Here is a 144,179-nt window from a genome sequence, read left to right as displayed (position 1 = left end):
AAGCAACTGGCCGTGGTACAGCTCCTTTATGCCCATGTTGTTGGTTCAGATACGTGGACAACACGTTCGCTATGTGGCCTCATGGTGAAGCAGAGCTACACAAGTTTCGCGAATATTTGAACAACGTGCAAGGGAAGATACAGTTCACGCTCGAAGTGGAGAAGAATGGTGCACTTCCATTTCTAGACATCAAAGTATACAGGACAACGGGAGGGCACACTGGGGCACAGAGTATATCGCAAGACTACACATCTGTTCTTTGGCAGTCCGTTCGCAGCACCTAAGTTAGAATCAAAACGTAACACCTGAGCTTAAAAGGCTGCGCACAACGTTTCTAGCCAATGGCTAAAGCCATAAGTCGATCCACACAGCCTTGACGACCACAAGTAAGAAAGATAAGCAAGAAACAGACAAACTGCAGCTAACAGTGCACTTACCTTATGTGAAAAATGTTACTGACCGAATAGGCAAACACCTTCGCCGGGTTGGGGTGCAGCCTGTCTTCTATAGTGGTAGCAGGATACAGGACGTCGCTAGGCTCCACTAAGGACAAAGGTGAATGCATTACACACTGCACGTGTGTACAAGGTGGAATGCGAATCAGGAAAGGCATACATCAGCGAGACTGGCAGGCCAATAGCAACGTGCATTCGGGAACACAAGCGCTATATTTGTCTAGGGCACAACAAATCTGTAGTGACAGGACATCAGCAAAATTCCAGAAAAGAAATAAAATTCAGCAAAGGCTGTGTGTTAGCCAAGCAGCCGGTTATTACAAAACGCAAAATCAAAGAGGCCATGGAAATACTTAAAGACCCTAATAACACGAATATGGAGGATGGACTCAGACTTGCCCTATCTTGGCTGCCAGCAATCAGAGCCCAACAGCCTGCACTGTCAACACAAGGCACAAGTACTACCGGCGAGTAACTGCCACCTCACGGCCGACGTCCAGCATTTGGTAAACAGCAGCCAACTTCTCATTCGTTGTAGACCAACAATCATGGGACATAACACAAGAGCCAATAGACAACAGAGGCTACGTTCTCCCTCCACCACAATAACCTATTAAAATAAAGTTCCCTCTCTTTCTTCCTTAAGTGGCCAATGAAACGAACTATCTTTTTAAAATGATGACATAATGGCATGCGCAGTGAACAGTAATAACAAAATATAAGGGACACTTCATGGCTAGAACGCATCAGTAGACTCAAAAGAAGGCGGTCATAACCGTGGCCGAAACGTAGGTTATTCTCCAGCCGTAGTAGTTTTATATATTAAGACATGGTACCATACCCAGAAAACTTTTATGTCAACTGACTCTGGCCGTGGAAGCCTGCACAACTTTTTATTCGTTTATACAATTCATCCTATCCTTTTTCCACTTCTTTCTGAAGCCTCTACATTTCTGAGCCCTTTTATGAAACTTGATCTCAGATCTTGTAGTTAAGTTTTTATTACACATTGGTCCACAGTTTTATATTGTATGTAATGTTCCTGGATGATTCTCCATGAACAACGTCTTTTGCAGTAAAATTTTACAAGTTTTTGATGTGGTCAGTGGTCTATTCCTTCTCCATACTGAAAGCAATTAGAACACACTGTCACATGCAGGAAACTCATGTACCCTGTTGTGACACTTGAATAACTGCAAAGCTTCTACTAATAATCAGATTGTATTGTATTGTATTGTATTGTATTGTATTGTATAGGTCAAGAGAGCTATTTACAAGTAATTTTTACAAATTGATTTTTACATTATTTTGTAGCAAGGAAATTATCTATATCAAACAAAACAGTTAATACAAATCATAGAATAGTAAGGTTGTACATACGATATCGGACAGGTCAAGAGAACATATTTGCATGTAATTTATAATAAACTGATTTTACATTATTTTGCAATGAGGAAGTTAGCTATCTTCAACAAAACAGCAAATACAAATGTTGTATGGCAAAATACAAACAGCCGATACAAATGTAATAGTAAAGTAGTACAGTGTATTTCATAGACATGCACAGTATATAATAATCCAGTATATTTCATAGACATGCACAGTATATAATTTTCAGACCTAATTGAACATTTATCATATTATTTACATTTTTAACCCCTTTCAAAAAAAAGATCAACTGCATAAAAGCAATGGTCCAGGAGATATTTTTTTAACCTATGTGTGAAGGCTCTTGGGTTCTTTGTTGCTTTGATTTCATTGGGTAAATTATTATACATTTGTATCCCAACATTTAAAACACTTTTTTGGTAGTAGGTAGTTCTGGACTGAATCATATGTAGGTCAGATTGCTGCCTTTTTACATAGTTATCTCCATTGAATTTTAGTGTGCAGTCATTGTTTAACAGGTATGACTTGACAAATGAGACAATATTATAAATGTAAGCAGAGGGCAGTGTCATAATGTCATTTGTTTTGAAATGTTGTCTGCATGATTCGTTATGTCTTAGATTACATATTATGCGTTTTGCCTTTTTTTGCATTTTGAAAATATATCTACCTCCAGATGAGTTCCCCCAAAATATGATTCCATACTGTAATGTAGAATGGAAGTAGGCATTATATACATGTATGAGAACAGATTTTGTGACTGATTTTTTGAGTATCCTTAAAATGTAACACACAGTGAGAGCTTTTTTGAGATATAATTTGTGTGTGTCTCCCACTTAAGATTTTCTTCAAGCCATATGCCAAGAAACTTGACAGAGTCCACACACATAAGGTCTTGGTTATTTAGAATCACATCAGGCATTTCTTGTTTTTGGGATGAGAGTCTGAAGTTGATGTACGTTGTTTTCTGTATGTTTATAATCAGTTTGTTCTCATTGAACCATTTGCTGAGTGACGACATAAGTGGTCCTCTGTATCAGTACCCGTTATTAGTATACTTGTGTCATTAGTATACTTGTGTCATCAGCAAATAGTGTGGTATGTCCTGTAGCAAGCTTCGTGCTTATATCATCAATGTAGAGCAGAAACGGTATGGGTCCCAGGATTGAGCCTTGTGGCACACCATATCGAATAGGCATTGTGTCAGAGGAGTGGACAGTAGATTGATGGGTAGTTGTATTTTTTTTTTTTCAAAATTAATTTCAACTTTTTGAAATCTGCTTGACAGGTAAGATTCTAACCATTTGTTTGCAATTCCTCTTATACCTTTATTTGCTAACTTCTTGCCGGCCGTGGTGGTCTAGCGGTTCAGGCGCTCAGTCCGGAACCGTGCGACTGCTACGGTCGCAGGTTCGAATCCTGCCTCGGGCATGGATGTGTGTGATGTCCTTAGGTTAGTTAGGTTTAAGTAGTTCTAAGTTCTAGGGGACTGATGACCACAGTAGTTAAGTCCCATAGTGCTCAGAGCCATTTTTGCTAACTTCTTAAGGAGTATGGTATGGTCAATTACATCAAAGGCTTTGGATAAATCTAAAAAGATACCAGTAGTGATTTCCTTATTATCCAGTGCTTTTAAGGCTTTGTTGAGATACTCATAAATAGCTGTGGTAGTTGTCTTTTGCTTTCTAAAACCATGTTGGTGTTTTGTTAATAAGGATAGTTTATTAGTAAAGTCTTCCAATCTGGTGTAAAATAATTTTTCAAATATTTTTGAGAATGAGCTGAGTTGTGCTATAGGCCTGTAATTGGCTACATCATTTTTAGAGCCCTTTTTGTGAAGTGGGGTAATTTTAGAAGTCTTTAGTAGGTCAGGGAAAACTCCATTTGTAAAGGATGCATTTATTATGTGGGTTAGGGGTTCTACAATGGATTCTCCACATTTCTTTACAATTAAATCAGGAATGTTGTCACTACCACTGGAGTATTTATTCTTTAGTCCTTTTATAGCTGTAAGTACTTCAGCATTGGAGACTTTGTGAAGAAACATTGATGCCTGTACTGGTATGGTTTCTATTAGTGTTTGATGTTGAGTGCAAGAAATGTGTTTCCTCACCCTACAACAATTTCTTGTCATGAAAAAGAAATAGATGAATACCGTGAGGCTGTTGTCCCCCCAAGTGCTGCAGGATATGGAGGTTGGTACGTGCACACTAAAAGTCATTATTTTACTCTTACTACGCATTCAATATCGTCAGAGTTGCAATGCAAAAATCAGGTCTTGCTTGTTGCAGGGTTCCTGTTTTTTGGGGACAAGTGCTGCAAATGTAGGGGATGGAACTGTAACTAACATAAGCAAATTAGGGATATTTACAAGCCACTTCTTGAATGTTATGTTCATTACCAGTCGGGGGGAAATGTGAGAAAGTCCCTAGAGAACTGGTGTTGCATTCCATACAACAACCACTCCATCAACACTGTTCTATGCTACACCCTTAACGAAAAATGGTTGCAGGAATATTGCTGTAATGTTCATCCATAGTGGGAATCAACAAAACATGCCACATTTTATTTAAAAAGCAGTGGCCATTTGAAAGACTCGTAGTTGTAGTTTGCCATGAAGCAACATGTTGATACTCACTGGAATACTTTGTGTGTCATGCTAAAATCCGTGTTTATTCAGCAAGAACAAATTGCTGAAGTTTTACTTGAATTCGGAAAAATGCTCTTGTTTGGGAACTGGGATTATAGTGTGCGCAAAATGCTGTGGCCACTAGATGTGCAGTCGGCTGGGGAAGCATGAGGAGAACGGCAGTGGTGGGGGGTCGCTCAGTGAGCTGTAAGGGAAATGCCGAGTGCTTGAGGGGAAGTGCCTACACACTCATTTTTGGAAAATATTAAGGGGTCGCTCCACGCCGAAAATATTAAGGGGTCGCTCCACGCCCACCCATGTATGGTGACCATTCAACAAGATATGTCACCTCTTCTCTGATTGTATCTAAGAAGAATTCTGCCGAAAATGAAGCGATTTATTTTCACCTGGTTTGTTAACCATTTGTAACTTTCACAGAAGAGTCACAAGTGGGGAATTTTGAGTAAAACCTACACGCTGTTGCCCTGTTAAAATTTGCTTTTGCCAAAACACAGTGGAGTTTACATATTCTGACCTCACTAATATTTTGTGCAGATGCAGTTGCGAGAGAATTGTGAAACAGTGGTTCATTAAGTGAGGAACTGAGAAAAAATAAGTTCAGCATCTTATGAGAGAAGCATATCCTTGCAACAAAATTAACATGTAATGATTTCACTTATGTTGTTCCAAATCCCATAGCATCTCTCACTGCACCAGCTCCTAAAAATTACGTTTTTTCATTTCGGAAAGTCTGTAGTTAGTGAAATAACACGGTAGACAATGAAGTTTTGCATAATAACCATACGGCAAAATACTCTCCTTTTTATGTGCTATCATTTGCCAAAATCTTATTTAGGTATCTCAAATCATTTATGAAATATGAAAATTGTTGTGGATATTTCGCTGTGGCTTCGTCGTTGGCGCAGCGCAATCGCAAATGAGTGCGCTATGTAGGATCAATTTTCTCAAGATAGGTGACATGTAGAGACCTCCAACCAAGTCTAAAGAAAAATTCACTATGATAGCTAAATTTCATATGCAGCAACATATTATGTAATATCCACCAGATGCAAAATCATAGCGACTCCTATTTTTCATTGCAAACTTTTTCAATTTTCGCACAGTGTCTTCCTTCCGTGTAAACATCACAATAACTATGATCATTAATGAAATGATAGGTACACCATAATGAACCTGGCACATAAAGCTACAAGTAAAGCAAAAATGAAATTTTTTTAATGAATAATTTCTGTACAATCGTTTGAGAAAGACTGCAAGGTGTACACATCGATTCTGTCATTGCCGACAGGTCAAAAGGAGGTAAAGGCTCGTTGGCCGCCCCTTCTGAACAAATGAATGAATTCGTCCACCTCTTTGGATGAAAAGTGGTCACCATGCATCAGTCACCATATCCTGCACAAGCTATACCAGGTAGCTGACAAATTAATTTATTTTCTCAAAGTATTTCAAGGAGATACCAAGGTTATGGAAGCTGACAGTGATTTGAGGCTGCAGTTGCTTGTGCCATAGGTGAACCAGGTTCAGGGACACTAGGTTGAGAATGTGGCAGACAGTAAGGTAAGCAGTCTCTGGTTAAATATTTTAAACATCCATAACTGGATAAGAGATCATGTTTAAAGAAGATAGTGTGCCTCAATATTGTCAAACATTTGCAGGAAGCAGGCGCTACTGAAAGCAAGCTCTCAAAAGCTCATAAGCGAAAAATGGAAATAAAGTCAATGCATTTGTTTGCATTATTTGTAGATTTGTGGTACCACAGGTGCATCATCTAAAGCAACTCTTGATAATTGATCGAGAGGAAGTTTATGCCTCAGAACATTCCAGATACGCTGCACTATGATGTAAAGGCTTTACTAATAAACTATCCTTATTGACAAAACACCAGCATGGTTTTAGAAAGCAAAAGACAACTACCACAGCTATTTATGAGTATCTCAACAAAACCTTAAAAGCACTGGATAATAAGGAAATCACTACTGGTACCTTTTTAGATTTATCCAAAGCCTTTAATGTAATTGACCATACCATACTCCTTAAGAAGTTAGCAAATAAAGGTATAAGAGGAATTGCAAACAAATAGTTAGAATCTTATCTGTCAAACAGATTTCAAAAAGTTGAAATTAATTTTGAAAAAAAAAAACAATACAACCACCCATAAATCTACTGTCCACTCCTCTGACACAATGCCCATTAGATATGGTGTGCCACAAGGCTCAATCCTGGGACCCATACTGTTTCTGCTATACATTGATGATATAAGCACGAAGCCTGCTACAGGACATACCACACTACTTGCCAATGACACAAGTATACTAATAACAGGTACTGATACAGAAGACCTCAACCTAAAAATTAAACCGCTTATGTCGTCACTCAGCAAATGGTTCAACGAGAACAAACTGATTATAAACATACAGAAAACAACATACATCAACTTCAGACTCTCATCCCAAAAACAAGAAATGCCTGCTGTGATTCTAAATAACCAAGACCTTATGTGTGTGGACTCTGTCAAGTTTCTTGGCATATGGCTTGAAGAAAATCTTAAGTGGGAGACTCACACAAATTATATCTCAAAAAAGCTCTCAACTGTGTGTTACATTTTAAGGATACTCCAAAAATCAGTCACAAAATCTGTTCTCATACATGTATATTATGCTTACTTCCATTCTACATTACAGTATGGAATCATATTTTGGGGGAACTCACCTGGAGGTAGATATATTTTCCAAATGCAAAAACAGGCAATACGCATCATATGTAATCTAAGACATAACGAATCATGCAGACAACATTTCAAAACTAATGGCATTATGACACTGACCTCTGCTTACATTTATAATATCGTCTCATTTGTCAAGTCATACCTGTTAAACAATGGTTGGTTGGTTGTTTCGGGGAAGGAGACCAGACAGCGAGGTCATCGGTCTCATCGGATTAGGGAAGGAAGGGGAAGGAAGCCGGCCATGCCCTTTGAAAGGAACCATCCCGGCATTTGCCTGGAGCGATTTAGGGAAATCACGGAAAACCTAAATCAGGATGGCCGGACGCGGGATTGAACCGTCGTCCTCCCAAATGCGAGTCCAGTGTCTAACCACTGCGCCACCTCACTCGGTGTGTTAAACAATGACTGCACACTAAAATTCTATGGAGATATTCATAACCATGCAACAAGGCAGCAATCTGACCTACATATGATTCAGTCCAGAACTACCTGCTACCAAAAAAGTGTTTTAAATGTTGGGATACAAATGTATAATAATTATCCAATGAAATCAAAGCAACAAAGAACCCAAGAGCCTTCTTACATTAGTTAAAAAAAATATCTCTTCGACCATTGTTTTTATGCAGTTGATCATTTTTTTTTGAAAGGGGTTAAAAATGTAAACAATATGAGAAATGTTCAATTATGTCTGAAAATTATATACTGTGCATGTCTATGAAATATACTGGATTATTATATACTGTGCATGTCTATGAAATACACTGGACTACTTTACTATTACATTTGTATTGGCTGTTTGTATTTTACCATACAACATTTGTATTTATTGTTTTGTTAAAGATAGCTAACTTCCTCATTGCAAAATAATGTAAAATCAATTTATTAAACATTACTTGTAAATATTTTCCCTTGACCTGTCCAATATCGTATGTAAAACCTTACAATTCTATGATTTGTATTAACTGCTTTGTTTAAGATAGATAATTTCCTTGCTACAAAATAATGTAAACATCAATGTGTAAAAATTTGTATTAACTGTTTTATTTAAGATAGATAATTTCCTTGCTACAAAATAATGTAAAAATCAATTTGTAAAAATTACTTGTAAATAGCTCTCTTGACCTATCCAACAATATCATATGTACAGCTGTACAATACTATGATTGCCTGGATCAATAAAAATACAATACAATACAATACAAATATTTTATCAGTACTGATGCCGTCAATGTTTCATAATATAATAGCGAAAAGGCATAAATTTATGTGACCAATGCATCAAATTTATTAACAACTACATGATATAACATATTTGTTATCCATGCTGGCATGATGTATTATTTGCAAAATATCATACAGGGAACAAAGCCTCAGCATCAACACCTTTAAAATGTGGAAAGAATGGTGAGAACAGTCGTACCATGATTTAATCTTTTAACTTCAGTGTGTGCCAACAAAAACTTTTAAATACATGCCATTTCCTCATACAGTATTACAAAAATTCATTAATTAGTAGGGCAGCCTCTAATAAAATTAACTGCATCATAAGGTATAGAGCTTTTTACATGCACACAACAATAAGTTCATTTAACAGTTACAAGGAACAGTGAAGATTTAAGTATCCATCTTGTTCCTGATGTTACAGCCATCACTTATTTTAATGTAACACCGAAGGTTAATTTCTATGTCGGTAAATACTGTGGGAAGTAAATAACTGCTTGCATACAGACCACAGAGATTTCCTTCTGCACCCACAACAGTGTCAGGCGCGCAATGTAACGAGCAGCTGAGCCACACACATACCCAGGGATACTCAGGTTCTGGTGGCGCACTGCTCGGCCTGGCTCATCCAGCTGATTGGGCAGTGTGAGTCAAGGCCCAACAGGTAGTCATGGCTTGCAGTCCCATATTTCCCTGGAAACGACACCTAAATCCTACCCCCCCCCCTCCCTCCCTCCTCTCCCATCCTCATCACTGCCGCCAACAACTTACCCATCCCTACTTATGCGGTGCATATCCCCTTGCTCAATCTATGCTTTCAGTGTGAACTCTCGTGGATCTTCATGGTTGCAGACGTTACTGACCCAACTCAGGGCACTGGCAAATCCACTATTGACTAAATATCCACCCTGATGAAAATATTGGAAGAAACAAGGGAATACAGTATAGAAACACGTCATATGTTTCTTGATTTGAAAGCAGCATATAAAATAATAAAAAGAAATACGTAAGTTTATTGAAGCCATGAGTGAACTCAGCATACCATAACAGTTAATACTCCTCATAAGTTTAACTCTGGGAAAAGTAGTATGTGAAGAGTGTATACAAGAAAATTTAATGCCCACTTTTGAGACTAACTGTGGACTAAGGCAAGAGGATGCACTCTCACATATGCTTTTTAATGTACCAGTAGAGAAGGTAATAAGGTCACCTCAAATCAACACAATAGGCACAATATACAACAGAATGGTGCAGATTCTAGCCTATGGAAATGATATGGATATTATTGTAAGAACAGAACTAGCTTCTAAAGCAACATATGGTGCACTGATGGCAGCACCCACAGAAATGGGACTGGAAGTGAACATCAATAAAACAAAATACACACAAATAACATGACCAGAACTAAATACAATATCAGAAATTTATCAGGTGTAAATAAAATCTGTTAGTGAATTTGTCTATGTGGGAGCACTAGTACAGAATTGTATTAAGTACGGAAATAAGGTGGTGCATCCCCCTTGTTAGTTAGTTAGTTTGTTTGTTAGTTGGTTGGTTGCGTGTTCCATTGATCAATCGCTCGGTCGATAGCGGTTGTGATGTGGGACGTGTCAAGTTCACAAGCAATGCACATATGAAACAAGATTTTTTAAATATATATGTATTACAATACAGAGTTAAAGATTAATATTTCTGTTATTTACCCCATTCCCTTAAATGGCACAAAATGCATATACTATATAGATTTATTTATTCCTATGCAAGAATTCGTCTATGGTATAGAAGGAGTTGTCAAGGAGATATTATTTCAATTTATTTTTGAAGCTATTACTGCTGTCTGTCAGAGATTTTATTTCATCTGGTAATTTGTGGAAAATTTTTATAGCAGTATATTTTACCCCTTTCTGTGGCAAAGATAGGTTGAGCAAAGGGTAGTGTAAGTCTTTCTTTTTTCTGGTATTATAATCATGAATGTCACTGTTGTTTTTAAACTGGTCCATGTTGTTGAGAACAAATTTCATTAGTGAGTAAATGTACTGCGAGGCTGTTGTAAGAGTCTTTTAAAAAGATGCCTACAAGATGTACGACTATGAACCCCACACATAATTCTAACCACTTTCTTTTGAGCAGTGAATACTTTTTGTCTAAATTTTGAGTTACCACAAAATATTATTCCGTATGACATCAGAGAGTGAAAGAATGCAAATTATGTTAGCTTACAAATTTCTATATCCTCAAAATTGGCAATTGTTCTGATTGCAAAAGTTGCTGAACCTAGTCGCTTTAGAAGATCGAAAATATAAATTTTCCAATTAAGATTCTCATCTATATGTACACCCAAAAACTTAGTATGCTCTACCCTGTCTACTGACTTCTGTTAATGTGTTATAGTTATTGAAGGAACTGTACTTTTTGCAGCCGAAAATTGGATGTTCTGTGTTTTTTCAAAGTTTAGAACAAGCCCATTTGCAGAAAACCAATTAATGACTTGTCCAAAAACCTTATTTGCATCATTTTCAATTGGAGTTTCTTTTACTGGGTTAATAATGATGCTTGTATCATCAGCAAACAGTGTCAGTTCAGCTTCCTGTTTCAGATAGGAAGGGAGGTCGTTCACATATATCAAGAACAGAAGAGGACCCATGATTCAACCCTGTGGAACATCTAATGTAATTTCACCCCAGTTAGATGAAACGGGAAACTTATTTAAATCACTCGACCCATATAAGGAAACTTTTTGTTTTCTGTTCTGTAGGTATGACTTAAACCACTCATATGCTATTCCATTTATACCATAAAATTGTAATTTCTGTAACATAATGTCATGGTTCATACAATCAAATGCTTTGGACAAGTCACAGAAAATTCCTGTTTCTGACATTTTACTATTTAAAGACTATTATGTGGACAGTGAAATTGTATATTGATGTATCAGTGGAACAGCATTTTTGAAATCCGAACTGTGATTTAATAAGTATCCCATTACTGTTGAGATAGCTAACCACTCGAGTATATTACTTTCTCAAAGGTTTTTGAAAATGCTGTAAGCAAGGATACTGATAGATAATTATTGACATCTGTGGTGTCCCCCTTTTTGTAGAGAGGCCTGACAATGGCACATTGTAACCTATCTGGGAAAATACCTCGAGTTAGTGATGCATTACATATGTGACTCAGGACATCAGCTGTAATTGCTCCACATTATTTTAATATCTTATTAGAGATGTCATCTACTCCAACAGAACATTTATTTTTCAAAGATTTAATAATTTTACTTATTTTACAAGAGGTTGTTAGGTGAAAGTTAATCTGACTAAATTTTTTCAAAACAGACTCTTCCCTGTACTGCCTGGCTTTTTCTTTTAAACTGTTCTCACCAATTTTTTCTCCTACGCTTAAGAAACAGTTGTTAAATACATTAGCTACTTGTGTACTGTTGGTTAGGGTGGTCTCATTCTCTTAAATAGTAATACTACCTACCCCAGTGGTTACGTTTCCTGTCTCTCTCCTAACAAGATTCCATATTGATTTGATTTTATTGCCGGAGTTGTTAATTTCTTCTCTTACATACATATTTCTTAATTTCCTTACAACTTTTCTCAGTATGTTACAATAATTTTTATAGTGTAAAACTACTTTGGATCTTTACTAGTTCTTGCTGTCTCATACAGGTTCCTTTTCCTTTCTGAAGACACTTTAATACCTGCAGTAATCCAAGGTTTCTTTGAAAAGTGTGTTTTGTTAAATTTAGAAATTTTCTTTGGGAAACAATGTTCAAAAAGGGACATAAATTTATCAGGAAATATGTTGCATTTATCATTAGCATTTGGCTCATTATATACATCTCCCCAGTTAACATTTCTTAAGCTTTCTCTGAAGTGCTCTATAGATACCAGGTTGAACGACCTCACACTTCTACTTAATGGTTTCCGAACTGTACACCCTGTTAGGTTTTGTAAGTTAATCAGTTGTGCAGCATGGTCTGACAATCCATTTATCACAGGGAAAGAATGTGTTTGTTTTACATTCTCTTTCTGTACAAATACATTATCTATTAGCGTGCTACTGTCCTGAGTTATACGTGTAGGGAAATTGATCACTGATTCTAAGTTATATGTTGTTAATAACACTTCTACTTCACTTTTCCTATCAGAATTACTTAGAAAGTTTACATTCAAATCACCACAGATTAATAACTTTTTCTTTTTGTCTGACAGACAGTATAATAGGGAGTCAAACTTTTTTATGAACAGCTCCCAGTCTCCTAATGGGGACCTGTACACTGTTGCTAATATCAATAACTACATTATCTAGCTGAAGTCCACATGCACAAGCCTCAAAGTTTTGGTCAACACAAAATTTGCTTACTTCTACAGTTTTGCATTTATACCCTTGTTTTATGAAAATGGCAACTCATCCTTTACCCGTCCTAGACCTACAAGTGTAAGATGCTGAATTATACCCACTTATACTGACACTATCCATGCCCACAGTTACATGGTTTTCAGACAGACAGACAGAGTATATTAATCTCATTCTTATTTTTGAGATCATCTAAACACACTAATAGCTCATCCACTTTATCTTTTATTCCCCTGATATTTTGATGAAGTAAGTTGATACTGCCCTTAGCTTTACCCCTATTTACTGTACATGAAGTTTCTTTTGTTCTATTTATCTTGATTGTCATCTGTCTGGACTTTTGCTTAAACCTAAAAAAAACCCTGTCTGTCTGGACCTATTAACCACAGGGATCACCCCTAGTGACTGTGGACCCCCTTACAGTTTCTGCTAATAGAGAATCTAACTTATTTTTCCCCATCATATTCAGTTGCAGGCCATGTGTAGTGTACCCCCAACTACCAATAGCATTTACTGGAACAACACTTATGTGAGATTTTGCTGGTGTCTGGAGCATCCTGTTCAGCTCAGTGTTAACATGTCTTACACCTGTAATTACCCAGGGCAGATCATGGTGCCGAAAGACCTCCACAAACCCCACATTTGTGTTCTCAGTTTCTGCTCCTATTTTATCCAGGTCACTCCTAATACTGTATCTTGGATTCATAGCCAGGCTGTTTCCTGCCCCCCCCCCCCCCCCCCAACTATAATTACCTGATCTTCGTTCTCGAAGTCCCTGCATAGCTGATCTAAGTTTTCTGTCACCTGGTCCTCGCTGCTACATTTGCCCCAATGAAATCATAACTTACAGTCTACACAGAACATCCTGTCTTTCAAATTTCTGCGGTAACCACCACATTTGTCACACTTGATTTGATAGACAAACTTAACACAAAAGCAGAGAATAAGTTGGCACAAGACCACAGTAGTTTTGTAACCTGTAGCGAGCTAATCCGTAAATAAACAGTAATGTAAACAAACTTTTAAACTTACTTCCAAAAGTTTTAACTATCTAAACTCTGCATGACCAACACAAATTAATCTGACATTGAAGCGATAACTCTAGTAAAAAACGAAAATCTACACTCGCTCGAAATTTACACCTAAAAAAAAAAGAAAACACGTAAACAGAACTAGTGACTACCGACCTTTTATGAAATACTTCCTTTTCGGTCAGAAAAGTGAAACCTTCAATAGATATCCTAGAGAATAAGTATATACACTAGTCTAAAATGTAATATTAACTAAACTTGCTCTTATTTCAATATTAATCACTTAACTTAGCCATAGCTTCATATACGGGCATCTGTCTACCTCCATATATATAAAAAACAAATGCTATTAACTTAACTCCCGAAACCTCTCCAGGAGAACAAAGTGTCAACTGTAGACAACTTTAATATGTCCACTCATGAACCTGGACACTGACAACAATGTGAAAAACTAATGGGATGTTTTGAACCGAAGGTGTTACACAAAATCTATGGGGGCCATTAATGAACGTGAAGCATAACACAAATGATAAAATTTTTAATTTTACAGATAATGAAATCATAAACTTAATTAAGATAAACCATCTGAAATGGGCGAGCCATCTTTTTCCCGCAGAACATGGGAAGCCAACTAAAACAGCACTGGTACTATACCCAGTGGGACAAAGAAGCAGGAGAAGACCAAAACTTTGATGACATACAAGAAGATCTAAAAATTACTGGTGTCAGAGAACAGAGATGCAGGATGTTGGACAGGGATGAGTGGAATGTTGTCCTATAGCAGGCTAAGGTCCATCAAGGGCTGTAGAGCCTTGAAGAAGAAAAAGAAGAACAAGTATTGAAAGAGAGAGAAAAGTAGTACAAATTGATTTTTTTAGTCTGAAAATTATATTAATGTTTTATATTTGGTGTGATAGATCTTTTTCTGAAGATTAAGTTAGAATTTTGATTTTTTTAAAATAAGTGATGTTTAGAATTAACTCACAAACTGCAATTATGAGTCCGCATCATCTGGAGAAGCATGCTTGGATAGCCAAAGTTACTGGGGTGATTTCCTGTGACAAGCAGGAAATCCAGGTTTGAGTCTCACTCTGGCAGGGCTGGCTCTAGGGGGATGGCTAACTGTGCCACATCCAGAGCAGTGGGTTTCTGGGCATGACAAGATCTTAAATTTTAATATGGTTCCAAAAGGATGAATAAAACAAGACAGTGAAGGATTTGTAAATATAAATAATTCATAAAATTCAGTGTCTTACAGGAAATTGTCAGTGTCATTGTGAAATAGATGAGATCTGGAGTTGATCACATTGGTTACGTCTTTCAAAATAGCAAAGATTGCAGCTGGCAATGTTGGCTGTTTCTACCATGTATCTACACAACACTTGAAATGTACCCGCAGCAGCTTGTAAGGCCCTACAGAGGTGAAAAACTTCATAATAAAGAAACAAAGATAAATGACAGCAAATGATGATCTAACAATTCCTTAAATACTCATAGGGGTATCGCTGAGAAAAATGCTCATTAATATATAGAGAAAGAATAAGTAAACTATGCACTGCCCATCATATGCCATAGTCTTTTGAACCTACATGTTGTGATTAAGCGGCTTTTCCGTGTGGAAAGATGTATGGCATCCTCCCACCACCACACACTACTCTCTCGCCTTTGGATCTACCATTAATACCATTTATATAGTTCTTCTTTTTAAGTTTCCCCTCAATGATTTATTTTTCCTCAGTGCTAAAGCCATAATCAATAGATATTGATATGTAAGTTAATACGGTAAAAACCTCTCAAACCTTATTTTGGAGCTGAAGTAACTAAAATGCACAAAGTGTTTGTTCAGTTACTTTTCACAACAATAAATGGAAGTGCTTTCTAAACTGCTTGTTGTGTGCCATAAATCTCGGTCATGGCATGTCAAAAAGCATGCTTTCTTGATAATTGACCATACGCAATTTTTCTTTACGTACTATGGACACATCAAATAGGCACTGCCAGTTTATACACTTTTTTCAACAGTTAAAGCATTTATGTGCAAGTCATTCGCAGTCGTGTGATCATGCACTTTGTACAGTGGAAGTGATATTGATTCTGCCGACAAGGCTGTACTCAGCTATGCTAGTTGCAACAGTTCTCAAACTTCATGCTCCACTCCGCTCAGAGAATGAAAAAAAAAAGTGAACAGATTTTAGTACACACACTGCGAGTGACAAAACATAATTTGGTTGTGTAAATCATTTTGGAGCGGACTCAAAACAGAAGAATGGAAAAACTGATAGAAGCAGACATAGGGGATAGTCAGTTTGCATTCCAGAGGAATGTAGCAACATGCAAGGCAATATTGATCCTACAATTTAATTTAGAAGATAGGTTAAGGAAGGGCAAATCTACATTTATAGCATTTGTGGACTTTGAGAAGGCTTTTAACAATGTTGACTGGAAATTCTGGAGGTAGCAGGAGTGACATACAGGACGTGGTTCAAATGGCTCTGAGAACTATGCAACTTAACATCTGAGGTCACCAGTCCCCCTAGAACTCAGAACTCTTAAACCTAACTAACCTAAGGACATCACACACATCCATGCCTGAGGCAGGATTCGAACCTGCGACTGTAGCAGTCACGCGGTTCCGGACTGAGGCGCCTAGTACCGCTGGCCAACAGGAAGTGGAAGGCTATTTAAAACTAGTACAGAAATGCCACAGTTTTCTTGGGATGGGATTTCTTTTTCTCTCAATGAAATAAAAGTAGTTTTGAAGCTTTCTGATCAAATTCTTCACCTGATGATGAAAACAGACATTTCATGGTTGCAAGAGTGCCCATGTCTGGGGGGGGGGGGGGGGGGGGATGATGATGGCCCCCAGCTCTCAAGGAAAGGTAAAATATAGTGTAGACAGGAGTTTTTCTTTTTAGAAAATGATTTAAAAGTCAGTATTACATAGGCTTTTAACAGTATCATAACTGAAAGTTTCTTATGGCAACTTACAAGTCACCACTCCTCTTCCAAAATATTAAAAATAGTCCATAACGACAGATCTGCTCCCAAAAAAAAAAAAAAAAAAAAAAAAAAAAACGGGGTTGCACTAGAGAATTGTGTTTGGGGAGGGAGGCAGGGGGTGTCACTTTAATACTGCGTCTGAGTGCTGACAATCTTGAAAAATCTCATCATATAACTGTGGGATTTATTGCCCTCTACGTTTATGAAAATATTAATAAATACCATGTACTAAGCTTTGTTTAGGTTTATTTGCAGTGTAAGTAACCTACAAATTGAAAATGAAAATAGAAAAAGACTGTTTCTGCATAGGACTCATCCCTACTATTCTTGCATCCTGAACTCTTTACGCCGCGCGAGAGCTGCACTAACATAAATGGCTCACAGCCTGCCTGACCTGAACCAAAAATGCTATTTTTCCTAAACCCTTGGGTCATCTGGAGCTCCCACTTCTTTCACTTTCATTTCTGGCCGAGCTGTGTGTATACAATAAATTTTGACAAAATCAATGATGATGAGTAGGCATAATCACCATGACAGTACTCTACAGTAGCTAATATATGAATACACTTTTTATTTTGATTTTACTTTTATAATACATCATTTTAACTTCCTGGTAGAGGGTTCACTGACTCACTTTCAGATTGTTTCACTACTGTTCCACTCCTGAGCAGCAGCAGGAAAACAAACACCTAAATCTTTTTGTGAGAGCTCTTTTTTGTTATTTTATTATGGTGATCATTTCTCTCTGTGCAGAATGGTGTCAACAAAACAATTTTGCATTCAGAAAAAGTCAGTGCCTGAAATTTTGTGAAAAGATCTTGCTGCAATGAAAAATGCCTTTGTCTTAATGATTGCCACCCCAATTTACATATCATATCTGTGACACTCCCTCCCTTGTTTTGCAATAACACAAACGAGCTGCACTTCTTTGAACTTTTTTGATGTCCTCCATTAGTTGTACCTGGTCTGTAGCCCATACTGCACAACAGTATGCCATAAGAGGGTGGATAAGCATAGTGCAGGCAGTCTCTAGCAGACCTGTTGCATCCTCTTAAGTATTCTGCCAATAAAACACTCTTTGATTCACCTTTCTCACAATATTTTCAATTGTTTGTAATTGTAGTACCTAGGTATTTAGCTGAATTGATGGCCTTTAGATGTGTGTGATTTATTGTGTAACAGATTCCTTTTAGTATTTGTACTCACGGGTATGACTTCACACTTTTTATTATTTACAGTAAATTCCCATGTTTTACACCATAAAGATATATTATCTAAATCATTTTGTGATTGGTTTTGGTCTTATGGTGACTCTGCTAGGTGGTAAATGACAACATCTGCAAACAAACTAAGAGGGCTGCTCTGATTGTATCCTAAACCATTTAGAAACAGCAGAGAGGGCCTATAAAACTTCTGTTGGGAACACCAGATACCTATCACTTCTGATTTACTTGATGACTTACCATTGATTACTACAAACTGTGACTTTCCTGACATGAAATCACAAGTCCAGTTGCACAACTGAGACGATACTCCATAGACACACAATTGGATTAGAAGCTGCTCATGAGAAAATGTGTCAAAAGCCTTACGGAAATCTAGAAATATGGAATCAAGTTGAGATCCCCTGTAGACAGCAATCATTTCTTCATGTGAATAAAAAGCTAGTTGTGCTTCATAAGAATGATATTTTCTGAATTTGTGCTAAATGTCAATTAATCATTTTCTTCGTGCTAATTCATACTGTTCGAACACAGCCTCTGCAAATCCTACTGAAAATTGATCTAAGTGATATGGGTCTGTAATTCAGTAGATAACTGCTGTTTCCTTTTTGAAGTGTTGATCGTACTGTGCAACTGACCAGTCTTTAGGTACAGATCTTTTGTTCAGCAAGTGGTTGTATATAATTGCTATGTATGGGGTTATTATATCAGCATACTCTGAAAAAAACCTAATTGATATACAATCTGTACCTATGTTTTTGTTCTGAATTTGAAGGTGATCTAATATATAACATAATTTAGACTGTTTTGCTCATAAACTATGTACAACTACCTTACGAAGTGTGTGCTGCAATCCATACATATTATAGGAAGGTATGAGGTATGTATGTATGTATGTATGTATGTATGTATTATTTCAAACCTTTGAGAGACTTTCTCTTGCTCAGATTCCCCACAAAATTCTGAAAGGAAAAAAGTTTATCACTTTCTACATTTTCGCTGTTCACGCAGTAAAACTGCTGAAGCATGCATGATGTTTTAAGTTATTACTTCTTTACTACTTACTCTATTTGCAACACATTTCACAGACAGCATTCATATACCAGTGAATGTGCCTGCAAAATTATATCATTGTACAACACACAGTTCAGGAGATATGATGTCAAACATTGAGCTGTGTGAAAACGAAACTGCAGTGTGAAATTCAGTAGAGATATTGGCCTAATATGTGTGAAATATGTTAAATATAGATGAAAAACGTGTGACATGTGCAAACCAGGGCAATGCAATGGGTAAAAAGACCCTCCTAAACTCCTGGAACAATTTCACCCAAACTTGGTGCGCATGTTACTTCTGTGGTGCCTCCCTCATTTATAAATTTTGCAAGTCCCACAGTCTGCCCTAGCAGATGACTTTCCCCATGCACCCGCACCACAGTGGACACCTGCTGGCTGGAATGTCTTTTCCCCATTACTGCAATCTGCCTACCGGCTTCCATCTGGAATTCCTGTCCACATGCAAGCCAAGCATTCTTTGGCATGCACGAGTGACAACGGTCAATACAGCATCCATGCAGGTGCTCTGCCTTTCAATGTGAACCAGTGCTACCATTTGGGAACGAGTGATTCCGTGTATGAAACAGTGCTTTCATTTCAGATCAGCATGCTCAGTGAGGACCCACAGCTGCCACACAATTACTATTCAAGAACAAATCAGGTGAGTCAGGCTTGGGAATTGCTTTGTGCGGATAGCTTGTGAGCACTGTAGCTTCCTGAGAAGGACTTGACACAATTTAGCAGTCATCACGTCATTTCCCCTTTAGTTTCCTTGAGATGCTCTGGAGAGTCACCTACCGATTTCCAGAGGCTGTGAATTCTTTATGCAGAAGCACACATATATGCCCTATACATTGAACTACTTTGTCCCAGCACCAAGCACTCCTGTGGATGGACCCATTTGATTATCGTGCACCTTTTCATCTCCATTTGTGCGCAATGTCGCATCATCACATTTCTTACTTTTATTCATCACTGCATGTGGCTTCTGAAAGCGATAAACTTTTCCTGTCTATGTTAAGCTTTTGAACTCTGTGTGGTTCTTAGAGATGGCTCCCACATATGAACTTTAAGAATGTGTTCGTTACTATACTGGTACTGAAGAATATTTGATTTATGAAGTGTGTTACATAAATACCTGCGTATAAAGTGTATTATTGTAACCTTAAGTAAGTATACCTAGAAATGACTTTCAGCTGTATACTTGACTTGCCCAATGTCGTATGCATAAGCTGTTTAGTAGGTAACAGGACCAATAAATACAATACAATTCCGATAAACTGAGAACCTTCACTGTGTAAGTCACACCTGAATTGTGTACATATCACATAGTCCCCTTTTGTTATTGTTAAATGTAATGTAGTAATCTCAGCCTTCATAAATAGTTTGTACTGCTGAAAAATTGCTCCCTTGCTTTTTCGTTGCTTCACTGGAACACACGCTCCATGCCATTTCCTGCCTTCTTCTTCCTTTCCCCTTAATTTCTGTTTCCCAATGGCTGTGATGTACAGTGTACAGTGAAATATTTTCAGCACTGTCAGTGTGGCCACATTACTAACTGGAAAGAAATACTGTGGGCGTGAGAAGCACCAACTTCCTGTTGTGGTGGGATGATAACATGGTAATGGAGAGAGAAGGGGTGCAGAGGAGATGGACAAGCAGAGACAGGGAGGAGGAAATGGACAGAGAAAGTGAAGAGGAGGAGATTGTGGTAGAGGTGATGGACAGAGAGAGGGGAAGGGGGGGAGAGGAGGGGAAGGACCTTTTTTTTCACACATTTAGCGGTTTGGACAACTGCATAAAGGTTTAGTACACAGTCACATCACCTCCAATGTCAAGGGTACAGCTGTGGTGCTCACCGCATATGGTAACCTGTTTGAATCCTGGTGATGGTAGATATTTTCATCATCACAATTTGGCTGGTATGGGGGTATGTTACTGTTCACGTGAAACGGGCCATGCCCCTTCAAAGGAACCATCCCAACATTTGCATGAAGCGATTTACAGACATCACTAAAAACCTAAATCAGGATGGCTGGACATGGGTTTGAACCATTGCCCTCCCGAATGCGAGTCCAGTGTGCTAACTGCTGTTGAAAGGTATCTGTTGGATTCCTTTCATGTTAATTTCTTAAATATGTTGTCATTTACGGCATAAATTCCTCTTCTAAATTTACTGTGGTGTTTCTGATTATCTGGGAGGAGACTGAGCAGTGAAACGTGTTAATTTTACACATAAACAAGAATGATCTGTCACACTACTACACTTTAAAACACAATTTATATGTAATTCATGTCACACAGTCTCATACGGAACCTACATCCACTTTCTTTTATGTACTGTATATGATAGGATACTGTCATCCCCCTTCCCTTCTGTGTGAAAGAATGAATGAGCAAATGTATTTCTAGTTGTATGCTTGATGGTAGCAGACAAGCTTGTCTGCTAGAGAACAGTAGGACCAACGTCGGAACAGGTACCTAAGCTTTCTAGAAGCAAAGAGGTTTCTATTCTTAGTATGGTCCTGTCCGTCCCTTGTCATGTTGGTATAGGGAGCTGCCTCTCTGGTCACTTCCGTTTGTATTTGTGAGGCACCCTCAGGAAGGGACCACGTCAGTCTGTCCGCGGCGAGCGTCTGAAGTGGTAAGATCTCCGGCTAAGCGCGTGTCTGCTAAGTCCGTAGGACAATGGATTTCTTAAGTTCACCCTAACTGAAAATTTAATCACCTTTATTTCAGGTTTAGCTCTAAAATATCTAATGTTATCTTAAATTGCAACGCAGTGTATTTCGAGTGTGAAGTTCAGAATATCTTCCAGTAGTTGCTTTGTCACTACTTTGTGAGTAAAGTGGAACCACGTGTTGATCAGTAACTCTAACTAAGATCATCAATCTTAAATCCAAATGTCTCGTCTTGACAATATTTTTTAATATAATTGTGAGACTAGTACCACGTGCTTATACAATTGTTTGACCCATCAGGTTAATAGTAAGATGATGGTAACCAGTTCGAGGTTTTTCTTTTGTAAATTGTGTTTCAATGTAGTTTATTTTAATTATCAAAATTATTGTGGAGTTACACTCTTTGTGTAAACCAAGTTGACCATGTGAAGCATGTGGTGTAAGCATCAAAGTAGCCCTCAGCTATTCTTTTCGGGAAGATTTCACAGAGAGTTAGTATGAATTTAGTATACCAGTGTGTGGTAATTTCATGACGGACAGGATTGCGCTACTAACGTAACTTCTTTGGGTGAAAATTGAATCAGTTGGTTGTGGTTAATTTCCTCTTGCATATGTTTCAACATTCTTCGTGTGTTATTTTATGAATGCAGTGTTGCATGTAGTCTCCCAATCTTGGCTCCCTATTTGATGTGTTCCGTAAGATTACAAACTCACATTTTCACAATCCCGAATAAGGCACCAGTTTAGTTATGAATCAAGTTTAATATGCTCAAATTTCAATGATCAATGTTAAAATAAATTTCCAAATATAAACTGATTTATTTCTTTTTATTCAAATTCTCATATATACATATATAATAGAAGGAAACATTCCACGAAGGAAAAATATACCTAAAAACAAAGATGATGTGACTTACCAAATGAAAGTGCTGGCAGGTCGACAGACAGACAAACGAACACAAACATACACACAAAATTCAAGCTTTCGCAACAAACTGTTGCCTCATCAGGAAAGAGGGAAGGAGAGGGAAAGACGAAAGGATGTGGGTTTTAAGGGAGAGGGAAAGGAGTCATTCCAGTCCCGGGAGTGGAAAGACTTACCTTAGGGGGAAAAAGGGACGGGTATACACTCGCGCACACACACACATATCCATCCACACATATACAGACACAAAAATTATTGTGGAGTTACACTCTTTGTGTAAACCAAGTTGACCATGTGAAGCATGTGGTGTAAGCATCAAAGTAGCCCTCAGCTATTCTTTTCGGGAAGATTTCACAGAGTGTTAGTATGAATTTAGTATACCAGTGTGTGGTAATTTCATGACGGACAGGATTGCGCTACGAACGTAACTTCTTTGGGTGAAAATTGAATCGGTTGGTTGTGGTTAATTTCCTCTTGCATATGTTTCAACATTCTTCGTGTGTTATTTTATGAATGCAGTGTTGTATGTATGTCTGCTTGTGTCTGTATATGTGTGGATGGATATGTGTGTGTGTGCGCGAGTGTATACCCGTCCCTTTTTCCCCCTAAGGTAAGTCTTTCCACTCCAAGGACTGTAATGACTCCTTTCCCTCTCCCTTAAAACCCACATCCTTTTGTCTTTCCCTCTCCTTCCCTCTTTCCTGATGAGGCAACAGTTTGTTGCGAAAGCTTGAATTTTGTGTATGTTTGTGTTCGTTTGTCTGTCTGTCGACCTGCCAGCACTTTCATTTGGTAAGTCACACCATCTTTGTTTATATATATATATATATATATATATATATATAGAGAGAGAGAGAGAGAGAGAGAGAGAAAGGTGATGAGACTTACCAAACAAAAGCACTGGCAGGTTGATAGACACACAAACATACATACAAAATTCTAGCTTTCGCAACCCACAGCTGCTTCGTCAGGAAAGAGGGAAGGAGAGGGAAAGACGAAAGGATGTGGGTTTTAAGGGAGAGGGTAAGGAGTCATTCCAATCCCGGGAACAGAAAGACTTACCTTAGGGGGAAAAAAGGACAGGTATACACTCGTGCACACACACACCCATATCCATCCGCACATACACAGACACAAGCAGACATGTCTGCAAAGCAAAATGTGTGCTTGTGTCTGTGTATGTGCGGATGGGTGTGTGTGTGTGTGTGTGTGTGTGTGTGTGTGTGTGAGTGCGCGCGAGTGTATGCCTGTCCTTTTCTCCCCCCACGGTAAGTCTTTCCACTCCCGGGATTGGAATGACTCCTTACCCTCTCCCTTAAAACCCACATCCTTTCGTCTTTTCCTCTCCTTCCCTCTTTCCTGACGAAGCAGCCGTTGGTTGCGAAAGCTAGAATTTTGTGTGTATGTTTGTGTGTCTATAGACCTGCCAGCGCTTTTGTTTGGTAAGTCTCATCATCTTTGTTTTTAGATATATTTTTCCCACGTGGAATGTTTCCCTCTATTTTATATATATATATATATATATATATATATATATATATAATCACCGGTTGTCGTATGACGATTAAAAGATTATAATTAATGTTAGTCTGGTTGCGAATTTGGTAAGCTAGACTGGATACCTGGTGAAACAGTTGCTCAGTAATGCAAGGTTAACTTCCCCAGACAGCTCACAGCTTTTAACCCACTTTTATTGTCTATCAGCACCGCTTTCATATCAAATTAATGCAACAACATTACACATGGCGACCCTGTTCTGTGATTCCATTAGACTCTGGCATCTCTGAAATGTTAGATTGCGAGTGTTGTATAATCTTAATTTTTTTCCCTGCAGAGCTCAAACAACTTCTGTGTTGTTTTTGAGCAGACTTTCAAAAGATTCACAGCGTTGTTGAGCGGCTTTGCGTTGTTTGTCTTGTTTTGTTTTCTATATTTATGTGTTTTATATGTATGTGTTTTTTTTCTCGCTTGTAAATTGCACTGACTTCGATCAAAGATATAAATTTGTTTTGCGTGTGAAAAAGTGCGTACTAGGTTGGATACCTTTCGTGGGATTGTCATAATTTTTGGGGGATACATTTATTCTGATTACTGTGTTGCGTACCGGGTATAAATTGAACTAATGCAGACACATAACCAAGCTAAAACTAGGCGGTCCTACAACTTAAGCAACATGGACCAAGGGGATAATTTGATTTCGAATATCAACGCGTCGGACGGTTCCGAAAATGCATCGGGGAATACTTCAGAGGAAATGCAAAACAGGACAAACGGGCTCACATCAGAGCCAGAAATTAATTTGCCTCCAACTAACCAAATTGATTTGGCAGAACTCATGAAAGCCTTATTGCAACAAAATAAAGAAAACGCAGAGAAATCTGAAAAATCGATCCGAGAGCTAGGCGAACAAATGACACAGAAATCTGAAAAATCGATCTGAGAGCTAGGTGAACAAATGACGCAGAAATCTTAAAAATCGATCCGCGAGCTAGGCGAACAAATAGACGAAAAACTAATCCAGCAGACAAATAAAGTCGACAACTCGATGCAGAGAGTGTCCGATGATATCTCACAAAGAATAAACAATCTGGCAAGTGAAATAAAAAGTGATATTATGAAAGAATTAGGTCGTACATTTGAACAAATCTATGATCGTCTGCAAGCCTTAGAACAGGGCAAGCGGAGGCGCGATGCGGAATCGAAAGAGAGCGCGGATCAGCTACTTAGGAATTTCCAAGTGCTGAGAGAAGAATGCCAAAGGGAATGCCATCAGGTACTCTCCAGGGTTCAGGAGGCGGAAACGCATTGTCCTGCGTCCATTAGCAATACAGTAGCGGACAACAGTCGAGCGAATCACGCACTCGAACAGCAAGTAGAACAATTGAAGCAGATTGGGACGGAAGACAACAGACAAATACATGATAAGATTGCGGCATTAGCGGATATCGTAGGCACGATGAAGGTGACGGAGAGCGATAACAATACCACACTGGCAGCGGTCGCAAAGACCGAAGAAGTGCGTTCGCTTCTTAGATTTCAGAAGGGACAGTTCGAAGTGAACAGGCGGAACACAGCTGTAACAAGCGAGTTACAAGAACGCATGGCGCATTTGGAAAGCCGCATTGGGTGTGATTCCGAACTTGCCAATAGCACTAAAAATAGCTGTATGCACAGTGCAGAGAGGGACTCCGGCCACGAGGGAGATTTTGACGACAGGGAAGAATGTATTTTGAGGGGCAGACATGAGAAAAATAGAAACATTCAAGGGCCTCGCCGGGAGGAAATGCGGGGATTTTATTTCAAACATTTCCTTACGGTGAGAAAGTTTGAGATATTTCGAAATTCGCAAAAAGGAATACATCCACGAGCACGGCTCGAGCAATTTGATTTCTGTCTTCCCCCCCGACTAGACAAGTTCACATAAGATAGAATATATGTGTGGCTATTTGGAAGGCGAACCGGCGATTCGCATGAGGTCGGCAGCGCGTAAAGTTATTAAGGGGCACAGCAGCGCGATCGCAGTCATGGCCGTAGTACTAATCAACGGTGTGACTGGTCATCGCGACGCGAACGGAACAATAATCGGGACCGGCCGTATAGAAACTGGGGTAACAGTCGCGAACACAGGTGGAACAACGGAAATGATCGACGACGTGGACAAGATCGTGAACACTACAGGTACGGCAACTAGAATCGATACTACGATGAATACGGTGGGAATAGGACTGTAGGCGGAGCACCTCATGATGTTGAAATTCGGCCGGCTAACTCTAGACATAATCCAGCAAATGGAAATGAACAAAACCGGCAATGACAAACGATCAGCGCAGAAGGCGCCCAATCGGAACAAATGAGCGACATGGCAAATGAGTAGAAAGGACAGTGAGAAGTAGAGAGGACGGTGAGGAGAAAGAATTCATTACTTTAAATTTGTGGCTTATGCATTTTGAATAATATGTTGGTAAAAATAATGATAAAGATGTTTCTATGTGATTGATTAAAGTGATGTTTTTAGATTTTTTCCTTTCCTTGTGCAATTAGGATTTAGGTTGGTTCAAATGTGAAGATAAAAGGTTTCTTTGTGAACGAGTGAAATGCTGTTTATGGTCTTTTGGTGTAAATTAAAAAAAAGTCGCTCCTGACAGAAGCAAGATCTGTGTTAAATTAATGCAAAACTCAGGGGAATATCCAATCTGTGGGTATTATGGGTCTGGCAAACCCAGGTCCCCAGCTGTTAGTAGCCTTGTTTCCGATTTTCTGCCTTCAGTGCTACTATCTACCCATTACTATTCTATATCTGTCAGTATAAATGAGGATCTCTTACTATAGTATGCGTGCTGTATGAATATTTTAAGATAGGAGAACTCTGAGAAAGGAAAGAGTAAGTTTGGAATCTTGAAAACAGGATGCGATAATACGATTGTGTAACCAATGGCTTCCCAATATGCGCTAATATGTTAATATTGATGAGGTATCTTTTTTTTTTTTGTTCTTTATGGCTGAGTAGGTAAAGTGCTGTCTGTGGATTTCGTCAGTATATTGATTCCCTTCAAGGTGAAAGAAGGATTGTGGTTTGTGTAATTTACGTGGCCCTAAAATATTATTGTGGTAGTCAAACGACGAGCAGTTTTCCAGCAAATGGAGAATGGAACAGAAATATGGATCCTTTTTGTAATCTTGATTGATGTTGAGCCAGAGCCTAAAAAATTATTCTGCGTTAATACTTGTCCTAGAAAAGTGATGTTTATGTGTTTTGCTGATGCTGTGAGCTTTACAGCTTACTGTTTTCACTGGTGCGGGATGCACTGCAGCCTATATGAGTTGAACTGAAGAAATTTCCCTCTTGAAGGTAGAGGAAGATTAAATAATTTTGATTATGGGACCAAGGGAAAGCTTGGTTTAATGTAATAAGGAGGAAGCAAAACATTTGTCATTTAAACTGCAGGATGATTCGGATCTTTTGTGTCAGTTGTAAGTTTAGTAGGATGTTAAGATGAAACTGTTTTACAGAATAGAGGTGACCACGATTTTGCCATTCATGAGAAATGAATCCAGAATGACCACCACAGGTGAAATAACTGATTTGGAAGTGAAAGGTAACTTAAAGAAGGAACGAAATGGGTAAGAAAATGTAACATAACCTGTATAATGAAAATATTTTTACCCTTCTCAGAGTCATCTGTGTGATTAATTCTTGTGATAACGTAATCTTAGATGAAATTGTCTTACTGTTTTATGTATGAACATATGAGTATCATAAATGTATAATTGCGAGTCTCTTATCAGGTGTGTCAACTGGTATAAATGTTTTGGCGTGTAAATAACCATTGTTCTTTTTACTGTGTATGTTTAAAGAAAGTTTCTCCATATTTATCATGTGACAAGACATATGCCGCGAGCGTCAGGAAGAGGAAATGTTGTAGTGGTATAAACACTACGTTGAAGTAGCATTGAAGTAGGTTGTTGGATTAACTAGTAGTGGATTGAAGTAAAATTTTGAGTAATGCATGTTTATGGGTAGTTAGTTTGTAGAATAGACAACAGGTGTGCGTGTGTGTGTAAATAACATGTGAACACTATGCTGTCCTGACCTATACTTGCACAAGTCATAATCCTATTCATTTTAGTGAATTAATAAGTAGCATTTGATTTATTAAAATGTAAGTGAACCACATTAGTGATGTGGATTTAGGTATTATATTGTCAGTTCATTTAATTTTTATTTTTATACTGTCAAGTCATTTCACTTTTACTTTTTATATTGTCAAGACATTTAACTTTTATTTTTATATCGTCGATTCATCTAACTTTTTTATTAAAAAAAATTTAAGTCTCACTTTTGTTCTTAAAAATTGTGAAAGACAATACTATGTGGTATTATGTATGACATTGTGTAATCACATAACTATGATGAACAATTTCTGTGAATGCAGTTGAGAACGTGAAAGCAAACCGGCTCAACTCTTATGAGACAGCGGGAGCAGCGAGGAGGAGGACTAGTTGTAAACAGACGGATTTCCCAGAAGGACACACTGTCAACCGGGCCACTTCGGGAGCGCGGTCACAACAAAAGAAGGGTACGAGACAAACACTTTCCCTTGCACCCGGAGCTAATGGCCGGCCGCACCAGTGCGACCCTTCGTGGAGGCGATGACCTGAGATGGCCGAGCGGTCCACCATGTGGAAATCCATCTGCTGGCAACACACCACACGCACGCGACCGTGACGAGACGGCCACGGTGAAACGACAGAAGACAGGGGATAAAGGGGTGTGGAGCCTTTTGACAGGTACTGTCCAGAGAAACTTGCAGACGTCAACAACGACTATCAACATTTCTTGGCAGAAGCCCATTGTCAAGTGACAATAAATCATGGTTTGGTGTTCTCTGGTTGCTAAGGGTGGCACAAAGAAGAGCCACTAAGTGTCATCCTTGCCCAGGAATGTCAAACCGGCGAGCCAATTGAGGATAACTCAAGAATTTAACAACACGAGGGGCGTGGAGCCTTTTGACACGTACTGTCCAGAGAAATTGGCAGACTTCAACGACGCCTATCAACATTTCCTGACGGATGCCCACTGTCAAGCGACAGTAAATCACGGTTCGATGTTCTCTGGTCGCTAAGGGTGGTACAAAGCAGAGCCATTAAGTGTCATCCTTGCCCAGGAATATCAACCTGGTGTGTCACACGAGGATACCGCATGAATTTGACAACACAAACATGGAACCAAATCTAGATGTACGTGACAGGAGCCACCAAGAGAAACTTCATGAGAGGGCAGAGCCGGCGGGATTGCACGCAACAGATGGACAAAAATCCCTACTGACAGCTGCGGCGACAAACCCCCCGCCCCTCTTATATTGTGCCTCGGAACAGTGGAACTACTGAGCGTGCCAGTGAACGGTGATTATACGGTTCTTAGTCCAATGCATATACGTGTGTTCTTTCAGAGAAACTTTGATCGTGTATTTTGCAGGGGTTCGATTTCTTGGTTTTTTTTTTTTTTTTTTTTTTTTGTTAGACTGACTTGTATTTTGCAGGTGTTTTATTTATTGGTGTTTCTTTTAGACGTTGACTATTGTACTTTCAGAGCTGTTTTATTGATCAATGTTTGTTCTTGTGTGATGTATTAGATTTGTGATATTTTGTTTTGTAAATTCATTCCTGTGGCATTGCTTCCTTTATCAGTCAGATAGCTATTCATTCTCATTGGACTGTGATCGATTAGCCTTTGCATGGGGCATATTTATAGTGAGGAACCCCTTAAGGGTAACAATCACATAATTAATTGTAGTTTCAGTATAATGACACAGTGATCATTGTTTGCTAACTAACTGAAATATAGTAGAGTGATTAAATTAGTGCCACAAAGTTATTTTAATTCTACAAATTATTAGTTTTATAAGATATAGAATTTCTTTGCGATAACCACTTTGTAAAACATGTTTTTTTTTCTCTTATCTTTTATTTGCTTTCGAGGATTGTGCATTGTAATGTTCTGCTTTATAATACTGATGTTATTTTCATGTTTTTTTTTAAATTGCTGTGGCACCTTTGCTATTTTTCATAAATTTTACTTATTAATAAACAGTCATAAATTTGCCTGTGATCAGTTGGCTCTTGCAATGAGCAAATACTGGTGAACTCCATAAGGGTAACAACCAGAAATTGTTTTCATATTAATGACAAGGGACTATTGTTTTTACTTGCTGACCGAATTAGGTCTACAATATCTTTTAAATAGGTGTCACAGGTTGTTTTTTTTCTCTTTGAAATTGGTAGATTCTAAAGATGTGTTGAAATTATTGTGTTTTAGCAAGTAGCTGGTGACCTTTTGCCTTTTCTTTACATTTTTGGTTTAAGTTGGGTGTGAGAAGCCTGCTTGGGAATGTCCTAGCATGGCCAGAAAATTCCCTGCACAGTCTTTTCCCGGAGCGTTGGGGTTATGAAAGGTCTCTGTTGGATTCCTTTCATGTTAATTTCTTAAATATGTTGTCATTTACGGCATAAATTCCTCTTCTAAATTTACTGTGGTGTTTCTGATTATCTGGGAGGAGACTGAGCAGTGAAACGTGTTAATTTCACACATAAACAAGAACGATCTGTCACACTACTACACTTTAAAACACAGTTTATATGTAATTCATGTCACACAGTCTCATACGGAACCTACATCCGCTTTCTTTTATGTACTGTATATGATAGGATACTGTCATCCCCCTTCCCTTCTGTGTGAAAGAATGAATGAGCAAATGTATTTCTAGTTCCTTGCTTGATGGTAGCAGACAAGCCTATCTCCTAGAGAACAGTAGGACCAACGTCGGAACAGGTACCTACGCTTTCTAGAAGCAAAGAGGTTTCTATTCTTAGTATGGTCCTGTCCGTCCCTTGTCATGTTGGTATAGGGAGCTGCCTCTCTGATCACTTCCGTTTGTATTTGTGAGGCACCTTCAGGAAGGGACCACGTCAGTCTGTCCGCGGCGAGCGTCTGAAGTGGTAAGATCTCCGGCTAAGCGCGTGTCTGCTAAGTCCGCAGGACAATGGATTTCTTAAGTTCACCCTAACTGAAAATTTAATCACCTTTATTTCAGGTTTAGCTCTAAAATATCTAATGTTATCTTAAATTGCAACGCAGTGTATTTCGAGTGTGAAGTAGTTCAGAATATCTTCCAGTAGTTGCTTTGTCACTACTTTTTGAGTAAAGTGGAACCACGTGTTGATCAGTAACTCTATCTACGATCATCAATCTTAAATCCGAATGTGCGTGAGATTATAACGTCTCGTCTTGACAATATTTTTCAATTTAGCAACTTTTCTTTATGTTTAACCCACGTGGGGTGTACTTTGTGAGACCAGTACCACGTGCTTATACAATTGTTTGACCCATCAGGTTAATAGTAAGATGATAGTAACCAGTTCGAGGTTTTTCTTTTGTAAATTGTGTTTTGATGTAATTTATTTTAATTATCAAAATTATTGTGGAGTTACACTCTTTGTGTAAACCAAGTTGACCATGTGAAGCATGTGGTGTGAGTTAGTATGAATTTAGTATACCAGTGTGTGGTAATTTCATGATGGACAGGATTGCGCCACAAACGTAACTTCTTTGGGTGAAAATTGAATCGGTTGGTTGTGGTTAATTTCCTCTTGCATATGTTTCAACATTCTTCGTGTGTTATTTTATGAATGCAGTGTTGTATGTAGTCTCCCCCATCTTGGCTCCCTATTTGATGTGTTCCGTAAGATTACAAACTCACATTTTCACAATCCTAAATAAGGCACCAGTATAGTTATGAATCAAGTTTAATATGCTCAAATTTCAATGATCAATGTTAAAATAAATTTCCAAATATAAACTGATTATTTCTTTTTAGTTAAATTCTCATATATATCACCAGTTGTCGTATGAGGATTAAAAGATTATAATTAATGTTAGACTGGTTGCGAATTTGGTAAGCTAGACTGGATACCTGGTGAAACAGTTGCTCAGTAATGCAAGGTTAACTTCCCCAGACAGCTCACAGCTTTTAACCCACTTTTATTGTCTATCAGCACCGCTTTCATATCAAATTAATGCAACAACATTACACTGTGTCACGTCACCTGTCTCTACCTTCATGTGTGCATAAGCATAAATAATCAGTGTGTTAAAGGTTTCATGTCAAAGGTTGTTTCACATCAATCACTGATATAGTCCACCTTCACTTTGAATGTCATCTAAAAATTTGTTCACTACTTGCAATCATGGCAAAAAACCCAAAGTCACCATTTCCTGTAGGACACAATATTTATCGAAGACATAGGGACAAAGCTTACAGTAATTAGGTGGCTACACAAACATCCTTCAATATGGGACATTCAAAATGTTCTTCCTACAGTATTTGGAGAAGGTGCAAAGAAGAAGAGGCAGTCTTCTTGGCTTGACTGAACTACTCGGAAAATTTGAATTTGTCTGAAAGATTTGGGGTTCTTGTACAATTCATTAGCTGCATAATTTCCAGAATTTTGCAAATTAACATCAATGGATTTACAGTGGGTTGAATTACTAAACTACAAATGCAGTGTATGTGATGGGAGGAATAATAAAATCAACCATAGGCTGAATTTAAACCATACCCCTGAAGGTTCTAGTGTTGACTGCATTGTGAGAATAACTACAAAGAGTGCTGCCAATAACAGACGAACATTTTGGATTCACACCAATTCAACTGTATCAGCTGTTAGAGGTTGTTGATTTTTATCTCATAAAGAACGAGATTTGAATGTTCCCAGAACAAATTAGTTGTCACTTAGTATTCTGTCTTGCTTTGGGTGCCATTCACAGCTGCTGAGCTCTGGAGGGGTTTCCCACATTTTGTTTCTCCACTTTCTATGATAAATATGGTTCAGAAAAACACCACACATGTTGTCAGGCATTGCTCACATTTTTGAGAAGACCCCAGTCAGCACAGCAACACTAACAGTGCCTGAAATATGACGCTGGCAGCATGTTGCCGGTGCAACTCACTTAACTTTGCCTATACCAACTCTTAACCTAAGAAAGAAGTGTTGTCAAATTACTTTACTGCATAATTCAAGTTGAGCAGACAAAAATATTACATCTTAAACACACATCAATCACTGTGCTATGACTCTCCTTTGATAATGCTAGAGTTTTTGGTTGGTTTAAAGGCGGGAGAAGGGACCAAACTATTAGGTCATCGGTCCCTTGTTCCTAATAAAACAATGCCACAAGGGTGAGAACAAAACTGACAAAATATATAACACAAAACGGAAAGAAAGGAAAAGCCACAAGATCGAAGGGAAGGCAACGAACACTAAAAGGAACAAAAGAGGACAAGAAAACAACAGAGACAAGCTAGAAGCAGAAGAGAGTAAACCATGAAAGCAGATTACAGTGGCTGGCCAACCATGAGAATAAAAAAGAGAAAGCCAGCCACTCTGCAATTTATTGAAACATTCACCCCGAAAAGCACTAGGGTGAAGGACACAAAGGGACAAAGTACATACACTACACAGAAGTATAAAACCCACTCTTACAGATAAAACGTAAAACTAAAGCTGCTGTGGAGGCACTGTTGCTGGGAAAGTTAAAAGTCTCCCGCAGAGTGGCTACATGTGGGCAGTCCAGCAAGAGGTGGACGACTTTCATTTGGGAGCCACAGCGACACTGAGGTGGGTCCTCGCGACAGAGTAGGTAACCATGTGTTAGCCACATATGGCCAATGCAGAGCCAGCAGATGACAACTGATTCCCTGTGAGAGGCCTGTGTGGAAGACCTCCACACCTTCATAGTCTCCTGAATGACATGCAGTTTGTTGTGCATACTGTTATGCCATTCTGTCTCCCAAAGCTGGAAAACCCTGCAGTGCAAGACAGAACACAAGTCAGCTTAGGCATCTTCGACCTCCAGAAGCGGTTTCTGCGTCGTCTGTTTGGCCAGCCTGTTGGCAAGTTCGTTGCCGGGGATTCCATGTCCTGGGGTCCACACAAACACCATGGAACGGTGGGACTGTTCCAGGGCATAGACAGACTCCTGAATGGATGCTACCAGAGGGTGGTGAGGGTAGCACTGGTTGATAACTTGTAGGCTGCTCAATGAGTCAGTACACAGGAAAAATGACTCGTCAGGGCATGAGCGGATGTAATCAGGAGTACGAGATATTGCCGCCAGCTCTGCAGCCAACTGGCAAGGAGTGCTGCTCAATATGTCTTCCATGAACACATGTAAAGCCTACGTGACCATCAGCCATTGAGCCGTCTGTGTAAACCGCTTCAGAGCCCTGGAACAAGTCAAGAATCGAGAGGAAGGGCCATGCAAAAGGTCCAGACGAATCTGCGGCCAAGGCATACACCATGGAGGTGTACGAGAACAGACCGCAAGTAGAGGTGTTCACAAACGGAAGGACTCCAGTTCGGAGAGAAAGGACCGCACACGAACCGCAATCGTTAGCCCCCATCTGGGCCGCCGATGCAGGAGATGGACTGCCGCGGCCAGGAAAAGGAGATGGTAATTCGGGTGCTCAGGGGAACTATGAATGTGTGCTGCGTAATTGGCAAGCAGTTGCGCACATCTGATCTGCAGCAGAGGGACACCAGCCTCCACCAGTACGCTGTCACTGGACTCGTTCTAAAAGCTCCTGTCACTATTTGAACCCCACAGTGGTGCACAGGGTCAAGTAAATGCAATGCTGAACACGCTGCCGAATCATAAACCACACTGCCATAGTCAATTCGGGATTGGACAAGGGCTCCGTAGAGCTGCTGCAGTGTACAGCAATCTGCACACAAACTAGCGTTGATCAGGCAACAGAGGGCATTGAGGTGCTGCCAGCAGTTCCACTTAAGCTGACGAAGATGAGGAAGCCAAGTCAATCAGGCATCAAAAACCAGTCCTAAGAATCGATATGTCTCCACTACAGTGAGCGGATCATCATTAAGGTAAAGTGCGGCTTCCGGATGAAGGGTATGACTGAAGGAAGTGCACGACACGACTTTGCAGCTGAAAACTGGAAGCCATGGGCTAGAGCTTACAAATGCGTTTTGGATGGCTCCCTGGAGGCGCTGCTCAGCTACAACAGTACTGGAGCAGCAGTACGAAATGCAGAAGTTGTCTGCATACAGAGAAGGTGAGACGGAGAGCCCGACAGTTGCTGCTAGACCATTTATGGCCACTAAAAATAGAGAGACACTCAATAAAGAGCCCTGCGGGACTCCTTTCTCCCGGATATGGATGGAACTATGGGAGTCACCAACTTGGACACGGAAAGTACGGAGTGACAGAAAGTTTTGGATAAAAATCGGGAGTGGTCCCCAGAGACACCATTCATACAAAGTGGCAAGTCGTGTCATATTCTTCATGTAAGTCAAAAAAGACCGCAATCAGGTGTTGGTGGCAAAGGCTGTTCGGATGGCAGACTTACTGGACACAAGATTATCAGTGGTAGAGCGACCCTGGTGGAAGCTGCCCTGACATGGGCCAGCAAGCCACGTGACTCCAGGACCCAACCCAATCACCGACATACCATACGTTCCAGCAGCTTACAAAAAACATTGGTGAGGCTGGTGAGCCAATAGCTATCCACATCAAGTGAGTTTTTACCAGGTTTGAGCACCGAAACGATGGTGCTCTCCTGCCATTGCGATGAAAGACGCCATCGCACCAGAGTCGGTTGAAGATGACAAGATGTCACTTGTAGTCAGATGAGAGATATTTAATCATCTGGCTGTGGATGCGATCACACCCAGGAGTTGTGTCGGGGTAATCTGCAACGGTGCTCATAAGCTCTCACTCTGTAAATGGGCGTTATAGGATTCACTGCAACGTGTACTGAATGAGAGGACATTCCCTTCCAGCCACCGTCTGAGTGTGCAAAAGGCTGGGGCACAATTCTCTGACACAGAGGCTTGGCCAAAGTGCTCAGCTAAGTGCTCGGCAATCGCGTTTGTGTCAGTACATAACTCACCATTTATGGTAACACCGGGGACAGCTGTTGGGCCTGGTACCCAAAAAGCTGTTTGATCTTTGCCCAGACTTGGGGAGGTGACATGTGGCAACCAATGGTGGACACATATCTCTCCCAACACTCCTCCTTCCGTTGTTTGATAAGGTTGTGAACACGGGGATGGAGCCGCTTAAAGGATATGAGGTGCTCCAGGGAAGGGTGCCACTTACGCCACTGTAGAGCTCGCCAACGCTCCTTAATTACTTCAGCAACTTCCGGAGACCACCAAGGTCGGGCACCCTAAAGAGCGAGGGATCGTGTTTTCTGCCGAAGAAACAATTGTGCTAGTCACCTGCTCAACCATCACATCGATGTTACCGTGTGGGGGAGATTCAGTCGTGATAGCAGAGGTGAAAGTTCCCCAGTCTGCCTTGTTCAAAGCCCATCTGGGCAGGCATCCATGTGCCTGATGCTGGGGCAGTGACAGGCAGATGGGGAAGTGGTTACTACCACACAGGTCATCATGTGGTCTCCAGTGGATAGATGGGAGAAGTCTTGGGCTGCAAATTGATAAATCAGACGCCAAGTAACTACCATGAGCCACACTGAAATGTGTGGCAGCCCCAGAATTTAAGAGATAGAGGTCGAATTGCGACAGTAAAGTTTCGACATCTCTGCCTCGGTCAGTAAGCATGGTACCACCCCACAAGGGGTTATGGGTATTAAAATCTCCCAGAAGTAGGAAAGGTTTAGGGAGTTGATCAACCAGTGCACCTAATACATTCAGGGGTACTGCACCATCTGGAGGAAGATATGCATTGCAGACAATTAGTTCCTGCGTTGTCCTTTTTCTGACAGCCACAGCTACAAGAGGAGTTTGAAGGGGCACATGTTCACTACCGACTGAGTTTAGGACATAAACGCAAACTCCACTTGACACTCAATTATAGTCGCAACGGGTCCTGTAATATCCCTTATAGCCATGGAGGGCAGGGTTCCGCATTGCTGGGAACAAGGTTTCCTGGAGGGCAATGCAGATAGCAGGTGTAAAGGTTAACAGTTGCCGTAGATCAGCCAGACTGTGGAAAAATCACTGCCAATTCCACTGAAGGATGACATCGTGAGACTGGGAAGGCATGGAACGTTCAATGAGGTAGTTTTCGCCTTAGAGTCACCTGCTGCCACCGATTTATTGCCTGAGCAGTCTATCCATTGTGTCTGAGGATCTGGTGAGATTTAGGTCCTCGATGGACGCCAAAATCTCCACCCCATTCTCAGCTGCAGAGCTTGGAAGCAGCAATGGTGTGGGTGCCACCGCAATTTCCTTGGTTTTAGGGGTTTCCTTTATGGATTTCTCTCGCTGCTCTTTGGGTTTCCCTGGCTGGGAGGACTTCACTGGCTCAGACTTATGCTTCTCCGGCTTAGAAGTGGGGACAGATGTCCCCAATGGTTGGGGGGGGGGGGGTATTGCTCCTGAAGAAAGTGGTGCAGGAGCAACAGGGAGGTAAATGCCCCCTACCATCAAGGGGGCAGGTGTAGTCTTCCGGCTCTGAGAGGTGACCTGGGTTGGCGGAGCTGATGGTGCCAGAACTACTGTTGTGGCGGCGTAAGATGATGTCATACATGCAGGATGCAGGTGTTCAAATTTTCTCTTAGCCTCAGTGTAGGTCAGTCAGTCCAGGGTCTTGTAGTCCATGATTTTCCTTTCTTTCTGGAGAATCCTGGAGTCAGGCAAGCAAGATGAATGGTGCTCTCCGCAATTGACACAGATGAGTGGTGGGGCACATGGAGTAGTGGGATGTGATGGGCGTCCGCAATCTCGGCATGTGACACTGAAAGTACAGCGGGAACACATATGGCCGAACTTCCAGCACTTAAAGCACTGCATCGGGGGAGCGATATAGGGCTTCACATCACACCGGTAGACCACTACCTTGATCTTCTTGGGCAATGTATCACCCTCAAAGGCCAAGATGAAGGCACCGGTAGCAACCTGATTATCCTCTGGACCCCGGTGGACATACCTGACGAAATGTACACCTCGTCACTCTAAATTGGCGTGCAGCTCATTGTCGGACTGCAAAAGAAGGTCTCTGTGAAATGTGATACCCTGGACCATATTTAAGGTCTTATGGAGCGAGGATGGTTACAGAAACATCCCCCACCTTGTCACAAGCGAGTAACTCCTGTGACTGGGCAGAGGATGCTGTTTTGATCAAGACTGACTCAGATCTCATTTTGGACAAGCACTCCACCTCCCTAAACTTGTCCTCTAAATACTCGACAAAAAACTGAGGTTTCATCATCAGGACCTATCAGCTGTCGAACATACCAGGGACCGGGGTGAATAAGATCCGCTGCCATCCTTAGCCTGACGTTCCTCCCATGGTGTGGCCAGGGGGGGGGGGGGGGGGGTGAATGATTTGGGCCATACTTCTGTGCATTGAATTGAGCTCGTGATCTCTTAGAGACTGCTGATGTTTCACCACCAGCACGAGATGACGGACTACGCTTCATCGCGTGTCATCCGTCCTGATGCCACCCACTCTGACCAGGGGCTCTCCCCACGGGCACTACCCAGCGACAGCAAAGGCCACCTGGCAGGATGGCCATTTCTGGGAGTCCTGATGCCCCAGGGGGATGGGCATCTATCCATTGGCATACATGGAGAGTTAATGGCGCAGGCATCAGCAGAGCGATCCCTGTGTGGTCAGGGGGCTACAACCAACAGGGTACATGGCAGCTCCACAACAACGGATGGGCTACCGTGCTGGATATCAGATGGAAAGAAGTCCACGGTCATCGTCAATGCAGAAATCGACACTGCATAGTGCATGGTGGAAAACGCGCCCAGGAAGGTGTCCCACCCAAGAGATGGAGAATGCACAGGACTGCAATGTGACGACGAGAAGGGGGGCTAAAGATCTTAATGCAAGATGGACATGATGCACCTTTTAAGTTGCCCTTCTCCAATTGGCTCGCTCTTCGTGGAAATTTTGAAGAATGGTTGTCAAACCATATTATTCTTGAAGAAGTCACTATCGAATACATTTAAAGAATATTTCCTTTTTTTCTGAAGCCAAGCAGGTAAAAAAAGGTCAAATTATATTTTTTAAGCTATGAATAAAGGAGGTCAATAGTTAGAAGTTTCTATGACACATAAAATACCATAGGTTTCATTGAAAATATTCCATTTATTACTTCTTGTTTATATGTACATTATTGCTCTTTTTCTGTTTCAGCACTGATTTAAAGTACACACATATACCCGTAAGCTCATTCTCAGTAATATTAAACTTTAAACTGATGGTGGTTGCTTAACCGGAGTATTTTCTCAAACTTCAATAAATTTCTTCGCTAACTGAATCAAACAGCAGGAAGTTCCATGGGACTGGGAGAAGGCCCAGGTCATAGCAATCTATAAAAACGTTAGAAAATCAGATGCACATAATTACTGGGTAATTTCACTTACATCGATTTGTTGTAGAATCATGGAACATATTTTGTATTCAGATATAATGACCTTTCTAGACTCTGAGAAGCTCATCTGCAGAAACTAGCATGGTTTTAGGAAACAGCAGTCATACAAGACACAGCTGACCCTGTATGTGCAGTGCAGCGCAAAGTCAGGACATGCGGGGACCAAGCAGCAATCGGTATTGTAATTGTAAACTGTCGAAGCTGCGTTGGTAAAGTACCGGAACTTCAAGCGCTGATAGAAAGCACTGAAGCTGAAATCGTTACAGGTACAGAAAGCTGGCTGAAGCCAGAGATAAATTCTGCCAAAATTTTTACAAAGGTACAGACGGTGTTTAGAAAGGATAGATTGCATGCAACCGGTGGTGGAGTGTTCGTCGCTGTTAGTAGTAGTTTATCCTGTAGTGAAGTAGAAGTGGATAGTTCCTGTGAATTATTATAGGTGGAGGTTACACTCAACAACCGAGCTAGGTTAATAATTGGCTCCTTTTACCGACCTCCCAACTCAGCAGCATTAGTGGCAGAACAACTGAGAGAAACTTTGGAATACATTTCACATAAATTTTCTCAGCATGTTATAGTCTTAGGTGGAGATTTCAATTTACCAGATATAGACTGGGACACTCAGATGTTTAGGACGGGTGGTAGGGACAGAGCATCGAGTGACATCATACTGAGTGCACTAATCGAGAATTACCTCAAGCAATTAAACAGAGAACCGACTCATGGAGATAACATCTTGGACCTAATGATAATAAACAGACCCGAACTTTTCGACTCTGTAAGTGCAGAACAGGGAATCAGTGATCATAAGGCCGTTGCAGCGTCTCTGAATATGGAAGTTAATAGAATATAAAAAAAGGGAGGAAGGTTTATCTGTTTAGCAAGAGTAATAAAAGGCAGATTTCAGACTACCTAACAGATCAAAACGAAAATTTCTGTTCCGACACTGACAATGTTGAGTGTTTATGGAAAAAGTTCAAGGCAATCGTAAAATGCGTTTTAGACAGATACGTGCCGAGTCAAACTGTGAGGGACGGGAAAAACCCACCGTGGTTCAACAACAAAGTTAGGAAACTACTGCGAAAGCAAAGAGAGCTTCACTCCAAGTTTAAACGCAGCCAAAACCTCTCAGACAAACAGAAGCTAAACGATGTCAAAGTTAGCGTAAGGAGGGCTATGCATGAAGCGTTCAGTGAATTCGAAAGTAAAATTCTATGTACCAACTTGACAGAAAATCCTAGGAAGTTCTGGTCTTGCGTTAAATCAGTAAGTGGCTCGAAACACCATATCCAGACACTCCGGAATGATGAAGGCATTGAAACAGAGGACGACACGCATAAAGCTGAAATACTAAACACCTTTTTCCAAAGCTGTTTCACAGAGGAAGACCGCACTGCAGTTCCTTCTCTAAATCCTCGCACAAACGAAAAGATGGCTGACATCGAAATAAGTGTCCAAGGAATAGAAAAGCAACTGGAATCACTCAACAGAGGAAGTCCACTGGACCTGACGGGATACCAATTCGATTCTACACAGAGTACGCGAAAGAACTTGCCCCCCCCTTCTAACAGCCGTGTACCGCAAGTCTCTAGAGGAACGGAAGGTTCCAAATGATTGGAAAAGATCATAGGTAGTCCCAGTCTTCAAGAAGGGTCGTCGAGCAGATGCGCAAAACTATAGACCTATATCTCTGACATTGATCTGTTGTAGAATTTTGGAACATGTTTTTTGCTCGAGTATCATGTCGTTTTTGGAAACCCAGAATCTACTCTGTAGGAATCAACATGGATTCCGGAAACAGCGATCGTGTGAGACCCAACTCGCTTTATTTATTCATGAGACCCAGAAAATATTAGATACAGGCTCCCAGGTAGATGCTATTTTCCTTGACTTCCGGAAGGCGTTCGATACAGTTCTGCACTGTCGCCTGATAAACAAAGTAAGAGCCTACGGAATATCAGACCAGCTGTGTGGCTGGATTGAAGAGTTTTTAGCAAACAGAACACAGCATGTTGCTATCAATGGAGAGACGTCTACAGACGTTAAAGTAACCTCTGGCGTGCCACAGGGGAGTGTTATGGGACCATTGCTTTTCACAATATATATAAATGACCTAGTAGATAGTGTCGGAAGTTCCATGCGGCTTTTCGCGGATGATGCTGTAGTATACAGAGAAGTTGCAGCATTAGAAAATTGTAGCGAAATGCAGGAAGATCTGCAGCGGATAGGCACTTGGTGCAGGGAGTGGCAACTGACCCTTAACATAGACAAATGTAATGTATTGCGAATACATAGAAAGAAGGATCCTTTATTGTATGATTATATGATAGTGGAACAAATACTGGTAGCAGTTACTTCTGTAAAATATCTGGGAGTATGCGTGTGGAACGATTTGAAGTGGAATGATCATATAAAATTAACTGTTGGTAAGGCGGGTACCAGGTTGAGATTCATTGGGAGAGTCCTTAGAAAATGTAGTCCATCAACAAAGGAGGTGGCTTACAAAACACTCGTTCGACCTATACTTGAGTATTGCTCATCAGTGTGGGATCCGTACCAGATCGGGTTGACGGGGGAGATAGAGAAGATCCAAAGAAGAGCGGCGCATTTCGTCACAGGGTTATTTGGTAACCGTGATAGCGTTACGGAGATGTTTAACAAACTCAAGTGGCAGACTCTGCAAGAGAAAAGCTCTGCATCGCGGTGTAGCTTGCTTGCCAGGTTTCGAGAGGGTGCGTTTCTGGATGAGGTATCGAATATATTGCTTCCCCCTACTTATACCTCCCGAGGAGATCACGAATGTAAAATCAGAGAGATTAGAGCGCGCACGGAGGTTTTCAGACAGTCGTTCTACCCACGAACCATACGCGACTGGAACAGGAAAGGGAGGTAATGACAGTGGCACGTAAAGTGCCCTCCGCCACACACTGTTGGGTGGCTTGCGGAGTATAAATGTAGATGTAGATATGTGCATGAAATACAACAGGCTCTAGATACCGGCTCCCAGGTTGATTCCACATTCCTCGACTTTCGAAAGGCGTTCAACTCCGTTCCGCACTATTGCTTGCTCCAAAAAGTGCACGTTTACAGTCTATCTGATGATATATGCAGTTGGATAGAAAGTTTTCTAACAGACAGAGAGCAGTATGTCATCCTGAATGGGGAAACGTCAACAGAAACAGGCATAACATCAGGTGTGCCCCAGGGCAGCGTAATAGGTCCGCTGCTTTTTACGATTTACATAAACGATCTAGTTGATGGTATTGACAGCGGCATTAGACTGTTTGCCGATGATGCTGTAGTCCACAGGAAAGTAGTATCACACGAAAGTTGTAAACAAATCAATGAGGATTTGCAAAAAATAAATGCTTGGCGTAATGGCTGGCAGTTATCTCTCAGTATTAGTAAGTGTAACCTACAGCATATAACAAAAGCGACAATCCCCATTAACGAAGGAGTACAAAATAAATGCCCTGTCTTTGGAAGTGGTAACATCTGTCAAGTATCTGGGTCTGACTAGTTGAAATGATCTCAAATGGAACAATCATATTACACAAGTAACGGGTAAGGCAAACTCTAGATTGCTGTTTATTGGTAGAATCGTGAAGCGATGCAGTCCTTCAACAAAGGAAATTGCTTACAATACTTTAGTTTGTCCAGTCTTAGAGTATTGTTCATGTGTATGGGACCCTCACCAGTTGTGTCTGATTCAAGAGATTGAGAAGGTCCAAAGAAGATTGGCAAGATCCATTACTGGTACATTTAGCCATCGCAAGAGCGTTACAAATCTCATAGAAAGTTTGAAGTGGGACACACTTGCAGACAGATGACGCGCTAAATGGAAGAGGCTGCTCACTAAATTCCAAAATCCAATCTTCACTGAGGATATGAAGCATATATTATTACCCCCAACTTTCATATTGCGCAATGTTCACCATTCAAAGATAAGGGAAATTAGAGCTCGTACTGAGGCATTCATTCAGTCATTTTTCCTTCGCATGATCCACGAGTGGAACAGAGAGAGAGAGAGAGAGAGAGAGAGAGAGAGAGAGAGAGAGAGGGGGGGGGGGGGGAATGACTTTGGTGCGCGAATAGCGCCCTCTGCCACACACCACTTGGTGGCTAGTGGGATATATATGATGTAGAAATAGTGATTTTTTTTATCTAAACACTAATTTTCTCAACTTTTTCCTGGTTTCTGCATTATTCAACTGTAAACAGGTCTAGACTTTTTTACCCTTCAGTACTATCTAACTGCTTGTGGGCTACCTGCAATACAATGAGCTCCTGCACTTTCCACACTAAAACACAAGATTCAAGACCTTGTGGGTTTTATAATTTACTTCAGCATTAAAATAATGTACACTAAATACTGAACACTGAATGTCCACAAAATATGTCACGTGTATTCATCTCAGTGAACTCTGACCGTCTCCACAAAAAGTTCAGTTGGTCCCACTAATTTCAAAGTGCTGCTATGTACTAGTTGTAACACACGAAGCAAGGAAGAGCAGCTGACATACCAGCTAAAAGAAGATATTTTGAAAACTGTCTGATCTTAAAACTAAGTTTGGCACAATATGATTGAATCTAATCATACTTAGATTAATTTATGAGATTTAACTTACTTTTATTGTGTGCTATTGTTTGGTACAAGAGAATATTTACGATAAGCTAAGTCACTGTTGCTTGCACTTTTACTGGCAATGAGCTGCAGCCAAACAGTTCATTTCTCTCCATTGATACCACCCCCCCCCCCCCCCCCCTCCCCTTCCGACCAACCTTTATTACACCGCAAATGTTACAAAACACAAGTGTGTTTCAGCTTAGTGAATATTTCTGAATGCAACACATAAGAACTCACGATTTCTGCTCCACTCAGTTGAGAGACTGCTGCTAAATGACAAGAGATTTAAATTCTCAAACTTTGATGGGATAAATATACTAAAAAGCAAAACTATAATATACATACTACAAATATGTAGATCCAATATTACACAAAGGGAGAAACGTTTATCTTGTGCTGTTACAGCAATAATATATAAATTAAATACAAAAGGGTATTGCTTAGTGTTCATTTATTACTGTCTGAAGGTGCCTCACACCTTGCCAAACTACTGAAGAAGCAATTTGTGAATCTGTCACATCAGAGGAAACTTTTCTTAAAGCAACAGAACAGCTTATGCTTGTTTGCATCAAGTTGTCTATTTATGTAGTTATATAAGACAGTATATGCACCAGGACGAACTTGCATATTGATTTACTTTTACATGCATGCGCTACTTCTGCTCCCCCACCCCCCACCCCCCCTCTCCGGGAGAGAGGGGGAGGGAAAGAGATTCATTTTACTTACACTCTACATGCTACTAGTGATGGGTCACAATAAACTGAGTTATTCGTCAATGGTGAAATGAAGCACATTTCTTTTTCACACAGTGGTACTGCCTCTTTTGAGTAATAACCAATGCATAAAATTCTCTCCAGCATGTATTAAAAAGGATGAAGTTGTTATGAGTGGAGCTGGTTTGCATGCTTCAAATGAAAATTTTTTAAACTTTGTCATCTGTGCTGGCACACTGAGAATGGAATGGTATTTCTTTTAAGATTGTAAGCACTATAGTATTTTTGTTTGGTAAGGTTTTCATTTAATACACAACCTATATCCCACACAACTACACCATGATATAGTCCAGTTTTATGTATTTATTGATGAGCAAAAAACACTTTTGAATCTCATCAGTAGCCAGTGAAGATTCAAAATAATATCATAAAATTTATCTCTAATGATACCTATTCTCACCAACTACTATGCATGTCTTTCCATCCAGAACATTACAATTTTCAAGCCGCACCTGAACTCGCAGTGACAGTACACGAACACGTGTAACTCTAGTTCTGCAGCTGTTTTGTTCATCCGAGTAATAAAAAAAAATACACAGGAATCATGTGAAAAATTGGTCTACATAATATCAAGCAACATAATATCAAGCATTCATTTGCTGCCTATGAGGTAGACTTAATTTAAGCGACATAACAAATTCCTCTGTAATTGCAGCCACACTGTGAGAATCACTTCACATTTACAACAAACAAATGAGACAACAAACAACAAAATTTTTAACAAACTATATTACAAATGTTCATCATTTCACACGGAATTCAATAATTTATGCACGTCACACTGCTTATGTCCCCAGCTTCACCTAAAAAAGAGAGAAAAAAATTGTAAGTACTTGTTACAAAAACACAACAAATCATGGTTTCATAAGCACATTTTCTATGGCAGATAGATCCAATACAGTAGTAGCTACAGTGAAACTGTTTGAAGAAATCTGATCCTCACACAGAAATCAATGATAACTGGCTGCACAGATAAATTACACTGTAAATAATAGCATGACATACATATACAAGTAGGGACAGTTAAGCAAAACAACAGGAAGGGAAATTTACTTAATATTTTGACAAAGCATGCTTTACAAATTTTTGGGCAGATAAAACTGTGTGGCTTCACCAATTCTCAACCAAACACAGACCTCTGGCCACGCTTCTGATAAAGCTGTTGCCATAAACCACATTTCACATAACAGTCAATACAAATATTTAACAAATAAGGAAATAACCAGTCTCAGTGTTCTGTCATGTTCCCAGAAATAGATTTGCGTAGCATCACACACACCGTGTGTTGCAATTGCATTATATATTGTTATTTACATGTTCGTAACACTAAAGTGTCATATTTGAAGGTTTTCATTTTTGAATTTGTGCACAACAAAAATATGATGTTTGACTGGTGCACCAAACCAGAGATCTCCCACACTGGATCATTTTTGGTAAAAATGGTTGTGCAAAAGTGTTGGGAAATGTGATGTCCACTTAAAAGGGCTTGTTGACAGATTTATTGTAAGGGGGAAAAAGAATTTTCAGTGATTAAACTGGTGAGCCCAAAAAAACGTGATGAGAAAAACGTGATGAGGCAAATCCGTCAAGCAAATGTGAAAAAAATTAAAAAGACAGATACTTGCACCTTCGAACTATGCTGCCAACTATTATGGCGACAGATTACTGCAAGTCTATGTTCACAGTTCAAGGTACTTTCTTTCAACCTGACAATGACGACAGTCTCTGTCAAAGGTGACATGTCAAAATATTGTATGTAAACCTCAAATGGCATGTCTCTGCAGTGTGCATATTCTGAAGGAATACAAATAAATCCTTTCCAAATTTGGTAGAAAATCAACTTTCCATGCCAGCAAGAAAAATGGGCTTCGTCAAAAACTGATGACCAACAATTTTCTGCTTTTGCACTGAAGGCAGTTTTGGTCGCATGTTGCAATGCAGATTCTGAACAGCTATTTCCACACTACAGTGTTGTGGTATCAGTCTCGGGGAGACCACAGCAGCCACTTGTGTAACTTTGCAGTCAGACAGCGCCAGCATGATGGTATAGCATTCTGCAATGCAATGGTCTACCAAACCGGTGGGCTGTGTTGCTACATGCTGTATTGTAAATCAAGTTTACACTGTTGGCTACATGACTGGAAACTAGATCCTACTAACACACCCAGACACCCAGCCATGGCAAGTATATGAGGTCTGTTAAAAAAATTCTGGAACATTCATAATTTCATGTTAATGGTGTGTTGGACTGAAATGTGGTTTGCATTCCTGCAAACACCTGTGCTTAATGTGTAACTGTTGAAAGTTTCATTGTTGTATGTCTGTTACTTATTGTTCAGTGCTGTAGGATAGAACATTGTGTTGCACAGTTTGCAAATTTCGAGATGGCGGTGTTAGAGCAGTAACATGTCTGCATTAAATGTTGCTTGAAACTCAAGAGAACCTTTACAGAGAGAGACAAAATGATGCAGGAAACCTATAGTGATGAGTGCTTAAGCCATACTTAGTGTTATGAATGGTTCATCACATTTTGCAAATGGCTTGAGGTTCAGTCTTCACAATGGGTCATGAAAGGTTTTCAAGACCAAGGAAAGCTCGTCAGGTCAGATCAAATGTCAAAGTCATGTTGATAGTTTTCTTTGACTTTGAAGGATTATGAATTTGTCTCACAGGGACAAACTGTTACTCAATGGTACTACCGGGAAATGTTGCGACACCTGTGAGAAAATATGAGAAGGAAACGGCTTGAAATGTGGTGAGACAATTCATGGCTCTTGCATACAATAATGCACCCACACATTCATTCCTGTTGGTCTGTGACTATTGCTATCACTGTGCTGCCTCATCCTCTGTACTCTCCAGACTTGGCCACTGCAGACATTTTATTATTACCAAAGTTGAAAACCCCATTGAAAGGATGAAGATTTGCAACAATAGACAAGATAAAAGAAAATTTGCAGACAGTGCTTCGCACAATCCAAAAAAGAGGCATACCAAGACTGCTTCCAGAAGTGGAAATGGCATTGGGAGCAGAGTATCAATTGTGGAGGAGAGCATTTTGAAGGAGAACATTCATAATAAGTAAAAATTAGATGTAGAATAATTTTGTGGACAAAGCTCTGGAATTTTTTGAACAGACCTCACGTACGTGCTGCTGCCACCACCCACCGGCCAATTCTAACAGTAAAGTTCATGCAGGGTATGGTGCCAGATGTGCAGTGACTAATTTTCATCCAAGGCACTGAGTCAATTCATTCGTTTGTTCAGAAGGGAAGGCTGACACCATTTACCTGCTTTCAACTGGTTGGTGACGTGCTGCGATGAAAGAATGAAGGCACCTGCCCTGAATCTTTCTCGAACAGTTTCACAGACACTACTGGGTAAAAAAATTTGCATTACTTATAGCATTATATATCAGCTTCATGATGATGTGCTCTTCACTTCATAAATGGTCATGGTTAGTGGAGTTTTTGCATTTAAGTAAGACACTGCGAGAATTTTGAAAATGTTTGCAATGGAAAATACACATCTTTATGATTTTGCATTTGGTGCATATTACATAATATGTTGCTGCATATGAAATTCAACTAACATACTGAAGTTTTCTTTTGACTTGGGTGGAGGTCTCTATCTGCCATGAATCTCAAGAAAATCTATCTGATGTAGCACGCTCATTTGCAATCACGTGCGCCAGCAATAAAGACAGAATGAAATATCCACGACATTTCACATTTTTCATTAAAGATTTGAGATATCAAAGTGAGATTTTGGCAAATGATAGCACTTTAAAAGCGGAGTATTTTGCCATATGGTCATTATGCAACACTTCATTATCTACTGTGCTATTCCACTAACTACAGACTTTTTTGATGAAAAGATGTAATTTTTAAGGACCATCAATAACTGGTGAAAAGAGAGATGCTGTGGGTTTTGGAACAACATAAGTTAAGATATTTCATGTGTATTTTTGTACTGAGGATGTGCTTTTTCATAAGCTATTGATCTTACTTTTCCTCAGTTCCTCACTTAATAAACAGCTATTTCAGAATTATCTTGCAACTGTGTCTCCACAACATTTAATGAGCTGACATTGCATCACCTCCACTGTGTTTTGGCAAAAGAAGCAAATTTTAAGACAAAAGTCAGGTGAAAATAAATTGCTGCTTTTGCTGCATTTTCAGTGGCATTCTTTTTAATATTTACAAAATAAATAAATAAAATAAAAATATAAATAAATAAAAAAAATTAGCATAGGCTTCAGTTTAGAAGGACACTTCCCCTCCAGTGCTTGGTATTTCCCCTACAGCACCACCTGCCTGCCTGCAACCCTACCAGTATTGCTCTCTCCATGTGTGCCCTGCCAATTGCACATCTGCCACCCACATTATTTTGCATGCACTCTAACTTCATTCGAATGGCACTGTGAAACAGTGAATAATAAATAATGTTTTGTTGAGTCAGTGTTCTTGATTGGATTTGGTACTGGAAGTATCAACCCCACAGCCTCCTGCATACACAATTCTAGGGGCAGAAGTGGCCATCCAACAACAGTGGTGTCAGTGTAACAGTTGACATGGGCAAACGAACCATTGTGTAAATGCTGTCTACACGATTACTAAAGGTCGATATTAGCAGCTCATTTACAATGGCTGTGATATCGCTAATTATCTAGAACGTTCTGGAAGCCAGTTACATGCCAATGGTCGGGAAATCCTAGATGGGCTGCATGTGCTTCTGAGGCATCGGAGTGAGTCAGTCGGTGGTTAGTGGTTGAGGACGACAGTCAGGCTGCAGCCCAGAAATGTGGACAGAAGTTAATTTTGAAATACGAGGGGCAGTGTGGTAAAGGGAAGTATCTAAATAGTGTTCATGACTGAATATTCATGGAAAGAAATTTTGTGAAGCAAATGTGTATAATTGCAAGTTCTGAGCTGTCTGAAGATCATGGAGTGATGTGCGTGTGGCAGCCATTAGAAGTACATGGCAGTTGTGTTGAAATTTGGAAGAATTCTTGAACAATTTTGGGTGAAATAACTAAACTGCTGAAAAATGTGTACTGTGAAATAGTTGGGTAAAGGGGAGGTGGGGCAGGGGGGAGAGGGGGGGGGGTGAAGGAGGTGACTAACATGACTAAGCAGATTGAGTGTTGGATTGAGACTGATGAGTGAACACAAACTTGTTGCAAGTGGGAAACAAAATGGTATTTGAGTGAGTTATTTCAAAACACTTATTCATTAAGTATAGTTTCCCTATACACAAAAAAATGCAGTGCAAAGGTTGGTTGAGGCCAGTGGTTGGCAAACCATGGCTGATGAGCCACACGCAGCTCTTTGGCGACTTCAATGTGGCTCTTTGACGAATCATCTCCGACTACAGTTCCTGCCAAACTTTACGACCATGATGAGGTTCAAACTGATGTTATAGATGTGCTTATGCAGAGTGTTGGTTACTTTTGCACTGCAGTGATTTTAAGTGTCTCTTTGACAGAAGATTATCAAAGAGTGTAGTGGTAGGAGCCAGACGGGTCAGAGAAAAAGAGTGTGATTGACGAAAATATCTACACAATGTATTAAACTTCTTGTATCTTCCAACTAGCTGTGAATCTAACAGGTATATCTGCTATCAATTTAGTAAGCTATATAACTTTTTGAGTTTTTAGTTTTGTTTTTGAATACGACTCATATTTTAGGTGCTACATGTAGGTAAAATGTCACATGATTCGAATTAGAATTACCCACTGGACCCTGTTTTTATTTTTTTTTTTTAATTTATTTTTAACTACTGCAGTATCAAAGATATGCATCCTCAGGAGTAGTACATAAAATTTACTTCTTATCTCTTGACACTGACTGCTCTGGGATCATTTTGTGAGTCTTTTGGATATATTAAAATTATTTAATGTTTTTAATTGAGGAAAGGCTTCTAAGATGTTCCAGAAAGCTAGCTCCCTTTTACGGTATTCAAATTTATCCAAGCACAATGATCACTTTTTTCATAAAAATCTCTTATACTTAGTAAACACAAAAGATGACAGTCTCCCATGTAACAACTTTTTGTCAAAGATTCATGCAGCCACTGTCTTCCCTACTACAGAGCATGATATAAAACTCTCCAGCTGCGCATTAACAATGCATGTGTTTGCAAGCTGGATAATATATCTTGACAAGCAAAACAAAATTATAATGACACTCTACCTGTCGTGTGCAACTAGTGTAAGATTGCGGTGAGTCAGTTACTACGTGGTAGGGAGTTCAGTGGTCAGCACTCCACATTTTATATTCACGTGCCAAGTACCAGTAAGCCAGGGACCAAATAGTGTCACTGAATGCTTGAACACATACCATATTCCAATTGATAAAATTTTTTCAGCTGCAACAGACTGGGCAAAAAGTATGACAGGATTGAGAAAGGGATTTGCTTCTCTTTTCACGGAAAAAATTAGCCAAAATGTACTTGTTGATTGTTGCATCAGTCATCAAGAAGCACTCTGTGCCCGCACATTCCCTGAAGAAACTGAAAGTGTGATGGACCTAGGCATTAAGATGGTCTACACAATAATGGCTAAAACTCTTTATCATCGGCAATTTAAGGAATGTTTGATTAAAATGGAGAGTGAATATGCTGATCTTCTACTTTATAACGAGGTACATTGGCTTACAAGAGGATACATTCTACAGCTTTTCACTTCCTTCTTATCAGAAATTAAAGCATTTCTCCTACAAAAGGGAAATGAATATCCTGAATTAATATAAGGGCATTGGATCCAAAAACTCTGTTTTTTGGTAGACGTTACAGCCCATCTACATGAGCTGAATTGTAAACTACAAGGGAATGGAAAAACAGCCTTTTCAATGTTAGAAGACATAACTTTATTTGAAAATATATTGTTTCTTTTGGCACAAGATTTGGAGAGAGGAATGTTAATTCATTTCCCAAGTCTGCTGAAATATTGGCAGGAAAATAACTTGCTAACTGACATTTCCTTTTACACAAGAATAATTTTAAACATGAGAAAAGCTTTCCTGCAGAGGTTTCAGGAGTTCAGGAACAGCAAAGTGTCATTAGCCACTCAGTGCTAAAACAACAAAACAAAATTCCCCCCATTGATATTGAAACTGTCACTTTTGAAATGCAATTGCTACAGCTAAAAAACGAGGAATTATGGAGCTCCAAATCTGAGCTGCTTAATGCTGTTTTGGAACAATTAGAGAGAAAAAAAATAGCGACCTTAGTTCACAGCACAAACGGTCTGGTTCAAAAGACCCAGAGAAGGCAGACATGGTAATTTCTAACACCTATTCCAGACTCACTGCATCAGTTAGAAGCAACTAGCATTTGTTGTTCTCTCATTTTTCAGTTCCACATATACATGTCAACAACCTTTTTCAAGCACGAACCTCATAAAAAGTAAACTGAGAAATAGCCTTATTGACAAGACTCTGGAATCCTTCCTGAAGTAAACTATAAACTTCCTGTAAACTATAGTGAACACTATAACCAGAAATAGATAGGGGAGAGTTTATAAGTGGCATAATCTCTCAGTAGAAAGCTCTACAGTTATGACAATGATTTCTTTTGAGAAACTTTCAGTGTTTGGCTGCGCAGTTATTGCTCTTTAATTTATTAAATTTAACTTTTTTTTTTTTTTTCAAATAATTTAAGTAAGCATGATGAGTGATGCATATTTCACAAACAAAGCGGACCATGTCAAAATTTCCACAGAAATGAAAGGCCACTGTTTGCGTGAAATATGCATTGCCATATATTTTCTATTGCATTTTATTTGACAATAAATAGCATCATTAATTGTGATCTCTATATTTATTTGCTGTTAGTACTATTAGCGGACTCCTAAAAGCATGGTTTTAGAAAATAAGTGTGGCTCTAAGAAAATTTTTTAATCACTTACTACTGGAATTTTGCTCTTTTTGACAAATGAACAAACAAACAAAGCGGACCATGTCAAAATTTCCACAGAAATGAAAGGCCACTGTTTGCGTGAAATATGCATTGTCATATATTTTCTATTGCATTTTATTTGACAATAAATAGCATCATCATTAATTGTGATCTCTATATTTATTTGCTGTTAGTACTATTAGCGGACTCCTAAAAGCATGGTTTTAGAAAAAAAGTGTGGCTCTAAGAAAATTTTTTAATCACTTACTACTGGAATTTTGCTCTTTTTGACAAATGACATTGCTGACCACTGGTTTAGGCCCACAGTTCGATTTAATAACTGCCTGTGTAACTGATGTAATGAACCCCGTTCACTCGTCTGATTGCTGTAAACTATAGTGAACACTATAATAAGAAATAGATAAGGGAGGGTTTATAGTGGCATAATCTCTCAGTAGAAAGCTCTACAGTTATGACAATGATTTCTTTTGAGAAACTTTCAGTGTTTGGCTGCACAGTTATTGTTCTTTAATTTACTAAATTTAACTTTTTTTTCAAATAATTTAAGTAAGCATGATGAGTGATGTCAATAAATATTATGTGATACCAATAAATATGACATGTGATATCAATAAGTACAAGCTAACAGTCTACATCCATGTCCATACTATGTAAACCACTGCAAAGTGCATGGTAGAGGGTGCATCCCATTGTACAAGTTATTAGGGTTTCTTCTTGTTCCATTCATATGAACAGTGAGGCAAGAATGTAATTATTCTAATCTAGTCCTCAGGTCCCACACACTTGAGGAATATTCAAGAATGGGTTGCACGAGTAATTTGGAAGCAATCTCCTCTTCCCCAGTATTCTACCAATAAACCGAAGTCTACCACCTGCTTTACCCACAACTGAGCCTATTTCGTCATTCAATTTCATATCCCTACAAAGTGTAGTATGACTTGGGCCTTTTCTAACTGAGACTCATTGATATTATAGTCATACGATACTACGTTTCTTTCATTTTGTGAAGGGAACAACTTTACATTTATGGACATTTGAAGCAAGTTGCCAATCTTTGCACCACTTTGAAATCTTATCAAGATCTGATTGAATATTTAGCAACTTCTTTCAGACTACTACATTATAGGTAACTGCATCATCTGAAAAAAGACTGAGGTTAGTATTAATAATGTCAAGGTCATTATTGTTTTTGTTTTGTTGCAGCATGCATAAACAACTAGGGTCATACGCGCCCATGTCAGGAACATAGAACACAAAGACAACAAAGGAGTTAAAGGAGATTACATGTTAAGCCCAATCGATAGAAGGAAAGACAGCTAACAGCAGGGACTTGGAGAAAGGTCCATAAAATATGTTATAGTGACAACAGAGGTCCTGAAATAAAAATTAAATGTCCTTCGCCATATTGATATGGCATATAAAAAGTAAAATATGGTCAACAGCCTGCGCATCATTCACTAAAATGGCTGGTAACTCAGACGACAAACATAAAACAGGAGGTAAGTGGTTAAAAAAAGGGCACTCTGTCAGGAAATAACAAACCATCAAAGATGGAGGACAATGAGCACAAAGTCGTGGGGGATCACCACTTAACAAATGGCAATGGCTAAAAAGACAGTGCCCAGTATGCAACCTAGCTAAAATGATCTCATGACAAGAGGGCTCATTTGAGGGAATGGAAGAACTAGTGGGCCGAGGTACGAGGACTGCAGCCTTGGCAGCAGCAACATCAGCATCAGCATCTTTGTTTCCCGTCAGACCGACATGACCAGGGAGCCACATAAAGATCACAATGGCTCCATCAAGAGTGAGCAAGTGAAATCTTTCCTGGATCCATTGCACTAAAGGATGGACAGTGTCAGTACACACAGGCTCTGAAGAGCACTGAGAGTGTCAGAGCAGATGACACAATTGAAAAGCCTGTGTCGCCGGACGTACTGCGTGGCCTGATACAGCGCGAAGAGCTCCACTGTAAATACTGAGCAGTGTTTCGGAAGCCAAACAGAAAATTGTCAGTACCAATGACAAAGGCACACCCGATACCACGGTCAGTCTGAAGCCATCAGTGTACACAAAAACGTCGTGTAACTGAAGGTGATAGGACAAGGATGGAGTAGTGTCCTTAGGAAGCAAATGAAGGCCAGGGCGAACACAGGCCACCGCACGAAGCCAAGGTGACGAAGAGTTCACACCCACTTGGAAAGTGGCAGGTAGCGTGAAGTTAAGCTACCCGAGCAATAGCCAAAAGTGAACTCCAGGAGGTAACAGAGAAGAGGGGCATGCCCCGTACTGGTGATCAAAGGAGTCACTGAAGAAGGAGGCATAGGATGTGTGGCCAGGCATGACAAATGGCATGCATATCTCTTGAGGAGAAAATCACGGCGGTATGGCAGCAGTAGTTTGACACATTCTACATACACTCAACCAGGCTACTGTAAAAGGCAACAGTGGCCAAACAGATACTCGATGGTGGACAGTATTGTGACAGCGTAAGACGGATGGACATGCAGGTGCATAAACAAAGCACCCATTGTCTGGTTTCTAACAGACAAGGGACTGGTACAAATGGAGGAAGGTGGTCCGATCCACTCCCCAGGAAGTACCGCTGAGGACACGTAGGATACTGAGGGACTGAGTACAGTGGGCAGCCAAGTAAGACACTTGGGAGGACCAAGAAAGTTTCCTGTCGACCATGAGCCTCAGGAAATTCATAGTTTCAACGAACAGAAGAGAAACAGGACCAAGATACACCGTAGGAGGTGGTGTCCTCATTGCAGTTGACAAAAATATTGTGTCTACTGAGGTCGAAGTAGAGTGTGATTGTGAAGTTATCTGGACACGTTTAACAGGGCTAGGATTAATAAGGTTAATTGTTGGGTGTTATTACCGACCACCAGGTTCCACCGTGACAATTCTAGAATCATTCAAAGGTAGTCTACACTCTGTATCGCAGAAGTACCCGGATCATGCTATATTAGTCGGAGGCAACTTCAACCTACCTAGTATAGGCTGGGATGTCTATGGATTCATTACAGGTGGTATAGACAAGCCATCATGTGAATTACATTTGAACACATTATCCGAAAACTGTCTTGAGCAGCTAAATTGACAGCCAATGCGTAATGGAAATATTTTAGATCTGGTAGCCACGAACAGACCAAACCTCATTGACAGTGTCAGTGTTGGGACAGGGATTAGTGATCATGATGTTGTCGTTACGACTATGGTTACTAAAGTTAAAAAGTCGGTCAAGAAGGCTAGGAGAGTATTCTTACTCGAAAGAGCACATAAGCAGTTGTTAGCATCCCACTTAGTAAATGAATCGACTTCATTTACTTCTGGTACGAAGGATGTGGAAGAATTATGGGCAAATTTTAAACACATTGTAAATCACGCATTGGAGAAGTATGTGCCGAAAAAGTGGGGTACGGACAGAAAAGACCCACCGTGGGTTAACAGCACAATTTGGAGAATGCTCAGGAAGCAAAGGCAGTTGCACTTGTGGACAAGAAAGATCGGGAGAATGAGGACAGGCATAAGTTAGTAGAGATTCGTGCTGCTGTAAAAAGATCTTGCTGAAAACCCAAGAAAATTCTGGCCTTACGTAAAATCGGTAAGCGGGTTGAAGGCTTCCATCCAGTCACTCACTGATCAGTCTGGCGTGGCAACGGAAGACAGCAAAACGAAAGCTGAAATTTTAAATTTAGCATTTGAGAAATCTTTCACGCAGGAGGATTGTACAAACATACCGCCGTTTGAGTCTCTTACAGATTCCCGTATGGAGGACATAGTGATAGACATCTCTGGGGTTGTGAAGCAGCTGAATGGGTTGAAAATAAATAAATCGCCAAGTCCTCATGGGATTCCAATTCGGTATTACAAAGAGTACTCTACTGCAATGGCTCCTTACTTAGCTAGCATTTATCGCTAATCTCTTGCCCAACGTAAAGTCCCGAGCGACTGGAAAAAAGTGCAGGTGACACATGTATATAAGAAGGGTAGAAGGACGGATCCCCAAAATTACAGACCAATATCCTTAACATCCAGAATGAGATTTTCACTCTGCAGCGGAGTGTGCGCTGATATGAAACTTCCTGGCAGATTAAAACTGTGTGCCCGACCGAGACTCGAACTCGGGACCTTTGCCTTTCGCGGGCAAGCGCTCTACCATCTGAGCTACCGAAGCACGACTCACGCCCGGTCTCACAGCTTTACTTCTGCCAGTATCTCGTCTCCTACCTTCCAAACTTAACAGAAGCTCTCCTGCGCAGGAGAGCTTCTGGTAAGTTTGGAAGGTAGGAGACGAGATACTGGCAGAAGTAAAGCTGTGAGACCGGGCGTGAGTCGTGCTTCGGTAGCTCAGATGGTAGAGCGCTTGCCCGCGAAAGGCAAAGGTCCCGAGTTCGAGTCTCGGTCGGGCACACAGTTTTAATCTGCCAGGAAGTTTCATCCTTAACATCGGTTTGTTGCAGGATTCTCGAACATATTCTCAGTTCGAATATAATGAATTTCCTTGAGACAGAGAAGTTGCTGTCCATGCATCAGCACAGCTTTAGAAAGAATTGCTCCTGCGAAACGCAACTCACCCTTTTTCCACATGATATCTTGCGAACCATGGATGAAGGGTATCAGACTGATGCCATTTTCCTTGACTTCCGGAAAGCATTTGACTCAGTGCCCCACTGCAGACTTCTAAGGTACGAGCATATGGGATTGGTTCCCAAATATGTAAGTGGCTCGAAGACTTCTTAAGTAATAGAACCCAGTATGTTGTCCTCGATGGGGAGTGTTCATCGGAGATGAGGGTATCATCTTGAGTGCCCCAGGGAAGTGTAGTAGGTCCGCTGCTGTTTTCTATCTACATAAATGATCTTTTGGATAGGGTGGATAGCCCTGTGCGGCTGTTTGCTGATGATGCTGTGGCGTACGGAAAGGTGTCGTCGTTGAGTGACTGTAGGAAGATACAAGATGACTTGGACAGGATTTGTGTAAAGAATGGCAACTAACTCTAAATATAGATAAATGTAAATTAATGCAGATGAATAGAAAAAAGAATCCCGTAATGTTTGAATACTCCATTAGTAGTGTAGCGCTTGACACAGTCACGTCGATTAAATATTTGGGTGTAACATTGCAGAGCGATATGAAGTGGGACAAGCATGTAATGGCAGTTATGGGGAAGGCTGATAGTCATCTTCGGTTCATTGGTAGAATTTTGGGAAGATGTGGTTCATCTGTAAAGGAGGCTGCTTATTAAACACTAATACGACCTATTATTGAGTACTGCTCGAGAGTTTGGGATCCTTATCAGGTCGGATTGAGGGATGACATAGAAGCAATTCAGAAGCGGGCTGTTAGATTTGTTACTGGTAGGTTTGATCATCACGCAAGAGTTACGGAAATGCTTCAGTAACTTGGGTCGGAGTCTCTAGAGAAAAGGAGGCGTTCTTTTCATGAATCGCTACTGAGGAAATTTAGAGAACCAGCATTTTAGGCTGACTGCAGTACAATTTTACTGCAGCCAACTTACATTTTGCGGAAAGACCACAAAGATAAGATAAGAGAGATTAGGGCTCGTACAGAGGCATGTAGGCAGTCATTTTTCCCTCGTTCTGTTTGGGAGTGGAACAGGGAAAGAAGGTGCTAGTTGTGGTACGAGGTACCCTCCGCCACGCACCGTATGGTGGATTGTGGAGTATGTATGTAGATGTAGATATGTAGATGTAGATGGTCAAAGGATCAAAGGAGACCGGAAAGAAATGCAAGAGGTCAAAGCGGTTGTGAGGATGCAATTTTGTTTCCTGGAGGCAGAAAACAAATGGACGCTGCGATTCCAAAGAGCAGCTGTAATTCCTCCTTGTCAGATTGAAGGCCACGGACATTCCATTCAAGGAGAGCCATGACGAGGAAAGTGGAGGAGGGAAAAAAATCAAGGTGGTGTCACTCGGCAGCTGCCAAGTAACAGCCTTCAAAGACTCACTTCCACAGGGTGCAGAGGTTCGAGGATCCTGCTCCATGAGATCTACAGAGGCATCAGGATTCTCTCTCTGCCAATCTGTGGAGTCCAGGGCAGAAAAACGGCTGGCTGCGCACACCGGCGACATGGAGGTCAGCTGGGTGAGGGTATCATGTGGTGACACCATTGAACAGGATCTCTGAGTTAGTGAATAAGAAGACTGTTTGCCTTTGATTGACTTCTTGGAGCCTTTCTGGTTGGCAGGGCAGTAGTCAGGTGTCTGTTGGCTGGAGGGACATAAAAGTCTCCATGGGTGTATTCCTTCTGGCCTGCCGGTTGTGTAGCAGGTGACTTTACATTGTGAGGCAGAAGTTTTATGGCTTGTTGCACAGCTGGAGGAGGAGGAGGAGGAGGAGACGGGGATGTTACCATGACACTGGACGATTTTTAAACTGTGCTGCTGTATTTAAGGTCACATGTCTGTGTGGCCATGTCCTTTGTGGAGTGAGATGTAGCAAGACAGTACTGTAAGTGCCAAATGGTAGAACACAGTGTTTCTGACTAGCCAACAACTTGCAAGCGACAGGGTACAGGACATTCGAGTGTGGTTGTAACGCTGAAACTGGTAACAGCACATAGGGTTTGGAATGTACATTTGGACTGTGATAACTTCATTACCTGTTTTGATCTTGGACAGAAGCACCACTCTATCAAAAGTGAGACGAGGGGGGGGGGGGGGAGAGAGAGAGAGAGAGAGAGAGAGAGAGAGAGAGAGAGAGAGAGAGAGAGAGAGAGAGAGAGAGAGCCCCGATGGACTGTAATGACATCCTAATCAGAGCGGTATGCTTGGATTTCTGCCTCGGTCAGACCATCGAGCAGCCTAGCATAAATACAACCACATGATGAATTCAACATTGGATGGGCCTCAGCAAAGCTGCAAGCAGTTGGGCTTGAATCAGAAGTAGTCTCAAAAGCAAACAGCCATTGCATAAATGAGAGCAGCATTTCACAGGGCTGGCAATTACAACACCTTTCTGAATAATAAACAGTGAGCACTCCTTCCAACTGGGGGTCCCCACTCGGAGGGGGCTGCACCCGCGTTACATGATTTTTCACACCTCAGGTCACATCTCCTGAACACATGACTGAGGATCAATTGGCAGTCTGGGAAGCCACCAGCTCAGGGGATCACCCCTCCCTGCACCTGGCCTGTACCAGGGGACCAGGGGATACATGCAAACCCTACCTGTTGACCCAGGGCTGGGAATTACGCATTACCCAGTCACCTTCAGAAGCACACGGGGGGTGGGGGGGTGGGGGGGAGGAAGAAGAAGAAGAAGAAGAAGAAGAAGAAGAATAGGAACCTCAAATGCTGAAGTGGAGGAAGGATAGGAGAAGGGGAACAAAGATAGGAAAAAGGAACGAAAAGCAGTGGAGAGAGTGTTCTGATGTTGGCTACTGAATATGTAGAACACATTCCTAAAAAACATCCCTGATATGTTCCCCAAGGGAGGGGAAAACAATCAGCAAGATGATATATACATGCAGCATGGAAGGGAAAAGACACTGCAAAGACACTGGGGCCCCATGGTAGGCAAGAACGAACCCACCAAAGTGTGGGGAGCTCCCGGGGACAAGCAAGGTCATTATTATACAACATAAACTGCAATGGTTCCAACACACTTCCTAAAGCACGCTCGAAGTCACTTCTACATCTGATGATGACACACTATCCAAGATAACATGCTGTGTCCTCCCTAACAAAAGGTCCTCAATCCAGTCACAAATTTCACTTGACACACCATATGATTGAACTTTTGATAACAGGCGTAGGTTGATACTGAGTCAAATGCCTTTTGGAAATCAAGAAATACTGTATCTACCCGACTGCCTTGATCCAAAGCTTTCAGTATGTCATGTGCAAAAACTGAGATTTGGGGTTTACATTATTGATGTTTTCAGAATTAATGCTGGTTGGCATGGAGCAGGTCATTCTGTTCAAGATCCCTCACTATGTTTGAGTTCAGAATATGTTCAGATTTGACAATGTAAATAATATTGAACAGTAGTTTTGTGTATCACGTCTAATACCTTTCTTGTAGACGGGTGTAACCTGTGCTTTCTTCCCACTACTGGGCACATTTTTTTGTTCGAGGGATCTATGACAGATTATAGTTAGAAGAGAGGCCAACTCAGTACACAGTTTGATAGGGATTCAATTGGGCTCTGGAGCTTCGTTCAATTTTAATAATTTCAGCTGTTTCTCTACACCACTAATACTGATTTCACTCATCTTTTCAGTGGGACAAGCATTAAATTGAGGCAATTCTGCTGGGTTTTTTCTTTTTAAAGGAATATTTGAAAATAGAGTCAAGCACTGGCTTTTACTTTACACCCTCAATTTCTGTTCCTGTCTCATTCACTAGGGTCTTGACAATAACTTTGCAAACATCAAACTGAAAAACAAAGAAATAATATAAAAATGAACATACTTGAAAGCTAAGTTATTAGAAAACATCATTATTGGCAAAATAGTAGTATTGATATTGGCTACAGGTATATGAAAATCAGAGTGTTACCAGTACTTCTCAGAGGGTGTAGATGGATAGTTGCAATATTTATGTTATTAGTAAGAAACTGTCTGAGCCAGCCTGAATTTTGAGTTTTCTACATTCAAAACAAATCATTTAAATCTGGACTGAGCCACATCTACATTCTTTGTCATGTACCATATAAGAGACACTTTTTTCCTTCGAATAATTGCCTCCAAAATTCAGGTGGATCATATACTCTAAATTAATATAAAAATGTCCAGTGTTTGATTTAAAATTCACTCCAGTCTTAAGAATGGCCTTATATTTTATGACACAGAAAACCTATCCTTATCTGACAATACTGGAGTCAACTGGCAGCAGCAATGCACCGATACAACAAACATGAGTTGCAGGGATTCACAAACTTGCTAACATTTTCTCCCTCGCGCCCTGCCATCACAAACCCAGAACACACTCTAGCCTATAACGCATCATTACAGTCTATAGTGCCAATGAACTGGACCTGAATGTGATTTGTGTTGGTAACAGTACAATATTTTTGTTACTACCTAGTTTTGTAATTTAAAAAATAAAAGGTATTCATATGATGCAGACTATAAATTGAAAGTAATAGCATGTGCAGAAGAACATGGAAACAGAGTAACTGAGTAGCATTTTGGCCCTCAACCAACAGAAAAGGCATTCATGATTGAAGGACTAGTAAAGAAGAACTGAAAAAAATGATGAAGACTAAATGTGCAAATACGGGACTGAATACAAAATGGCCAAAACTAGAAGATGACGTACTGAATGGGATTCAAGGACACCGTCAAAATTGCACTGGAATACAAAAATGATTCGAATACGTGCTTGTAAGCTAGTGCTACAGTGGAACTTAACAGATTTTAAGGGTGGAGTTTGTTGGTGCTATTAATTTATGAAGTGTCAAAACCAAACCCACAACATCTCTGAAAATGCTACAAGAGTATGAAGAGGAAATATTATCTTTCAATCGCTTTATTATTTAACACCAAATGAAAACCTGTGTGGTACCAAGCCAAACAGCGAGTAAGGACAAAACTCCTCTGACATTTTATGTGCCAAGTAACAGAACTGTCGCCATGAAAGGTGCTAAAAGAACTATAAAAACAAGTGGACACGAAAAAATGCACTACACTGTTGTCATTTCATGCTGTACTGGCAGTACTAAACTTAATCCAACAATTATCAAGTGCAAAACATGCCAAAACCTTCTTAAATGCTGCCAACTGTTGTCATTCACATAAATGCCAAGGGTTGGACAGATGAGGCTGGCATGAAATTACGGATTAAGAGAGTGTGGGAGAAAAGGAAAAGTGCTTTATTGAAGAAGAAATCATCTTTCGCTAGATCAGTTTAGTAGTCATTTGAAAATTCTGTGAAAGAGAAATTGAGACAGGTAAACACAGAGCTTGCTGTTATTCCAGGACAACTTACTTCACAATTTCAACCCCTTGATGTCATGATTAATAAACCATTTAAGGTGTATATGAGAGAGGAATGGAACAAACTGATGAAAATCCAGCATGAATTCATATCTAAGGGAAATTTAAAATGATCTACAATCAAACAAGTGTGTCAGTGGATAAAACAACAGTGGTCTAGAGTGAGAGGAAATATTATTGTTAAATCTTTCAAGAAGTGCAACATACGCAATGCTCTCAATGGCAGTGAAGACCATCTTATATATGAAGATGACAATGAAGAGGGTGACGAAAAATGAGAAGGAGAAAATTCAGGTGATGATGTCCAAGGATTTTGAAGGTCAGTTCAGTTTTATAAACTGAAAATTTTTTTAGGCTGGCTTTACAATCTAATAATAAAAATGATAAAGTTACATTTTTAAAAAATTGCTTAAAAATTAAGGTGTGTCTTACAGCCTGTAAAATGAGATATTTGTTCTATGAAAATAAGAAAGCATGTAGCCATACACAAAAACCAATTCTATTTGTGTATCCTGAAAATTAGCTCATTCCACATAAATTCAATAGAAATCATAGTAGTGATGCATAGAATATGACATGCACTTCTAACAAATCACTAAAATTATATCTAAAAACAAAGATGATGTGACTTACCAAACGAAAGCACTGGCAGGTTGATAGACACACAAACAAACACACAAAATTCAAGCTTTCACAACCAAGAGTTGCTTCATCAGGAAAGAGGGAAGGAGAGGGAAAGACGAAAGGATGTGGGTTTTAAGGGACAGGGTAAGGAGTCATTCCAATCCCGGGAGCGGAAAGACTTACCTTAGGGGGAAAAAAGGACAGGTATGCGCACACACACACACACACACACACACACACACACACACACACACACACACACACACACACACACACACACACACACACACATCCATCCGCACACACACAAGCAGACATTTTGGCCTTTACAAATGCCTGCTTGTGTCTGTGTATGTGCGGATGGATATATATATATATATATATATATATATATATATATATATATATATATGTGTGTGCGCGCGCGCGCGTGCGAGTGTATACCTGTCTTTTTTTCCCCCCTAAGGTAAGTCTTTCCGCTCCCGGGATTGGAATGACTCCTTACCCTGTCCCTTAAAACCCACATCCTTTCGTCTTTCCCTCTCCTTCCCTCTTTCCTGATGAAGCAACCGTTCGTTGCGAAAGCTTGAATTGTGTGTATTTGTTTGTGTGTCTTTCAACCTGCCAGTGCTTTTGTTTGGTAAGTCACATCATCTTTGTTTTTAAGATATATTTTTCCCACGTGGAATGTTTCCCTCTATTAAAATCACTAACATTATTTATTCAAATGTGTCTTCCGGTTATCTGTCTTTAGCTACTGGTTTGAAGGATTAAACAACAATGAACAGCATACTCTAATTTTATCTGTGCATAAAAAATGATAGCAAGTTCACCCAGTGAAATAGTGGCAGTTGTTTAAGTGACCTGAGGGCATATATGAAAAACCTAGCACAGCATATTCATTGTATTATTGTATTTCACTCTTATCAATTCTGTCATTCCATCCTCTCTTTCAGCAAATTCACTGCAAGTCAGTGAATTTAAATCAACTGTTTCACTGCTATCACTACAATCATAATGTGCTGATTTTTGGTAGTTTGCTTTTTATGGTATGCCTGTAAGCACAAGTTTTCAGTTCCGAGCCTGGGTTTACATTCAATGATGTTCATTTGTGTTCCTCGTGTAAGCTAGTGAAGATGTGATGAAATATCAGCCATTTATTAAGGGTATGAACAACATTAAATAGTGTATACTCTGACTAGGTTTCCACATTATAGTATTAATTCTGTTTACCAATGATTATATTATTACAGACTTTCCTTGCCTTCATGCACAAATGAAATGAACTTAATTTCTGCCTCTAGCCTCTTTAAGAAGAGCAGTTTTATCATGACTTGCTCAGTTTTTTTCTGAAAATGTGTGTGTGTGTGTGTGTGTGTGTGTGTGTGTGTGTGTGTGTGTGTGATATTCTGGTTGAGAATTTCACTAAACAAAGCATTACAGAAGATGCAGCAATCTCAGTAAAGATATGTAACAACAGTCGAAGGGTACTCTCAGGTGACACAGGAAGCATCCACTTATCATTAACATAGCAGCTGCTACTGGTCTGCTTTAAGGTGTTCACTTTCACCTTCTGGATACACAAATACAGCACATAAGGAATTGCAGGGACTAATTTTGCAAATTACCTCTAAAGCAGACACAGAAATAGGATACTGGGGGCTACTTATGTGAAATATGCCAAATAACAAGCTTACTTATTAACATTTAATCCTTTTGGTGTCAAATATGACCAATTAGTCACAAAGTTTATGAAAAGGGCCACTAACTACTTAATTTTGTTATGCTATCCACATGTCCTGTGAATGCTGTTTTGATCTTAGTTTCTAACATTTAGGATGTGTAATCACTACAGCTACACTTATTTGTTGCATATTTTTCCTGTAGTTATTTCCAGAGATCATATTTAAAAAAATACATGGTAGCTGATTAAAATCTGTCATTTCTATTAAGCACAGTATATAGTTTATTAATTTAAAATATGCACATTAAATATATGTCAATTTATAAACTCACATCAAAATTTTAATGTTTCTATCTAGGAAAGATCTCTGGAGTAATTGCAGTTGAAGAAAGTGTCCCTAAACTTAATAGCTCAAATTATATTTCAAATTTTACAGTATCTCCAATTTAATGTTAAACTTAATGACAGTTTTAACCCTTCAGCTTTACGGCAAGGTAATGAGTGTACCATCATGCTAAAAAAATTAAATATACATTTTTAACTTACCAGTTACTTTACACCCAAAACTTTTTTTACTGCATCGACAACATCTTTCAGCTGTGGTAGAGCATGTTCTTCTAACGTCTTACAGTATGGCATAGGTGTATCAACTCCAGTTACACGGATTACGGGAGAATCCAGATGATAAAAGGCTTCACCTGAAGCAAAAATCATTAAACTGTTGTATTACACTATTGTGAATCTGAAATACAATGAGTAATTTGAGTGTCTTATTACATCACACTCTATACATCATGATTCACATGATCAGGTTCACGCCAAGACTGATGCAACCACAAACTCTGTAAGCCATATAATGAAGTCAGTATGGCAATTCTGCAAAGTACATAGGAGTAAGCCCTGATAGGGTACAGACCACTTCCTCAGCACTGAGGGTCCCATACAACTACTTTAACAACAGTTTTTGTGTAAATATGTACTGCATATTCATGTTTTCTGACTTGTTGGACATCATCCAGGGTCTCCTCACAATGAATCTATGGAATGAGCAGTACATGAAATGTAATCTCGTGGAACACAATGCTTGCAGCAATACTGCACAGAACAATGGTTACAGCAATTAGTGTAAAACTAATGGCAGGCCTGTCTGCTGCCTCAAATACACTACTGTACCATCAAAAATACAGCAATGCAGGGTTGTTACTCTCGAAGAGGTATCATAATCAGCACAGAGATCTCATTGTGGCTGTACACTTTGTTGCCACTTATATGAACAACCAACAAACTTACTGATTTCACTTAAGTAACACTCTTAATGGTTCAGCAAATAATATTGTAATTTAAAGGGTGAATATTTTATTCTGGAATTACACGTCCTTTTTTATTCAATCAACATATTCATACAAAGTCTAATTTCTGGAATGTCTACAAACTTACAATTTATTTTTCTTCAAGCGAGAGAAAGCTTGAAAACAATCAGCAAAAGAAAGGGACTGTTTATACTCCAGGCAGTGCTACTCACTATATAAAGATGACCTGGAACAATAAAAGTATGTTGCAGAGAATATCAAAGCTTTCATACTCAATGGTATATAAAGATTTTTTTTCATTATGTTCAGAGCTTAGTCATCTGTGAATTTACTGTTTGGCAGTTACTTCCTATAACTGATGTATTGTTTTGTTATAATTAAATATTCATTCCTGTGCCAATTTTTGGTTTCCCTGTAAAGTAGATTTTTGCAATATGAGAAAAGCATAGGAAAGAGTCAACTTTTATTCAGTTTTTAAGAATGTAATGAAAATGTCACTATTCATTTAATTGACTAACTGCTTCTTTGCAGCTAAAGTTTTATCTCCTGTGGCTTCTTCTTTTTGTTGGTTCTTCCACAGTCTGTTCCAAATAGTAAGCCTGACTTGAGAGGTGACCAATGCTGTTTAAGGTTAGGCAGATCAACTGTGGATCTAAAATTTGCAGTTAGGAAATTATAGTGATGCCATTATGAATATGAAAGTGATTCAGATCAAAAGCTTCCTCAGACACAAAGGAAGCATGCAACAGCATATGCACATGCAAAATCTGGGAGCAAGAAGAGAGAGTATGAAAACAATTTGCAAAGTTAGAATTATGTACAAACTACCTTAGCTGGGTGAAAGTAAGAATGGTTGTAACTACATGGTTTGAACTGAAAAATGATCTGAGACAAGACTGTGCCATCTCAGTGCTCCTTATTGTAGCCATGGGTAGTGTAGCTCAGAGTGCAACATAAAAGTTGGTAGAAAATAAAAAAATAAGACACTGTAATTTGCAATAACATTCATGATGAAACAGTGAGACAGATCCAAGAACAGCTAGTTGCATAATAAGAAATAGTTGCCCATTATAGAATGAGATACTTGGGAAAACAGATTTAAGTGGAAATAGTGTAAAGCAAGAACAGACTTGAGTAACAATTTTTGTTCAGAGAAGGAGATGCTGCGAAAAGCAGAGTGCTTGAAGTACATAGATAGGAAGAACTTTTCAGGACACAAGAAGCCTAATTTAAAACAAAAAATTATACCAAAATGAGAGAGAAATGTGTACAAGACCATGTTCCCATTTTAATTTATGGTGCAGAAACACTGGCAGTGCCCAGAAAGGGATAAAATTAGAATACCAGTCTGCCTAATGAAATTCTCCAGGAGTAGAAATGGAGTGGCACAACTATGAGTTCAAGTCTCGGTCCGGCACACAGTTTTAATCTGCCAGAAAGTTTGAAAATTATTGTTCTGCAGATGACATCACCAAAGAAGCATGTGGCTGTAGCAGCAAGGAAGCTACTGTTATTGTGTGTGTGTGTGTGTGTGTGTGTGTGTGTGAGAGAGAGAGAGAGAGAGAGAGAGAGAGAGAGAGAGAGAGAGCACGTTTGGGGGGAGGAGTTCTGTTTCTGTTTCATTTCTTCATGTGCGTGCGGTCACTAGTTGCCTGTCTTAAAACAGGAAGAAAAAACAAACTGGAATTACCTTCAATTCCCCAGTGACATACAGCTTCAATGAGTGTGGGCAGGAAAGTGTTACCAAGAAGGCCATATTTATGTCTCTAATGCTAGTTTTTGTTCATGGCATTTTAAATCAGACCATTAAATCTGGGATTTGTGAGCCAAGCTGCTGAATATACCTGCCAGAAAAGTTCTGAAACCAGATGCTGTACATGGAAACTGAAGGTCCATCAGTCCACATTAACTGATGTAACCAACCTAGAAAATGAAGAATTGTGTCAGGAATTGCGTGAAAGAAATGGAGCATTTAAAAAGAACTCTGAACTGTGAGCAGTGATGTAAAAGAAAGAACGACACTTGTGAGAGAAATTGAAGGACTTTCACCCCCCCCCCCCCCCCCCCCCACACACACACACACACACACACACACAAAAGGAGAGTCAATTAGCTGCAAATAATGTAATATACAGTAAAGTAAAGGATGTTTTGAAGATCTTTTCTCTGAAACTCAAATCAGCTGTTTGCTATTTGGAAAGAAGCAAGCGAAGTGGGAAAGAGGGGGAACACACACACAGCAGTGACAATTCACACTCTCTAGGAAGAGCTACACCTTTTTAACCCTTTGATTGCTCTGGACATGTTAATGTGTGTTGCTGCTTCTGTCCCCCAGTGCTCTGGACATGTCTACATGTGCCCTTGACATTAACATGTGAGGCACTTAGCAGTCAGGTAGAGTGTCTACGCAGTTTCCCAGTGCAGGTACCAGTATAGGGCGACGACAAAGCCATGCTTTCCACAGAATGCAGCAAGCATACTTTTAGCAATCAATGGATTAAGGAACAAACTTGATTTTACACTCCCTGGAATCTAACTTCAACTGATGTGTGGCATTTGGTGAAGTGGAAGATTGTGTTATTGGCCTCCATAATAATGTGCACGTTGTCATGGTTTGTGGACTTACCTCTACATCTACAACTACATCCATACTTCGCAAGCCACCTGACGGTGTGTGGCGGAGGGTACCCTGAGTACCTCTATCGGTTCTCCTTCTATTCCAGTCTCGTATTGTTCGTGGAAAGAAGGATTGTCGGTATGCTTCTGTGTGGGCTCTAATCTCTCTGATTTTATCCTCATGGTCTCTTCGCGAGATATACGTAGGAGGGAGCAATATACTGCTTGACTCTTCGGTGAAGGTATGTTCTCGAAACTTTAATAAAAGCCCGTACCTAGCTACTGAGCGTCTCTCCTGCAGAGTCTTCCACTGGAGTCTCCGTAACGCTTTCGCGATTACTAAATGATCCTGTAACAAAGCGCGCTGCTCTCCGTTGGATCTTCTCTATCTCTTCTATCAACCCTATCTGGTATGGATCCCACACTGCTGAGCAGTATTCAAGCAGTGGGGGAGCAAGCGTACTGTAACCTACTTCCTTTGTTTTCGGATTGCATTTCCTTAGGATTCTTCTAATGAATCTCAGTCTGGCATCTGCTTTACCGACGATCAACTTTATATGATCATTCCATTTTAAATCACTCCTTATGCGTACTCCCAGATAATTTATGGAATTAACTGCTTCCAGTTGCTGACCTGCTATTTTGTAGCTAAATGATAAAGGATCTATCTTTCTGTGTATTCGCAGCACATTACACTTGTCTACATTAAGATTCAATTGCCATTCCCTGCACCATGCGTCAATTTGCTGCAGATCCTCCTGCATTTCAGTACAATTTTCCATTGTTACAACCTCTCGATACACCACAGCATCATCAGCAAAAAGCCTCAGTGAACTTCCGATGTCATCCACAAGGTCATTTATGTATACTGTGAATAGCAATGGTCCTATGACACTCCCCTGCGGCACATCTAAAATCACTCTTACTTCGGAAGACTTCTCTCCATTGAGAATGACATGCTGCGTTCTGTTATCTAGGAACTCTTCAATCCAATCACACAATTGGTCTGATAGTCCATATGCTCTTACTTTGTTCATTAAACGACTGTGGGGAACTGTATCGAACGCCTTGTGGAAGTCAAGAAACACGGCATCTACCTGTAAACCCATGTCTATGGCCCTCTGAGTCTCGTGGACGAATAGTGCGAGCTGGGTTTCACACGACCGTCTTTTTCGAAACCCATGCTGATTCCTACAGAGTAGATTTCTAGCCTCCAGAAAAGCCATTATACTTGAACATAATATGTGTTCCAAAATTCTACAACTGATCGACGTTAGAGATATAGATCTATAGTTTTGCACATCTGTTCGACGTCCCTTCTTGAAGACGGTGATGACCTGTGCCCTTTTCCAATCCTTTGGAATGCTACGCTCTTCTAGAGACCCACGGTACACTGCTGCAAGAAGGGGGGCAAGTTCCTTCGCGTACTCTGTGTAAAATCGAACTGGTATCCCATCAGATCCAGCGGCCTTTCCTTATTTGAGCGATTTTAATTGTTTCTCTATCCCTCTGTCGTCTATTTCGATATCTACGATTTTGTCATCTGAACGACAATCTAGAGAAGGAACTACAGTGCAGTCTTCCTCTGTGAAACAGCTTTGGAAAAAGACATTTAATATTTCGGCCTTTAGTCTGTCATCCTCTGTTTCAGTACCATTTTTGTCACAGAGTGTCTGGACATTTTGTTTTGATCCACCTACCGCTTTGACATAAGACCAAAATTTCTTAGGATTTTCTGCCAAGTCAGTACATAGAACTTTACTTTCGAATTCATTGAACGCCTTTCGCATAGCCCTCCTCACACTACATTTCGCTTCGCGTAATTTTTGTTTGTCTGCAAGGCTTTGGCTATGTTTATGTTTGCTGTGAAGTTCCCTTTGCTTCCGCAGCAGTTTTCTAACTCGGTTGTTGTACCACAGTGGCTCTTTTCCATCTCTTACGATCTTGCTTGGCACATACTCATCTAACGCATATTGTACGATGGTTTTGAACTTTGTCCACTGATCCTCAACACTATCTGTACTTGAGACAAAACTTTTGTGTTGAGCCGTCAGGTACTCTGTAATCTGCTTTTTGTCACTTTTGCTAAACAGAAAAATCTTCCTACCTTTTTTAATATTTCTATTTATGGCTGAAATCATCGGTGCCGTAACCGCTTTATGATCGCTGATTCCCTGTTCTGCGTTAACTGTTTCAAATAGTTCGGGTCTGTTTGTCACCAGAAGGTCTAATATGTTATCGCCACGAGTTGGTTCTCTGTTTAACTGCTCAAGGTAGTTTTCAGATAAAGCACTTAAAAAAATTTCACTGGATTCTTTGTCCCTGCCACCCATTATGAACGTTTGAGTCTCCCAGTCTATATCCGGTAAATTAAAATCTCCACCCAGAACTATAACATGGTGGGGAAATCTACTCGAAATATTTTCCAAATTATCTTTCAGGTGCTCAGCCACAACAGCTGCTGAGCCCGGAGGCCTATAGAGACATCCAATTACCATGTCTGAGCCTGCTTTAACCGTGACCTTCACCCAAATCATTTCACATTTCGGATCTCCGTCAATTTCCTTTGATACTATTGCACTTCTTATCGCTATAAACACGCCTCCCCCTTCACTGTCCAGCCTGCGGTATACATTCCAATCTGAGTTTAGGATTTCATTACTGTTTACGTCTGGTTTCAGCCAACTTTCTGTCCCTAGTACTATATGGGCGTTGTGACCGTTTATTAATGAGAGCAGTTCTGGGACCTTTCTATAGACGCTCCTGCAGTTTACTATTAGCACATTAATATTGTTATTCCCTGTTGCATTTTGCCTACTCCTACCTTGCCGCGTCTCAGGAGGCGTCTTGTCAGGCCTAGGGAGGGAATTCTCTAACCTAAAAAACCCCCATGTGCACTCCACACGTACTCCGCTACCCTTGTAGCCGCTTTTGGCATGTAGTGCACGCCTGACCTATTCAGGGGGACCCTACATTTCTCCACCCGATAGCGGAGGTCGAGAAATTTGCACCCCAGATCTCCGCAGAATCGTCTGAGCCTCTGGTTTAAGCCTTCCACTCGGCTCCAAACCAGAGGACCGTGATCGATTCGGGGAACGATACTACAAATAGTTAGCTCTGATTCCACCCCGCGAGCGAGGCTTTCCGCCTTCACCAATTCCGCCAACCGCCTGTACGAACTGAGGATGACCTCTGAACCCAGACAGCAGGAGTCATTGGTGCTGACATGAGCAACAATTTGCAGTCGGGTGCACCCAGTGCTCTCTATCGCCGCCGGTAGGGCCTCCTCCACATCTCGGATGAGACCCCCCGGCAAGCAGACAGAGTGAACACTGGCCTTCTTCCCCAACCTTTCCGCTATTTCCCTAAGGGGCTCCATCACCCGCCTAATGTTGGAGCTCCCAATAACTAATAAACCCCTCCCCCCGTGTGCCTGCTCGGACCTTGCTGAAGGAGCGGCCTCATGTCCACTCGCAGGCAGAGCGGGCGATGCCACACGACCAGCCTCCACATTTACCCTCCACCTCGTGCGCCGCGAACGCCGCTGAACCCGCCACTCCCCTTGGGGAGAGGGTGGCCCAACCGTGCCCGGTATCCGCGTAGATGTCTCGACAGCAGGGACAGTGGGTGAAGCATGTAACACCTGGGGTGTACCTTGCAACGCACCAGATTCTCCACTGCCACTACACTCCGAGGCAGCAACCTGAAGACGGCTGACCACGGCCATCAACATGTTTAGCTGTTCGCGAACAGTGGCCAGCTCCTCCTGCGTCCGTACACAGCAGTCACACATCCTATCCATCCTAAGGAATCAATTTACTGAAGAGAGTTAATCAACTTTTAACTAGACTGCTAATTCACTAAAGGTGGCTGATTATTGACTTAAATGTGATTGCTAGCCACTTCTTGTAGAAAACAATGAAATTAGCACTACCTGTCTCTGGACTGTATTGAAAACAAACACTAGCACTACTGGCACTATGGTTGACTAAAGGGACTCTCTCTGACTGTATTCAAAACAAACACGAAATCTATGGAACACTATTAATAGCACTTGACAATTAAATCTTCCTAAAACAAAAACACATGGAAGAAGAAGTGACAAGTAAAAAAATACAGTTAATACTTAAATTAAGGTAGCTCGCTGCACAGCAGACGTAAAGCAGACAGTGGTTAGGATGACACAAGGTTGGAAACAGCTGGTATTTTATGACTTTGATATTTAGAGGACTGTGGTGTTGCTAAACTCAATAGTTTCCCCCCTTCATAATATGGGTTACAGTGTTGGTGCAGTTATTTCTGATCTTGGGCCAAAAAAATCCATGTGTGTGGAACAAACTGCACACTAATCATGACATGTATTCACAGCTGTGGATATATACAACCTTCAGCTGTATAATAAAATTACGATATTGAAAATTTGTGCTGAACCGGGACTCAAACCAAAATTTCCCACTTGTCGCGAGCTATCGCCTTAACCAGTTCGGCTATCTCAGCATGCTTCATGGCCAGACCCAAATTTCCACATGTCGTCATCCATGTGCCTATGATCTGCACTCTTACATTCATCATGTATGTTTTCTTACAGGGGAGACATTGCAATTGGAAGTCACTTGCTACTGACACAAAGATACGATATTGTAGCAAATGCATGTCAGAAGAAATGGGCACCAAGAAAATTTGTGCTGGATTGGGACTAACACAGATTTCCAGTTTACTGTGGTCAATATTTGGCAAGAAACTTTCAATTAAAATGTCTCCTCTGTACAGCAATATACATAATGAATGCACGAGTGCAGGTTGTAGACATACTGACGACATATGGAAGTTTGGGTCTGGCCACGATTGCTCGGATAGCTGAAATGGTTAAGGTGACTGCTCAGGACAAGTGATAAATCTGGGTTTGAGTCCCAGTCTGCCACAAATTTTCAATGTCATCACTCCATTATACAGCTGAAGTTTGTCCATATTCGAAAAAATGAATATAATTCACATATGTCATAACGGCTGTAGTCGCCGCAGTGCCTGTTGCTTCAGACATGAATGCACTGTAACATTGCATATTGATTGTGGGTATTTTCAGATGTGCCTCATTTTAACAAAGTACTCCACAACAACTTCCTTGACAAAAGCATAAAGCTTTCTGATGGGAAAGTAATTACTGAAGCACCAATCAATGAACTGCAATCATTAGATAACACAGAAATTAAAATGTGCCCAAAACTGTCACTATTTCATGTCAATGTTAAAGGTAAGGACCGCCAAAGAGTATCTCTAGCCTTGCAACTTTTTTCAAATACAACTACTCAGGCAATTCAATATCTGTAGAAAAAAAAAAAAAAAAAAAAAAAAAAAAAAAAAAAAAAAAAAAAAAAAAAAAGCACGCAACATTCTTTCAGTTTGTTAGTGACTCATTTGACATCCTGAATTCTCATACAATGGTCGACAAAAAGGTATTAATGAGCGCTTATGTAAATAATGAGCAACTCCAAGAAAGGGTCCTTTAAAAAAAATTGCGGGTTCATAACAGAAAGCAACTATTGTAATTCCAGAAAGTACTGTTAACAGCAATTAATTCTTTATTTGGCCTTCATTCTGGCCTCCTGTCTCTTGGCATTAAGTATATTTTCAAAGGACAGCTGAATCAAGATTGCCTCCAAATGTGTTTTCACAGATCAGAAGCATTGGTTTTTTTATCAACATCATCCTTCAAAAGAAGTGAAAAAACACATATATGTTTTGCTTCTGAGAAAGAACGCCCATGACATTCCATTGTTGAGCACTTTCTCTGTGGGACTGGAAGATGACCAACAACTGTTCCTCTTACTGAGTTTGCTTCGTGGAATATTGTCTGGTATGTCTGAAGCAATGGCCATTCTAGATGAGGAAGCAGAGATACATGATATAAATTTCAGTTGTCAGCTTGCTGCACTGTCTGCAGTGACATATCTTGCATGCTCTGCAGAAGGATTCAGATATCTAGCAAGTTACATAGCACATCATGCTGCACAATACACTGTGAACATCATCATCGAAAGAATTACTTTGTTGCCCTCCAACGTTCCTCTCAGAATATGCACAGATAGAATTTCTATCATGAGGTGGTTTACTAGTGCTGCCTGACAAGTGGCTGTGACCAATCTCAGAATTTGAGGTCACGTTCTACGAGGCCAATGGAATTGACATGTAGTAAAAAAAAGTCTAAGAGATTAGCCAACATGATTTCGCAGAAATATACTCATGTGGTGCAGGAGGTAATTAAAACAATCTTATGGATCCTAATTTTTATTAAGAGTACACTACCTCAATATGAAACTGAAGACAGAGGAAGCAGTAGTATCAAAGAGATGGAAACCTTGTCAGTAGAACTGTTTAGCAGTCAGAGCAATCTAACGAGGTAACCACCATAAACAATGCACATATAGTAAATTTTGTGTGTGAAGTAGCCTTGTTTGTGACAGCACAGCACAGCTTTATGCCCTTCCCTTGCAATTCCGCTTCCCTGCTGATGTAATTCCAACAGCAATCTGTTTCACTTCAGGCCCAACCTTTACAGAATAGCCTTGGTCAAACTTATGTGTGCCCTCATATCAGTCTACAACATGGAGTTGTTCAAAATGTGGCACAGTGAAACAGGAAAACAAAAAGGAACACAAATAAGTGCATGCGCTGGCTGCAGAAAATGGCCATCCACTATAGGCCAGAATTTTTCTATTCCCACTCATGTTGGCTCAGTTCTTTCCACCCGAGTGGCTTGAATAATCATCTTCAGGACAAGATAGTTGGTTCTATGATCCTTAATTTGTTATTTTGTGCCTCCAGTGCCAGTCTTTCCCCAGTCAGGCCCAAAATATCATCTAGCACACACATGGAAGTTGCAAGTTACGTACTTAGCCTTTACTGTATTTTCTTAGTACCGTATTTCTTAAATTCTATGTGCATTTTCTTTTTTAGAGGTGTAACCTTGTATTTTTGCAACTGTAAAGTGTAGACTCAAGCAATCAGTAGCACAGTTGCCATTTTTCTGAACGGCCAGCTACACAGCTTATAAGGCATCAGCATCCACTGGTTACATGTCAGCAAGGTAGCAAGTTGTATATCTAGGTTACTGACTGTGCTTTTATAGTCAATTTTTAAGTTAGTATTACTAGAATTGGTAGAATGTGTGCATACTGTGTGCAGACGTAGGAGGAGATGACCACAGTTCATGAACAACTGAATGGGCTGTTGGCTATGGTCAGGTGTCTTCAGGCTGCTGCCTTAGATGTATCACTGGCAAAGCAAGCATCTTGGCACGTCGCTTGGAGCACCTCCCAGGTGTCACTTGTTTTGCCGATGAGCTTAGCTGCCGAGTCATCTCCTAGCGTACCCGATACAGATGATCCGCCCTCATAACCAGATGTGTGGCGGGTTGTAAAGAGATCATGTCTCTCGACGCGAAGGGCCAATGTGGATACTGGCAGTCTGGAGTCATATGTTTGCCATATGAGTGGACAGGTAGCCATTTCTTCAGAAGGGTGTGAGCAGGTGCACCAGGGCAGGGGTTTGCTACTTGGGAACTCCTATGTTCACATGTTATGAAGACCTTTAGAGAAATAGCATTCACGGCCAGATAGAAAGTCAATATGAAGTCAGTGTGTCTGCTGGGGGACCTCATACGAAATGTGGAGAAGTCCTTGCCTACTGTTATAGAGCCTGCACTATCCAGTCATCTGCAAGTTGTGGCTCACATTGACACCGAATGATTCCTGTCACTTGGGTTCCGAAGCCATCCTCAATTCGTATAGATGGCTGGCAGAAGTGGCATAGACTGCTGGCCACATGTGCAGGGGGCAAGCAGAGCAGTAATTTGCAACACTGTTCCCAGAGTTGATCGGGTTCCTTTTTGTTTCGAGCCAAGTGAAGGATCTCAACCAAAGGCTTTATCAACTCTGTGGCCCTCTTGGCTGCAGGTTTCTGTACCTGTATTATTGATTGGGGAATTATAGGGCTTCCCTTGACAGGTCAGATGTGCACTACACATGGGCATTTTTTAGCTAGGTGGTCGTATGACATACTCTGATGAACACTCCCTGTATGACACATAGTCTACGTTCAGAATAATGACACTCTGACTGTCAAAGTTTTATCAGTAAATTGTCAAAGTATTCATAACAAAGTTCCTGAATGTACTGCCCTCTACGATATTTCTCGCACTCAAACTATTCTCAGAACCGAGAGCTGGTTGAAGCCCGAAGTAGAAAGCTCCGAGATATTTAGTGATTCATGGAATGTATATTGAAGAGAGGGCATGTTGCTGCTGGCAAAAATATCGCCCCTACTGAGGTTAAATTTCGAGAGAGACAGAAGTTATCTAGTTGCCTATAACAGGCCTAGGCGAAATAAAGTTCATTGCGAATTTTTTTACCATCCCCATGATTGATTACACTGTGACAGTTTTAAGAGTCATTCAAAGAAAGTCTGTTGTCAGCAGCACAGAAATACCCAGCTCATGCAATATTAGTTGGAGGTGACTAACTTACCGAGTACAGATTGGGACAGCTCTGGATTCCTTGCAAGGGTACAGACAGACAGCCTTGCATGGTACTTTTGAACACAATTTCTGAAAACTTTACTGAGCATCTAGTTCAGCAGCCTCGTAGCTACAAACAGACCTAACCTTATAGACAGCACCAGTACAGAGACAGAGGTTATCACAGCAATTATGGTTATGAAAGTTAATACATCAATCAAGAAGGCTATGAGAGTATTTCTGCTAGAAAGAGCAGATTAGCAGTTTTTAGCATTCCACTTATAAAATAAATTGACATCAATTAGTTACAGTACAAAGGACACAGAGGGATTATGGGCAAAGTTTAAATGGATCGTAAATCATGCTCTGGAGAAGTATGTGCTGAGTAAGTGGACTACAGATGAAAAATACCCACTGTGGTTTAACAATGAGATTCAGAAAATTCTGAGGAAGCAAAGGCTGTTGCACACTCAGTTCAAAACAGATCGCGCAAATGAAGACAGGAAAAATTTAGCAGAAATTCGTGTGAGTGTAAAAAGATAGCTGCACAAAGCATACAACTACCACAGTCACACCTTAGCATTTTTCTAAGGTACGACTGTGGTAGTTGTACCTAACCAAGAACTCGAGAAAATTTTGGTTCTACACAAAATCGCTAAGCAGGTCTAAGACTTCTATCCAGTCACTCACTGACCAGTCTGGTGTGGCTGTAGAAGATAGCAAAAGCAAAGTTGAAGTTTTAAATTTCACATTTAAGAAATCGTTCATGTGGAGATTTGTACAAACATACTGTCATTTGACCACTGCACCGACATTGTATGGAAGACATAGTAATGAATATCCCTGGTGTACAGAAACAAGAGTAGCGGAGAGGGGGGGGGGGGGGGGGGTTGGCAGGCAGGTCTGTGGAGAATCCCAATTCAGTTTTACAATGAGTACTCTACAATGGCACTGGCCCCTTGCTTAGCTTACATTTATCACAATTTTCTTGCCCAGCGCAAAGTTCCAAGTGACTCGGAAAAAGTGCATGTGACTCCTGTATATAAGAAGGGTAAAAAGAATGGACCCGCAAAATTACAGACCAATATCCTTAACATTAGTTTGCTGCAGAACTGCTGAACATATTCTCAGCCTGAATATAATAAATTTCCTTGAGACGGAAAAGCTTCTGTCCACATACCAGCACAGTTTTAGGAAGCATCCTACATGCGAAACTCAGGTTGCCCTTTTCTGACATGACATCCTGAAAAACATGGATGGAGAGCAACAGGTACGAGTCCATATTCCTAGATTTCCTAAAAGCATTTGACTCTGTGCCCCATTGCAGACTTAAAAATGGTATGAGCTTACAGGATGGGTTCCGAGATATATGAGTGGCTCGAAGGCTTCTGAAGTAATAGAACCCAGTATGTTGTCCTTGAAGGGGGGTATTCATCAGAAGCAAGGATATCATCGGAAGTGCCCCAGAGAAGTTAATGCAGATGAGTAAAAAAAACAAACCCATAATCTGCGAATACAGCATTAGTAAATTTGTAACGTGCTGCTTGACACAGTCACATCAATTAAATGTCTAGGCATGTCTTTGCAAAGCTATATGAAATGGAATGAGCATGTAATGATAGTAGTAGGGATGTCAAATGGTGAAATTCGTTTTATTGGGAGAATTTTAGGAAAGTGCGGTTCATCATTAAGGACACTAGTGGGACCCATCCTTGAGTACTACTAGAGTGTTTGGAATTCACACGAGACTGGATTGAAGGAAGACATTGAAGCAATTTTGATGCAGGCTGCTAGATTTATTACCAGTGCATTCAAACAACATGCTAGTATTAAAGAGATGCTTCGAGAACTCAAATGGGAAAACCTGGAGAGCAGGTGTTTTTTTTTTTTTTTTTTTCCAGATGAGGGGGAGTACCACTGAGAAAATTTAGCGTGCTGGCATCTTGAGCTGACAGCAGAATGATTCCACTGCTGTCAATGTACATTTCACATAAGGACTGCAAAGATAAGGGGAATTAGGACTCATACAGAGGCAGACAGACAGTCATTTTTCCCTTGTTCTATTTGCAACTGGAACAAGAAAGGACTTGACTAGTGGTACAGAGTACCCTCCGCCACAAACCATATGGTGGCTTGTAGAGTATGTGGATATAGATGACCTTCCTTCTGTGACAGTGTGTGCAAAATGTGCCATTTTTTGACCAGTGAATTCTTCATATACCTCTTTGGTCACTGTGTCAGCTTCATGGTGCCCTGGTATTCAGCAGAATGAGCCTGCCTTCACAAGTAATTCTAGATGGAGAAGGGTGTCCCAAATGCTGTAGATAAATTTTTCTGGCTTGTGCACATTTGCATATGCCATTCAGGAAACCTGAGAGGACAACGTACTTAGTTCCACAATTCATCCTAATTGGTTTCAGTGCCCTAAAGATCACACGTCACCATCAAGAACTGTAAATTCAGTTAAGCAGCACAACTCAAAGGCTCTACTGAGAAAAACGAGTGAATATCCAGAAGACACATTCCATTTTTAGACTTGTCAGTGTATTAAACTCACAGTTATCATTTACAACAGAGGAAAAAACTATTCAAGACTCATCTCAGTCTTGTTAATGGAAGACATTTTATTTGCTATACCTAGACTGATGAGTTATTACTTTGTTCAGACTACAGCTGCTTCCTCTTCTCAAAGGCATGAACCAACACTTGATAGGCAGTCGAAAAACAGTTCGACACAGTGGTACCAATTGCACTTTATACAAACGTCAAATCACATCAGCCTAATCAGTACTCTGCTCTGGTAGGCACACCGGAGCATGTGGACAGATGCTTTATGAAGGGACAAATCACACAATGTGATGCGATACTCAGAGTTGCATATTCTGACTTCAAAAATTGTATTTATTCAGCGAAGGCATATTACTTAACTATGTGTGAAACCACAGCATTCAATCAGCATTCACAGCAGGTACCTTGTCACTAGAGCCACAAGGTTCCTTCCCCCAAAACTGCATTCAAGTGGACTTCGTATGTCAGAGGCCATTAGCCACTCCTTCCAACCCTCTAGCTCCCTACTTATTTTAATCCTGTCACATAATATCCCACACTGTCAAACAAAATTTTGTAATTTTCCTTCTGAGAATGTGGTTTTAGATATTATTTGCTATTTATTATATTTAATAACTGACTTTCAAAACATAATTTATGGGACACCACTGTGTATCGATGAGACCTCTATACTATAAACATATAAGGTTTATAAACATACAAGATTTCTATAGACTGCTCATACAATATGTCTTCTATGGCAATTATGCTCAAACTAAATTTTGTCACAGTGAAAAATAGTGAGAAATTCAACTTGCATCCCAGCAGAAATGAGATGTTGCAGCCTCTAAAGCGGGTATTACACGATGATCCACCACGAACGGTACTGGTCTAGTGTGCCAGCCAGCTAACAGTAGAATGGGTGAAACTATGAAAATTAGCAGACAAATTATCCATACGCCAGAATAGACAGCAGTTCTAAACTGCCGTCTACCCACGCATGTGCACTAGGTAGTGAAAATTCGCACATGTGCAGAAGGGGGTACCTCAGTGATTTCTGCTCGTTATTTGGCGTTTGATTACTTCGTATTATAGAGAAGAAATGGAGCAAAGAGGCGTTAAGCGTCTAATTCAGGCATACAGTAAGGAAAGGTGTCTTTATGACCCACTGTACCATATTACGGTATGTTGGCAATCGTTTCTTTCCGAGTAATATGCATAAAACATTACAGGGCGATTTTCGATTTGTATCGTAATGCCTCAGCTTACGAAAGTTCATGTTTGATCTGATTGCATCTCTTGCTTTATTTCAGCATGCCAGAAAGGAGAAACTGGCAGTGATGGTGAGAAAGTCCATGTAGTTTCGCCCCGTGCAACAGACGAGGACTGCAAAACTCTGAGTAGCATTCCATTTTCCAAACTTGGAAAAATAACACACGTGCACCTTTAAGTACTGGTCCTTTAAAGTGTTGCAAATTGCACAGTACATAGATCCACAACAACTTTTGAAATGGTGGGCTGTGCTACTCTGTGGCTAAAAGCCGGACTCTTCAAAAGATTTCTTAGTCCCCAGGAAACGGAATGTTACAACCAGCCCGAAACATAACACGACATGTACTGGTATATTATCAGTGATCTAGGTTGGTAAGATAACAAAACATGTATTTATATGATTTAATTCTTACTTTTGAGAAGGTGAGATAGCCTCCCTTATGACTGTCACACTTGCTAATTCCATCCTGTATCAGAGACAGCAGCTTCTCGAAAATGGCCATGTCCATCCTCACAAAGATCCGAAATTGTGGCAGGTCTTCGGGCCTCAGTTCTTTCAAAAGCAATATAATCCCCTGCCTTCATTCCTTCTTTTCAGCCAGGGTCGAACTCAACGACATCTGGCTTTTCGTTTTTGTCGTCGTTCTGCCGTAATCCGAAGATTTACTGTCACTGTTAGGGCAACAGCTCCAAAAACAAGTGGGTCCTCCATGTGTAAAATGTAAATTTAGATATACATATACCTTTGCAACCAAGTGTCATAATATGAAACTAACTGTTGAGTCTGCAATTCAGAACAGTTGTAGCCTAGATAATAGAATAACAATTACTTAATAAATAATGATAAAAACAATTTCTTATTAAATAGGAACCTTGATCTCACATAAATAATTTGAATGAATGACGTTCCATTAAGTCATATGGTCGCCCTTGTATTTCGCGTGGTAGAATGAACGACTTTACAAGAGATCAGACAGTTCTATTTGCGTTTTGCACTTTATTACCGTCTACTGCGTATGTGGACCAGGTATATCCTGCGTGGATGGTGTAATAGGTCTACATGAACCACCTTGTAGTTACAGATATGCATGCTTAGGGCACTGGTGCACAGGCATATGGTTTATGCGCATGGTGTAATAGGGGCTTAATGGGTCTTTCCTTTAGAAACTTGTACACACCACTTTGCTCTAACACTGGCTTTGCTACCTTTTTGTATTTATATAAATTGTGTAAGTGAGGCAGGTTTGAGAATCAGAAAGTGAAAGGAGTAAAACTTACTTTCCATAATCCTGGCAGAGATTTCAGAACCAATTCCACATTGGGGCCATCCTTGTTCAACACTAATAAGATGGTTAGTTTTAACTACCGATTTGACAATGGTTTCTTCATCGAGAGGGCGCAATGACCGCAGATTTATTACTTCTGCTTCTATTCCTTCACCAGCAAGTTGCGATGCTGCATGCAGGCACAACTCGACTGCCTTCGAGTGTGCAACTATAGTCACATGCTTTCCTGAAATAGAAAATACAGTTAGATTCACCAAAAATTAGGTTTCCCAAGTAAGACAGATGAAAAATAACATAAAATATAAACCTCTAAAAAACAGACTGTGGCAATACAATAAACCTGGTACAACAAACTGAGTTATTAAATTTGTTAAACTGTAATGGCCCATTGACCACAGTTTCAATAGAAACTATTTGGCTATTCTTTCGATATGACTAACAGGAAACATATAGCAGGACCACTGAACCAGCATTTGAATTATTACTTTCCTCGTTGAGAGTTTGATGTGTTGCTGTACTCAGTGACTCTGAGGAGATGAAACAAAGAATAAAATATGAGAAGCCGATAAATGGAAGAATTCATTACAGATGGACCATTGTTTCAAATTATACACGAATGGGGGAATAAATCTGGTGATGTCTCATGGAAGGATCACCTCAACATAAATTATGGGAATCATAAAAAAAAAACCCTGAATAAGGATGGACCAATCTGAATTTGAAACCCGTTTCTCCTGGATATGAGCCAGTGTAAACAGTTCAGATATTATCATCAGTAAAAGGTGAACAAGAAAGTGGAAGAAAGAGAAAGATAGTGGCAAAATATGTAAAATGGAAATGAGCAGATCAACTGATATAGCAGGCACAGGAAATGGTAAAGGGAAAAAGGGAAACTGACAATAGTGTAAAATCATGGACTAACAAAGAGTTCACAGCTGCAAAATGTGCAGAAACCTAACAACAATTGTTAAGGTAAAAAGATGACAGCATATTTTGCCAGATGCCTTGAAAATTTAGTTTGTTACTAACACATAATGTCTTCTGTCTATACCCATTTTCTTTTACTGGAAGTTTCATCCTAATGACAGCAGTCCATAATGTTGGTAAGTATTCCAGACACTTTCAGGACTTTTCTATTACCATGAACACAGCTCCTCTTAATGAGTAAAACCATTGTTGTTTGACTTATATTCATAAACAAGCAAAATGTATAAAATACTGAAAAGTGTATATCATTGGTTTCAGCACTTAAAATTTAAAGTGCTTAAATTTAGACGAGAGTTTTTTTGCTATAATGAGTTGACAAATAATTGAGTTCATAAGTAAAAGCTGCTCTTTATAATGCAAGTTTGTTTGTTTGTTTACTTCCTTACTTTACTTGTATACTTCATTAATGAAAAATTAAATTTGCAAATTGCACGTCTTGTAACCCCACTACATGTATTGATGTAAGACATGGAATTATTGACAAGTGTCATTACTTCTATGTTTGGTGATGATGCTGCTGACAAGAACTCAGCACCTCTGGCTTACTAGCCGATGAGCAGCTAGCCAGCTGATTTCAGCCCGAGTGGTCACAAGCTCGCCTTCATTCTCTGTGAGTCAGCTGACACTGTTCCAATTGAACCAATGCAATGTTAACACACACTACTGGGCCGTGAAGTGGGCTATTCTACACTTGTAGAACTGTACTACACCTGTCTGCTGTATTACTAGAGTGAAGTTACACTTCAGCACCTATGGTCTGGTATACTTATTCAGTCTAGGGAACTAATTAACCATTATGGTGGTTCCCACCACTATCAGTATTGCCACATCTGTGTGCATGAGTAATAAATAACTGTTGCCACAGAAGCACAAGTTACAAAACTGGCAACAAGGCGGTTATTTTCATATTTGTGCTGCATGTCGAAAACTTCCGTAAAGTTTTGGTATTTTTCAACTTTTGCCTCTTTGGTGGAATCTCTTTGCCAGAGAGGCTTGTGGTGCGAATGTGATCTGCAAGGTGGTGTGTGATTGGCAGTGATGGGAGTCTTGAGTTAGCAGGTAGCGAGCAGGCCTCTGTGCTGGGAGCAGCCCACGTATGTGCTGGAAAACGATGTGGCCGCACCTGGAGTGATAGTGTGGCCTAGTTGTTGTTGAGAGCCGTTGTTTGGAAAACTGTAATTTGGAAAGGAACTCCCTTTTACATGCAAGAGCGCTTCAGTTGCACAATACTGGTGTTGCCTGAAGGAGATCGGCAGTTAAAACAATGGTTAGAGGTCTGCAAGGTCATCACTATACTGTCACTGTGCCCTGGTCGCATTTACACATGAGTACTGGATAACTCCACATGAAGCTGAGTAACTTTATTATTGAGTACTTGCCCATCTGTGTGTTTTAGTTGCTCATCTTGCAAATTTGTAATTGAGTCTCTTCTTGTGGGGCGCCATTAGATCCAATATTTTGTGACTGGTCATTTGTTTGTGTTAACTGTTCATGTTACAAGGTTCTCATTAAGTGTGCCCTGGTGGGGGCCATTATTTTGTATACATGTGTGGTAACTGATTTATTTTTCAGGTCTTATTATGCCAATTTAATAATGTGTGTAATGTATTGCCAGGAAGTGTGCCCAATACTGACATGTGAAACAAAATAATATTGCAGCTCTGTAAACTCACTGTGGTAGCAGTGTATGAATTATAATGCCAAATCTGTTCCTGAGTTAAGTAATTACCTTTTGTAATTGAATAGTTCATGTGTATCAATTTGGTGCTCATCTGAAGGAGTTTTGAACCTAAACTTGTTTTGAAAGTGTTCGGTACTCCTGTACATCAAATGAGCAAATTTTATATTGTGGCATGAGAAAAACTAGTGTGAGCAAAACTTGTGATAAGGTGGTCCCACTGTAATTTGTTGTTGTGTATTTCAAGTGCTTTTGCCAAATTCGATTGATGTGAATTTTGTTTTTAGGTAAGAATTGCTGTCAGTTTGTTGTTATAAATTTGTTTAAGGGTTACTACATGCATTTTTATGATACCATTGGGGATTTTAAATTTTTTATCGCAAGTAGTTATCAAGCTTGAGTTGAAAATTTTAATTGATGTTACAATTGCTGTGGGCTCAAATTTGACACTACTGTATTGCCAGTATTTTATTCCTGATATTGAATTAGTGTCAATATCATCAATTAAGAGTAAGCCTTGAAATGGTTACTCTTTAAATGAGGAAAAAATTAAAAGGGTTAGGACGATACGTTTTTTTAATAACTGTGTGTCATGAAATTTGTTTTAAAGGATGTCTGAATTAATCTTAGCCAAGCCCCTTACCACTCCTTCATAGCTCCTACCATACCAGTATTAAGGCACAACTGCCAAGATGCAAAGTTTTTTTGAAGAGCTCATTCAGCATAAGGAACTGGTAAAGCTTTTGATGAGCTCAATGCTTCAACAGTCACAAGCATTGCCAGCTATTTCAACCTCTTGACTGTCTCCTGATGTACAGAAAGACTGGTAAACAAACAAACAGTCTGCACTGAATTTAGAGGTAAGTGATAGTAAGTGTCTGTCATGAGGAGACATTTTGGTCGTCACCCACATCTGTCACATCAGTTAGTACAAACATCGGCACCACTATCGGACCTGTCAGCGTGACCCATCAGATATTTCTCTCTTGCATTTGGAACATTTTTCTACCTAGATGCACATATTAGCAGCCCATTTAGAGTTTTCATAACATTGCAAATCTGATTCCTGGGGCTATGCTTCGTTGATTGCTCACCTTAAAGGTTTAAGAGGAATGTGCAAATTTACATTTATATGTGGACAACCGTATTTTGAAAGGTTAATTCGAGATGATGTAATCTGTCTGGCCCATGATAAAGATGTGTGCACACAGGCTCCTCTCTAGCAGGAGTGTTATGCACTGCACCTGCCCTGCTTCTGGAATCTCACTGTAGATGTTTTCTTCTGGTTTCAAAATCTCTCCCATAACTCTGGTAAGGACGGACTCTGTTCATCGAACTTCAATGTCAGATCCTAATGTGATATATATGTCGCATCCGGTGGCAGCCCACCCGCTCCATTCTACGTCGTCTTGTTCTGAGGCACCTATACCTGTGGTTTCAGTTGTTCTCTAGCTATTTAGACCATTTTATATAGCATGCATGCCATGGTCTAAGTGTCCTCTTTACAAAGCAAAATGCCACCATATTGCAGAGATGCATCAAAGTGCATGGCATTACGACAATTATCATGTAGTAGCATCTAGAAAGATACTGTTACATGCAGAATTATAAGAAGTGCCAGTGAAGTTTCTCTTAAATACTGGTGTGTCATTCTCTATGATCACTCAGTCCACATATTTCAGTATTGTGCTCCAACACTATGGCAATCAAAATTATGGGCATAAAGACATTATGAGAGTCCACAGATAGACCAAGTGCAAGTTTCAGTCAAATACAACCAAGTTACTTTGACAGTGCTTTCCTTACTCACCAATCTGTAGGAAACAAATTTGTACTGGCTGCTTATTCCACATTTTGGTTTTCTATTCAACATTCTGTGCTTTTTATTCAACCTTCAGTGCCATATGAACCAAGAAAAACTATCTGCTTTGTAGTTATTTGAGCTAAATTTAGCTTAGTCTTTAAATTTTCATGCCCACATACTATGACGAGTACAGTGGGGCCGCAGTTCTTTAAGGCATATCAAATTCAGCTAGCACTCCAAGATGAAGTTAACATTGAACTGGACTGTTTGGAACAGTAACAAGTGCTTTTCCACCATCTCTCTTAGCCAATGGGCCTCCCCTCTGGTGGTAGTACGAAAGCCACGGGGGCTCCCTCCAACTGCGTGGCGATTCTAAACTTATGTACAATGCAAAAGCAGTTGTATATACCTCTAACCATACTGCCAAGGAGCTCTTTTCTAAATTGTGGGGTTAACATTTTTCAAAAATTGATCTTATGGAAGCTTATTGCTACTAACACAAGTAAACGATAACTGACAAGTGGTGGTTTGGGGTGGCAACACACCTGCAGCAATAAGTGTTGCAGCTATTCGGTCAATCACATTGGGAACTACCCCCAGATGAAGCTGCTGGCCACGAATGGATAATGGGATAGCAACACACAGGTAGTCCATCACTATACAGCCCGCCAAGCACATAAGTCTCTCCCCCCCCCCCCCCCTCTCCCCCCAAATCTTATTCTCCATGGCCAAGATCAACACACCCAAGCAACCATGTCGATCCTGTTTTTGCTGGCCCCTGGAAAGATGCAGTTTATCTTGTACTGCAGTCCTTTTCTCATTTTCCTTATGTTCTCAGGTTGCAGCAGACAACATTTGTGATAGTGAGGGCACTCAAAATTTTTTGGCATCTTCTCTGCACCTTCTTTATGGAAAATTGACTTCAGTTCACAGCATCCGAGTTCTAGTAATTCTGCACTTGCTATGGCATGAAGCATTTAATGACCTTACCTTTTTATCCAGCTTGTAAAAGCTTTGAAGAATTTCTTGTTCATAGGAAACTACCACCTGCAACTGTACGGAAATCACAACCAGCTTCATTTACAGCACCCCAGCCAGACATCTCCACTGTCTGGAGTGCTACTGCAATTGCAGAACTGCCAGGGCTGCAGGTACCAGCACCAGTACAACCTGCTTCTGAAATTCCCACACCACTGGAGCCTTTAACTTTGATTCCAACACTACTGTACAGGGATCAGTGTCAACTCTGTACTGACTGCAAGGACTTCCTTAAGTAACAGTCCACTGCCACCTTGTCACCCTGCCTGGACAGTTTCAGCCCCATGTACCGATTCAAGAGGGGAGGGATCTTGTACCCCATATTTGTTTCATGTTGCATGTATAATAAATATTGTCATAGAACAGGTAACAAAAGTGTGCATTGACAATTTTAATTTTTTAAACACAAAAATTGCTCACCTTGTCGCTCTATTTTTGCTTTGCCAATTGGAATAAGGAAGTCATTTGAAAGAGCTTCATCACTCATAGGAAACTGAACACCATATAATATTTCATTTTCTAAACAAACTACAGGATCTGGATCCCTGATTGCAGCCTTAAGGAGTCCTTTTGCATCTTCTGACGAGTAGGGCGAGACCACCTGTTGCAACAGATACAAATCATGTTATGCTATCACTGGAACAACATCTACAGAGAAAATAATCTCCACAATTATACTGCACAGAATTAAAAACTTCTGAAGCACAGGCAAAGTAACACAAGCAAAGTTAATGAAATTAGTTTCTGGAACCAGGAGTTTTTCTGCTAAGACAGAGGAAATTATAGGAGACAAAATAAAAAATTCACTGGTAAGGAAACTGCAATACTGACCACAGCAGGGCAGCTTTAGACAGAAATCATCAGTGAAAGGCAGCAGGAGATCAGCTTTGAAAAAAATTAAAAATGATTTAGTGCAGTTGACAAGTCAGGGAAGTGAAAAAGCCTGGGGATTAAACAGTACAGTTGAGATGCATATAGGCAGTGAAAAGAAAAAGGGTGGGGGGAGATCGAGGAATAGCATACAAAATTCCTTGACCCTGATGAATCAAAAACACTCACTCACTCACTCACTCACTCTCTCTCTCTCTCTCTCTCTCTCTCTCTCTCGCACACACACACACACACACACACACACACACACACACACACACACTTTTTTTTTTTTAGGTTGGGGTTGTGAAAGCTCATCAGCCTTCTGACTGGTCTTACACAGCCCATCCATTACATTCTGTCCTGACACAATCACTTCATATTGCTGCAACACCTACACCCAACAATCTCTTGTTTATTGCATATATTCCAATCTCTACAGCTTTTGCTTTCTGCAGTTCCCTATAGTATCATAGAAGTTATTCCTTGACGTTTTAATACATGTTCTATCACTCAGTCCCTCTTCTAGTCAGTCTTTTCCACATATTCCTTGTCTTGTCAATTCTGCAGAGGATTTCCAAATTTCTTGTCTGTCCACTTAATTTTCAGCATTCTCCTGTGACACTACATCTGAAATGCTTTAATTCCATTCTTTTCTGATTTTCCCACATTCCATTACTCACTTCACATATAATTTAAAAGGAGACCACATACCAATGTCCCGCTTAACTGTGGGCATTTTTAAAGTACTGTTACAATAAATATTCTTAGTTATTGACTGTGTCATAGGTTGACTGACTTTTGTAAGGTACTCTCCAAGCACTGGCTATCACACTGTCGATTGTGTCTATAGCAATTGCACCCAACATAATCTGCAGTAACTTGGTAGGAGCATAAAGAAAGTATTTCAGGATGGACAAAAAGAAATAAAAATAAAATAAAATAAATCCCTGAATACCTAAACAAACACTTGACTTACAGTTGGCGTGTCTTGACTAGTTACAACACAAAATATTAAAAGCAAAAGTTAATTTCAAAAGTCTAAAGTTTGGCGTGCATTATCTTGCATTTCTTTTTTGAATATTGAATACAGTATATGTTCCATTTCTGTGGCAGTCCTCTTCAAGCTCTCTCATCATTCACTCTTTGTGATCTTTCTCTACACATGGAGGACATAATTTTTGCATTACTACTATGACAATATCACTTTTAGAGGAAAAAGATTTTTTAAGAAGAGAGTGGAAACGTGGGGTGAGGGTGAAAATCATTATATCAAAGACAGTCAGTGCCAAAAGCAATTGCACAAAATAAAGGAAAATATACAAATAACCAGTGCTTTTTTTCTAAAAAAAAAAAAAAAGTTTGAGGGTACTCTGACATTGGATATAATGCAGCGAAAATTACTTATAACTGAAGCATGGGATACCATCTGTCTGCTTTTAGCCATAACGTCATCAACATGTAAAAAAAGGTATCGGACTCTTCAGTTGAAATGCTGCTCAAATGAAGCAGATTATACCGAGAAACACTCAAGCATACACTCACCATCCAGTGTTATATGCTAGGCTCAATTAGAAAAATACTCCTTGAGCTAAACACATATTTGGAAAGAGACTCCACAGGATATCTTGGTTAGGAATTGGTGCTGAATAAAGTAATATGTTTCGCACGAGTGGATTTTCCTTAATCTATCCCGATTCTTTGAAAGAAGCTTCTTTCTCTCCAAGAATGTATTAATGTCTGAGCTTGGAATATGCTCTAGGATCCTGCAGACAGACAGAAATTAACAATATTGATCTTTAATTCTGTGCATCCAATTTTCTACATATTTTCAGCTACATGTAACAGTTGATCCTCAAAAAATATGAGGTAGGAAATGAACTAATTCCACGGTGTATTCACTATAAAATCAGTCCCTGATTTACGTAGTCTTCACTCTTCCTCAATACAATGTGTGCTATTATTAATACATCTCATTTGTGAGTCTGTGCAGCAGTCTAATAATGGTAAGATAGTATCCCCTCTTGTGTGAATACAGTTTTAAATGTGGTATTTAAAATATATGTTTTCCATCTGCTGTATTCAGTTTCAACATCGGGCAGATCCATGAGAGATTATATGAAAGGTTTAGATCCACTCACTCATTGACTTTATACACATTACAAGAACTTATTAAGATTTTCTGACAGCCAGGATCTGAATGTGAAATTTAGTGTTGACTTTACGCATAGCACTTTTTATGTATGTACAGCTGCTATGAACTTTATTCTGTCTGATTCCCCAAAATGTCATTTTGTAGACAGAGTGCAGCAGTCTTTCTTGCAAAATTTTTTGAGTCACATTATTAAACAGTATGGGTCTTTGCTGTATTTTATTACTTTACTTGAAGCATATTTCTCCAGTCCACAGTTTATAATGTCTTTTAGTTATAACTAACTGTTGTGTTTGTCAGATCTTAACTAAATGTTCTCATTTGGCCCCATAAATGAGTCAATGATTATCAGTTTGTCCAAGCACAAATATTCTCACTTATTTCTTGATGACATTTTCTGTTTAGTGATCCTTGTTCCTGTATCAGCATCATGGTCACTAATCCCCCTCTCACTGGTGACACCCACAAATAATTAGGAGGCTCCTCCTCCTCCTCCTCCTCCTCCTGGAGAGTCTGATCTATCTTTCTGGTATATGTACACATGTAGATAATTTCCTTACTCACCACTTCACAAATTAATATTTAAGCATCTGCACTGGGTAACACCGCTACACTAAACTGTCAGTGTGGGCTCTTCACTTGCCGACAGTAGCTCAATAATAACTGAGAAACAGAACACCATCAGAGGAAACTAATACTCGTCGTACGAGTCAACCTATGGTACCAAAAGTCTGAATCCTCATAGAGAAGAGCATGGGTATAACTCAGCACGTGGCCGGTACGGGCGGCTTTCAACTGAGCACTAGGCAACACTTTATCAGCTGGATAGAAGCACGGCAAAAGTGTCTTCGTCGTGTAGGGCTTTCCAGTGCCATCTGAGTTCGGATAGGACACGAATTCGCCAACATCATACTGGGATGTGCCACAGGCCAGAGTTTTAAGGTTTACCCAGCATAAAAGAAACTAGTCAAGGAGCAGACCACAAACAGAGCTTGAGGGATTGGAAAGCCCACTGACAATCCAAAGACTACACAAACTTATCACTCTTCTGGTGGAGTCAGTTGAGAGGATGACAGATGCACATGGTGAAAGTTGGGGGGGGGGGGGGGGGGGATGGACAAATTTAGTTACTGCCAACAGCTTAAGAGAGACATATGCCTCGAAATTTGCAGCCCGGCCCTATGTATTCTCAAACAGCAAGCTATATGACCAGAGAAAGAAGCCCACATGAAAAAGAACAGATTGAGACACCAAATGTAATTCATTAACTATCTGGAAGCTGAATGCAGAAAGGGCACCTAGCCCAAAAATTTGACCATGAAAATATAAGTTGCTATTCCAGATTCGTATTGTGTGCCAAGAAGGAGTTCAGTGGAGGACTTACAGTTTTTGGCAACTGGGTATAAAGCCACACTGCCGAACAACAATACGGCACCACTGTCAATGGGATTGACGACACACCTTACCGGCAGAGCAGCAAAAACTAGAACAGGTAACTCTTCTACCTTTCCGTAGAGTCACTGAAACCACCAAACGGCATCAGGAGTGGAGAAAGAAACAGCACAATGGGCATCTGATCCATTGCCAGCAGGGCAAGGGTGCAAAGTAACTCAGCATTCTGTCCATCTGCGCCGGCATCTGCTCCTGCTCCTGCTGTTCCTTTTGTAGACCCAACTCTTCCTGCCAACACTGTAGAAATGTCAGGTCCACAGTGGCACAAAATTACCTCTAGGGAACGGGACACAAAAAACAGGGGTGTTGCACGTGTAAGAATGTCCTTCATTGCCACTTTAGTACCTGCAATGGCATGACAATACGGCTAAACTACACTGTCTGTGCAGGCACTTCATGTGCAGACAGTGGCTCAATAATGACTGGGGAACAGAACCCCACAAGAGTAAACAAATACTCGCCATCCGACCCAATCTAGGAGAAGCAGAAAGTCTGTGCCCTCATAGATATGTGTACGGGGATAGCTCTGCCCGTGGCTGGTGCAGGTGTCTGCTGACTTAGCACTAGGCAACAATACTTGGCAGAATGTGCAAGGTGAGATCTGTGGTAGTAGAACTTAGCATAAGCACCAGCCTGCTCGCCCTGCAGCCACATCTCTGTCGGCGGGTATGCCCGTACTATGCACCATGTGAGCTCTCTATGGCAGGTTTCCACATTATTTCACAGTGCTATCCAGGCCAGCTCATCTGCCTCCAACAGCTGGTGAGGATACTTAAAATACTAAAATATTTGTTTTTTACAAGTGATACAACTTTTTTTTAGATTTAGTGCATTAATTTCAAAGAGTTGTGTATCAACTTCACAAAAGCAGTAAAATAGCATATTTACCAGACTATAAGACAACTCTGAATATCAGACAACCACCACTCCCCCCCTCCTCACCTATTTCTTAACAGGCTCTTTGAGAGATTATTATCATTTAACATATTTTGACTAATCATATTATCAATTGTTTTATTGATATAAAGTATCTGCCTAAAGAGTTAATGTTATAGAAGACTTATGACATTTATTGTCTACAATTTCATAATACAAGGGGAAATAAAACAAAAAGAAATGGTTTACATTAATTTTTATCTTCACTAACTTTCTCTGCTTACTATCAAAGCAGCCATCTTTGGTGGTAGTACCACCACAACCACCACCACAGGATATCAAAGTAAACAGATGTCTGACCGATGTTGCGCATATTGTCTAGAAATATTTTCTTGGTTATATGATGCTGACATGCAAGAATTTTTTTGTCAAACACTGCGGGAATTCACTGAGCTAACACTGTTTCACATTTGTAAGCTCCACCCTCTTATCATGCGACAGCCAGTACTTGCTTTGAAATCTGTGATGTGTGCACTGGAAAATTCCTCTACCTCCAGTGTCTTAATTTGGATAATTTCTTGAGTAATTGGGATGTCTTCACTGTATTTGTCCTGCACGTACTGAACAACCTGCTGCAACAATTCTGCTTCATTCCCCTGATAGTTCGGCATTTAGAATTCACATTTTTTAATTTACTCTTTGTCTACTGCCACTTAAGAACATGTGCTTGTGTGTGACAAAATTTTGTTCCTGCTGCTCCTTTGTTTGTAGCCTCTGCTTCATGAATCACAAATTAACTTAAAATTAGCACTCTAATGTCTGCCAGAACCAATGGTGAACTGCACTCTCCTAGATCCATTTTTGTCAACATAGTCATGGCTTTACTCTGCATCCATTATCAATTGCTACAGGATACAGTTCTTACTGTCAATATAAGCAAACTGAATAACAACAAACTTTGTCCTCTTGGCTCCCTACAGTTGAATCAGCAGAAATTTTAGCACTTCAGATTAACTGTAGCCAACCCCAAAAATCAACAGTTATGCAGAGCAGTACAGCATTGTTGAAGCTTTTGGGTATCATTAATTTGTCTACTGTAGAAATATATACTATTGTAAAATATTTGTCCAATTCTGAAGTCAATTCAATTCCAGCCAATAGTGGATTCATGTGAACTGCAGTTTAAGTGTGGCAAATGTTCATAAAAAGCCGAAGTGCATAAGATGTGCCTCTGGTTGGCAGTGCAGTGAAATTTGCTGCCTACTTTCCACTTCCTCCCAAAATTTGTACTAGTTGGCTCAAGCAAACTGCTGTCACTGTTCTTCCTCTAACTTCTCACAATTCTTCAAATTATATTTGGATGTGGCCTTAATTGCCAAAGCATCATCAGTAAATAAGAGATGGCCCTATATTAATCTATTATACAATGTAAAACTGTTTACCACAACAGCAATAATTTAATTTGCGAATGTAAGATAACTAAGTATTCTTTGAATGGCAAATTTGAGGAGAAAACCTCATAGTTTGGTAAATATGATACACTTTTTCTACTTTTCATCCCACTGGTGCAATATTTTATATGACCATAGTTGTTCACTTTCCCCTTTTCAACAATACAGCCCATTCCTTTTCTGTTTATTCAAGTGAAAGGATCAGATGAAACTATATTAACAGTAGTATGAATCACAAAACAGCTCTAATATATGGCCAACAATGAAAATTTAGAATTGCATATTCTCTTTGTATTTGGGGAGGACATTACCATTAGAGAACAATAAGCCAGTGAGTAAAATCTGTATGAAGACACAGGCATATTAGGGAGTGGAAATATAAGGTATCCATAAATGAAGTGCACTTTATTTCACTACAGCTAACTATTTTGCAAGAAGGAATTTGTTTGCTATAAAGTATTTTCCAGTCCCAAGTCACAAGAGATGACTACATGAAAGACAACTATCAGAAGCAAAATATAAAATTCATATTACAGAAGAGAGAGCCTTAGACTGAGGTTTTACTGATGGAGTAAAAGAAAAAAACCAACAACTTATGCTGTTATACGGTGGAAGGAATAATTATTTTAACTATTTTTTAAAATTGCATCTAGGTAGAACACAAATTTACAGTGCCACTATTTCAACTGTATGTAAGACATGAAATGGATGGCTGAATGAATGATATAAATGTTAAAGCCAAGGGGAAATGGGGGGAGATAAAATCTCATTTTACATCTAGAAGTTATACAGGTAAGATATAACTTCCTAATGTAATATGGAAACCTTATTTTCATTATTTCACTCAATGATAAGTATTGTGAGAGAAATCATGTTTGTTAAGAGTACATTAAAATGACTAGGGCAGGGGCGGTATGATAGGAAGAAAGATAAGTGGAGGACAGGCTCAAAATATGTAATGCAAAAATGAACAACTACAGAAAAAAGGGTTGTTGGTTGACTGGGGTTGAAGAGACCAAATAGTAAGGTCAGCAGTCCCTTGTTTCAAAGATGGTCCATTCGGATGGATGTACATCTCAGAAGAGTCATAATGATAAAAGGTAAAAGGCTAAAAAACATAAAAGTGCAGTCATGTTGTCAATAGTAAAAACAAAAGGACGGAAGTCAGCAAGGCTATGCTAGAGGCAGGAAATATCCCACCTCTGATGTAGTACACGCAAGACCACCTGCTATTCAAAAGCATTCAACCACCAGAATGTAAAAGTGCGTATTGTATAAGGAGACTAACCAAATCTAAAAAGCGATAGAAACAGAGTAATAGGGAGAGAGAAGAGGATCTTGGCCAGGAGGGGAGTCAGGAATCTCCAAACACATCTTACAATGGGAGACACCCCAACCCTCACTTCCCTGACCCTACTCCAGAGGGAGATTAAAAACCTTAGAACTGAAAAAATAACCACTTTCACAGAGGAAACAGAGAACCAGTTCAACCACCTAGGAAACGTCGGCCAATATTAAAGGTACAGTGCGGGGAAGTCTGTACTTAGTACGCAGAGCCAAAAGAAGGGGGCATTCCACCAAAACGTGGGCTACCGACTGGAAGCCTCCACAACCACAAAGTGGGAGTGGCTCATCACGCAAAAGAAAACCATGGGTCAGCCTGGTATGGCCGATGCGGAGATGACACAGTGTGGCAGAGCCCTCCCGGGAGAGGCGGAAAGAAGAACGCCACGGGACAGGTGTCACCTTAATCGCACGAAGTTTATTAGACAGGGAGGTAGCCTACCACGAGATGGCCCATGATTGTGCGAAGTGGGATTTGATATGAAGCCATAAATCCACCACAGGAGGGGTTACAGAGAAGGGGGGGATAAGTGACTGCTCCCCCAGCTAAACGATCAGCAAGCTCATTACCTGGGATATCCACATGGCCACGGACCCAAAGGAAGTCAACGGAACAAGCAGCATGGTGAAGATCAGCGAGGCAGTCATGGATGGCCAAGACCATGAGATGGTGGGAAAAACACCCATCAATAGTCTTAAGGCCACTCATTGAGTCCATACATAACAAAACACGGTTGAGTTGGGACTGTTTAATAAACGTAAGGGCCTGGGAAATTGCCATTAATTCCGCTATAAATATCCCAGAAGCAGTTGGCAGGAGATGATTTTCCATACCAACAGAGAATGTGAAGGCATATCCCACATGATCAGCAGATTTAGAGCCATTGGTGTAAAAAACAACAGCATCCCGAAATGCCCATAAAATTGGCAGGAAAAAAAAAAAAAAAAAAAAAAAAAAAAAAAAAAAAAAAAAAAAAAAAAAAAACAATGGAACACCATTGGGGGAACAAAATCTTTTGGACCTCGGCAGAGATACATCCGAATCTGGAGCTGAGGAACTAACCAAGGGGAGGTTATTGGGGAGGGAATGTGGGAGACAGGACAAACAAGGGAGCTGAAAATCACGGCAAAGAGACACAAGGTGGAGCCCAACTGGTAAACCTGCCCTCGGGCGACGTCCTTGGACTGGGAACATGATAGAATAGGAAGGATGAGTGGGAGAGAAATGGACAGCGATTGCATAAGAAACCAGAAGCTGGGACTGCCCAACAGAAGGGGGTGGGGGGATCCCAGCTTCCATCAGGAGACTATCAACAGGGTTAGTAGGGAAGGCACAGGTGGCCAAACGGATACCACAATGGTGGACCAGATCCAGGAGGTGCGGTGTGGAAGGGACAGCTGAACCATAAACTTGACAACCATAGTCCAAGCGAGACAGCACTAAAGCCCGATAAAGGTGAAGAAAAGTGGAATGATCCACACCCCAAGAGGTATGGGCAAGAAAGGGAAGGACACTGAATTTATGGAAACATCCTATCTTCAGAAGTCTGATATGAGGCAGCCAAGTGAGCTTTTTGTCAAAAAGAAGACCCAGGAAATGAAACTGTGAGGCCACAGGTAATCTTTGTGCATCATGGTAGAGCTCCGGATTGGGGTGGACCGTAGTACGGCAACAAAAGTGGACCATCCATGATTTTAAAGGAGAGGACTGAAACCCGTGTGAGAGTGTCCATGCAGAGGCACGTCATATAGAACCCTCGAGCTACCGCTCTGCAGAGGCCATTGAAGAGAAACTAACCCAAATGCAGAAATCATCCACATACAGAGCAGGGGTGACCAAAGGACTGACAGAGGCCACAAGTCCATCTCACAAGTCCATCTATAGCAATGAGGAAAAGAAGTACACTCGGTATGAAACCCTGTGGGATGGCAATCACTTGGGTCTGTGGAGTATTAGAAACAGTACCAATACAAACCCTGAACAACCGATGGAACAGAAACTGGCAGATAAAAATCGGGAAGTAAATGATCGATCGGAGACCGTCCCTCTCGGAAGCCACATTGATAAGGGGACAACAGATCCCGAGATTCGAGGACCCAATTGAGCCAACGGGCTACCATCCCATCAAGTAACTTGCAACCAACATTTGTCAGACTAATTGGCCAACAGCTTTCGACAAACAGGGGGTTCTTACCAGGCTTAAGGATGGGAACCATGATGCTATCCCTCCATTGTGAAGGGAAGTCATCCTGGAGTCAAATACAGTGTTGGAAAGACCAACTAGGTAACCTGTCCATCGGGGAGTGTAAAGGTAGCAAGACAATCAACAGGAAATAGTCACTATCGCAAAGGTTGTCATGTGGCGACCAATGTAATGAAGGGAGGAGGGAGGGAGGAGAAAGAGAAAGATCAATGGCAGAAAAGGTACCATGACTGGCACTGAAATAGGTAGGGAAGCCATCATTAAGAAGGCATAAATCGTGGTCTGCAAGAAACTGGTCTATGAGAAGACCCTGACTAGATGGAAATGCACTGCCCCACAAGGGATGATGAGAATTAAAATCCCCGAGAAAGAGGAAGGGAGGAGGAAGTTGCTGAAGAAGGGCAGTTAAGGCAGCAGATGTAAGAGTCCTGTCAGGAGGGAGATAAAGATTGCAAACTGTGACCCCATAGTCCAGGTGGACCCTAACAGCAATCACTTCCAATGCAGTTTGAAGAGGAATCCACACGCTAGTAACGTCTGTGCGGACCAACGTACAAACACTACCAGAGGCCCGCAGGGGGCCGACCCGATTTTGGCAGAAAGCACGGAACCCACAGAGGGTCGGTGAGTGATCATCAGTAAAATGAGATTCCTGCACAGTAAAACTAAATGAGGGATTTCAACTCCGGAAGGTGACGGTAATATCCATTACAATTCCATTGGATAATCACAGAACGATGATTCAAATGTGGGGTGCACAGGCTAAAGCCAGTCATGCCGCCGTGTCACCATCCATCACTGACAAGGAGGGGGCAACGTCCGTGAACAGCAGGTCAGAGTCAGGTTGCGAAGGTGGGGACGGGACCTCTGGCGACACCAGAGGCTCCTTGTCCTGGGACTTATGTTTCTTCTTCTTTTCTGTTTGAGATCGAGGAGGGCTGTGTTGCAAAAGGGAGCCCGCTGAAGCAAGATCTGGATCAGAAGGAAAGCGGGCAACCTGGGGGCCCACAGACCGTGGTTCTTGTGGTCGTGGTGTGGCAACAGACCTTTGGCCTGGAAGGTGCCGAGAAGGGGGGGGGGGGGGTCCCGGGAGGGGTGCCCTTGACCGGCAGACACCGAAGAAGTGGGACACTTCTCCGCCTGGGGAGTTGGGAATGGCACCCGGAGGGGGTGGGAACTGCAGGGGAGGGGGGGAGGAGAGGCGTTCGGGACTGGGGTAAGTAAGGGGAGGAAGGGGTGAAGATGTAACTGAAGCATAGCTAGACGTCACTGACACAGGATGAAGACTTGCATACTTCTTACGAGCCTCAGCGTAGGTTATACGATCAAGGGACTTATACTTCTCTATCTTCTTTTCCTTCTTGTAAGCCAGGCATTCCAGTGACCGTGAAGAATGATTACCATAACAATTAACACACACAGGAGGGGGAACACAGGAACTCCCCTCAAGGAGTGGATGTCCACAGCCACCACAGAGAGGGGTCTGCGAACAGTGGGAAGATGTGTCCAAAACGCAAACATTTAAAACATCTCATAGGTGGTGGGATGTACGGCTTCATGTCACATTGATAAACCATAATCTTGACCTTCTCATGGAGGGTATCCCCCTTCAAAAGCCAGGATAAAGGCACCAGTATCAATGCAATTGTCCTTCAGGCCCTTCTGAACACGTCGAACAAAGTTAACACCCTGCCATCCTAGATTGTCCCTAAGTTCCTAATCAGAAAAAGAGGTATAAACATGTTGTGAAAAGCTGAGAGTGTAATAAAAGACAATAGGTGCTCCAAACTAGAATAATAGAAATTAGTATAACAAAAAATGGAACATGGGAAAACATTTAAATGGTAAAAAAAATTGAGAAAAGAGGCATATGATCAATAATAGGTTCCCCACTAGAAAGTTTCAAGGTGTTGGGGTTTGAATGACATACCCAAACTACTTGTGCAGTATCACGTTACCTGCCACTGTTTTGCAACTAATTGTCTTCGGAAAGTGATCGGTTCTTTCAGTTTCTTCCTGTGGGATGATTATAGCTTTAGTCATTCAGTGTTCTGTGTGGTCTTCAAGTTGTTCACGAGTGCCAAATTATTATACCAATAGAAGTCACTCCCTTTAGCTAGGAACTGGAGGAATTTTTGACAGTTGAAAGGCAAATTTACAAACATTAATGATAAGTCAGTCAACTTATTTAATGTATTCTGTTTAATGGTTTTATAACTGTTTGTGCCAGAAGGGCTAAAGCTAATCTCAAATAACCACGTTAAAAGTTCTAACGATACCTCACCCATCTATCCTCCCCCACCCAGCTACATCAACACTGTGATAAAACGTGCACACTCTTGTCATGTCTCAAATCGTTTCTTCCTTCCTCTTTCAGTTGGGTCTCTTCCTCTTTAAACTTAATCTGAGAGTCCTTGACCAGTCCCACTTGTTAGTTGTCAGGGTCGTCACTGACTCCTATCTCTGATTAAAATTACATACAGAAGAGCTTCCTCTTAATTAAATCTGAATGTAAACAACAAGCGACACTTTAAAGTACTTTTGTAGACTTATTCCCACTACTTAAGACACTGTGGAATTAAGGTAGACAAGCCCAATCACAACTGCAACTATTCAATGTAAATAATAATATCTGTATCGAATGCTGCAATAGTATCTGTATCAAATGCTGCAATAGTATCTGTATCGAATGCTTCACTCCTCCAAAAACCTATGGTACACTACCGCTAGAAGAGGAGCAAGTTCTTTTACATACTCTGTGTAGAACTGTGCTGGTATCCTTTGGTGTCCAGTGACCTTTCCTCTGTTAAGTGATTTCAATTCCTTGTGAATCCAGTCATCATTTAGAATGAACCAGTTTCGGTAAAAGACGTTTAGTTTTTCGGCCTTCTCTCCATCATCTTCGGCTTTGATACTATTGGGGTCACAGTATCTGGATAGAGGGCTTCGATCTATCTACTGATTTAATGTAACACTAAAGTTTCTTTGGATTTTCTGTCAAGTTCGTAGACAGAATTTTACTTTAAATCCATTGACCCTTCACCCATGGCTACCCTTACACTAATATTCACTTCAGTTTTTGTTTGTGAGGCTTGGGCTACATTGAAATTTACAGTGAAGCTCTATTTGCTTTTGAAGCAGCTTGCTATCACAGTTGTCTAGCCACATCAGATCTGTTCCACCCCCCACAACTTTGCCCAGCAAATACCTGTATGAGGCATATTGTACAATACTATGTTAATTGATGCTCAACATTTCTGGTCCTTAGGACGAATTTTTCATGTTAACTGCTCAGGTAAACTGAAATCTATTTCTTATCACTCTCACTAAGGCTTACCCTATTAATCTGAAACACCCTCATGATTGCCAATTTCCTGTTCGACACAGAGTCAAACATTTTTGGCTTCTTGTTGGCCAGGAGATCTAATACATTATTTTCATGAGTCTGTTCTTTGATTAGCTATGCGATATAATTTTCTGATAAGGCATTTAGGACAATTTCATGTGATTCCCCATCTCTACTACCTGGCTTAATCACTTGAGTCTTCAAGTCTATAGGTGGTAAGTTGAAATCTCTATTTAATACAATAACACAGCAAGGAAATACATGTGTAATCTTTTCTAAGTTTCACCTCTAATGTTCTGGCTCTACTACTCCCGAGGCAGAGGATCTGTAAAAGCAACAAATGATCATGTTTAATCCATCTTTTGGTTTGTTGGTTTGTGGGAGTTGAAGGGACAAGACTACAAAGGCCACCTGTCCCTTTTTCCACAATCATGAAAACCCACAAGGAATAAAAACAAGCAACGGAGGTAACAAGGGACGACACAGAACAAGAAAGACACAAAGACCAGAAAACAAGGAATTAAAAGCACACAGAGTTGTACAGTGGTTGGCCGACCATGTAAACAAAGGAGGAAAAGCCAACCATCAAGAGAGACACTAAAAACCCCAATCTAAAACTGCAGGCCAAAGACCAGACGCAACACACAAAAGGGACAAACCCTCAGATTGAGCGATAAAAGCCCCCTGCTCGAATAAAACTCTAAACTAAGCCTGCCATTGCAGCGTCATCCGTTAAAAGAGCAGGGAGCGTATCAGGCAGCGCAAATGTCTGTCTGAGCGCAGTTAAAAGCAGACAGTCCAACAAGATGTGGACCACTGTCAATACTGACCAGCAGCGACAGAGGTGGGTTCTCACGGCGCAATAAATGACCGTGTGTCAGCCAGGTGTTGCCAATGCGTGGCTGGCAGAGAACAACAGAGTCCTGGCAGGAGGCTCGCATGGAGGAGTGCCACACACACCTGTGTGTCTCCTTGATGACCCAAAGTTTGTTGGGTGAAGGCCGGGTGTACCATTCATCACTCCAGGTATCAAGGACTTTCTGCCACAACACAGCCTGGAGATCACATTCCGAAAAGCCAATCTCCAGGGCTGGTTCACTGATAGCCCATTTGGCCACCCTGTCAAAACATTTGTTACCCGGGATGCCGACATGAACCGAGGTCCACACAAAAACCACGGAGCGGCCGCAACGGGCAAAAGTGTGGATGGACTCCTGGATAGTCATTACCAGACAAGAGCGAGGAAAACACTGGTCGATAGTTCTTAAGTCGCTCAGGGAGTCACTACAGGTAACGAAGGACTCACCTGAGCAGGAGCAGATATACTCTATGGCATGAGAGATGGCTACAAACTCTGCAGTGAAAACACTGCAGCCATCCAGCAATGAGCATTGCTCAGATTGTTCCCCAAGAGTAAAGGCATAACCAACTTGACCAGCATCCATCGAACCGTCGGTATAGACTATGGCAGAGCTGGGAAATGCGGTGAGGATGGAAAGAAAGCATCAGCAGAGGCCCTCAGGAGGGACTGAGTCTTTCGGGCCTTGAGCTAAATCCAGCTGAAGGCATGGGTAGGGCACACACCACAGGGGTATATGCATATGGGCTTGGAAAAGAGGTGGGAGAGGGAAAAACTCAAGCCCAGAGAGAAGAGACCAGATGCAAACCGCTATCGGACACCCTGACTGGGACCGCCGTTCGGGAAGATGGACGACCGAGTTGGGGAACAGGAGACGGTAATTGGGATGCCCGGGTAAGCTAAAAACATGCATTTCATAAGTGGCCAGCAGTCATTGGCACCAGATCCGCAACAGAGGGACACCAGCCTCCACAAGTAGGTTGTCGACAGGGCTCGTGCGGTAAGCTCCAGTTGCGAGCCAGATCCCGGAGTGAAGGATGGGGTCAAGCAACCGCAAGGCTGAAGGCAATGCCGAACCATAAACCAGGCTCCCATAATCGAGACGGGACTCAATTAATGCGTGATACAGTCTGAGAAGGGTAGACCAATGGCACCCCAGCAGGTGTGACTCAAGCAACGAAGAGCGTTAAGATGGCGCCAGCACATTTGTTTAAGCTGCCGAATACGAGGAAAAAAAGTCAACCGGGCATCAAAAAGCAAGCCCAAAAACCAATGCATCACCACCACGGCCAGGGGTTTGCCATCAAGATAAAGCCGTGGCTCAGGGTGAACAGTGTGATGCTGGCAGAAATGCATGATGCAGGCTTGGTGGCCGAGAACTGGAAGCTGTGCACGACAGCCCAAGACTGCGCCCTGCGGATAGCACCCTGTAGCTGCCGTTCAGCAACCACAATGCCAGTGGAGCTATAGAACAGGCAAAAGTCATCAGGATACAAAGAAGCCGTTACAGACGTTCCCACAGCTGTAGCTAGCCCACTGATAGCAACTAAAAAGAGGAAGACATTCAAGACAGAGCCTTGTGGGACCCCATTCTCCTGAACTGGGGGAGGGACCAACTTGCACGCGGAAGGAACGGGCCGCTAAGACCCGACCCACGAAGCGTGGTGAGGATGTGATGTCGCCATGTTGTATCATAAGCCTTCCGCAAGTCAAAAAAAGACAGCAACCAAATGCTTATGGTGGGCAAATGCCATGCGGATGGCAGACTCCAGGCAGACCAGATTAATGGATTAGGGAACCCACCCTGGGATGGAACCAGAAGGCCCCAAGACTCAAGTAGCCAACTCGCCCTCCAGTTCACCACACGTTCGAGCAACTTGCACGCAATGTTGGTGAGGCTAATGGGGCAATAGCTGTCCACCTCCAGTGGGTTCTTGCCAGGTTTCAACACTGGGATGACAATACTTTCCCGCCACTGTGATGGGAACTCACCCTCAACCCAGATACGGTTGAAAAGGTCTAGGAGGCATTGCTGGCAGTTCACTGGGAGGCGTTTGAGCATCTGATAGTGGATGTGATCCGGCCCAGGAGCCATATTAGGGCAAGCGGCAAGGGCACTTTGGAATTCCCACTCACTGAATGGAGCATTGTACGATTTGGGGTGGCGCGTATGGAATGAAAGGCTCCGATGTTCCAACCACTCTTTTAAGGAGCAGAAGGCCAGTGGGTAATTCGTAGAAGTGGAACTCAGAGCATAATGCTCTGCTAAGAGTTCTGCAATCACATCCGAGTCAGTACAGATGCATCCATTCAGGGAAAGCCCAGGTATGCTGACAGGGGTCCGATATCCATAGGTGCCTAATATTGGCCCAAACCTGCAATGGAGAGGTACGAGTGCCAATGGTGGAGACATACCTTTCCCAGCACTCCTGCTTCCAGTGGCGAATAAGGCATCGAGTTCAGGCATGGAGCCACTTAAAGACAATAAGGTGGTCCAGTGACGGGTGCCACTTATGACGTTGGAGGGCCCACCTGCGATCATAAATTGCCTCAGTGATCTCTGGTAATCACCAAAGCACAGTCCTCCACCGAGGGGACCCAGAAGAACACGGAATTGCAGATTCCACTGCAGAAATGATGCAGATGGCGATTGTGTGAACCACCACATCAATGGTGTCATGAGAAAGAGGCTCAATAGTGGCAATGGAGGTGAACGAGTCTCAATCAGCCTTATTCAAAGCCCATCTGGGGAGACGCCTAGAAGAGTGATGCTGTGACAGTGACAAAAAGATCAGAAAGTGGTCATTACCGCACAAGTCGTCATGCACATCCCAGAGAATGGATGGTAGAAGGCCACGGCTGCAGACCAACGAAAGGTCGATGGGTGAGTATGTGCCATGTGCCACACTGAAATGTGTGGAGGCACCATTATTTAAGAGAGAAAGGTCGAGCTCTGGCAACACTTGCTCAACGACAGTGCCTCGGCCTGTTGCCACCAATCCACCCCACAAAGGGTTATAGGCATTAAAGTCACCCAGTAAAAGAAATGGTGGCAGCATTTGGGCTATCAGCGCAGTCAATACATGCTGTGGGACATCACCATCCAGTGGAAGATAGATACTGCACACAGTAACAGCCTGAGGGGTCCACACCCAAACAGTGACAGCCTCTAAAGATGTTTGAAGAGGGACACACTCGCTGTAAAGAGAGTTAAGGACGTAGACGCAGACTCCACCAGATACCCTCTCATAAGCTGCTCAATTCTTATAATAACCCCGATAGCCACGGAGGGCGGGGGTTCGGGGGTTTGCATCCCTGGAAATCAAGTTTCCTGGAGAGCAATGCAGAAGAAAAGGTGAAGGTTGAGAAGTTGTTTGAGCTCAGCAAGGTGGCGGAAAAAAACCGCTGCAATTCCACTGGAGAATGACATTGTCCGCAGCCGAAAAAGGTGTGAAGGGACCTAGGAGGCAGATTACACTGCTGGGTCATCTACCACCACCAAAGAAGACCATTGCGTCTGAGGTAGAGGCGTGATCGAGTTCGTCGGGGGACGCCGGAATCTCCACCTCATCCTCAGTTGCAGAGCTGGTAGGAAGCGGTGACGGTGGGGATGCCACCACAATTTTCCTGGTCTTAGGGGCCATCATTTTTGACTTGTCTCACTGCTCCTTTGGTTTCTCTGGCTGAGAGGGCTTCACGGATTCAGTCTCCAGGACTGAGGAGGATAGTGAAGCCCTACGACCAGCTGTTTCTGGACACTTCAGTCACTGGCAGGAGTCATCCTTCCCACTAGGAGAAACCTGGGGAGGAAGGGACCCAAGGGACCCCTTCCGATTGAGAGGAGCCTAAGAAGTGGTACGTTTCTCCAGCTCAGAAGTGGGGATGGACGTCCCCGATGGTTTGGTGGGGGGTGTTGCTCCCAAAGGAGGTGGTGCAGGAGCAACAAGGAGGGAAACGCCCGCCCCCCCCCCCCCCCTCAAGGGGGCAGGTGTAGTCTTACGGCTCTGAGGGCTGACTGGAATTGGTGAAACGGATGGGGCTGGAACTGCAGTTATAGCCGCAGAGTAAGAGGTTATCATGCGCATTGGATGGGGCCTTTCAAACTTTCTTTTTGCCTTGGTGTACGACAGTCAGTCCAGGGTCTTTTACTCCATTATTTTCCTCTTCTTCTGCAGAATCCTACAATCCGGCGAGCAAGGGGAATGGTGCTCCCCGCAGTTGACACACATGGGAGGTGGGGCACATGGGCTATTGGGATGGGATGGACGACCACAATCTTGACATATGAGGCTGGAAGTACAGCGGGAAGACATATGGCCGAACTTCCAGCACTTAAAGCACTGCATCGGGGGAGGGATATACGGCCTGACATCACAGCAGTAGACCATCACCTTGACCTTCTCAGGTAATTTATCACCCTCAAAGGCCAAGATGAAGGCACCGGTGGCAACCTGATAATCCCTCTAACACTGGTGGACGTGCTGGACGAAATGGACATGTCGTCACTCTAATTGGTGCACAGCTCGTCATCGGACTGTAAAAGAAGATCCCTGTGGAAGATAATACCCTGGACCATATTTAAGGTCTTATGGGGCATGATAGTAACAAAAACATTCCCCAGCTTGTCACAAGCGAGTGATGCCCGTGACTGGGCAGAGGATGCTGTTTTGATCAAGACTGACCCAGATCGCATTTTGGACAAGCCCGCCACCTCCCCAAACTTGTCCTCTAAATGCGCTACAAAGAACTGAGGCTTCATGGACACAAAGGATTCCCTATCAGCTCACGCACAAACTAGGTAGCAGGGAGAATAAGACTGCTCCCATCCTTACCCTTGCACTCCTCCCATGATGTGGCCAGGGAGGGGAACGACTTGGGGTCATAATTCTGTGTGTTGAATTGAGTCCTGGAATGCTTAGAGACTGCTGGTGGCTGGCCACCAGCAAGAGATTATGTACCACGCTTCATTGCAAGTCATCCGCCCTGATGCCACCCACTCCGACCCAGGGCCCTCCCCATGGCTGCCACCCAGCTGCAGCAAGGGCCACCTGGCAGGATGGCCATTGCCGGGAGTTCCGATGCCCCAGAGAGATAGGTATTTACCCCTTGGCATACGTGGGCAGTTAACGGCGCAGGCATCAGCTGAACAATCCCTGTGTTGTCAGGGGGCTACAACCAACAGGGTACACGGCGGCCCCACCACAACGGACTGGCTACTGTGCTGGATATCAGGTGCAAATAAGTCCATGGTCGCTGTCGGTGCAGAAAGTGAATCTGCAAAGTGCATGGGGGAAACCGCACCCAGGAATGTATCCTCACCCAAGAGAGAGAGAATGAGTGGGACTGCAATGGGACGACAAGAAAGGGGGCTAGAGATCTCAACGCACTATGGACACGATGCACGATGTAAGGCACTCTTCCCCAACTGGCTCACTCCCCAGGAAAATTTGGAAATACGGAGGTCAAAGCCTACAGGGGACCATTACATGAAAGCCAAAATGTGTGCGACTGCTTTTAGTCGCCTCGTACAACAGGCAGGAATACCTCTGACCTGTTCTAACCCCTGGACCCGCAGGGAGGAATCCATCTTTTAACACTTTATCTTCATCCAAATATTTCACTTTCGGAATCTGCACTAACCTCACTAGATTTCTTTCTTCTTTTTCAGCTATAAACACACATCCACTGCCAGCATTCAATCTATCTTTGCACTGTAAATTCAAATAGGAATTTAGAAATTAACTGCTATTAACATCCAATTTCTGCAAGATTTCTGTCCCTTATACTAAGTGGGCATTGTTACCATTTATAAGTGACACCAGTTCTGATACCTATCCATAGACACTCCTGCAATTGAGTAACATTACTCTTTACTGGTACACTATTCTTCCTTGTCCTAAATCAGAATTTATCTTATCAGATATGTGGAGGAATTGTTGTAACTCCAGGAAAAGCCAAGTCTAATTACAATCATTTTCATTTTCAAGCAGTACGCCAAGAATAGTACGTAGGAAAGAGTTAAAATTGTAGTGCTGGATGCCAGGCGTGGCAGAGGGGTCAGTCAGGTTGGAAGTTCAAACTTTCGGGCAGCTGCGCTTGATAAGAAAGCAAACAGCCACCAAGTTATAAAGATACAAAAGAAGCTCTGTGCAGGGACCCGCGATAAGCAGCCAATTAAGAGTATCAACAGAAAACACTACTGGTTAGAGAGAGAAGTCTGGGAGCGGAGAAAGAAAGAGGGCCCTTGGTGGGGACAGCACTACGTCATGAGGAGCCAATGAAGGGCTCAGGACACAGTGTGTGACCATATAGGGAGAGGCACCTCTGTCCCTCCACCCAGCTTCTGAAGAAAAATAATGAAATTAATACTTACCAATACCAAATAAGGACAAGTTGCCTTCGACACTACGTCATGTCAAGCACTGGTGGGGTCGAAGAGGAACGTTAACAAAACTCAGGAGTATGCCGCTCCGCGGTCTTTTCACACTCTAGAGGTTAGGCTCCCGGTAGCGACAGTAGTCAGTGTGGATAGCAACAGCCGACTTGAGCTGAGAAGTGGGCTGTAGGCAGGCAGCCGGAGATAGTTGCCGATGAGTGTCTAGGCAGTAGCCGTGGTACTCTGACGTAGGGTGGTAGTGGGGGGCAGCAGTTACTGCAGAGCATCTGTCAGGCAGTCGGAACGGTGAAGTTAGTCACCGACTCTGTAATAGACTTGGCCATTCCGCAGGTACAATCACTAAGCAGTTACGGTGATCTGTATTTCTTTCTTAATAAACTAGAACTTGTGTAATGTTCGCAAGAGTTTAATTCCACCCACTTCCTAGCCTTGTACTTTCACACCAGGGATTGCAACATCTCTGCCAGATCAAAGTCTCCCTCTCACTAAGGTCAACCGGCTAAACCCCTTTCACGAACCATGTCACTCAATCCCTTGCAAAACCAACGCTTGGGACACAACAGGATTTCTCTATCCTAAAACATCCAAATGTTCACACACTCCACTACCCTAGTAGCACATGCAGGTGTGTGTGTGTGTTTCATACCTAACCTATTAAAGGTTTGCCACAATTATCTACCCAACAGCGGAGGCTGAGAAATAGACATCCAAGATGATCACAGAATTGTCTGAACCTCTGGTTCCAGCCTTCCACTCTCTGCTTCAAACCAGGGGACCATGATCAGTTTAGGTAATGATGCTACAAAATGTTAGCTCTGCTTCCACCTCATGCCTGAAGCTGTCTGTCTTCACCTAAGCAGCCAACTGCCTGTAGGAACTGAGGATTGCTTCTGAACCCATGCAACAGGCATCATATGTGCTGACATGAGAGAGAATCTGCAACCATGTGCACCCAGTGCACTCAGTTACTGCCAGTAGAGCCTGCGCCACGTATCTGACGTGATCCCTGGCAAGTAGACAGGTGGGCACTGACTTCCCTTCCTTGCTCGCTGTTTCCCTAAGGAGCTCCATCAGTCGCCAATTAGTATTTTTCGGGTTAACATACCTCCACCTGTCTACGACATTTATTAGCTGAACTAGGGTCTCCATGAGAAATAGGACAATAAGATGAGAAGATGTAGTCAACAAATTCTGCTGCACTTTCTGCCCACCCCACCCCCCAAAACAAACAAACACACACACACACACACACACACACACACACACACACACACACACACAAAATATGGCAGTTTGGATTCTTTCGGCTTCAACGAACCACATATTCTTTCAACAGTATGGCTGAAAAAGTGACAGGTGCCAGAAAAGCAGAAACCAGGCCCTACAATCAATACTCACCTTCCACATGGATGTAAATAAATAGTGAACATTGAACAAGATAAAAATGTAGTTTATGAGAAAAAATTTATTTAACTAAACATGAAAATCATGTAGCTGCTGAATAATGTTCAAAAGAAAATATTTAAGAAATGGGCAACCACATTAGTCAGGCAATTTCACTAATAAGATGCTTTTGGACTTGAAGTAAAACTGTGCATTAATCAGTAGGAGGTATTTTCCTTGCCATTAATTCTTCTAATAACTGACTATTATATACTGTATTTTTTTGGGAACAGCACTTCAAAATGTCAATATTGTAAGAAATTCCATTAACCTACCAAAAGCATAAAAATAATTTTTTAAATTGATAACATTGCACCAACTGCAACACATTACGCTGTGACATGTAGATTTGTGTTCATATAATTTAAATGAGTCACTTTGAATATCTATCCAGAAAGTGTGTCAGTATTTTACCTAAAATATCACATACCAGAATAAAAATTCCACAGTCTGAAAAATTTTGGAGGAGGGGGAAGAAGAGGGATGTTCAGCATACAAAGTGGCTGCAACATTTGCCGTGATAAGGAAAGTGGTTTCCATTTTTGAACAGAAAACACATTATGAACTACTCAATATTTGACTTTCTCAGTAGCAAATTTAGTTTTTAAAACCATTTTGAAATTTGTGAGTAATGACTGTATGTACAGTTATCCAGTTATGTAACTGAGTGTCTGTTATCAGTAAGACACACTACCCATGAGAGTCCAGCTTCAAAACCTACAGTTTATGCTATGTTTACAGTGTGAAGTTCACAGTGCACTGCATTACAGTCCTCAACAGGTGTCTCCACCAAGGTAATCCTCAACCATAATGCTCCACCTACCACTATCAATGTTTCACTGGAAGAACATCAGCAATTTGAAATGGCAACATATGTGGAAAAATCATAAGATATTACCCCCATTTACACATGTATAAAAAATAAGATCACTGCTTTTTGATACAGGTGTAAATGATGGTAATATCTTATGATTTTTCCGTATATGTTGCCATTTCAAAGCTGATGTTAAAATGATGTCAGAACTATGATTAAAAATATCAGTGAAAAAATTTTAATAGTTCAAAGTAATTACTTGTTTTATTTGAGGGTCCCAATAGCAATACCCCCCCCCCCCCCCTTCCAACTAGAAATGAATTGTGCAATGCAGTCACTGGAGTGTTGGGGGTTATACCCTTTATTTCTATACAATTTAGTGGCTGTGTGTTTAATTTAATTATAAAATACAGTGCCATAAGGAAAGAAATAATTCTGACTAATTAACTTCCTTCTAAATGAGGACAGTTCTTTCTGTAGTGTGTTGTAAAAGTGAAGGTAGACATCATTTTAATGTAATATGAAGTCAAAATACATGAGACACTCCTCCTTTCCAAGGAAAACGGGAGAAAAATTAAATTAAAATGAAGCTATGTTAGAATGAAACTAACTTCTTTATAGCAGTCGTATTTTGTTTGCAAGATTCTCAAGCCATGCCTGAAAACCTAGGGGATCAGTACTGAAATACCTAAGCACTACTACAAAAATAATTTTCACATAACATGACTGGCAAATTTTGTATTAGATAAACCTTTCAGGTACAGTCACAACATTAAACTTTTCTGTACCTGTTTCCAAATTACTACTGCATTCAACAATTGGGACTTATTATATTAAGTTTCCACATATGCCAGTCCATGCTGTGGCAAAAAACTTTTAGCACATCGACTGACATTACTGGACCAAAAAATGACTACACATGTTATTGTTTTGTTGGATTATTAATCTACTTCTTCCCCAAGCCACCAAATAATTGACATGAAACAAGCACAAAACCTCATTACACTGAGAAACTACAAATTCACAGAACTCTACTACATACCTTACAAGTTTAGCAGTATAGTTTATTTGTAATTCAATTAAAATGGTGTTTTAGGTAATTTCTTTAAACTCAAATATAAAATTAAGATTACCACTTTCAGGTAAGTATTTCAGCATTGTATACATAGTAAAGAGAATCTCTCATTAGTCAACCAGAACTGTAAAACAGACTATTTTCAGTTCAGCAGTACAACTTCATATTACTGCTGGCTTTTCCTGTTAGTCACTGACTAATTTCAGTTCATGTTGACTGTGTCTTCTAAAGCACTGCATGTGAGAACTCTCAGTTCATTATGAAACTTAACAGGTTCCAATTTTGCTGTCAGTTATTACGTGTCAAATATAACCACCAAAGTCTTACAAACAAACTCTCCTGTTCAGCTACGTTTAGCAGTAAATAAGTCTGAGTATCTAAAAATATGGCATTTTATCTACAAGAATCCTAAAGTGTTTTGACCCATTTAAGAATCCAAAACACTGTATTAAAATGTGTATTAACTATTCTGTATTTACACAATGAACGCACATTAAAATATCCTTACTTCATCGACTATGTACCGACCATTCCACACATTAAACATTACAAAATACTCAGGAGGCTTGGTCTATACAATATCAATAAATCCAGTGACTTTAGTTACGAAAACAGTCAGGAAACATGAACACTATGGGTCTACAACACAAAAACATGCTGAGGGAGTTCTGTTAGCAATGACAGGAAAGTTTAACAGCTTAACTAAATTTACCCTTTTAAAGACACATACACAAAATAATGAACTGTTAACATGGTGTGGAAAGTCTTGGCAGAGTATAAATAATTTAAGAGTACAGGTAACAATTCACCAGATAGTGGACGCATCAAGTTGTCTACAAGCACACAATTCACCAGTTTGCAGACGAATCCTTTTTCGAGCTAGCATTTGTGTGTGCGCACCCACCTGCTGGTGACCCCCCCCCCCTCCCCCTCACCACTGTATGGCTACATTATAGTCTAGTGAATGAAGAAAAATTAGGGGTAAAATTAATGTAGCCATAAATTTTTGTACATCGGTAGGTGTGTGTGTCACGAACAGCATGCTAAAAATTCTACCTGGTAGGGTTTGAGTGTAGGGGGCATGTATAAGTTACTTTTTTAGCTTTTTATTGAATATGTCGAAAACTGCACAATCTAACAAGAAACAACAATAAACTACATCAAATTTCTTACAAAAAACATCCTATTCATGTTTTCTCTAGGACTAATAGTTTCCACAATGCAGGGGAGAGAAAACTCCCAGATTACTAAAAACAGAGTTTCAATGGAATAAAAATCAATGCATATTGTAAATAATGTGGGTTATGTACAAATATTAAATGTTTGTATCACATCTAAGTGCAGTAGAAGCATATCAAGGAATAGAGTGAGCAGGCAATTCCCCACATAACCACAATCTGGAGACACACCCTCCCTTGTGCTTCTACCCTCCACCCTACGCTTCTACCCTGTTACACCCCCAGAACACAATTTTTTCTTTAATGCAGTTCTACTGTGCTTAGATGTGGTACATAAATTTAATGTTTATTCTTAAGCCACTTGATTTAACAATAAACATAAATTTTATACCATCATAACAATATTTTTAAGAATGCAAATGTGCAATGTGGAAAGTATTAGCCCTACAGCAGTGGTTCCCAACCTGGGGTAATTAACCTCTGAAGAGTACAACGAAATTTTCTGAGGGGTAAACATAAAAAGGTTCTACTGTATTTTGGTCATGAAAGCAAATTATTTTTAAAAAGTTATCATCATTATTGTAGTTGATAGTATAATTGGTATAATGTCAACTTTATCCTGATGCCACTTGTCCCTGAGTTCCTCAGCCAGTTGGATGTATTTTTCAATTTTTCTCCTGTTATCTTCTGTATATTGTAATACTGATTACAACAACTTACCAGTAACTGTATTTTCTCAAATACTACCATTAGCATGTGTCACTATGTGGTGGTGATTACAGATTATGAAACAAAGATACAGACATCTTCCTCACATAATCCACCCACTGTATGCATATTTTGAACTTTGTACCACGCACCAACAACGGTAAAATTGAGACTTGTTGATCACATATGCTTACATATCTCTTGCAAATGCCTTCTCCAAATTTTAGGTAGTTCCCGCAATGGGCAAGAAATTGCTTCATTATTCACTCTGCAACAGATAAACTAACTAATTGATAGCACAACACAACTGTAACTGTGTAATGGTTACTGTAGTATGGTAGGGCCTACATAATATTATTATTATTTCTTTCCTTCCTCAGACGTTATGTCTGGTTAAAAATGGAAAGTGACACAGACCTTGATCAAGTGTGACTTCCTTTTAACTGTACGGTATATGTTACATTGCATTTAGGAACTTTCAGGTAATTGAACATGTATCAATAATTACAGATTTCTGTAGTTTTATATATACGTTTGGATGTAGCTATATTGTGTTGATGTACTGGTGAATATTGTGTGGTATGACTCCTGTAGTTGACAGTATAATTGGTATAATGTCAACTTTATCCTGATGCCACATGTCCTCGACTTCCTCAGCCAGTTGGATGTATTTTTCAATTTTTTCTCCTGTTATCTTCTGTATATTTGTTGTATTCGGTATGGATATTTCTATTAGTTGTGTTAATTTCTTCTTTTTACTGGTTAGTATGATGTAAGGTTTGTTATGTGGTGTTGTTTTATCTGTTATAATGGTTCTGTTCCAGTATAATTTGTATTCATCATTTTCCAGTACATTTTGTGGTGCATACTTGTATGTGGGAACATGTTGTTTTATTAGTTTATGTTGTATGGCAAGTTGTTGATGTATTATTTTTGCTACATTGTCATGTCTTCTGGTGTATTCTGTATTTGCTAGTATTGTAAATCTGCTTGTGATGTGATCTACTGTTTCTATTTGTTGTTTGCATAGTCTGCATTTATCTGTTGTGGTATTGGGATCTTTAATAATATGCTTGCTGTAATATCTGGTGTTTATTGTTTGATCCTGTATTGTAATCATGAATCCTTCCGTCTCACTGAATATATTGCCTTTTCTTAGCCATGTGTTGGATGCGTCTTGATCGATGTGTGGCTGTGTTAGATGATACGGGTGCTTGCCATGTAGTGTTTTCTTTTTCCAATTTACTTTCTTTGTATCTGTTGATGTTATGTGATCTATAGGGTTGTAGAAGTGGTTATGAAATTGCAATGGTGTATCCAACGTATTTATATGAGTGATTGCTTTATGTATTTTTGCTAGTTTCTGCTCATTCTATAAAGAATTTTCTTAAATTGTCTACCTGTCCATAATGTAGGTTTTTTATGTCGATAAATCCCCTTCCTCCTTCCTTTCTGCTTAATGTGAATCTTTCTGTTGCTGAATGTATGTGATGTATTCCATATTTGTGGCATTGTGATCGTGTAAGTGTATCGAGTGCTTCTAGGTCTGTGTTACTCCATTATTATTACTACTACTACTACTACTACTACTACTACTACTACTGGTTGTCATCAGACATTATCAGGGTGTATACGTAGACGAGGAAAAAAAATTCCCCGATTTCCCGGTTAGAAATACGCTTTCTCCCGGATGAAAATACACTTTTTCCGTGTTAAGTAACAGTATACTTCCTCAGAACCATAAAACTTATCAATCCTTTTGATGGTTGTGGTTTTATACACCGGCACAGAATTTCCTGGCACTTTAGAAAACGAAGCTCAGGGGAAAAAAACACGTTTTGGAAAGATGTCTGATGCGCAGCAACATGTATACTGCATATTTTTTACTACAGAAGTATAAATTTAAACTCCACCAAACACCACATGTTACTTTCTGAAGGATTGAAATTGAATTTGCGATGCGGTTTTGTAAGCAAGTCATAGCTCATGTCAAGCGATCGCGCCAGCCGATGACTGCGGATATTCACAGTATAGGACATGTGACAATCAGCCAATACCAACATCACTGTTAAGCAGTGTGAACACACAAATAGGTAAAGGTAATGGTTTAAATTAATATACACAGTGTTGCTGCAAGAAAAGAAAAGCTTTCACGTATAATATTTGTCTTTAAGGTTAATAGGCTGCAAGAGAAGCTAAGCTTTCACACATAATGTTTATCTTTTTGCGCATGTTACACTTTAAGACACATCACACAAATATGCCTCTAAAATTTTTAACAACGGCGTAAATGTCTGTCTTCTGGGCTCAAAAATATTGTAAATGGTCGTCCTCAAAGATCTGATTTTTGAATAAGAGTCAAACCGCTCTGTGATTTAAGAAATTCATCAGACATTTGTGAACAGAGTTCTTTTTGCTTAAAAGGAAATTTACTTTGAAAGTAACACTTTTCAAACAACCATTCGGAATATTTGCGAGTGCTTATGCAGCTACGATGACGCAGGAAGCTGGTACATTCGTAAGTGTAAAACATTAAAAGATCTTACATTCTGTCATAAAAGAAACAAGACATTAGAGGATATTCCAAGAGCATGAGAATTTTGTGAACCATACTAAAATGCATAATTCGGCTTAAAGTGCACATTCGTATGTCCAAATTCAGATGTAAATTTTCTTGCAGTAGCAGTACTGTATTATCTCATGTTTGGTTCTTTATTATGGCATAATGCCATACGTGCTAGAATATGAAAACATGAACTTCAAATGAAGTGAACAGTTGAAACTAGCCAATAGTGTGGAATTAACACTTCGTTTCAAATAAATTGACTGCCTCAGCAGAAAAGATTAATAAAAGCAAAACTTTTTTAGCAAACCGACAAAAATAACTTCATTGTTCTGCAAGGTGATTAACGCTTGACTTACAGAAAGGTGGAAACAAAATAAAATCTGAAACTAATAACATATTTTAGCCTTCCATAATTATGTGAATGTATTTTAATTCACTTGATAGCTTCCAAGCACAGAAATCTGTTTTGTTTTCATTTGACGTGAGAGCAATAAACGAAGAGGAAACAGCAAAAACACTTACCGGTAACACGGGTCACGTGGAGACTACCACCTCAGATTGCTCTGTGCATCAGGTCCAGATCTACGATATTTCCAAACCTGTGCAATATTAGATAGCGGCACTCCCCCTCCCTCGAGCGTTTAAGGTAGGACGACAAAAATTTAAAAAATCGACTTTTCAAAAATATCTTCATTTTGCAGCGCACATCTTACTGAAGAGTCTGCTACATAAAACATATATGTTCGAGGGAATGTAAGGCATGTTATTTGGTCTTAACTGTGACAAAGTGCAGTGGCACACCTCTTCACACAGCATTTTTCCATCGCACGTCGCTGTATTTCGCTCCGTGGAATTCAAACATGTAATATTTTGTAATGGGTGCCATCAAACTATATTCAGGCCAGTGGAAATTAAAATGTCCTGTGGTGCCTCTCCTGCTCGCAGTCTGCCAGTTTGACACCCTGCCCCTCTTAAAAAAAAATGGAAAAAAATCTCGCAATTAATACTGGATGGGATTATTTGTAACTGACAGAACAAGAACTCTTCAGAAAATTTGCAGTCTTTACTGCCTATTAGCAAATAACTTGCTGTTTTGTGTGACATAAAATTAAACATAGGATACATAAAACGAGTAAAGACAAGAGACAAGCAGGACAGTACACATTTCTTCAATCCTTAAGCCCTAGCTTTCTTTCCCCTCTCTAATCTTGCCACAGCTTTATATGGCATACTTTCCTTTCTGGGAAAGAATCTATTACCTCACCAAAGTTCATCAAGATTTTGCTACACGGAAAAACGAAATGTCATTGTCTAATACTAGAAAAACTGTTATTAAAATAGTACCCAAGACTAGTGTGGTTTCTTGATCAGATTACGTGTATTTTGTCACTGTCTGCTAGATAAAACAAAATAGGCCTGCCTAATATTGCAGCAATTGTTACACACACCAAATACACGAGACTGTTTGGGCACAAATGGTCATTCTCATAACACAATAGAATATAATTCACGAAGTACCAATATCAAATGCCTATTAGGCCAACTACAAGCAAAAAGTTTTATGTTAGGAAATAGTTTCACATTTCATTCATACTCTCTAGTTTCTGAAGCAAGAGATCGAAAAACAGTAGTACCAAATTTTTATATAAATTTGGAATTGTCATATTCTTCCGTAATTTGTGTGAGGCCACGTTTATTCTCCTTCTTCGTTCTAACAAACAATCTTGTCGTCACTAATTCTGTAACTATTCCTGACAGTGTCAATACTTATCCTCTGGTTAACTTCACTAACCCTGCCACAATCACCGGTTTAGTTATCGCATTTATTCCCCGGTTAGGCATTATTACTTGTTCGTACAACGTGTTTTCCACACTACTCCCAGAATAGGACTTTAGCGGCTGTTAGCTAGGGACTGTATAACTGGCCCTTAATAGTGCAGCGGTCTGGCCAAAATTTTCTGTCAAAATTTCATTTTCTTGGATACACGGAGAAGACAATACATAATCTTTGTTGCCTGTTATTCCTTTATTTCCACTCTGGTAGTCTGAATCTATGGATTTCGCTAGTAATTATAACACTGATCATTTGCAAACCCAGTCAACCACATAAACAGCGATTGGCATTCACCCGTTCAGCTTTATTCTGATCAGCTCATATAGCCCTGTCCCCTTTTGCCTGCAGGAAAGTTTATTTCTGGATGCGATGGGGATTCCCCTGGCAGAGGTATCACATAACACTATGTGCACATTCAAAAATCAACTTATGATAAATTCAGAAATCAACTTAGAATTTGTTCAAAAATGCTCAAAAATCAACAGGGATGCATTCAAAATCATAGCTCTGAGCCTGTTGCACATTCGTGAATCTGGCTGATTAGTAGCACCAATAAAATTTTTCCGGATAGCATCTGGCTACTTGCTGTTGTATACAGCTAACTGCCACACTTCTGTAGCCAGAAGCGAGAGAAGGTACTACTCATACGCGACTCAACTGTGCACGAGCTTTCTCGCAACCACTCAAACAAATCTAATATAAACAGTTGTGACGTCAAGCTCATTGGAGGCAATTTATTGTTATGAAACATTGCATAGTCTTCCTAAAGCGTTTGACACATTTTGCTGTTGGCAGACGCTTTTATGACCACTGTGTTTTGTTGTCGTATATGGTGCATTTCCTATGTAACTTAAGTTTTATTTTCATTTTTTCCTTTCATTCGTGTTTTATTGTTGTAGCATTATTCTGCAGTAGGAAGATACAGTAATATTCTTTGTTAGAGTATTGGTTCTTACCAGTCAAAGTTACAAAAATATACCTGAAAACTAAAACAATGAAAAATTCCTGGAATTCTAAAAAATTCCCTGGTTTTTCCCGGTTTTCTCCCGGATGTAAAAATTCCCGGGTTTTTCCCTGATCTCCCGGTTGTCTCGTGTCGTATACACCCTGATTATGCATTCACAGTGACAGTCTTCCTGTTTCTGTCATTTAAGAGGTAAGGAGTCCAGCCATCAACAAAATTGCAAGTAATATGTATAGTGCATATATCTTAACTTGGTGGATTTTAAATGTGGGTGCAGATTATGGGTGAAGCAGGTGTCATTAGGGCGAGGAGTATTGCAGGGGAAGCATGTTTTGTAGCAAGGTTGTTAGAAACACACAGTACTAATTGTCTCATTGACTTATTTGTTTGTGGGCTAATAATCTACAACAAATATACAAAATTTATCTTGAAGTTTAGGAGTGAAAGTACTTAAAGAATATTGTTTTTGATTCTAATTTTTAGTTAGGCACTGATGTTGTTGATGGTGCAGGGGGAGAGGGGGGAGGTGGTACTGGCTAATTACCAGCTAATTTTTGGTTACACTCAGGGGTAATGGTCTCAGAAAGGTTGAGAACCACTGCCCTAGAGAAAAAATGAATAGGATCTTTTTTGTACGAAATATAACTTAATTTAGTTTTATATTGGGAAACATTTTTGTGATAAGGTGCAGTTTTCTAAATATTCAAGAAAAAGTGACCTTTACATGCCCCATGCACTAACACCCCACCAGTCAGAATATTTAGTATGTTGTTGTGAAACATCCCGCAACTGTACAAAAATTTGCAACTACACAAATTTTTCCCCTAGTCAACATTTTTTGGTCCACACACACACACACACACACACACACACACACACACACACACACACACACACAGAGAGAGAGAGAGAGAGAGAGAGAGAGAGAGAGAGAGTGTGTGAGTGTGTGTGAGTGTGAGTGTGTGTGTGTGTGTTTGGGGGGGGGGGGGGGGGATTAGAATATTGGTTACCTTTCCTCTTAAATTATTTACAAATTGCTTGTACCTAATATATGAATAATAAACTATATACAACACAAAATGCCCAATGTTACCCTTTGGCATAACATAACTTAATATACACACGGGAGTAGTGCAGTGTGAGATGTCCGAGCTTGTGTTCAGAGATACTAGTAAATAGTTGAAGCAAAGTGAGCTCACGCAGGCATCTTCTCATATAAATGTGAAAAACATTTCACACCCACTAGACAATAAACTACTGAACTCAACCACACGGTGTTGTATCACTTCTTTCCTATCTTGTTTATTCATTACATTACTTCAGAAAATCAGTGTAAATTATAATTTCGAGAAATACCTTCAGTCCTGGACAGTGGCTGTACCACGCGCCAAAACATTGGGAATGTTGAGCTGCTACTCCAGCTGCAGCACCATTAGGTCCTCGGAAAACTATTGGTACATTCACCTGCACATAAATTGTTTCCACATAAATACACCCAAACACAGGTCACATCAATAATGTACCAATTTGTACAGCCAAAAGTAGCATTGTTCATCTAACTACAGTTAAAAATGCAATTATTCAGTGTGTCCCAGTAGAAATGGTCAATATTTTGTGATGTGACAGGAAAGGTCATTCAAAGCAAAAACGCCTAGCAAACATGAGCTCTAACAATCACACCTTAAGAGCTATGAGCACTTGTGCATTAAAAGATATGTCTTCAAAAGTAGAGAAGATGACCAAGTGCTCATAGCTCTTAAGGTATGCCGTTTAGAGCCCACATTTACTGGACTTGTTTCGTGTTTTGGTCCGTACTACCATGTCTCAAAACATGGAAAGCAAAGAGCTTGCTGTAGAAGAGATTTGTTTCACAGTATTGAAGATGACATGCTCATACTGCTGAGACCATTCATTCTTGAACACTGAATATATGAAGATACCTTGATATTTATTTAGTCTGCAATTAACACTTGTTTTATTTTCTGCAACACACAACTGCTGCTGCTACTATTACTAACTGTATTATGGCAGTGAATGCCCTATATCTTACAAAGTAGTTTAGAAGCAGTATGTCCTAACATTTTACCAAATAATTCTACATCATAGCCAAATATTTTCTCTAAAAATGTCACTCACTCACTCTTACTGCTCCCTCTCTCAGCCTCCTGCCATAATCTTGGACTGATATCTTAATAGCTGCATCTAATTATTATTGACCCCTACGAGTTAACGTCTGTTAAATATTTGCCAATTTTTGCAGTATCAGTAGAGAATACATATGTCACTAGCATCTATTAAATCATCATCTTCTACAGGACATAAGTACAACATTTATTATAATGTCACAGAAGAATCAAATATCCCACTGGAAATGCAACAATTTTTCAGAATCTTCAGATCTTCCTGTTCCCACATTTCAATCATTAATTGATGATATTCCTTTCAGGGTACAGCTGAGTTGTCTATTCCATTTTATGCACAATATTTTAATAACACACCTGCTTATCATCCTGAGAGCTGTGTTTTTATATGCACTTGCTGCCTGCACTCCAACCAGACTAAAGCAGTGTTAGTGTCACACTCCACGTGTGAATCAAACTAGGGCTCATTAACATTTTCTCTCTCTCAAATGAATTTCAACTGAAAATAGTTCACTTCTTTATGCTTCACATCTATGCACTGAGCCTCTTCTGCAACATATCACCTTTTCCCCCTCAACCTTCACATCATTCCATTTCATTTTCAAATATCACTGATCAAAAAATCACATTTGTGTGAGATATGTGGTACAATGGAAGTACCTTCTGCCATGCACTTCACGCTTGTTTGCAGGGTACAGATGCAGACTGGGACAGCAGGTTGCCAAAATCCGGAATCTACTCACCAGATTTATGTGGCCTGTAAACCACCTTTCATCAGTTTGGGAATGAGGTGCAGATATTGGCAGCTAAAATCAAGGTAAGTTTGGGAGATTTTCTCAGCATTCTTGTCATGTAAAATTTGAGTAATTATCTCGAGCATTCAACAATCACAACCATCGTCAGTAGCAATTGACAGGATGACTGCTGGTTATAAAAAGCAGTAAGTTTATAATCAATCAAGATACAATGTGACTCCATTATGGAAGCATCACAGATTTATCCATCAGTTTGTCTCTTTGGCAGTTCATTGAAAATATGTACAAGATTACATTTGTTGATAGTAGAGAAAAATTACATTTGCAAATGTTTTGGTTGTATGCAGATCAGATGCATGTCTGGGTCATTTTGTATGTTGCAAGTTACACATTCATACTTTAACTTCATCATGCAGATCTATCACCTGACTCCAAAAAAAATGTCATTCTAAATGCTCTGATACACAGAGTGGAAGCAATTTCTTTGAAGGACCATCCAGAACCCTGGTGCCGGTTTGTTTCTCTCTGGCACTTTCGAATTCACTCCAAGCCACCAATCGAATAGTTCCTCAGCCTGTCTTCCTGACCATTCATCAGCGGTGATCTGCGTGCTGCTACAGAGTGGCGCTGCTGATGTCCAGACTGGTCATGAGGCATGGAGTGCTTTCTGGGAGGCTCTCAGTGGCATGCTGTCAGTGATTATGATAACAGCATCGACAAGGGACTCTATGGTGGCAATTGCTATAGTCCTGGTATTTGGTTTGATTCCATAGTTCATAGTACAGTGGAGGTGTAGAGCAGTGTAATCCGTTGTTGAATGGTGCTGTTGGTTCCGAGTGTTTGCTGGTGCGACTGCAGATAATTACACTGTTGTCTGTGAAGTTGTTAGTGATGTTTTAATTTACCGAGTTATAACTCCATCACCTTGCACATCCATTTACACAAAGATAAGCACCAGGCGGTACACCACCACGAAGGATAACTTTGCCTTATGTTGCTGTTGTGTATTACAGTAATGACTGGCTGTAACAACAGGGCAGTTGGTGTCAGACTGGTTTTGCTTGGGGCAGATTGCCAATTATCACTTAGTTCATGTTGTTTAGCATTGGAGCCAAGTGTTACTGCATTTGTGAACACCTAAAAGCTATAATGGCTTTACGTGTGACTTCCTTTATCTCATCATTTTCTGCAACTGATTATTTGCAGTAAGTTTTGCCATACACATGAAAACTTATTGCTGCACAATGTATTTAATCTAGGCAGCAAGGCCAAACTGTTACCCAAACCAGCCTGTGGGTCTGTTGTGTCGCCGCATTCCACTGATGGTGTGTAGTGTAAACTGAGTAATTCTGTGCTGTCCAGTTTTAAGGTCATCAGCTTCTTAAGTTGTCATTATCATCTTGACGTTTTATTATATTTTAAACAGACCTAGCACCCATATTGGAATAGTATTTTAGTACAGCAGCTTAATTTACTGGCTTCTCTCGGGCTTTCTGCTACATTTCACTAGCAGTTTGCCAAGACAGGTTCAGTTATTTTTAAGGTTATCTAATCATCACTGGCAGTTAAGTTATTCTTTTCAAAATTTGGTTGAAAAGTAATTATTTCAGCTTTAAATTGAACGACTAGTTTTTTTATTAGATTCATTGTTGAGTTATGATGTGCCTGTTGCATTAGTAGTTTTCAGACCTGTTCTTAAATAGTACTCTCAAGTATAGGGATTATCAAGTTTGAGACAACTTGCATTGTTCTCTCTATGTATAGGTAGTAGCTGTATTGATTGAAGGAAATACTTCATTAAATATGCTGAACATTCAATGGGAGAGCATTCAAGGGAAAATTAAATTGCTATTACAGGATTATCTTTAATTGTTGTACTGGTCATCAGTGTCTATAATAAGCTATCACCAAGAATGTAGGAGTCAGTTATGGTGATAGAGATTTTTCTGTGTCTGATCCTTTGCAACCAGGATGCTGAAGACACCTTCCAGCACGCCAAGCAACAAGTGGACATCACATGCTGGTCATAGTTGAGAGCTTCACCTATTCTGTCAATCTCTAATAATTCAAAATTAAATTAACCTAAAAATTATCAATATCCAGCCCTCCACTATTATCATACAACAATACCCTAGTTCAGTGTCTATGGTAAATGTTGTCTTAAGTTGAAACAGACAAAAAAATTGTAGAATTACACTAACACCAGAGACTATACCGTATTTACTCGAATCTAAGCCGCACTTTTTTTCCGGTTTTTGTAATCCAAAAAACCGCCTGCGGCTTAGAATCGAGTGCAAAGCAAGCGGAAGTTCTGAAAAATGTTGGTAGGTGCCGCCACAACTAACTTCTGCCGTCGAATATATGTAGCGCTACACAAGCATGCTTTGTGGGCACAAAGATAAATACTGGCGCCAAAACCTTTTTTTTTTCTCCGCCCCGAGTTTCGACCACTGCATTTTCATACATTGTCCAACGAAGTAAATACAAATTCCGTATTGTTCATCTTCAAATGTAGCAGAATTTCAATGTACTACGAAAATCCAACTGGCAAGACTGTTAGGGATGTTTGTCAATATGGCCAACTCTACGTTCCGAGTTTTTTCCTACCTGTGAGAAGAGATGGTTGCTAATAGGAACCTGATGAAATGTGGATCACATGCAGTATTCTCTTCATCATAAGAATAATACGAAAATAAACATTTTGCCATGTATTCTTTCGTGTTTGCTGCTATCTCATTTAAATCCTGTCTGCCTAATAAACTACGAAACTAGAGTGAAACAACAGCAAACGCGGAAGAATATACGTATCGTGTCATGTTTATAATCGTATTATTCTTATGCCTAATAGTGATATAGTCAGAAATGAAGCACGGCAACTGACTCGATTTTAAATGTAAGATGACTAATTTCTGTGCAGAATTTGATGTACTAAAGAAGCGGCCGCAAAGATTTTCAAATGGAGAAAAATTTGCGCCTAACTCTCGTTCAGAACATGTTCTATCATACGCAGTCTATTATTTGGTTCTTGTTGATCATTATCAAAGAAAGCAGCAGTGTAAGTAACAACAAACTGTAGTCTCTTGCCATTGTTTCGCTAATGAGACGATTCCTCTTTTTTTTAAAAGCGGCGGTAGCGCGCACAAAAGCAAGTCATGCCGCGAGCAGCGACAGGCCGTAAACAAGCACTATCAGAATGCGACAAACAATGTATGACACAGTACAGTAATGCATTTTCAGCTGCGAGTGACGTAAACACCTATAACAATGAAAACGGCACTTATCAGATCAAAGCAAAATAAGCAATCGATTCAAACCAGACGAAGCACGTGAAAAAGGAAGGGTACCCCTATAAATACGGACGGAGCGCCTGACGCATGGCAATGGCTACCTGGTAAAGCTTAACTGCTAAGCTTACGACTCGAACCAAACTACTATAGCTGTATCGTCTTTCATTCGACCTAAATTGTGTCTCATATTACAATGGACCAACTTTGTTTCGATTTGGAGGTGCGGCCTAAAACTTTTCTCTCCCCTTGAATTTCGAGTCTCAAATTTTAGGTGCGGCTTAGATTCGGGAAATATTTTTTTCCTTTATTTCGAGTCTCATTTTTCAGGTGCGGCTTAGATTCGAGTGCGGCTTAGATTCGAGTAAATACGGTACTCACTTCCCTTCTCCACACTTAAATTAACAAAACAGATTCAATTCCATGTGCACTTGAGAGTGTACACCTTAGCTAACCATTCAGGAAGAATAAAAAAATGTCACAGAAAGTCTGGACTTTATAATATTCCTTGTAAATGCTGTAGAAGCTATACTGCACTGTCTGTGTATACCATGTGCACTCATTGCACAGACAACTCTTATCACATTACATAAACAGTAGTGCCCAGAAGTCAAACATTATCAGAAAATAAATGCATATGAGGCAGTGTCAAAAAGTAATGCCTTCAATTTTTTAATGTGAAAACTCTGAAAGCTTTCTAAACCTGCAGAAGTCGCACATAGACTGACAGGCCATGCGAATGTATTTTTCTGTTCTATAAACACTTTGGAGCCATGAATTAAATGATCTGAGTACCTTCCTGCAACCAGTGGTGCTCCTTTGTTTCATGTGGACTACAGCATGGGTTGTGGAATGGTTAACAGCTACAGACTGACAGTCCCACATGAGTAGCAGCAATGGGTATAATTTGTTTTGTTTTCTTTAGGAGAAATAGTGAAACAGAAGCCATTTTATACTTTATTCTCAAATGATTTCTTATGATTGGAGTGTTACTTTCTATTAATTGCATCATTTTGTTAGTTATAGGTTTGTTCATCGTTTCAGTTATATATGTTTGCAGAATGGAATTCCCATTTCAGTTCATGGAGCCACATATGCATCCAGAGGGTTCAAATACATTGGCGTTCAGGAAATCTTGTACTCTTGTACAGAGGCAAAAATGTTTTACTTGTATCCAGTCTCCACCATAACGACAGTGTAGATCAGTAAATTATAGATTGCAGCAATCAGTCGTCCTTTTAAAATTTTATTATGCAGATCTAGACTTCGGCCAGAAGTTAGCCCTTCTCAATGCTAAGAATGCAAGAAGTACATAGTCAGATGATGTCATAAAAAGTTAAAAGTAATAGCTTAACTCATATGGTTTGTATATTACATATCACTATTATTTTCACTCGAAGCATGTAAGTCCCTGTTGATCGCGCTTCACCCACAGTTCATTGAATACAACTGTTTGCAGAAGGCAGGCTGTATAGAGAACACATCGGTTGGTTACATGGCGCCATCTACATGAACTACGTATATAAAATTCAAGGGAAGTAAACCACTTCAAATTTGCATGAGAATTACATAAAATAAAACATAAGTGAAATTCTTTACATTGTAGTCCAACTTATTTCATACAGGGTGTTTCAAAAATGACCGGTATATTTGAAACGGCAATAAAAACTAAAAGAGCAGCGATAGAAATACACAGTTTGTTGCAATATGCTTGGGACAACAGTACATTTTCAGGCGGACAAACTTTCGAAATTACAGTAGTTACAATTTTCAACAACAGATGGCGCTGCAAGTGATGTGAAAGATATAGAAGACAACGCAGTCTGTGGGTACGCCGTTCTGTACGTCGTCTTTCTGCTGTAAGCGTGTGCTGTTCACAACGTGCAAGTGTGCTGTAGACAACATGGTTTATTCCTTAGAACAGAGGATTTTTCTGGTGTTGGAATTCCACCGCCTAGAACACAGTGTTGTTGCAACAAGACGAAGTTTTCAACGGAGGTTTAATGTAACCAAAGGACCGAAAAGCGATACAATAAAGTATCTGTTTGAGAAATTTCAACGGACTGGGAACGTGACGGATGAACGTGCTGGAAAGGTAGGGCGACCGCGTACGGCAACCACAGAGGGCAACGCGCAGCTAGTGCAGCAGGTGATCCAACAGCGGCCTCGGGTTTCCGTTCGCCATGTGGCAGCTGCGGTCCAAATGACGCCAACGTCCACGTATCGTCTCATGCGCCAGAGTTTACACCTCTATCCATACAAAATTCAAACACGGCAACCCCTCAGCGCTGCTACCATTGCTGCACGAGAGACATTCGCTAACGATATAGTGCACAGGATTGATGACGGCGATATGCATGTGGGCAGCATTTGGTTTACTGACGAAGCTTATTTTTACCTGGACGGCTTCGTCAATAAACAGAACTGGCGCATATGGGGAACTGAAAAGCCTCATGTTGCAGTCCCATCGTCCCTGCATCCTCAAAAAGTACTGGTCTGGGCTGCCATTTCTTCCAAAGGAATCACTGGCCCATTTTTCAGATCCGAAACGATTACTGCATCACGCTATCTGGACATTCTTCGTGAATTTGTGGCGGTACAAACTGCCTTAGACGACACTGCGAACACCTCGTGGTTTATGCAAGATGGTGCCCGGCCACATCGCACGGCCGACGTGTTTAATTTCCTGAATGAATATTTCGATGATCGTGCGATTGCTTTGGGCTATCTGAAACATACAGGAGGCGGCGTGGATTGGCTTCCCTATTCGCCAGACATGAACCCCTGTGACTTCTTTCTGTGGGGACACTTGAAAGACCAGATGTACCGCCAGAATCCAGAAACAATTGAACAGCTGAAGCAGTACATCTCATCTGCATGTGAAGCCATTCCGCCAGACACGTTGTCAAAGGTTTCGGGTAATTTCATTCAGAGACTATGCCATATTATTGCTACGCATGGTGGATATGTGGAAAATATCATACTATAGAGTTTCCCAGACCGCAGCACCATCTGTTGTTGAAAATTGTAACTACTGTAATTTCGAAAGTTTGTCCGCCTGAAAATGTACTGTTGTCCCAAGCATATTGCAACAAACGGTGTATTTCTATCGCTGCTCGTTTAGTTTTTATTGCCGTTTCAAATATACTGGTCATTTTTGAAACACCCTGTATTTGCCGGTAAGTAATAAAATTTCCATATTCACTCCTTGTAAGTCCGTTATTATTATTAAAACATCTAAATTACATCAATGGGTAAATTTTTTAAAAAATTTATAAGACACAAGAAGACACGTGCTGTATACAGCTATTAGTTGATATGACTTAAATATTTTTATCTTTATATTATACCTCCCTTTATTAAAACATAATACGTATATTGTTCTTCATATTTACTAAATAGTTCATAGATGACACCAAATGTCAGTCAGATGCATGGTTGGTGCAATTTGGCTATTTAACCACATCATCCCTTAAAACCGATTTTCCTTGTAAATGCAATACAACCAATATATACTGAATTGCCGTTAATAATACTGTATATGCATCTGAGCTAACGTATCATGGAAGAAGTTCTGTTGGTTCAGAATTATAATCATCGTACTCATACAGTATTATGCAAATGGCTGCTACATATTGGCAAGACAGCAGGTGTTACCTCATTCCCCCTGGGTCAAACCATAAACTGTTTCCCAGCAACAAATCTTTGAACAATTCCCAGAACCGTGCAATTTTTCATAACAACCTGATCATTAACCAGGTTGCTGTCGGTATTTTTGTGATGGCAGATCTCAACATCTTCTAGGAGGTCGAGGAACCTGCCCTTCTTGCACTTGTACAGCAACCTCACACTGTATGTCAAAGTCAGCACCTTATGTTTTGTTGTAAGTAAATGTGCAGCCATACTCTATTTCTCCGTGGTATCTTTTCTCCTCAACACGACGTGTTCCCCAAACCTGATTTCCAGCCTCCTTCCTGTTTGGCCAACGTAACAGGCCCTACAGTCTTAGCAATCAATTTTATGAACTCCAGAGAAGCATGAAATATGTTTTTTACGTCTACAGAGTGTTGCAAAATACACCCTAAGTTGTGTTCTCCATACAGCCTGCCTTCTGCAAACAGTAGTATTCAATGAACTGTGGGTGAAGCCCGATCAACAGGGACTTACATGCTTTGAGCAAAAATAATAATGGTATGTAATATACAAACCATATGAGTTAAGCCATTACTTTTAACTTTTTATGACACCATCTGACTATGTACTTCTGTATTCTTAGCACTGAAAATGGCTAGCTTCTGGCTGAAATCTAGATGTGCATAATAAAATTTTAAAAGGATGACTGATTGCTGCAACCTATAATTTACAAGTCAATATAACAGTCGGTGAAAGCAACCGCTTTCCGAATGGAATGTAACCTGACAGTGTAGATAATGAGACGGGCAAATCAGAAATGATAGTTATGTACAACAAGACGAAAGGTGCAGACGCGTGACAAGTTTTGTGCTGTCTACAATTTCACGAAACACTCGCAGATGGCCTATGGTCACATTTTATTCCTACTGAATGTTGAAGGTATCAATTTTTTACTAATTCATACTGCTAATGGCCTAAAGAGATTTTCCATACCTGTTGTTTTATCAGCTGGTTTCAGACCAAACCCAAGCTCCCACTACAATTTAAACATAACAAATTACATATTCACAATTACTTCATTGATTTTTCTCCATGTTGACTGCCTGCAGTGACTACTAACAATACAAAACATGGTGCAACTACTGCAGGGTTAAAACTTTATTTACATTCTACTTCTTTACTCTTCATGCCTACACATTTATTTCTCAATGTATACACTCTGGCAACAAACCCACTTCTACCACCGAGAGACCAGTTTGTTGATACTGTCATTGTAGAATTTTTGACTTTGTCAATAAAGCCACAACCGCATGTCCACTTGCACAGTTTCATCACCATCAAAGTGAAGTTCTCGAAGCTGTTCCTTAAGTTTTGGAAATAGATGAAAATAGGATTGGGCAAAGTTGAGTCTTTATGGAGGATTGTGAACAACAGTGAACTAAAAGTGTTTGGTAACTGCAGATGTCCCAGTGCTCGTGTGTGGTCTGACACACACACACACACACACACACACACACACACACACACACAGAGAGAGAGAGAGAGAGAGAGAGAGAGAGAGAGAGAGAGAGAGAGACCCATCTCAGCGATATAACAATGAGTATAGAAAAGTATTCAATCGAAAAATTGTATATGCATTGGAGTGCATCAATACAATACTGGATGTGAGTGGTTACTTTTATCTGATGACCAACATTTCTCAAGTCTTTGAGCTGTTGCTGGAGATTACATATCATGAGAAACTTCACACTGCTGAGATGGTGGTCTTGTGTCTGGAGCTGTTTTGTGGTACCTGGGGATTCTACCCTTTAAAACAATGTCCAAATGTTGAATTTGGGACATTCCACTGTAAATTTCATCAACAGACTACATATGGTACACTATGCAAAAGTCAACCATTTTTGTTTGCTGAGAAATCTTGACAGCAGTTTCTAGTGATTGGTGACAGTCTCTCTTTCTGTTTATTCATTTCCTTAATTATGCTTGACTTTTAAATACTAATACAAAAATGGAGAACAATGTAGCAATCTGGGAGAGAGCACAGCCTTGCACATACAAATAAAATTGTGATGTTGATCTCCTATGCATCTGCTCACTGTCAAGAAAAAATGATAAATTTCAGAAACAAATTTAACCAGGACCTTAGTAGTTACCACAAATTAGTACACGATTCCTGGAGGTTAAAGAGAAATATGCACAGATGTTTGCATAACTTAATCTTTGATTACAAATATATTCATTCCTCTGCATCTGTGTGACATCAAAATGATATTTCTCACTACATGTTATATCAGCTTAGAGGAGCAGTTACAACATGCAGTTTTCCCATTACGATAACAGTATGATGTAGATGGCTTATACTATGTTATTCATACGAAACAGAGCAAGGACATCAAGAATATTTTACACAATGAGGATTTTCTGAAATACTTCAGTCCTATATTGCAAGATAGGCCATTAGCAACAATGTGTCAAAAGATAAAATTAATTTTCTGAAAATTTGATATACTGAATGTGGGTATTGTGGGTCACTAATCTGGACTAAATCTCACATCGATCTTCATCACTCAGGAAAAAACAGTTGGAAAGTTGGATTGGTAAGAGAATTTTAAGTGAGTTATGCTCTGCTTAACACACTTAGATTCAAGCTTTCCAAATTTTATATATATCCTTTTCCAAAATGTGAAATATACTTTTCCTAAAAAACAAGATCAGTATTTCTGAACTCTGTGCAAAAAATCCTAGTTTTTCTACTATTTTTACAGGTGGTTGCACTGGAATGCTCAAGAAACCCAATGTATAAGCTAAAATTTGGCTAATGTTGCACAATACTATAGTTCTGTTAATTCATGTTGATAATATTTTACAGTTATTTAAAACCTAAATTTGAATTTTGCTAATAATCAGAATTTCTTATATAAATATAAATCTGTAAGACTTTAAAATTTCACTGTTTCATGAAAATTATTTTTTAATAATGGAAATAAGTGACCCACAAATCGAAAAGCAGACTTGGAAATCCACAAGGCATATAAATCTATGCACTCCAGTTCAAAGCAACACATTGTTCTCCCAACGTAATAACAGAGATATTAGTAAAACTATACAACATAAGTGACTGTTAGCTCAATTGGTTCAATACAGTTACTACTCCATCTCAGAGCTATATCCCCCTGATGTATAGTTTTTACTTCAACGATAGCACACTCTTTCCACTACATACTCCCTTGGTCAAAAACAAGCATAATCTTATTTCCTCCCAAATTTCAATATTTTTAGGTGCCTTACACCTTCATACTTACACCTTCCCTTGTCTTTGCAGTTCTATACAGGTTCTCCGAGTGTCCAGAACAGTTTTTTCGATTAGCATATATATGGTATTTTATGGAAGAATAGAAATCTTGACAGATGACTTTCACATTCTGCTTATGTCTCGTTTACACAGAAAACTCCAGGCTTGCATGAAGCTCATAATAAAAAATTGTAATTATTATGAAGAAAAATCCTGAAGATGTGTCCCAGAAAAAACAAACTAAAAATATAGCAACTTATTCTCCTTGACAATATCAGTATATATAAACTGAAAAATGCTGTGCACATTTGAAATAATGTTCTGAAACACATAATATGGAGGCTCTAATTCTGCTGTATTTGAATAATCAATTCTTAAGATATTCTAAGCCTTTGAAAGTCACACCAATTCAATCCAACCCCAAAAACTATTTCATACTTGTCTCCCTCTTAACTCTTCACACTTATGTCCATGTTCACTGTGGGACTGATTGTAATTTTTATGCATGCCACACTATAAGCAGCAGCTACAGTTTCAAGACTCACTGAAAGTTCATCAGGTTAGACACACGTTTAGAGCTTTTGTGTATGCTCTACAAGCAAGCCAAATACATAAAAAGTGCACTGCATCTACGATCGCCATGAACAAAAATTGTGCCCATCTCTAGCGTGTACAAAATATAGCCAGGGATGAAAACACAGGTGATCTACCTATCTCATAAATTTAAGAATGCTGAGAAGCTTCAGAGCTTATTTCTACATCCTTCTGGTGCTGTAACCAGGGCACTGTTCACCTCATAGATGAGGCCCAGGAACATTACGAACTGTACTCCAATTAGTGAGGGAAAATGGTGTTAATGTCACAATATCTGACAGAACACCTTGCTCAATGGTGACAATGAAGAATGTATATGAAATAAACTTATTTTGACAGGAGCATTTGTTTTGAGAGTACGTGCTCACAACCAAGTTTTAAGTGGGGAGGCACCCACATTTTCAGCTTTAACCTCTTTTTTCCTTTGTGTAATATCAGAAACCGATTCCAAACTAGAAGGTTTCCAATGAAGAAAGTAATAAGCCTGCAGAGAGCAAACCAAAATTAGTCTTTCCTCAATGATAGAGCAACATTTCAGTTGGAGGAGGATGGAAGAAGAAAGTCGCAATGGCCTGTTTAAGAAACTAGGCTAAAATGTGCCTTAACTAATACCGGGAAATTGGAGAAAACAGAAATTGGGATAGCTAGAAATGAGTATGGACCCAACTTGCCTTGAGAACAAATTCAACACCTTAACCACTTCACCATCTCACTCAGCACCTGTGGTATAATGGTGTCCTCATTTGTTAGTAATAATTGTCACCACCAGATATTTCAGGTGAACTCTGAGGTCTATTCAACACCGATCTACATAGTCTACTGAAAACAGAATTTTAAACAGACAAAAGGTGGTAGATGCCAACTGATCACTTATGTACTTCAATTTCCACATCACATGAATTCTGAACTCCTGAGTCAGATTTGATTATGCTGGCATACTTAAATCCTTTATTCATAAAATTATAGAGTCAAATTACGAAAGGAAAGCTACTTGTCTGTGATAGACAGTTTCAGTCTCAATATGCCACTCAATCATTGTAGAAGGTGAGAGATTCACACATTATTGCTCAGCTGCACACCTGTATTGACTGAAGAACTTCTCGTGGACACTCTTCACACTGTGTTGCCACTTGGGGGGAGGGGGGGGGGAGACTTTTTTGTGATTTAGCAAATTTATTTTTCTCTGAACTTTGTAAACAGGTAAACAGTAGCCCTGCTTATCGCCACAGTGATAAGTTCGTCTAAGTGATTGAAGTCTAGTGCATCACTTCGCTGTGAATTGTGAGAACTTGATTCTGTGTTTTATATTTTAATTGTATCGTATTTTCTAAGGCATATACTAGGAACCAGTCCAGCATTTGCCTAAACAAGAGTAAAAACCCACATGAAAACTACACTCAGCTGGCCAGTGTACCAGACCAATGGTCATTAATGTGACCTATTGTGATATGGATATGTCTCATCTACCTGTCTCTCAAACTAGTTTTAAGCTACATGAGCACGTATACAACTACCACCCACATTATTATGAATGTAAATAAATACTTCTAACCATCTCAGTGTATGCCCAAGTTTGGAATAAAAAGAAAGGATAGGAATAGTTAGATGAGACACAGCTAGTGGAGCAATAATGGTGAAGCTATGTATGGCTCATAGCAGCCAAAATGTTGCTACTTTTCTTTCAGCAATTACAAACACACTATAACTTATTTGTTGTATCCAGTTTCTTTGTTTTACATTTACTTTATACCCACAAAATACTAATACTGCCAAGATGATCCTGCAGACTGAGTGAATATGGCTATTCAATGCTTTGGAACTGTATGCTTGCCAATTGGAAATGAGATGGATAAACCCCCCAAGTTAGAGGGTCCATCCTAATACCAGTTGCATGCCCATCTGTGCATAATAGAACTGTTGTATCACAGGTACCTCAGCAGTTGCACATCGATAACTATTTTATTTCAATGCAATGTATCTACAAAACAGCAAAGATCAATTTTACCAGCTTTGCAGTAATATTATTTAGTTTAGTTCCCTTTTGAGTCAATGTAAACTGCATCACTGAAATGAGGTTCCAGGAGTTCTGCAAAATATCTATTTGCAAGTCTGTCAACCTCTCTAATACAATACAGATCACATCCAGCCACAAATTTCTTTGTATGAGGAAACACACAGAAGTTTAGGACTAAGATCACAACAGGTCAGTATAGCTCATACAAAAGTGTTTTGTAGATTATTGATAAACTTAAGTGGAAATCTTCCGAAGAAAGGCAGCATCTATTTTGCAAAACATTATTCATAAATTTAAAGAACTGGTATTCGAGGAAGACTGTGTAACAGATTTGCTGCCTCATAGTATTACTCATACAGTAACACTGAAAATATATGACAAAGTAAGTTGCATACCAAAGACAGTCACTTTTCTACTTGTTCTAGGTGAAAATGGAATAGTAAAAAGTGGTTAATACTGGTATCACATACCCTCCACTGTGCTCTTCAAAGTGGCCTGTGAAGTATATTTATAAATGCAGAAGGCACCAAATCTGCTGAACGCAGTAGACGTTTCTACATTTTGAGACCCATAACTAGGCACATGTTCCACAGATTAACTGAAGCACTTGACTGCTTCACAAACCCACAACCAAACAGTCACCTTTCAATCTAACCTACACCTTGGGCTACGATACAGAATTGTGTCACCGCAGCCCACATTTCAAAAACTAATACTAATGCCAAATAAATATTGTCACTGTTTTGCTGCCTTTCTGTTTATACTAGTACAATGTCACATGCCACATTCTGTTACAGGACAAAGCTAACATCTGGTATCTGTATGTTCATTTGACCCTGACTCACCGTCCTGTGATAAATACACAAAATTTTATTGCTGATCAACGGGCATTTTATTTTCTTTCTTTATGCTGATTAATGTGAACCTTAAAGCTTTAAGTCTGGCATTTTGAGATGCCACAAATTTTACTCTGGCCTCTTGGATAACCCAATAAAAATTAAATCGTTTCTTTATTTCTAGATGTACGAATAGTAAACATCACAACATAATCTCTCAAAAATTCAGCTATTAGCAAATGAATCTTCATTATTAATGCTATTATTTACACCAGACATTCAGACATTTTCCCCTTTTTTATGAGGTTAATAGGTGCACCACCTACCATTAGCCTAGATAGAATATTGTAGATAACTTTATTATGCTTCATGAAAGACATCCTGAAAAATTACGATTGTTATAAATCTGCACATGCAAGTTTCAAAAACTGAATTACTTATCACAAACATCTGCTACATCAAATGGAAACTTTTCAGTCTGAGACCATAGAAAATGAACTGGTGACTGAAAAGCATAAGATAATAGTTAGCGTACACTTACCGAACCAGCAGACATATAAAATGTCTTAGCAGCAGAGTTTATAACCTGGTCAATTGCTTGCATGGAGAAATTAAATGTCATGAATTCACATATAGGCCGCAAACCCGCCTGAAACATGGAGTAAATATAGCAGATTTCTAAACTAATTATCCAGTAGTTCTATCGCAAAGACTATGCACAGAAACACACCATTGCTGCTCCCACGGCGAGTCCAGCAAAGCCCATTTCTGTGATTGGTGTATCAATAACTCTCTTGTCACCATACTTTTTCCAAAGACCTCTAGACACTTTGTATGCTCCATCATAAAGTGCAACTTCTTCACCAAGAATAAATACTCTTTCATCTCTCGCCATCTCTTCATCAAGTGCAGAATTCAGTGCATCACGAACAGTCATCTGTGAAAGTAAATTAATTTAGCAAGAGTCAGTGGATGAATAAAATGCAACAACTAAATCCGCAACCAAAGTTAAGCAATAAGGCGCCACTGTGAAGAATTTTTTAATGGGGTGGAAATAATATGGTTGGTTTCCATCATGTTCAATGAATCAGGAAGCAGAACTCTTATCATGAAAGAGGCACTCCCTGGGGCAGTTAAATGGGGTCCTCCTCAAGGTTACATACTCCTATTTTTTCAGTTTTCATAAAGTAGCAGCATTTTTGGTAAACAATGGCCTAGGGAAAAAAAACTCTCACTTAAAGGCTAACATTCTAAGACGGTCTATGAGCTTTTGTAACTCTGTAATCTACATTGAAACAATGCATTCATGACCTTCCTGAACCTCACAAGGAAGAAATCTAAATTGTTTTTCTGTACCAATTTCTAAACTCTGCTTACCTTTTCTTTACCCTTTATCAGGTCAGTGTTCTGAGGAAGGAAAGAATCAAACACTGACTATACTGAAAGGGTTGTTGGGCGCTGAAGGAGGTAAGATCTACCTGTCTGATGTAGGTGCTACGAACAAGGGAAATAGGACAGTCTTTTGTACCAAACACATCCAAGTTTACAAAGAATGCAGACAAATGATATTTTCGCACTTTTGTGTAATCTAAGATGGCTGTGATGCACCAGCTTCTTTCGTTCAGTTTTTAAAATTGGCTCCTAACTAATGTTCACTTCAATGCACATAAATGGGGTGCACTGTTTTGGTAATGTGGATAATCAGAATACAGACCAGGTAAGAACAATGAATATGAAACAAACCGACACCTGCACATTGTGCTGGCAAGGTGACGTATGATCAGGATGGCACTGTTGTATGTATGATTTCCACATAATCTGTCAACAGCTCAAATATACAGATTTAAGACCTCAAACACTTTGTTCTGACATTTACAGTTATGCAACTGGAAAATTATTTCCACTTCCCCCCTTTAAATATTTGTACAGCAATACTTGAACAACACTGTTTGTTTACACACAGCTCAGTTTTTGGAAAATGAGGTTCTGCACAGCCAGAATATCACTCCACGCCACAGCTAAGTATGTCCTGTTGAATTTAATCTAACTTGAAATATCTCGAAATCACTTTTCAACATTCTGCATCACAATGTGGCAGGGTATCACTGTCCTCAACGACTGTACATGAGGTAAGGGCACAGCAATTATTATAAATTTGCCTCACTTTGAGGTATTCTACTGGTTCTAAAACTGTGCACTAATATCCCGATTAATTTTGACTAGGTCTGCAAAGCACTTACCATGACTTCAGTAGATATCAGCAAGTTACACTGCACTGGTGTATCATAACTATGACATCAAAGTGTATTAAAAGTAATTTATTTACCAGTCCAGTCGTAATCTTTCAACAATACAGGATTTGTCATCTTAATACAATGAAAATTAGCTACACACACACACACACACACACACACACACACACACACACACACACCAATTCTCTAAAGTTCTATCAATAGTTAATTTCCCTTGTTAATATATCACCACAAAATGGAACTATGTATTCACATTTATACATCAACAACTTACTATCAAATGTGCGGTCATATGGCGCATCAAGCGAAATCTGTGACTGGATTGAGAATTTCTTGGCAGGGAGGGCACAACATGTTATCTTGGATGGAGAGTCATCACAAAATGTAAAAGTAACTTCAGGAGTGCACCCGGGAAGTCTGTTGGAACCTCGCCGTTCAAGTCATTTATTAATTATCTTAAGGACAAAATTAATAGTAACCCTAGACTTTTTGCAGATGATGCAACCATCTATAATGAAGCACTGTCTGGAAAAGATGTATAAATGTTCAATCAGATCTTGATAAGATTTCAAAGTGGTGCAAATATTGGCACCTTGCTTTAAGTGTTCAGAAATGTAAAACTGTGCATCTCACAAAACGAAAAAACATAGTATCCTGTAATTATAATATCAACAAATAACAGCTGGAATATGTCAGTTCATCGAAATAACTGGGTGTAACAATTTGTGGGAATATAAAAAGGAACAATCACATTGGCTGAACTGTGAGCACGACATCACTTTATTGGTAAAATACTAGGAAAATGCAATCAGTCTACAAAGAAGATTTCTTACAAATAACTCGTGATCCATTCAAGAATATTGCTCATGTGTGTGGGACCTGTACCAAACAGGACTAATAGGTGATACTGAATGTATACAAAGAGGGGCAGCACAAATGGTCACAGGTTGTTTGTTTCACCCACACAGAGATGTTGAAAGAGCTGAACTCTGAGACTCTTGAAAATAGATGCAAACTATCCCAAGAAAGCCTACTTACAAAATTTCATGAACTAGCTCTAAATGATGACTCTAGGAATATACTACAAGCCCCGGGTCAAAAGGAATGTTCAATACGAGTCTTCGGCTTTGGCCACTGGCATAATGTCAATCCCTTAATGCCTGAAAAAATTTCTTCAAGGAAGAGGTACCAGAAACACCCAGGACATGGCAGCACATGTCAGAGGTGTTGGTAGCTTCGCATAGAATCTGCACCTACCAATATTGCCACACAAAAACATTTAACCTTACACTTATTAGAGCAACACTGGTGTGATGCAAATTTGTGATGCCCAACATTAAGGGATTAATGGCTGCTGCCACATCACCTCCTCATGCATATATTCAAAGTTTTGTTGTTAGTTGGCGGAGCCAACATATATGAAAAAAACTGAGTGTACTGACATATTGATCTATAGCTTAGCGCAACGTGGTTGTGAGCTGGCGAAGTTAACAAACTTAATACTAAAGAAATCTGGTAGTAATGACAGACTGATCTATAGCTTAGCCGGTTTGAAATAAAACTGCCAATAACATCACATTACAGTCACCTTATTCTTTATGGCATTCGTCGCACATTTTCTATGTTAGTGGTCAAAGCCGACAATTCATATGGAACTTTCCTCTATATCTCAATCCCCTACTTATCGCTAAAATAGGGATTGTGAAGACAAGATTAGATTAAGTACAGTGAGCACACAGGCAGTCAGTCATTCTGGGTGAATGGAGTGGAAAAAAAGCCTAATGACTGACACAATGGGATGTACCCCTCTGCCATGCACTTCATAGTGGTTTGCAGAGTATACATATGGCTATTACTGTTTATCCAACAGTACTTTTGCACCTGCAATATATGTTATTTTTATTACATTACTGTATTTCAGTTCAATATTCCCTAGCCACGCAATAATATTTTCTAATATGTGAGAAAAGGTGTCCATTTGAAATATTTCTCAAATCACTTCAGACAATTTATTTTTCAGCTTTAATCCCTGGTATCTATAATTTGAGTTTGTAATTTATGTTTACTTTCCAGGTGTAAGAACTTACTGGGTCTTTTGTCATGTTTAGCTTGTGTATACGGGTCAATGGAAGCGTCCGATTCCACCTGTCACCTTTGACCCGTGATGTAAGGCTGTTGTGGTGTGTGACGTCTCGACGGTGCGGAATTTAGTTTGTGTGAGGGGAGGGGGTAGTTAAGATTAATAGTTTTTTGAATAATTAAAGGTAGACGTTTAATTATTACTTTGAGAGGCCTATCATAACACTAAAATTTTGGTTAAAGTGTGGCATTGGAGCCTCCCGATATTTTGGTTGTGGTGACAGACTGAGCTGTAGTGCAGCCCACTGTTTCAGTTAGGTTGAAAGGTGACAATAAGGTTGTGAGTTGGTGAAGCAAAGAAATGTGTAAGCCACATAAATGTAGCAGTAACTAAGTCACTGGTAACACAGCCTAATGTTTACGTCCATGTCATATTGAGAAAGCAAGGGGTATCCAATACGTAACTTACCAAAATTTTTCTAATGTTTTGACTCCAGGGTAATTGTACCATACCGAATGATTGAATGAATATATGCACAAGACACTATGCAAATGACTAATGCTCATAGTTGTATCGCGCAAATGAAATTAGTTTAACTACAATTTTAACGTGATCTATCCCTGTGACAGTAGCATTTGCTTACTTTTCGTCAGACTTTTCCTGTGGTGGTGTACATAACTGACTTCACTGTGTTTTCCATATATAGGTGTCGCCAAGACCAACAAAGGTGGCAAGTATCATTCTCCAATGTTCACATATCACCGAATCTAGACTACGTTTCTAATAGTCCGTAGAGAACACTGAAAAAATCTGCAAATTAGTAATAGATGCAAAAACTGATACGTCAACAATTACCCAAGTGTTAACATTTCTTCTATTTACAACTGTAGGCCAAGACCACAACACTTTGTGGGGAAAATCTAATTCCCAACACACGTTCGCTGTACACCAAGAACATCTGTATTCAACGCCTGTTCGCCTCCGGGATAAAAAGTTTTTATTGTTTTAACACATCTTTCGTGAGCGAATACTGAAGACGACATCAAACACCAAACATTTTACTGCTCACAGGTACCTTCCATCCAAGTGTAACTTCATTAACACTTTACAGACAGTGTAATAACGTGATACCTGAAGGCTTGTCATTAACAATGGATCTTACCGCGCCCTCCGACAATTATAATAAAAAATCGTGGGGGCCCGGCCTTTACATTATGTGACCTGAAGTACTATTCCAGTGGCAAAACTTGAACATAACTTTAAACATTTTTGGTCGACAAATTGCATTAATTTTATACACGCAAGACCTTAACTAATAAATGTAATTTTACCTTTAACACAGAAACTTACTTGTTGAGCACTTGCAGCTGCAGACGTTGACAATAGCCTTCTCGTTGCAATTCTTGCTGCTGGCTGCAATAAGAAATATTATACTTAGTTTTATGATATACACATTGATACAAAAAAAAAATCTTAAATAACAATTACCAGCAACATCTTGGTTGTCATTATTACTCAACGTCTGCAACCTAACCTACAAGTACAGGTTAAACCAAGGGCGGAAGACACAACTACTTAAAAAAGTAAGTAGCGTATGTATCCTCGACTCCCTCCCCCTCACTTCTCCTCCCACAACAATTCAATAGGATCACGCCCCTACCACATGAGTGCTTGTAGCAAAGATATACGACCAGCGAACACGCTACAAGTTGTCTGTGCTCATAACTGCACAGTTAAAATGTCAATAAAACTACTTGAAGAAATATCTGCACAGAAAACTGTGCGTTATCAATCTACTGGCTGCCAGCCTAGCAAATAACTAAGTGGCTAAGCTCTCTCAAATAATTGTTTTTTTTTTCAGTTTTGGACGCTAATTCTAAGTGTACGAAATTCTTCTGTGGTCAGTGTTCGCAACGCGTTTTTGCAAAAAGGAAAAAAAAAAAGAAAAGAGAAGAAAAGCGTCAGGGGCGCAAAGAAAGGCCTTAAAGGTGAAGACATCGGCACGTTAAACGATAGCAGCTTTTCCCCCTTTCATTTATTAAGCTAGTTGCACGGCGAAAGGGAAGACGGCTGGAATTATTTGAGAATGGAGATAATAACATATAATTATTCATCGAAGCTCACAGCTCCTAACGTAATACGACACGAGCTTTACAGTGATGTTACGATTCACAACAACGGGTATAAATAATAAGGATTTGAATTTCTTGACTGCACTATTCAAGAGATGATGTTACAAAGCTATGCACACTTCTGAAAAAAATATCTCGCGACGGCAAATAAAATATCTCAGATCGAATAGAGATCTCTTTCATGTGCTTGACTTTGTGGTAAACAGACCCCAATTTTTTATTACCATTAATCTTTCTGCTGTAGGGTCCTTTTTTAAAAAAATCAAGGAAATATAAGCAGCTGTCTTCTTATCCCAGCCTCTGCGTTCTGTACTTTCAACTTTCCACAAACGTATGTGGTTTTTACATGCGCCAATAAATTTATAAATAAATTTATTTTATTATTTATTATCTGTCCATTGGCTCCCTATGCACGCCATGTACAATCAGATATATCGATACTTGCATTCTGGAGCCATCAATACCTGGATACCATGAATTCTTCTTTGTAGTGTTTACTTCGAAGTTATTGTCACGCCGTCGAAGTAAACTCTCCAAAGACAAATTCACGTTATCGAGATGTTGATGGCACTAGCACACAACTACTGATGTATCCAGCTGTCTGTATATGGAGTGAATAGGGGCCTGAAGATGGCATCATTGAGATACCGAAAATGGTTGTCTAAATAAATTAACTTCTGAAAACATACAGCTATTTCGCAATTTTTCTTGGTAAAAAAAATAGTTGTTGGATGTTCTCCTGAGGATTATGGTACCAATTTCGGCCCGATTGGTGTGTTAGATAATCAAAATCCCAATCTGATTTGAGGGCCGTGCCCATAAGCCTCTAAACTGTCTCAATTGGGAAGAGATCAGGTGACATTTCTGGCCAACATGAAGACAAGCAGTAGAAAGTCTTGCTGTGTTTGGACATGCATTATCTTGCAGGAATGTAAGCCCAGGATGGCTTGCCATGAAGGGCAACAAAATGGGGCATAGAATATCGTCGACGTACCACTGTGCTGTAAGTTTGACATGGATGCGGACCAGAGGGTTCCTGCTATGAAACGAAATGGCACCTCACACCCCAGATCATCACTCCAGTTGTCACACTGTATGGCAGACGACAGCTTGGTTTGTATCCCACTGTTGTCTGGGAGGTCTCCAAATGCATCTTTGGCCTGGAATCTCATTGACTGGAGTGGAATTGTCCTCAGTGATGAGTCCCACTTCAAACTGAGCGCCAACGACCAGTCTGTACATATGCTTCACATCTACCAATTTCTGTCCCATTCAGATAATTTCTTCATGACACGTCACTTTGTTGTTGTTGTTGAGTATATATATATATATATAT

At 40.2% G+C, this 144,179-nt stretch overlaps 1 protein-coding gene across 2 annotated transcripts; it reads right to left on the bottom strand.

Annotated features, from left to right (window-relative positions):
- Positions 1–45,325: 45,325 nt before the first annotated feature.
- Positions 45,326–142,355, bottom strand: LOC126183382 (pyruvate dehydrogenase E1 component subunit beta, mitochondrial). Of its 2 annotated transcripts, XR_007536727.1 has the most exons (10): positions 142,200–142,355; positions 142,062–142,124; positions 137,107–137,313; positions 136,918–137,025; positions 121,184–121,291; positions 88,715–88,895; positions 82,780–83,013; positions 65,791–65,942; positions 56,567–56,651; positions 45,326–45,845 (listed from the first exon to the last, which is right to left on the bottom strand). XR_007536727.1 is itself a non-coding variant. In XM_049925314.1 (9 exons), the coding sequence occupies exons 1-8, from the start codon at positions 142,218–142,220 to the stop codon at positions 65,794–65,796; spliced, it is 1,071 nt and encodes a 356-aa protein (XP_049781271.1). In that variant the 5' UTR covers positions 142,221–142,355; the 3' UTR covers positions 45,326–45,845; positions 65,791–65,793. The 2 variants fall into 2 exon arrangements, 1 of the variants encoding a protein (XP_049781271.1); XM_049925314.1 differs by lacking the exon at positions 56,567–56,651.
- Positions 142,356–144,179: the final 1,824 nt, after the last annotated feature.

Source organism: Schistocerca cancellata, chromosome 4, assembly GCF_023864275.1.
Source record: "Schistocerca cancellata isolate TAMUIC-IGC-003103 chromosome 4, iqSchCanc2.1, whole genome shotgun sequence".
NCBI classification, from domain to species: domain Eukaryota; kingdom Metazoa; phylum Arthropoda; class Insecta; order Orthoptera; family Acrididae; genus Schistocerca; species Schistocerca cancellata.
This window is presented reverse-complemented; position numbering and strand designations above follow the sequence as displayed.

What these genes read in the sequence shown, in the direction of transcription:
- LOC126183382 (XM_049925314.1), bottom strand. Translation starts at nt 142,220, where the DNA reads ATGACAACCAAGATGTTGCTG. An exon ending in TCGCCGTGGGAGCAGCAATG is followed by an intron (nt 137,026 to 137,106) that starts GTGTGTTTCTGT and finishes TCCATGTTTCAG; the next exon opens with GCGGGTTTGCGGCCTATATG. An exon ending in GCCACTGTCCAGGACTGAAG is followed by an intron (nt 88,896 to 121,183) that starts GTATTTCTCGAA and finishes CTGTTGCAACAG; the next exon opens with GTGGTCTCGCCCTACTCGTC.